This window comes from Cyprinodon tularosa, unplaced genomic scaffold (genome assembly GCF_016077235.1).
Source record: "Cyprinodon tularosa strain WSP-4 unplaced genomic scaffold, ASM1607723v1 ctg385, whole genome shotgun sequence".
NCBI lineage: Eukaryota > Metazoa > Chordata > Actinopteri > Cyprinodontiformes > Cyprinodontidae > Cyprinodon > Cyprinodon tularosa.
Genome location: NW_024039102.1, coordinates 276,393 through 420,571, shown reverse-complemented (window position 1 = coordinate 420,571; position 144,179 = coordinate 276,393). Strand labels below are relative to the sequence as shown.

The following is a 144,179-nucleotide window of genomic DNA, read 5'->3' as shown; positions in this document are numbered from 1 at the left end:
GCTAAAGAATAGATTGCATGCTATGCTATGCTACAGGAATAGGTGTTGAGCTGTTGCTGAAGCTTAGACAAGCTTTATTCACTAAGGGTTTAAACACTGATATAACAATAGTGTTCATATGTTCCTAAAATGCTCATTACGTTTCCATTAGCAAGTATGACCAAGAGTCATTTAGTGGAATCCTGATGTCTATTCGCTGCTAGCTATTTCAAAGAGGGTAAAGAATCATTTAACTAAAGGTTATTGGTTCCTGGTTAAGCAAATCATTTAATAAAACATTATTTGGCCAAATAATGTTTTATTAACCTCATGGATTTGCATTGTGAATTGGTCTGAAAACATTCCAATTTCTTTAAAATTAGTGAAGAGCTAATTTCATTATATCCCATATTCTTTCAGATAAACTTTGGTTTCAAACACAAAATCCATCTTAAACTGTAATATGTTTTTCAACCGTTTTCCCCTTCCTCTTTGTACATAGTAGTTTAGTTTAGTTTAGTTGAGTTTTACTAGTCTTAGTTGAGAGTGTTAAACTGAAATATGTTTGACTTGGAGCTGAATGATTTTTGTTAATAAAATCTTATATTTTGAACAGAAGTTGTGGTGAATTTATTCCATGTATGTGCAGAATTAACTGTTTGACCATGATTAGTGCTCGAATCACTCTTTCATTTATTGTTCTAACACACAGTTAGTAGGACTGTGTGTCATAACCAAATATAACAGCTGAAATAATATCTGATTAAATAAGATATTTTACCACCCCTACAGGGGAGGGCAATAAACATCTTAAAGTATCAGAAATTGACATTCCCAGCTGGCTGGGAATAGAATTTAACATAAAATCACAAAACCGTTGATTAGTGTGCTCATCAACTGGAGTTGCTGATCAACTTCACCTCTGCAAGATGCATTTAGAGTAGCATCAACATCCTCATGAAACTGCGGCCACTAAGCCTCCTTGTTTGCAGCCGGCCATAAAACCCGACGCTATTCTGATGGCTGGCTAGGTGTAGCATGTCTAGCATGGAGGTTCTGGAAACTGTGGGGTGGCTCCGGTTGACTGAGCTGTTTGTAATGCTGAGGTTGCAGCGAAGTGTTAGGGTTTCTGTTTGTGGGAGAGGTTTTGTGTTTTCTTTTAGTGTCTCCATCCATCCACTAGATGGTGCCCTTTTTTCCCTGCTTGACTAGAGGTCCTTTTCCATGTTACCACCCACACCTGCGGCTTGTTTGGTCACTACCAGAGGAGTATTTGAGCAGCGCACTGTCACTAGCTCAACGCCAGAGTGTTTGCCAGTATTGGGTACTCTAACCTCTCTGAGATTAGCTGAGTCTAACCTTTGAGTTTTCATCTCTCGTTGACAGTCCGCTTCGCTGCTCCTCTGGACCTCTACCCTCTGCCCTCCAGCAAGTGATCTCCTTATCTGATTCATCCCCACAAACAGGAACCAAGAAGCTACCACAAGTCATCTACTGTGAGTCCTTCCGGGCTATGTTTTTAGTATCAACCTGAAAATCCCACGGACCTTGAACTCATCACTCTGATCTCCCTCTAGAATTTCCGGTTACGGTTCACCTGACCGCTGGATATTTCCTAAGCCTAGAATCCTTGGTTTATGTCCCTCTTAGTGTCATTATCTCAATACACTGTTAAACTTTTCCCCTGCCTCTGAGTTGTATCTGCATGTGGGCAAAATATTTGAAACACATCATGACAGAACACTCTGGCCCAACAGAATCCCTTGCAGAAACAATTCAGAGAGCACTCCACCAACAACAATCTGCTATTCAGAAGTGTGACTGTACACTTATTGAATTGGTTAAACAGCAAACCGAGATGAACAGACGCATGACAGATTTAACCGATGCACTGCATGTATACTCTCTTCAGGCTCCCTGCCCAGCCAGCGAGGTTGCTCCGCTCCAGCTATTCAACCGCCAGTTCATTCTTCTTTTTCTGAGGGCCTTCTGCCCAATCCAGGTTTAATGGGAATCCAAATAAGTGTTGGGGTTTCCTTATGCAATGCACCATCCAGTTCAACCACTCTCCCAGTAAGTTCGTTTTGGACTCATCAAAGATATCCTATGAATATCTCATTTATCTGATCATGCTTTGGACAGGGCAGACGTAAGGTTTCATCTTCCCAGGCATATAATTGCACTTATGAGGAATTTTTTATGGAGTTTAAGCAGATCTTCAACCAGGATTCGGACAAGACTCTTAGCTCCCGTGATCCTCTGAAAATAAGACAAGGACAGAGAACAGTGTCTGATTTTTCAATTGATATCCGCATACAGGCAGCAGCATCCGGATGGAACAGCGCTGCACTCAAAAGCGTTTATTTAAATGCTTTAAATTAGTCCATCAAGGATGAACTCGCAACCTTAGACGAACCCAAGGACCTGGAGGATCTCATTAGGCTTTCCATCTGTTTGGAAATTCGGATACGAGCCAGAGCAAAGGAGAGAGGTAACAGAAACATGCAACCTAAATCACTCCCTGTTTCCAGCCATCCAGCTCCAGCAGAAGCTTCACCGAGCATATCCAGCCCAGAATCCATGCAGATAGGCATTACGAGATTGACCCCAGAACAAAAGCAGCACAGAATGTGTGCTAAACTCTATACTATGGTGAAGCTGGGCACTTTGCTTCCTCTTGCCCCCTTCTGTTAAAAGCTAGGGTCAACCAGTAATGGCGAGGGTGCTGGCAGACCAAAAAATAATCTCAGATTCATCTCGTCTACTTTGCCTTGCCAGCCTCTCTCCTATTTAATAACCAGTCTTTTTCCCTTTCAGCCTTACTGGACTCCGGCTGTGAACGTAATCACATGGATTCTACTTTCGTGCAGCAGATGGGAATTGGGACTATTCCCCTTCAAGCCCCACTCCGTGTTTTTGCTCTGGATGGCAGAACTCTGCCGCAGATAACCCACCAGACCCAGCCACTGCAGCTAACCGTCTCTTGTAATCATACAGAGTCTCTCTTTCTACGTTTTTCCTACAGCAAATTCCCCTATAATCCTTGGATTTAAGTGGCTGCAGTAACATTACCCGGTTATCAACTGGTCCAACAAACACATAGATTCATGGTCTGTTAACTGCCACACTTCTTGTCTCCGCTCAGCTATTCCACCAGGTGCTCAACCAGCAGGTGGTTATTAGGCTGACCCTCCAGATCTCTCCTCTGTTCCTGCGGAGTATCATGACTTGGCTCAGATATTTAGTAAATCCAAAGCCTTGTCTCTGCCTCCCCACAGACCCTATGATTGTGCGATAGACCTGCTACCTGGAGCACCTTTACCCAGCATTCGACATCCAGGAGTCCGTTGCTGCTGGCATAATTCAACTGTCATCTTCTCCCCTTGGCGCAGGTTTCTTTTTTGTTGGTAAGTGTTAGAATAATTGTATATAAATATATCTGTGTAGTGTTATCATGCATAAAGCTGTGTGCTATGTGCATGTGTTTATAGCTATTGCTTTCGGGGAGGTTGTGGTTGATCTAGGAGCAGCACTCAACCTGCTGAACTTTGTTGAACAGCTTCAACAGCTTAAACTTTGACTGAACCCTGAGATTTAGAGGACATGTTTACTGAGACTGCAAGTCTGAGTTCCTTATGTGTACCCCCCCCCCCCCCCCCCCCCTTAGTCTCAGATGGGACCACTACAAAGATTCCTAGGTTTCGCCAACTTCTATCTGAGATTCATCCGAAATTACAGTCAGACTGCTCTTCCTTTAATGGACTTAAACTCAACCAAGACCACGTTTAGCTGGACACCAGAGGCTGAAGCTGCCTTTACCCAGATAAAAACTCTCTTCTCTAACGCTCCTGTTCTCATCCAACCCGATCCCTCTAGGCAGTTTATTTTAGAGGATGACGCATCCGACTCTGGAGTAGGAGCTGTTCTCTCCCAGATCAGTGAGCATTATTAGAAGGTTCATCCCTGTGCCTTTTTCTCCTACAGGCTGTGTCCAGCAGAGAGATATTACGATGTTGGGGACCGAGAGCTACTGGCTATTAAACTAGCCCTTGAGGAATGGAGACATTGGCTACAGGGCGCTGAACATCCTGTAGTGGCCTGGACAGACCACAAAAACCTTTCCTATCTTCAGACTGCTAAGAGGTTTAACCCTCAACAGTCTCGTTGGTCCCTATTTTTCTCTCGGTTCAACTTGTCTTTTTCTTTTCGCCCAGGATCCAGAAATGTAAAGCCTGATGCCCTCTCTTGACAGTTTTCCCCTAAGGATTCCGAGAAGTCTACCGATCTCATTCTCCCTCCTAGCTGCACTGTTGTCTCTGTTACCTGGGAGATTGAGGATCATGTTAAGGAGGCTCAGCAGTCAGAGCCAGTACCAGGTACTTGTCCTCCCAGTAAACTTTATGTCCCCAAATCCATTCGAGGTTGAGTTATCAACATGATGCACTCTTCCAAGTTCTCAGGTCATCCAGGCTTCAGTAGGACTGTGGCCTTAATCAACCGGTGATTCTTGTGGCCCACCATCCAAAGGGAACACTCTGGCATCGAGGTAGAGACAGTCCACCGATTAAGTAGTCCTCAGTGATGAGCCAACCATCGAGAGGACCAACGAGAACACCTCCTGGTGGTGGAGGAAGAGAAAGACACAAAAAACACAACCCACACAAACTGGATTCCTAACACATATATGTTTAAACAGATGTCCCTTTATTGTATTCAAGTGGTTTTATTTAATTATGTGCATTACCTACCACAATATCCACATTGAAACACAACTTTTGGGCATTTTTCTCCTATTTCTTGGTAATTTTGAGTAGTTTAAATTACATTTTGGCCAATATAACATGGTTTTTAATTCTTTACACATTTTTTTATTTATTTACTAAGATTTCAATGTGTTTGAGGAGCTTTGGGGTGGTTATTATTAGCCCAGTACCTGTTTATACCTGTTTGTGTCATAAACATCACGCACATTACACAATTTTAATTATTTGTCTATTTCTCTTTGAGCCCTGACCCTAGAAATAGTATTAAAAGCAGATAAGCAGTGCTAAGATTAGAACGGCAAGGTATATGACGTGCGTCCCCATTAAAAGACATTGACTGGAGGCAGGCTGATCTCTAACTGAGTCTTTTCTCTCCAAGTTATCTCTGAGGGTGGGCAGGCAGATTACAGACAGATGCAGCCCTCCAGAGTTCTACTGAGAGCGGGCAGGTAGGTAACCAGCAGAGACAACTCTCCAGGATTTCAATTTGTCAGGCAGGATCGATCTGTGAGACAGAAAGGTAAACAGGATCAGGCTTATTTTACAAAAAGTCAGAAGACTCAGACAGGCAGGTTGGCTCAGGCTTTGCTAACCATTACTGGCAAACACTCTGGCACTGGAGTGTAGGTCTCCGCCTCCTTAAGTAGGTAGCCTCCTGATGAGCAGATAGAGGACAGGTGTTGTAGACAGCTCATGCTCCAGGAGATCTCGTGCGCCCTCTGGTGGAGAAAGTGGACAAACCTCCAGATCCCAACAGACATAGAGGCAGAAATCTGGTTTGTGGTGGATTTACTGTGGTTCTATAAAGAAATACAGGAAACAATCAGTGCAGAACACACCATACATAATACACATAAAATATGTATCTCTGAACATCAAAGACTGTATTCAGCAATGACTCATATATGACTCATATATTTTAAAAGAATATTCAGCACAGATCGAAAATGGTGCAACTTAGCTTAGTAGCTGAACATCAAGCAGCATAAAATGCCTAACATTAGGCATATAAAGATAAAATATGCATGTAACACCATACAGCACAATGAAATACCATTAAACTCACCTTCTGACATGTACAGTAAGGCAAGTCCAGTAGGTATATGGATATAAAGGACGAATGTTAGGAGAAAACGGGAAATAACAAGCTGTACACTGCTGCATCAGTAGAAAAAACTTTCATGCATCTCACACGCATCTGTGGTGCGGACAATGGGGTTTCGAACCCCTATGGAGCATTCATGTGTGTCAGACATATAAAAGCTCACCGAAAACACAATATAAATGAACAGTTTCCAATGGAAAACATCTAGACAACATGGGCTTTCTAACAGGTACAGTATGTATGCCACGAGGCACAGGATGTTATGATTATTTTTTTGTGTACACATGCTGCAGACTTAATACAGTTAATATTATTATAAATATGGATAATTTTAATGGAATTACTGTAAAGTTAGGCTTCTGTTCCAGACATTTTAGGAAAAAACAAGGTTGAGAAATATTTAATGTGCCATATCTTCAAAATTATTAGTTAATCTGGACAATTAACAAGGGAATAATAGGATGTGTATTGTGGTTTTATATTCAGACATTTACCGTCACATGCTTTATGCTTTTTTATACGTTTTTTTTTTTTTTTTTTTTTTTGTCAACAGCTCTAAAAACTGAACCATTCAGAGTAAGCGCCTTGAAGAATGTTTTCATATAGCCAAGATGTATGGCTGTAAATAAATAAAGAAATATTGGCTAGCAGAATCACCCATATACTATTTAGCCCCTAGTTAAAGAAATTAAAGAGTTAAAAAGGGTTAATGCTAATTGATCTTAATGGTCTAATTAATATTTAAAAAAAAAAAGATTCTGTCACAAATACAGTTTTTTTTCCATCAGTACCTATAGAGAAAACCCTTTATTCATTGGAAATAACAGTTTTTGAATTCATATGGAAAGGTAAAAGACATAGTGATAGAAAAAAACATGGTAATGTTATTGTGCTAAATGATAACCAGCTTTTATTTAAACTGGGAAAAAAAAGCGCTCCAGAAAGTCGATAAGTTGAAAATCTAAACCACGTAAATAAAGACACTTCTTAATATTTGGTTTAAGGAATAATGCAGATTGAACATATCAAACAATTAAATGAGTTTTCCTTAAGATTGTAACATGTATTACTTAACTGCAATAGCAGGCATTACTGCTTGTTGTTTGATTTCAGGTAAGAATAGATATTATAGTTTTAAGAAACTTAGAAAAATAACTGAATAATGAAGATTGTTTTTAGATATCCAAGAATATCCTTAAAATATATTGCATATAGAATTTGAGAATATATTTTAATATTAACTCAGGATAAGCTAATGGTTAAGCTTAACAATGTTATCAATCATTAGTCACGTCAAAAGATTGGTTTGTAATGGAGCCAGGGAGGTGAATAAAGACCAAAGCCATATACAAAATTTTAAATCGAAAATATATTGATATTCACAACTAACGAAAACAATACTAACAGTCAGAATAGCACAACATAAAACATAAAGAATGAGCAGTGACAACAAATTTTTATGTTTTAGGTTGTCCAAAAGGGTTAGAGTAAAGTATAGTTTGAGCTGTTAGGAATCTAGCTTGTGTGAGTTGTTTTGTGTTTGTCTCTCCCTCCACCATCAGGTGGCACCCTGTCCTCGTTGTCTCTCCTGCACACCTGCGGCTCGTTGGTTCATCACTGGGGAGTATTTGAGCAGTTGACTGCCACTGCCTCAACGCCAGAGTGTTTGCCAGTTTTGGGTACTCTAGCCAAGCCGGGATTAGCTGAGCCTAATCTGAGCTTTGTTTCTCTGAGATTAACTGTGTCATTGTCTTTGCCATTTGGCAGGAAGCCTTCCCGCTGACTGGAAGTTTTGGCATTCTCCACCTGGAAGGATCTTTTGTTCTCACACTGAATTAGGAAAAATTTCAACACAATCCCTTCAAGTACCGTCGCAATTCCAAGTGGCAGTCCGCTCTCATACTCTTCAGGGATCACTCCACCAACCTGTCCGCCCTCCAACGAGTTAACCTTCCTCTGGAAAACCCACACATTCTGGATTCAAATTTTGACTGAGACCCCCTCCTACGTGAGTCCCGTTTCCTCAATGTTTCAAGAACTCTATTCAATTTCCTACGGCCATTGAACTACCGTATTTTCCCGACCATAAGGCACACCATACTAAAAGGCGCAGTCTCAGTTATGTGTGCCATTTCTGTATTTAACACACACATAAGGCGCACCGGACTATAGGGTGAGTTTTTTATATACAGGTACATGTCCTCTACTACGTTTAAATACCTCTACTGCGTATTTAAAAATAGAGCGGGAGCAAAACTGAGTATGTTTGTGCTTTATTCATGTATTTATTACAAAGTATTAATCAAACCTGGGAGCTGGCCGTGAGACATTCCTATTGTCGTGCACCGCTGGTATGTGGGGGTCTGAGTGGCACAGACAGAACTAATATTAGAAGGCAGGATGATAATCTGGATTAACTGACTGCAATGATTAAGTTTACAGGTGGATTTTCTCACTTAAAAACATATTAAAACTACTTTATTCCCACTGATCACAGCAAATATAGCTGCAAGGTGTATTTATTACAATTAATCAAACCTGGGAGCCGGCCGTGAGAGACACATCGCTGATGACACAGAGTGCTGTGATCACTCCTCTGAAACAGTTTATTGACGCAACAATTAACTTAAAATCCTGAAACCTGCCGACAGAATATGTTCGCTTTTATTGTCCTATTATCCTTTTATAATCCTTTAGATTATTTAGATGAAAAACACCTACCAGCCGCCGCGGTGAACCCGGAGGCGACCCTGCCCAGAGGCTGCTGTTGAATTAAGTTATCAGGTAGAAAAATAGAGCGGGAGCAAAACTGAGTATGATTCTGCTTTATTCATGTATTTATTACAAAGTAGTAATCGAACCCATCAAAGTCATCATCCCCTGTTTCTGAATTAAACAGCTGCGCTAAATCAGACATGCCAATTTCCCCTTCTTCGCCGTCAGAGTCACTTTCCGTGCCGGGCGGCTCCTCGGAAATGATGCCGGCTTTTGCGAAAGCTCAAAAAACAGTGCCCCCGCTGCCTTCCACTTTTTGTGGAATTATTCTGCCGGCAGAATATGTTCGCTTTTATTATCCTGCTTTTATTATCATGGAGTCACAGATTAACAGCGATGGTGATGAGTGGAAAAAAACCACCTGGTCTCCTTACATTCACCTCCCTCAGCCACTCTTTCATCATCTACTCAATGAGGAGATGAGGAGTTCTGCATGGTGCATGGTGGTCTCAAAAGTCCGCAGTAACAACAAACATAGGGCGCACCGCACCAAAGGGCGCGCCGCACATTTTGAGGGAAAAAAAAAACGTTTATATGCGCCTTATAGTCGTGAAAATACGGTAACCGTTGTTAACTTCCTTCCACTTTTAGTTCCGGTTCATCTGCTCACTGAGTTCAAGATTCCACCTCCTGTTGTCTTCATCAATAAACCTGTTAAACTTTCCCTTGGTTCTCTGAGTGGTTTTCTGCATCAGGGTCAGGCTTTTTATTACTACAGAAGTATTTAAATGCATTAAAATCATGACTCAAACTGTGGGTTTTTCAATTTCCATTTTTATTCAAAGGCAGGGAAATAAATTTTATATTTTAGTTTAAAATGTATTCAGAATAGTTTGCTACATGCACATAGATCTAAAAATAGACACAAACACACCTATACCTACCACAGTCATCCACTGATTAATTTATAAAAGATATTTATTCACACAGCACTTCTAAACAGTTATTGATGCTTCTTCTTGAGTACAATCACCTTAATCCTTCAGAACTACAAGAGGAACATGAATAACCTGTTGAAACTACTGTGCAGCAGAGTTGGTTTGAATAATTTATATTTTGGTTTGATTACATTTTTTCACATGAAACTAAAACTTTAACATAAAACAATAGTTTCTGCTGATTTATAATGTTGATAGAGAAATCAGATCTTCTCATATGGTGAAAAGCAGATGGCCGCTGAAGGTTGTATGATGATTTGTATTATCATATATCCTTGTGTTTTGCCACTGACGCAAAAACACAACATCTCCTATTTCTAACAACAATGTGACACCACTGGCTGAAGAACCGAATCCATTAACTTGATGTTCATATGCAATAAAAATGTGTTCTCCGTTCTTGACCAGCACAGCACCTGAAGCATGTGAAGAATGTCCATTTGCACCTACTTTGAATGCAAAGTGGTAGGCTCCTCTCAGTGGTGCTATGAAAAACCCTGAAGAAAAGAAAAAATAAAATAATACTAACAACAATTTGGAAAATTTGTGACAAAACTACCAGTTTTCAATAATACCCGTGAAATCTAGAAAGTTACCTTTCCAAAATCAATAAACATGATATAAAGGCTATTTTTTTCTTACGTGACATTATCATTCCAGGACCTTCTGACCAAAGTTTGACATTTGCTTTGAACTATATAAATAAACAGTATATGAAACAATTATTAAACCAAGTTACCTGTGTTTGGGTTGTAGGCATTTCCGATATTTGTAACAACATGCCTGAAGATCAGAGGGACGTGCGAGTTAAATGGGCCGAGAGTTTCTGAGCCTGAGGCCAACAATGAAGCTGAGAAAGCCACTCGTTTCACTATAAGGAAGAAAGTATTGGGATTTGGTTGGTTTTGATTAAGAAGAAAAAGTCACATTAGCTGAATAATACTACAAAACGTATAGAATTTAAAAATGACCAACTTTTTAGTAAGAACAATACACTATTTGTTTTTTAAAATGTATAATAAGCTTAAAACAGACAAACTAGTACCACGTGGAGAGAGCCAAGTGTTGACCACTCTTTCCTGTATAGTTTGCATAAAGACAATATGCAAATCCACTGCTCTAACAGTGGACAATGTGTTCAATGTGAATGCACCTTAATGGTTGCAATGGTTTACAAAGGAAGTTAATTTCTGGATTCACAAACCTTCGGCTTCTTTCTTTAGAGTCTCCACCTGATTTTCAGTGATGTTTGCCCTGCTTTTAAAATTGATAAGATCTTCTATATGAGATGAAATCATACAAAGCAAAACATTTGTTATAAAATACATCAATAATACCTTAATATAAATAAATATATGTTTTTTAAGTTACGTTTTGTAACATTTTGCTAAACCTCATTTAGCAGACACCATGACTAGGCATAAGTAAGTAACATTAATTGATTATTGGTTTCTGTGTTAACCATTTCTTTCTTTACATTTATATATGTCTGATACAAAATCATTAGTTATCATGCAAGATTTTGCTTGTTTTATATTGTGTGATGTTATAAAAAATGCACTTAATACAAATGTATTGTTTATACTTTAATTGAAGTTGGTGTTCCTTTCTAATTGCATTTCCACATTCTTTAAATACCTTGGTGCTGTTGTTTCACCTTGTCCAACTCTTGTGTCTGAACTGTGTGGAAAAAATAGATGAAATTATTTTACAAAGTTATTTCTTTGACGGATTGAACCTTCTTTCTTCAGAGCCTCCACACTGTTTTCAGGAACAGCAACCAGTAGCCTAAAATATAGGATTTTAGCTGCTACAACGATAATACATATTTTTATAGAATTCATGTAACATTTAGCCAAAACTCATAAAGTAGAAAATATGAACAGCCCATAGGTTTTCCAAATCAAATTCATTATTTCTTTATTTCTATGTAAACAATTTATTTTTTTTTTTTTATTATGCATGTCTGATGCACAGAGGTGTCAAAAGTATAAATGTTTATTACTCAAGTGGAAGAACAAATCCTACTGTTTAAAAACACTTTTGTAGAAGATAGAGTATCAACTTAAGCTTTTTACTCAAGTAAAAATACCATGTTTAAAACTACTTGAAGTATAAAAAAGTAACACAGGAAAAAGTGTTTGTCACGGTCCTGGTTCTGTTATGTTTTCTTTTGAGTGCTCTTTTCCCCTGATGTCTCCATGGTTCTGGTTAAGTTTTACATTCTGTGTTGGATTTTGGATTACTGCGTCTGTTAACTGTGTTAATTCAATAAAAACAGCAAGAACTCATCTCTGCCTCTCAGCCTCTGCATTTGGGTCCTCAAACCTCAACCAAACCCTGACAGTGTTAAGGACAGACTGCACTAACCTATTAAAGGAACATTTATCTACATTTCTGGAACGTAATTTCTTATACTTTATTTTCTCTCTTTTATAACTAATAGTAACAGTGTCAAATTTTACTTTTCATACTCTTGAAATACTATTTATTTTGGTATGTGGTGAAAGAACAAGTTGGTGCAGTAGCGAGTGCAACCATAAACAAATTAATTGTCTGGATGAAACTAAATACTTTGATTTTTGTTTTTGTTTGTTTTTTTCAAATACCAACAGGCCATAATGAAAATTAGCACAAATGAAACCAAACGAATGAGTCTATTTTTAAAATGTAAGGAGTAGAAAGTAGAGATAAAATTTAAGAAGTAGAAGTAAAACTTGTCTAAAAACTAATTACTCCAGTAAAGTTTTAGAGGGCGTGAGAAAAACTGCTGCTCTCTGGAGAGCACAACACGGCAGCCACATGCCGGAGCTCCAGTGAACAGCCACTGGGTTGGACAGGGCGTCTAGGTTACCTTTTGTGTGTAGGCTGCTAGCTTTTTCTGCACATATTTTGATTCTACTAAACCTCAAAAATTATAAGAAAGATATTTGACTCTATACTAGGAGCACAATGTTAAGCTATCAGTCTAATAATAAAGTTGAGGAAAGAGAATCGGTTTTACATCCAGGTTCTTCTTTCAGCCTGCACCAACAAAAAACCTCCTTTCCAAGATCAACTCTTGTTTTTCCTCGCGCATGATCTCTTTCACGTTTTCTCTTTTTTTGCCTCCATAGAAGGTTTAAACTTTTTCCTTGCCTGACCATTGGTCGAACAGGTGGAAAAATACTGGAGGAAAAGCATTATTTCCATGACTATATAAGAGTCTGGTCGTAAGGCAATTTGTTCTTCTAGGTCACATAACCTGGCCAACCTGCGTCTTCCCCCAACTTACTTAGATATATCTAAGTTGACTAGATAAGAGGGGAGCCCCGCTCGTAGCATTGATAGTGTCAAGCACTGTATACTGGCCTGAGGAATCATTTAAAATAACTCGTATACGACAACTTTGTAGGTCACAAAGTCCATGTGCCTTTAAGTAAGGTAATAAAGTATTTGTACTGTGTTACTTGGTACCTCTACTGATCCAAAAACAATTCTTATCACACAAGATTTTACTTGAATTTATATATGGTGATTTAAAAAGAAATATTTGTATGTTTATACTTTAATTGAAGCTGGTGTTGCTTTCTTTATTCATTTTTCTCACTTTTTAAATACCTTGGTGCTGTTGTTTCAGCTTGTCCAACTCCTCTGTCTTAGCTGTGTGTGAAAACAAAAACAAATTACAAAGTTATTGCTTTGATGAATCATTGTAAGTCAATAAGAAAATGTAAATAAATGTCTAACATCACCTACTTTAGCTGGTGTTCCTTAGATAGAAAACTTTTTACCAATATGACCGTTTGAGTTTATTGGATTTTCTTTGTAAAAGGTAATGAGATGAGGTGTTGTGTATTAGTGCTATAAAATGTTATCACAAAAGTCTTAGTCCTGTGTGGCATCTATGGATTGCATTCAATCCCCAGACTCCCAGGCAAAAGTCATGCATGCAGACTCATCAACCAAAGGGACTTACCTTAGCCAAGTAACCAGGGTGCATCATGATTTAGAGGCATAATGACAGGACCCCCCTGGACCATGTATCCTCATCTACACCCTATGTGTGGTATTATTATATTTTGTTTGAAACTATTTAGTTAACTGTTAACAGGAAGATTTGCTTTAGACTTTGGGTCAGATGCATCTTGAGAGGGTGTAGCTTTAGGATGAATAAAAAAACCTACATTTAAGTTCACACTCAACTGCACCCTCTAAGAGAAATGTTGAGGTGGACTAGAGATAAGGTAATATCTATTATCTGTATTGACTGCTTTACTTAATTGGAATAAATTCTGTTAAAAATCAAAAATGTCTTTTCTTTTTTGTATTACACAGGGATCACTACCTCACAAATAAAGGACCAGGTTCAAACACTTTCATCCTTCCAATTGCTGCAGCTGTCTGACCATATGTGTTTTTGTATTGTGTCTCTTGCATGTGTTGTCCTTAAAGAAATTGAATTGTACTCGGTACAATGTCAAATAAAAGCACTCTGATTTGGATTCACTGAGAGGTTTCTTTTTTTTCTTTTTACAATCTGCAGTTCCTTACAGATTGTAATGCATATATTTGTACTACACTCTAGATATTGGAAATTAGTTACTTGTAAAAGTAGCAATTACATATTAAACATATTATAATATAAAAATATTCTTCACATGAAAGCAGGAATAATGTAGTTTGATAAAAACCTTGGTACAGTTGTTTCACCTTCTCCAACTCATCTTTCAGCTCTCTCGTGTTAGCTGTTGTAGTAATAAAAAGGAAATGGTAAATTGTGCTGTTCTTTCATTGAGACAAGCATTCAAAAAAACATTCTAAACAGCTGCTACTAAATATACCTTCATGATCTCTCTGTAGGTACTTTGTCTCCACCTTCAGTCCAGCCACCGAGGCGATCAACTCTCTCAGCACAGTATTGATGTCCTGTGGAATTGTTTGTTGGGGGTTAGGAACAATTTCAGCATCTTCTACCTGTGATCCATTTTTCCTTGAATGGGAAATTAGTTCTTTGTGGGTCAAAGCCTGGAGCTGAGATATAGACAGAGAGCAGATTAGCAGCAGTGCTCGGAAAAACATTGTCAGCTCCATTCTAAGTTTAAGTCTCTGCAGGTCTGCTTTGTGGACTGTTTGGGACCCATACCTTATATATCCCATTACCAAGGATTAATCATTCACCCATTTTATTTTATCTGCACGTGTTATTTAGAATCACATGCAGATAAGACTTGAAACCTTGGCCTTTTGACTTCAGAGAACAATAAGTACATTGGAAAGCAAACATATAAATGTTGTTTGTAGAGATTGAACTTTAATCTTAAATCTGAATCATAGGAAATATGATACCATCTTAACTGTAATCCACATGTTCCACATATTTCAATAAGCTAAAAAACAGTTTTAATTTCTCAAATTTCAAGGATAGAATATTCTAGAGGATAATCTAAGTTGAACCATATTAAGGACAATAAATCGTTGTTGTTTACATAGTTTAACTGGTATGAAAGTCATGTAGCTCAGATTATTAGCCTTTACAAAAATACTTATACAACTAAAACAAGTTTATGTAGATAGACTGCTGATCGTAATTTCTCAATTTTCAAAGATCATGTCAATCTGGAGTGATAGCTAAAGTAGAATATATGAATTTTCCTACAATGCTAATACTTACAGTGGGGGAAATAAGTATTTGACCCCTTGCTGATTTTGCAGGTTTGCCCACTTACAAAGAATGCAACGATCTATAATTTTAATCATATGTACATTCTAACAGTGAGAGACAGAATCCCAAAGAAAATTCCAGAAATTCACATCATAGTATTTATAAAAACTGATAACCATCTGATGAGGAAAAATAAGTAGATTGTACATATGATTAAAATTGTAGATCGTTACATTATTTGTAAGTGGGCAAACCTGCAAAATCAGCAAGGGGTCAAATACTTATTTTTCCAACTGTAACTGTTTTTTTAATGTTGATTAGAAGCACAGATTAGAGTAGTTTCCAGATTAAAAGTGTTTATAATGCTTTTATTGAGGAAAAAGCAATAAAATAGTCATTGCTCATCAGATTGTTGATGGAAAGTATTTGGGTCATCAGATAGACACAAGGAAAGAACCATGTTTGGTCCTTCTTTAGAAATTTATCAACCAATAGAATATTAAACTCAGAAATGTTATTACATTTAACTCTGTGGAATTTCAATTAAAGCTGGATTTCAATGAAAAATGCTTAACATTAATTGGGAAACAGTCCACAATTGAAAATATTCCAATGAGCTTACTTTACTGCAAGGAAGGTTTAACTATTTCCTCAATACCTGTTTGGTAAATATATAAACAGATAACTGGGAAACAAAGTTCATCATGGTCAGCATGTGGGGACTGTCTTTCAATTTTTCTCTAATATTTAACTTTTTATTATGAGCTCAGGGGTCTAGACTCTTTATATTGTACTTGTACCTTGTGCTTTAATATTGTTACAGTATCTTAAATGAATTCAGGAAGCTAACAAAAGACCTGAGATATTTTATCCACTTTGGACCAACATTACAACAGACATGCTGATATACCCTGATTTATTTTTTTATGTCCATTGTGAGACTTGAGGATATCTGAAATGTTTTAAATAAAAATATCTAACATTTAGTGTGTCTTCTTTGGACAGAAATAAAACAATTTCATTTACTTTATGTTCAACATACTTATCTTTCAAAGTAGAAGCATTCAGTGGCTGACTTCTTAAAATCTCTCAGTTTCCCTTATGTTAGTTTGGTTGACATCACCAAATCCGAGGAAGTTTTAGGTATGTGAGGCATCTGTGAAGGTTATATATTTTTTCAAAGTCTCTTGACATGTTGTTAACTTGTCATTACAACATAAATACCTCTTTTCCTCATGGTAATTATGCTGTCATGTCTCATGGTAATCCTGCAAGCCCGCCATTTTTTTCTCTCACTATATATTAATGATTAAAGTTGAGGGGTGTAGAAGAAATTAAAGTCCAACTGATATTGGATTCTGAAGGCTGGCACTATTATTGGGGGTTTTAAAAAAAATTATATTCTATATATATATATATATATATATATATATATATATATATATATATATATATATATATATATATATATATATATATATATATATATATATATATATATATATATATATATATATCAGCTAGAATACAAAAAAACTGAACATGGTCATACAAAGGATATGTGATATATAAAAACAGTAATACAAACATATGACTGTAAATTTACAGTTTTAACATTTCAGGGTTTTTTATATATATAATGATAAAATATAATAAATAAAATAAAATACGATAACCCATTTTACAAAACATTCAGCAGTCTGATGACAGTGGAGAAGAAACTTTTGCAGAATCTGCTGGACCTGCATTGAATGTTGCGAAGCCTCTTCCTAGAGAGCAGCAGGGAGAACAGTCATTGTAGGGAGAACAGTCCACGGTAGGTGTGTATGGGGTCATTGATGATGCAATGGACTTGGGACACGGCGCACAAATTATTATTAAATCAAATCAAAAAGTTAGGATATGTCATCCAAAGTTCATGTTTATTGCCAAAGTCTGTTTGGAAGCAGATGTTTATGAAGGCAAATATGCAAAGTGTAGCCTTTCATGAGAAGAAGAGGCGTAGAAAGGTAATAAGACAAACATGGAACAAAGTAAAACCGAAAACTCAAAAAAAAAAAACATAAAAGAACCAGAACTATGACAGATCTGGGAAGTATATCAAAGTTTTTCTTTTCTTTTTTTTCATAACGAGGTGAGAGATATATATCACACTTACCTGCTCAGTTTGCCCCTATTTATTTAGCTTTTTGTGAGGCTCAAAGAGGATCACTATAATACACTTTCCGTTTTTCATCCACTTTAATTAATTTAGGAGAAGTGGTGCTTTTTGTCCCTCGTTTTTTTGCAAGGCTCAAAGAGGATAACTACTATATTTTGTGTCCTCCTGAACTCCTATCATGGGTAAAGTAGGCTATTCTATTTTTTAATGTTTCATAGATTTTTTTTTGGGCTAGTCTGTCCTGCTTGCCGTGTATCTCTTTTCCTGTACGCTTAACAGATTTTATTTAGTATTTTCCCCCAAAGCAGATATATATTACCTTTTGACTTGCGTCTTTCTTTCTGTCATGCCCATGAAATTGCAGCTGAATTGCTGCATGGTCCGACTAAAAAAGACCTGAGGTTTATCTCAGTCGGACCTACACAATCCCCCTTGTGAGAAATCGGGTGTGATCATCCCCATTGATTTTAAATAAATTTGGTTTATGCTTTACGTGTCCGCGAGGTCTCTGCAGCCAAATTACGTAATTTTTGGCTTCCACTTTCTCCATGCTGCATCCGTGGGGACAGAATTTCAGCAATGCTCACCTAAGAAAATTTGTAAATATGCAGACAGATCAAAACATGATGAGCGAACAACAGCTCCTACCGCTAAGGGTTCACAAATATAAACAGAGACATCCTGCAATTTAGAGATCAGAAAGAGGCAGGAGAAAACATAAGACAGGGTAATATCAGGAAGTTAAAACTAGGAATGCTGGATGGTCTAATTACACAAATTGGTCTCAAGAATCTGGCAGTAACCCACTTGAACAGCCAGAAATATAGAGTTTTGTTTCCAGCTAAAGCAACTCCCAACAGTTGGTGCTGCGACAGGTGTAACTGCTCAGAGCTTGATGCTAGTGCAGGAGAGGGAGCAGGAAGTTACGTCATGAGACTGAAAACAGCAGCTTTACAGGTAGGAACAGACATGATATTTTACAGTGTCAGAAAAAGGAGGAATAAAATAAGCTTTATTCATTATGAACATTTTAACACTAAAGATGTTAGAATTAATGTACATAAAGTGGAAAATTAACAACTCAAGAAAAACAGACAGATATAAAACTCGTGAAAAATCAGGACACTAATAAAAAATGTACAAAGCAAAAAATGTAAATGAACATAAATAAGGTAAAAAAAATAAATAAAAAAAAAAAAAAAAAAAAAAGCATCATCCTCTAAGTTCAGTTTAGAATTGTTTTTAAAGTCATTCTTTTAATTGTAATTTTTCATGTACAACCCATCACCATGACTGGTATCTGCTCCTTTGTGCAAGAAGGAGCAGGAGGAGCACTGCCAGAGCCCTACAAAATGACCTCCAGAAGGCCACTGGTGTGAATGTCTTTGACAAACCAATCAGAAACAGACTTCACAAGGGTGGCCTGAGGGCCCGACGTCCTCTAGTGGGCCCTGTGCTCACTGCCCAGCACCGTGGAGCTCACTAGTCAGCCACTGAATGCTTTTCCTTAGAAAGATTAGAGAGATTAGTTTTTTTATGGGAGACAAAATGAGCGAAAGAAAAAAAACAGGAAGTCACATAGGATATTTGGGGAATTTATCTTTGTAAATCACCGTGTGAAATAGGCATTTGGTTAATTACAAAGGTTCAACTTCAAACAAGGTTTTTTTCTGTCCAAAAAGGACATATGAACTGTTGGATATTTTTGTTTAAAACATGTCAGATATCCTGCTGTCTCACAATGGACAGTAAAAGATAAATCAAGGAGCTTCAGCTTATCTGTAGTGATGTTGCTTCAAAGTGGGTCAAATCGCTCTGGTCTTTTAAAAACTTCCCAGATTCGTTTTAAGATATTGTAGAGAGTTTTAAAGACACCATTTTTAAAAATCTTGATTTACCGCAGATGTACAAGTACGGTATAAAGGATCTAGAGCCCTCAGCCCATAATCAACAGTTAATCATCAATTAAAGACACGTGCAGTGAACCTACGTGCTGACAAAGATGGACTTTGTTCTACAGTTATCTGTTTATATATTAAACAATGTTAAGGAAATTGTTAAATATTCTTGGCAGCAATGTTAAGCTAGTTTAAATATTTTCATTTATTAGAAATTGTTGACTGTTTACAGATTTTTATATGTTACCTCATAAAATAACACGTGAGAAAAATATATTACTTTGGAGGCAACTTAAGGGTGGCCATATTTTCTTTAAACACAAAGTTAGAGTAATATGCAGCATTTAAACTCGCACCCTGTTCCTCAAAACGGGTTGGTCTTGTGCTCAACCCTATTCTGGTTTGCCTTACAGAAACTTGGCTGCAGCAAGAGGATTATGTGAGCATAAATGAGGCAACTCCTTCAAGCTATTTAAATTTTCACATACCCAGAGGTTCTGGGCGAGGAGGAGGAGTAGCAACAATCTTCCAGTCTGACTTACTGATTACTCCCAAACAGTTAATACCTACAACTCTTTTGAACATTTAACCCTTAATTTCCCTCATCCAAATTTCAAGGCAAGAAAACCTCTTCTTTTTGTAACTTTGTATCGTCCACCAGGCCCTTAATCTGAATTTTTAGATGAGTTTTCAGAGTTTCTTTCTGATTTGGTATTAAATACTGACAGGGTCATCATAGTGGGAGATTTTAACATCCATGCTGACATTGAAGGCGATAGCTTAAGAGCAGCCTTTAATGCTATCTTAGACACTATTGGCTTTGTTCAAAATGTGAATAGTCCCACACATTCTCATCTTCATACTTGGGATCTTGTGCTGACATATGGCATAGAATGTGAAGAAATAACAGTATTTCCTCACAACCCTGTCCTCTCTGACCACTTTCTAATAACCTTCAGGATTACTTTAACAGAGTTCTCCTCCCCCAAAAGAAGGTTCAATTTTAGTAGATCTTTATCAGATAGTGCAGTTATAAATTTTAAAGAATCTGCTTCACTTTCTCTGTCCTATGTGTCGCTGAGCAGTGCTGCAGAGTGCAAAAGCATAGCTTATTCCCCTTCACAGGTTGAGGATTTTGTTGATGGGGTTGCTAGTTCTCTGCGTACTGCCTTAGACAAGGCAGCTCCCTTGAAAATGAAAACCGTTAAAAATAGAAAGCTTGCTCCTTGGTTTAATGCAGAGCTGCGTACTTGGAAAGCAAAATGCTAGGAAACTGGAGAGAAAATGTCGCTCCACAGGCCTGCGGGAGTCCTTCCTAGTCTGGAAAAATGGTTTACTGCTGTATAAGAGGACCCTTTGTAAAGCAAGAGCAGCATACTGCTCCTCATTAATAGAGGAGAATAAGAATAATCCTAGATTTCTTTTTAATACAGTTGCCAAACTCACCCAGAGCCATAGCTCTGTTGAACCGTCCATTCCACCTGCTCTTAGCAGCAATGATTTTATGGGATTCTTTATAAATAAGATTGATCTTATTAAAAATAAGATCATAAGCACTCCTCTATCCGCGATTGTACCTGAGGTAGTCATGGAATCTGAACCGGGTTTAGACTGCTTTGATCCAGTTGAACTTTCTGAATTAGCAAAATTATTGTCTTCATCTAAGCCTTCAACTTGTTAGATCCAGTTCCAACCAGGTTATTTAAGGAGGTATTCCCTTTTATCTCCTCCTCCATTTTAGATGTGATTAATCTATCTCTGTTACAGGGATATGTACCTAAAGCTGTTAAGGTTGCTGTAATTAAACCTCTGCTTAAGAAACCGTCTCTTGACCCAGATGACTTGGTAAATTATAGACCTATATCCAATCTTCCTTTCTTATCCAAAATTCTTGAGAAAGTAGTTGCCAAACAAGTTTGCGATCACTTACACCATAATGAACTTTTTGAAGAGTTTCAGTCTGGCTTTAGAGCTCATCATAGCACTGAAACAGCTCTGGTGAAAGTCACTAATGATATTCTCATGGCCAGGGGCGTGCACACATAGACACTAGGTGGTGCTAAAGCACTAGGAAGTTTGCCCTCTATCAAAGAAAATGCCCTTTTGAAACTCGTTTTTTTTTTTTATTATTATTAATATTATTAAGATTTTACTGAGGTCGGTTTTGAAATGATCTTTTGAAAACCTGAGCCATTAAACACGACTGAAACAATGCCCCGAAATGACCGACCTACTTGCGCACAAACGACCAGCCTCTCTCTCTTCCTTTGTCACGTGAACTCGCTCAGTCGCCCGCAGGGCATGCCAGATGCGCAGCATCATAGCAGTTTTCAGATAGCAGGAACGGTCGCTGACAGGCTGCTTCTCCCGTGCCCCATTAGCCAGGTAATATACAGATCAAGCAGAATCATTTTGTTGGGCATTAAAATGTCTCATTCAGCAGCACCAAACACGCATTTTGCCGACTGGTCACCTGATAAACTAGTTGTCTCCTTGTAAGATGCTATTTTACTTTTTATATTTTGTATCCATATTTTTTATCTTAAGTGTATACATTAGTCTATTTTATTGCATGACGTATACCCACAGTTTTTAGATATTTTTATAATTTTATTTACCTATTCCATATTATGTTTCATGTTGCACGATTGTACCATAAAAAATTCCTAGTTTGTGAACTCCTTCACTAACAATGGCAATAAACCTGATTCTGATTCTGAAAGTTTTACACTGAAGCCCAAGTCAATGACAGATAACGTGAGGACGACCACAGAGGCTACAAATAATTTTGGTAGAGTTTGCAATTGCAAATACGGAAGAGGATTAGGGCCACTGAAAAAAAAAAATAAGTTAACTGATTTTTAAATTTTATTTCAGTTTAGTATGGGGAAAAAGTCAGAATGCTGACTTTAATCTCATAATTCTAACTTTTTTCTCATAATTCTGACTTTTTGCTGAGAATTCTGACTTTTTGCTCAGTATTCTGACTTTAATCTCAGAATTCTGACAATAAAAAAGTCAGAATTCTGACTTTTTTCCCATGTTAAACTGAAATAAAATGTAAAAATCAGTTAACTTTTTTTTTCAGTGGCCCTAATCCTCTTCTGTACAAATCTATGTGTTAAGACAAACGTTTTCTGTTGTATAGGTTTTGTTAGGCAACATAAATTAACACATTTTGGTCTCTTTATTGTCTTAATTGTATATTGATTTAGTAATTGCAGCACAATACCAAGAAAGGAGGGTTAATCATATTGAAAAATCTTAAAAGCTGTTCACATTTTATTTTTAAGTGGTTTGTGCAGCAGGTTTTAAAATAGCTATTATTTTGTAGGCTACCATAAGTCATATCCACGTGACAAGACTTCCAGTCATGTTGCCCTAATAGCCCATTATTTAAACTAATGTGGCATATTTGTTAAAGCTATTATTATTATTATTATTATTATTATTATTATTATTATTATTATTATTATTATTATTATTATTATTATCATTATTATCATTATTATCATTATTATTGTCATGATGGTTATTATTAATATATTGTACCCAGTCACAGCAGGGAAGCTCTATACCATCAACATCTACCAGGACAGGAGATGAGGAAGAGTTCAGGGAAGACACAGAGGCAGAAAAAGACCAGGATGAGGGAGAACAGATGGGTGAGGGAAAACAGGGAGATGAGCCAGATGAAAGAAGTATGCTTTAGTCTGTTCTGTTGGTGATGTGACGTTTTTCCATTGAAAACTCACGTTTAGAGAATGTTACAAATAAAAGTCAAATTTCATTCAACATGCGTTTATTTTTTTTTTATAATTAAGTGTTACACGTGCGCTAAAAAGTGCCCTCCCCCCCCCCCCCCCCCCCCCTCCTAAGCACCTGCCCCCCAAAATGTCTGTGCACGCCTCTGCTCATGGCCTCAGATAATGGACTTGTATCTGTGCTCGTCCTGTTGGATCTTAGTGCTGCATTTGATACAGTTGACCATAATATTCTTTTAGAAAGACTTGAATATTTTGTTGGAATTAAAGGAACAGCACTAGACTGGTTTAAATCTTATCTATCTGATCGAATTGAGTTTGTTCATGTTAATGATAGATCTTCAACACGCTCAAAGGTTACCTGTGGAGTACCACAGGGATCAGTGCTAGGACCAATTCTCTTTACTTTATACATGCTCCCAATTGGTAGAGTTATTAGACAACATGGGATTAATTTTCACTGTTATGCTGATGATACCCAGCTATATCTGTCTATAAATCCAGATGAAACTAACCCATTACATAGATTACAGGCATGTCTTGAAGACATAAAAACCTGGATGACTCTTAACTTTCTGCTTCTGAATGCAGACAAAACAGAAGTTATAGTCTTTGGACCAGAGTCTCTGAAAAAGAAGCTGATTAGTCAGTCACTTCATTTGGATGGGATTAAACTGATTTCAGATAATAAGGTAAAAAATCTTGGTGTTATTTTTGATCAGGACTTGTCATTTAAATCCCATATCAAAGAGGTTTCTAGAATTTCCTTCTTTCATCTGAGGAACATTGCAAAAATTAGAAATCTCCTGTCCAGGGGTGATGCTGAGAAACTAGTCCATGCATTTGTTACTTCAAGGCTGGACTATTGTAATTCTTTACTATCAGGAAGTCCACAAACTGTAGTTAAAAGCCTTCAGCTGATCTAAAATGCTGCAGCCAGAGTTCTGATGAAAATTAAAAAGAGAGATCATATCTCTCCTATCCTGGCTTCTCTTCATTGGCTTCCTGTTAAATCCAGAATAGAATTTAAAATCCTCCTTCTCACATATAAAGCCTTAAATGGCCAAGCTCCATATTATATCAGAGATCTGATTGTTCCTTATGTTCCTAACAGAGCACTTTGCTCTCAATCTGCAGGTTTACTAGTGGTTCCTAGAATTTCTAAAAGTAGAATGGGAGGCAGATCTTTAAGTTATCAGGCTCCTCTCCTGTGGAACCAACTACCAGTTTTAGTCCGTGAGGCAGACACCCTGTCTACTTTTAAGGCTAGGCTTAAAACTTTCCTTTTTGATAAAGCTTATAGTTAGGGTGGCTCAGGTTATCCTGAGCTATCTCTATAGTTATGCTGCTATAGGCTTAGACTTCTGGAGGACATAGGGACCCCCATTTCATCATTCTGCTTCATTCTCTCTCTGTTCTCCCATTCTGCAGAATCTGTTCAAGTCTAGTTCAATCTCTAACCTTCTGCTCTCTCTGCTTTTCCTCAGAGTAGCTTTGCCTCGTCTGTTCCTGTTTGGCTGTGACGTCATCCTGGAGAGAAATATCAGCTGTGCTGCTTCCATCAACACCCTTGTTTATAGATGTTGGAGATCGGCCTGTTTTCCAGTGTGGTCCTGTTTCTCTGACCGTGACTGAGTGGATGTGCTCTCTTCGTCCTCTGGCATGGGAGCTGCCTTGGAGCTCGTCTGCCTGGCTGTGTGTTTCCTGGACGGGGCTGCCTTTTACAGCTGCTTTTTGTATCTCTGCTTCTGTCTCCTTGAACCCCAGTCGGCCTCGGCAGATGGCCGCTCACACTGAGCCTGGTTCTGCTGGAGGTTTCTTCCTGTTAAAAGGGAGTTTTTTCTCTCCACTGTCGCTACAAGCATGCTTAGTGTGGGGGATTGTATTTGAGTCAATGAGTCAATGCAATCAACTGGTTTTCCTTAGATAGAAAACTTTGTATCAATTTGACTGTATGATCTGGTTGAACTGTAAAGTGCCTTGAGATGACATGTGTTGTGAATTTGGCGCTATATAAATAAAATGAATTGAATTGAATTGGTGCTCCTGCTAAGTTGTCACCCCACATAATACGATCATTGTAGGTTTGTGTTGTTAAAATTATTGTTTATGCTGCTTTTGTTTATAATATATATATAAAATTATTTTCCACCTCTCCCGATGACATCAGCAGCAGAAGTGATGATATCATTAAAGGGATAGTTCAGGGTTTTTTTTTCTGATGCCATCATTGGATATTACTCACTTCTACACAAAATAATGAAATGGTCTAAAAATTCGTTTTTACCATGAGTCATTATGGCAAAGGGAAATATGTGGTTAAAAATACATTTATTTTGCTTTATATTTGTAAGGTTGTGTGGAGGTTTCTAGAGAACCAAAATGCAGAGATGGAAGCTGAATTGGTTTCTTGCAGATGCAGAATATCCAAAGGGTGGAAACTGAGGCAAAAATCCAAAAATAACAAAACACAGAAAACCAGGAGACATTGGGGAAAACACACATGAGGAACTAAGAAACAACGAAAATCCCAGCAAAGAGTAACTGTACAGGAGTTGTACCCTGATTCGAAACCCTGTTTGCTGTCTCTCAGGTTGCCTCATACCTTGCAGGGTATGGCTTGGATTACCCTACTTGATCTTTTGGTTCCCATGTGTTCTCAGGCTGCTGAAAGATGCTGCATGTGCTCTCCTATATGTCTGGTGCTGGCTTAGAAAAAAGCATGCTTTAAAACATGCATGTTAGGTTAATTTCCTTTCTCTAAATTCTCTTTAGGAGTAAGTGTGTGCGTGAATGGTTGTTTATCCTGTTTGTCACTGTGTTGCCCTGCGATAGACTGGCGACCTGTCCAGGGTGCCTCTTCCCGCCTCTCGCCCTTAGACAGCTGGAGATAGGCACCAGCACCCCTTGCAACCCCACTTAAAGTGTGTCAGGAAATGGATGGAACTTTAAAACTATTCCTTTGGCAGCATCTGATAACTGTTCAATCATCCTATAGCATATGCTATCTTTACCTGAGATATATGCTTACCTCCAATCAAAGCTCTATTAATTTTAATCAATGTAAAATCTTTATCTTAAACACCTCCTTCTTTCTCTTTCCTATTTAAAATTTCTCTATTATCTTCAATCATTTTCAATCTCCATCATAATTTGTCATTTAGTAAATTTTGAGAGATATGCACTTTCAAAAAGACTTAGCAAACATCTCTGCTTTTTCCTTGTTTCTTATAGCTCCACACTGATTATCTTAAATTCTAGGTAAAGAAAAATTCCTTCTAATCCCTTCTAATTCGTCCCATCTTTCCATCATTCCCCAGATCTCGTTTACTTTAAGTTCTGTTCCAATTGTACAACAAAAACCCCTCCAATAATTCTTTTTAGATTATTTAACTGTTTTCCTAACTTTAGACTGTGCTTTTTTGTATAATATTAAACTATGAAATGAATGAAAGGGGAGTGGCAGCTAGTGGTTAGGGCATAGAGCTTGGAATCCTGATGTTCAAGCCCCACTCTCACAGACCGCCACTGTAGGTTTTTGACCAAGAGTCTTAACCCCCCACACTGCTGCCTCATGATGGCAGCCTACTGCTCCTCAAGGGGATGGGTTAAACCCAGAGGTACGTTTCTCCAATATGAGATCAATAAAGTTACATTATTATTATTTAATAAAATGCTTTAATAAAAATCTAAATGCTTTATTCCTAACTTAAATAGCTTTTGTACATTCATTGTTTCAACAAGGAACCATTTTATCTTCCTTTAATCCAGTTTATTTCTCCATGGCCTTTTCTGCAGATTCATATTTACAATCACTGAATTTACTTCTTCAATATCGTTTCTTAAATTTGGCGTAATTTCCATAAATTTGTCACTTGATATCTTATTATACATTTCCCAATTAGCTTCACTCATTCTCGAATTAGGATACCAATTTCCTTCAACTACTACCTTAAAATTATACAACTTAAGCAGAATAGGATGATGATTGCTTCCAAGGAGGTTATCATTAATTACTTGATTGACTAATTCCTGCTATGTGATCTGACACTAGAGTAAGATCAATTGCAGATTCTGCTCCATGTCCTGTATCAAATCTAGTACATCTTCCATCATTTAGACAAGTTAACTTATAACCATCCATGAATTCCTTAATTATGTTCCCATTTTCATCAGTCCTTTTACTTTCCCATAAGGCATTATGAACATTAAAATCTCCACCTGAAATGTTTCTTTCATTTTCCTTCACATAATCAAGTCTTTCTCTACTCATTTTTTGCAAGAGTCAAAAAAAAATTTAGAATGTTAAATTTTGATTTACTAATCCATACCTCAACCCCAATTACTTCTATTTCTTCATTGATATTCAAAACTGAATTACTAATTCCCTGATGAACAAATATAGCAACACCTCCTCCCACGTTTGGATTTCTATCTTTACATAGTGCTATATATCCATTAGGAATAAAATCAATTGATGGTTTTAACCAGGTTTCTTGAATACAGACTGTATTTGGTTAAACATTCTGTCTGTCAATAAAAAAAAATACCTCTTGGCCATAAGCACTTAAGCTTCTTGCATTCCACTGTAATATGGATAAAATCATCAAGTTTCATCTTTATTGCACTGTTGACTTTCGTGTATCCCAGTTGTTAAAACTGCACTTTAAATCAAAAGACAAGTCGACCATCTCAAGGTATTTTTCTGCTGCTTGAAATATTTTAATTATCTCTGTTCTACTATCTGTCTGTGCTGAACAATTTATTACTTCCACAATAAAAGCAACAAGCATTTTTTTTTTCTCCACAATCATTGTATTTCCTAAGGTTCTCTGGCTCTGCCTTTACTCTGTTGTTTGAGATGGAGTTTGGTGCACAGGAATGCTTTTAGCATTAACATTGAACTTACTTACCTTTTTAACTGCATCTGCAGAGGTAACTTTTTCTTTTACGCATACAGTATATGTTGTACCTGCTCTGCTCTTTTTTAAGCTTCACATCCTTTAAATGCAACACTATGTTCTCCACCACAATTACAACACTTTAACTTAGTTCATTTAGAACATTTCCCATACTCCCCTCTCCCCTCCAGATTAGGGATCCCAGGCATTAGCTCAGCAAGCAGCAGCAATATGTCCAAATCGTTGGCATTTGTAGCATCTGGTTGGTGGAGGAATGCCTCATTGTTTCACGGACACACCCAATCATCACTTTTTGGGTAATCTATCCTCTTCTATGAATTAAATAACTGTCTTACTAGGACTTCTAAGTCCTTCTCCTGTAACATACAAGTGATTTACTCTAATCACCCGAGCTCCTTTTACATTTCCTTTAACCTCTTCCTTCGTCAGATCAGTTTATACTCCATATATTACTCCCATTACTTTTCCTCCTTCCTGCCATATTTGTGGCTTGATTGTTTTCCCAATAATGTTTTCCATCTCATTAGTCCCTGCGCCTGATCCCTATCTGTGCATAACACCAATAAATCACTTTCTCTTAACGTTTTGATTTCTTTCAGCGCTCCTACTATTTTATATATTGCCTAAATTATTTTTAAAGGATTCAAAGCACATGGGTTCTGGAATCTAAGAATCACTTTTGTTTCATTATTTTATTTTCCTCTCTTTTTTGGTTACCAGATTTAAATCCTTTCCTTTTCTTATTTCTTCGGTTCACTGTTTGCCAGTCTCCCGTTTTTGCACTTCTTTTACAATAATCACTTTTCATACTACAATTATCTAAGTCATCTAACACGTCCTCGTTTAAAATAATCTAGAATTAACTCCAAATTACACCTTTGTCACTTAAAACTCTTGTCAACTCTCATTGTTATTTATTTAATATACATTACAAAGGGCTTTTGTTCCAAGTGATCTCTTCTCATGAAAGAATCAGGGAGAGAAAGCTTAATGGTGTAAACATGGAGCCCATTACAATACAATACAAAAACAAAAACTAAAAACTGTGCATTTTAGCTGTCTTATGTATGTTATATTGGTCTATATTTTTCAAGATGCATGCAAGGAGTAAGAAAACAACAGCAGCCATTAATTTATTGTATGTAAAACAAGAATTTGAAATTGCAATCCCCCCTGCTCTTTGATTAATCCAAGAGTGACAATAATTTCTTTCCAAGGGCTTTTTCAGAAATTTCATTTATTTTGTTCTGAGATTTAGAGGTTAAATCAAATGATGTATCTATATGTGTATATGCAGCAGACTGCACATATTGCACTATTTGACTTCAAACTAGGTGGTAAATTCTCAAGAAGGCTTTACCAAAAAGCCATGTTTTCTGTTCAATTCCGTGAGATTCCCCTAATAGGGTGTAAGCTCAGCCCCTGGCTGACTTTTTAAAACAGAAAAATTAAAAGTAAATTGTAAGAAATTTAAGTTAATGAAAAAAAGAAAAAGTAGGGGAAAGATGTCATGGATGTTGTTTGTGTTTCCAGCCACTAGATGGAGCCTGACACATTTTTATGGTGTTCTGCTGAGGTATCAGCAGCAGAAGAACGACTATGCAGAGAAAAAAAGACCATTGCTAAGCTAAAGTCGGGCTCAGTTTTTTCTTACTGATAAACAGTGTTGGGCACATTACTTTGAAAAAGTAATTAGTTATAGTTACTAGTTACTTCTCCCAAAAAGTAACTGAGTTACTAACTGAGTTACTCCACAATAAAAGTAACTAGTTACTAGTAAAAGTAACTATTGCGTTACTTTTGTGTTTCTCGCCCCCGTAACCCTCACCACCCAGCCCCCACCTTCTCGCGGTGTGTTTCCAAAGCCAGCTGAATAGAGCGGACAACAAAGACAAGAACCTGCAGAGAGTTTTGCATTTATTGCAACTCAATGTAAATGACATCAGGGGGAACGCCATGTGAAGGTTTTTAACAGGGCATTCAGATCTGGTGAAATTAATAACTGGAACCGCAGTCGGCCTCAGCAGATGGCCGCTCACACTGAGCCTGGTTCTGCTGGAGGTTTCTTCCTGTTAAAAGGGAGTTTTTCCTCTCCACTGTCGCTACAAGCATGCTTAGTGTGAGGGATTTTATTTGAGTCAATGAGTCGATGCAATCAACTGGTTTTCCTTAGAAAGAAAACCTGTGTGTTTGGGTTGTTATAGATACTGCAACATCTATCTATCTATCTATCTATCTATCTATCTATCTATCTATCTATCTATCTATCTATCTATCTATCTATCTATCTATCTATCTATCTATCTATCTATCTATCTAGATGTATACTCTGTGTGTGACATAAAATATGGATCTCCATCCCTGCCACAAAGGCCATCAAATAATGTTTAAAATAAAAAATACAGTAGGTTGAGAAGGCAGAGTATCCATCCATCCATCCATCCATCCATCCATCCATCCATCCATCCATCCATCCATCCATCCATCCATCCATCCATCCATCCATCCATCCATCCATCCATCCATCCATCCATCCATCCATCCATCCATCCATCCATCCATCCATCCAGATTTCTTCCTTTCTCCATATAAGCCATCATTTCTGGCTGTTGTCAGGTTAATCATTTGATCGTTCAGCTCTCCATAGTTCTCCTGTGGTGCGAGCACAGGGCGACTGTTGCGCGCCTTTAGCGAGCATGCGCGTTTCCTGTCGCTTGCGCGGTGAATCGTGCCGCCTGCGCTGTGCGGAGATGCAGAGGAAACCGTATGTGATGGGGAAACGCAGCTCGACGTAACACCGGTATTTCCATCTGGAAAACGCTGTTTTGCTGCTGGAGTCCTCCTCACTCTCCATCTCTCTGTGTGTGCTGTACGTTAACACCAACCAGCAGAAACACCCACCTACACAACTGACAGACGGAATCTCACTATTCATCAGCCATTCTCATCCTCTCCTCTCTCATGACAAGGCGCGCACCTCTGGATGACCTAAAAAATAATCTTTAATATCTCTTAAACAAAAGTAGCACAAACAGTATTTTTTTCTGCACAAATCTGCACTAACGTTGCACTAACCATTCAGTCTATTTGCAGAGTTTTTTTTATGTGGGTGGGGTGTCAGCTTCACGCAGCTGCGCACGAGTCCTATCATGAAAAAAGGTTCATTGTGCGACCTGAGTAACGCGCAGTAACGGGGTGTCTGCAATGGTAACTGCGTTATAGTTACAGTCAAAGTAATTAGTTAGATTACTCGTTACTAAAACAAGGTTACGGCGTTAGTAACGCCGTTACTTTCAACGCCGTTAGTCCCATCACTGCTGATAAAGACCATAAAACATATTTTGTGTAAACATGAACTACTGAAGCTGAGTTCGTCTAACCTGACAACAGCCAGATGCATGTTTCACTCCGCCTAGCTCCGCTCACATACATCTGGGAACCCGCCATAGGAATTACCTTTACTGAAGGCTGGGCCTTATCAAAACTCCTTGCATATGATTGGATAAGCCACTTGTCTGTCATCTTTATTGACGTGCTATTTCAACCACTCACACCGAAGCTAACCCGTGACGCTGTGAGAGGAGGAGCCATTTGGTAGATCAAGCTCTTGCCAAATCCGGTCGGGAGAAGGGCGAAAACATCGTTTCCACCAACAAAAGCCTTCAAAGCCGTTCTCTGATGTTATTTTAATTAAACAATATCAGATAGATTGGACAACACAGAAGAAATAGCAGCATCAATGCTAACGCTTGCTTCCTCAATGCGAGCCGCCATTGTTGTTGGAATCTCACGGTCGCTTCTCCACTCCAGGACACACCCACCCTGCGTCCTGATTGGACAGACCATAAATTCGGTTGGGGAAATCACTTTCAATGAGCGGGTTCCCAGATGTATGTGAGTGGAGCTGGGCGGAGCGAGACATGCATCTGGCTGTTGTCAGGTTAGAGTTCGTCTGCCTTCTTCGGATAAAGAGGCTCCTTTTTTCCCTCCCGGGCCCTGAACCAGCAGCTTCCAGGAGCAGTGGCGTTGCTAGGGTCTTATGGGGCTCCAAGCAAGACATTTCTGGGGCCTCCACCCCACCTCTGCACGCAAAAGAAAAAAAAAAAGTTTTTGGAGAAATAAATGCACAATTTCTAGAGCATTTAAGATGTTTACTGAAAAAAATAGACTAGAATAGATTAGTGGTTCTCAAAGTGAGGTCCAGGCCTATCAATAATCATTGTAAATAATCTGACACCAACAAAATATATAAAATATTAACTTTAGTTTATTACAAAAGTGCACTGTAAATTGTTAAACTTCAAATATAAAAAGTAAAATCTAGTAAATAATTAAACAATGGTGGAAGCCATATAAAAAATGTAATAGCCTTAACACATGCAGTGGAGATAAATAATACTAAATTAAATAAATAATTAAAAATTAGGCTTGGCTAGTGCAAAATTCTCAGATGCATCAAAATGCAGTCAATAAGTCAACAACTTGTAAGGCCACATCAAGAGAAAAATAAAATTGGCACAATACAGATGAAAAAAATTAAATACTGAAAATAAATAATGTCCAAAAATAAAACATAACAAATTAGGCATGGCTAGTGCAAAATCCGCAGGGCATTGATGTTTCTTGTTAAGCAGCATTCATCATGATTAATTGTTAGCTATGTCCCTTTGGAGTCTGTGACAATACAGTAAGTCAGTAGGTAAAATGCTCTTACCACTGTCTTTCTTTCTTTTTTCCTCTTTTTCTTTTTTTCTGCCCCACTGGGATAACTCCTCTCCATGACTCTCTAATGCTTTAAAGTTTAACTTTGTGCAGAGTCGCGCCAGCAGCGTCAGATGCAGGCTGAAGGCATGGGGTGGGGGCCCAACAAGGGGGTTTTTGACTACGGTGTCATTTCATTGTAAAGTAAATCCCCAGTCTTGTCGTTGCTGTGAAGTACAATTTGTCAGCCCTTGGGGGCCCCCTAGAGGCCGGGGCTCCAAGCAACTGCCTGGCTTGCCTGTCCACAAGCCCCGCCCCTGCTAATACAGAATATAACATAATGAAAAAGCCAAAAATAGCATGACAGCAGAATACACAAGCAACAATACTCGAAAGCATTTAAGAAACCTATACTGTATACCCTTCTAGGATTATTACCTGCCTACTGCCTGATGCTGTCTTACTCATACTGTATCCCTTGGCTGGCTGCATCCCATAGTGCAGTGGTTTTCAATCCTGGTCTTCAGGGACCACTGCTCAACTAGTTTTAGATGTCTCTGTAGCACACTTGATTCAAATTATTGTTTGACCTCATGAGCAGCCACTAAGTGCTGCAGTCACTCATTCATGTCAGAATTGTGGCAGCAGTGACACCTAAAACCTCCCTAGCAGTGGTTCCAGGGGGCTGGGATTAAGAACCACTGTCCAATTTGGTTCCAGAAATTGTATGGCAATTTTTTCGGTTATCGATCTAGAAGCAGAGGTTGGCAGTCTTACTGCATATTGAAACTGTTGTGCAGTATCTAAATCTCACACCTGCTTACCTGATATGATTATTCTTGTCAAACTTCAATCTCTGCTGCACCTTTTCTGCTTGTGCTCTCCCAAACCATGCTCACCTAACATTTCCTGTGCGTTTGACTTTCTTGACTCTCAGCACCACCTCTGCAGTCATGACTTTATTACCTGAAAGTAAATGCATTAAACCAGAGGTCACGGATTAGTCGACAATGGTCTGGATCTGGACCCCCCTGCTGGCTAATCCAGACCCAACCTGATTTAAAACATTTCTAAATTACTGCATGTTGTCTGACGACATAAATATTTGAGGGGCTGTCATCCAATGATGGAAGAATTGGTTGTTTTAAGGATATTACCCATCCATTGAAAGTTGTATTTTTGCTGTTACATATATGTTCTACAATGAACAAATGCAAATCAAGCACAAGTAAACCTCTAGTTGCTGTTTCATGTGAATGTTCAGTCCAGCGCACCATCAGGAATAGTGAATTAAAAAAGCATTCCACCATTCAATATGGTGTTTAATTAATGGCTTGATAGTTCACCCTCTAAATTCCAATCTCATCATATAAGTGTAGTTTTACAATACTTTTGCTAAGATCTAAACTTGGTGGATCCTTGGAGAGAAGCAAAGCAGCACAGTCAGTCCTTCTCCTGGTTTGAACCTGATGGCTCAGCTAAGTCCCGTATCGACTAGTGACTTATTTCAGACAGTCTGATGCAAAATAGTGTTAATGCTGGTTTTTCACCTGCACCTTTATCTGATCACTGCCTGATACAACTCAGTATCAAGACTCGATCGGAAAAAAATCCCATAACAAAGGTTATTACTTTGTTATAGGATTAAACTCAAAGTTAAACTCAACCTTGCTTAACAATGAAAAGTTTAATAACAAAAGCCTGGAGCATCACAATTTAATTTGTAGTAATAAGAATCTGAATTCTTACAAGAAAAAAAATGGGAATTCTTTAAATTGAAAGTCTGCCAAATCTCAAACACATTAAATTAATAGCTATCCAAAAGAAGGGAAAGGAATTATAAATCATTCAAGAACTTTGTTAAATCTGCTCTAAACAATTTTTTTAATGATGATGATGATTTTTATACTAAAAAAAAAAGCCAAGGGAGCATATTTGAGGTCAGAAGCTAAGTGGATCGATGATGGTGAGAAAAGTACTGCATATTCCTGTAGATTAGAAAAAATTAGAGAAGAAAGAAATGCAATAAATTGCTTGCAAATGAATAATGAACAATGCACTGACTCAAAACTAATATACAAAGAAATTTTATATTTTTATAGCTATTTATATTCTTCTGGATATGAAACTCTGGCAGAAACATTTTATCATTCTGTTCAACATTTGTGTCCTACAATTGATAACAATTTTAAGCAGATGTATGTGAGGCAGAAATCACCACTGAGGAATTGGATAAAACTTTGAGTGATTTATCCAAGGACAAAGCTCCAGGCTGCGATGGCCTAGCAAATAACTTTTGTATACATTTTTGGGATCAGAACCCTTGTTTTTGGAATTCTTACAGAACTTTTAGGAAACAGCTGTTTAACCCACACTATGAAACAGGGTGTCATCATGTTCATTCCTATACCAGGAATGTAAGAATGTAAGTTTTTGTAAGTATGGAAGGCATCTGGGACGGCTTGTTCAGGTCTGTCGGGTGCATGTACATCTGATGGCGATACCATGATTGTTGTATATGATGGTTATGTAGCAGGAGGACATCTCCTCATGCTCCTGGAGGCAGGAGTGTTGGCTGCAGGGGCAGTGTCAGCCAATTGCCTCTGGAGGGCACCCTATAAAAGGGGAGTGGTGGCATTATCGGTTACCCTCTTCCTCTGGTTCCTCTGCTTTGCTTCCGGGTCGCCTCGGCTGCTAGTGCGCTTAATGGATAATTGTGGTGCTGATGTGCATGTTTGGTGGTTTGTTTGGCAGGACGTTCCCGGTTACAGCGCTCGTGATCAGCGCTGTCAATCAAACCTGGCCGTAATCGGCAGCTTTGCCTCCGTCCTCTTCCTCAGTGGGATTTCGCTGGTGGCCGGATTCATAGATATCCATAATAAATCGGTATGTATGCTGTATGACAATCTGACACATTCACTTCCTGCTCCTCCACAAAGTAGTAACATTTTGTTGACAGGTCTGTGTGGGGCCTAGCCTGACGTAGTCCGACTCAATTCTAGTCAGAATATGAGTCTGATACTGCTCCATAGAGCTGTGATTATGGGGCGTGTTTCGAACGAACCAGGAAAAAAAATGCCTCTGCACTCAATTGGATAGACCTACAACCAATAAGAGCAACGGAGTGCGTGACGTATGTTAAGCGAGGCATAGTTGTTGTCCACAAAAATCAAAGCGTGCAGTTTCGCGTTTCTCTGTTCCTCTTTTAAAATTAATTTGCTGTCGATATCTTCTAGAACAGACCTAATAGCAGAATCTACTCACCCAAACTCTCCAGCGGCAGCCATTATTGTTGTCACCCTAGCGCGCTTTGGTCACGTGGTTGATTACGTTACTCTTGATCATCTGTCCATCATCGTATAAAGTCCGCCCTGACAATTTGATTGGATCGCCTGACAGTGGGCTTTAATACTCGCGCTACTATGGAGCAGAGCCAGACCGAACTTCCCCGAACTCAAACCTTGTGGGCGGGGCTAAGTTCTGACTGGCACCCAGGCTATGTGGGGCCTGGTGATCTGGGGAATTCCAGCGGCGTTAACTTGGGAGAAACAACACAGCTTTGACACGTTCCAGCTGCAGCTTTTATAGCTCACGGCAGTCGGACGCCTGAGCTGCGGCTCCATCTCGGTTCCAACTTTTGTTTAACCACGGCGGTGCGGTCTGAGACGCCTTAATCAGCCGGTATCGTGGCTGGTTAAACTTGGAGCCCGCCTGCAGCAGAAATTGCCCTCTTCCAGCAGCATAGGCTGGGCTGGATTATTCAAAGGGCTGTTTATGTGACGACTGTTCAACCTCTGTTACTGGACTGGCTCTTGATTGTTATTATTCCCGGTATTATTTTTCTTATCCTGAGTTTATTCAGTTATCTCGGTTGCCTGAGTCCATGGGGAATTGCATTTTTGGGTTCCAATTGTTCCCGTGACTCTTAATGTTTGTTTTTTTGGGTTATTCTTTTTTTTCTCCCCTTATAGTGTGTGTGTGTGTGTGTGAAAAGCTATTTATGCCCCTCTTTGTCTTTTCAGTTGCTGAGAGCTGACGTGGTGGTTCCTGGTGTCCTGGTGGTGGGGACTTCCCGTTTTGGTGTGCAGTGCCGCCCCCTTTTAGTCCTCCATTGTTTTACAGAGTGCATGTGTGTAGTGGCTGCCACGAGTGATTTGGGGTGCCTTCCTTTTTGTTTTGGTTTATCTACTGGGATCACTCCTCACTTCGCCTCGACCCACTCCATCAGGTAAGCCTCAGCACCTGAATCAGGCTCCCCCCTCGCCTTCCCGTGTGTGTGGGTAGTATATTTTAACAAGACCTGTTATTTTAATCATGTTTAAATAAAGAATTGTTGTTTTTTTCTAAATTATAACCACGTCTCTGACTCTCTCTATGGTAGAACGGATCTACGTATCTTACCTTTAAAATTAATTCTTTGGGTGAAATTCCCAAGGTGGCGTTATTGGTCCATCAGAAATTGCTAGTATCAGGTTCTCCTTCCTGTATACACCGCCTGCTTGCCACAGTTATGTTAAAAAATTAAAAAAAAGTAGTGGACATGATGCTGCTGAGTGACGGTGTGTGAACAGCAGCCAAACTGTTGAGGCATTTTAATAGTTGTCACATTAAACACAGGGAATGTATTATTTCTAGGGCTGCAACTAACGATTATTTTAAAAATCGATGAATCGGCCGATTATTTTATCGATTAATCGATGAATCGGACAAAAAATATTTTTATTTTATTTAATATATATATATATATTATATTTTATAATAATATTTTTTTCCAAAATAAACATTTTAGACAGAACAAACAAGCACACAAGTACATGTTGCTCATTAACTGTACTGGTGCAATATGAAAAATAAATGTTTGTGTTAAAACTACGCAAACTTACATGAAAAATGTAGCTGTACATCCACAAAATATAGGGTACTTTGTTTCATAAAGCGCAAAAAAAGGCATTTTTGTTTTCTAAAGCCCCTAAGGGGTTCAAACAATAGGCCCCCCCATTTCAACAAATGAGTTTGTTTTTTTTTTTACTAGAAGAGTTCTGCCTTTTAAGACAGGAAAGTATAGCAGTTAAAGTTGCTACTTGAGAAAATACTGAACCATAGAGATAAAAATAGCCCTGTGATTCAAATTATAAATTGTATTTGGAATAAAAATGAGAGAACTAGGGGTGCTAAAAAACACATCCTCCAAAGACAGATATTTACATGGGAATGTGGCATATAATTAATTGACATATTACTGATCTTGCTGGATTTTATACTTTACTTCCATAAATTGCAGGATCTTCTTTACTTTATCTTTGCCAGAAGATTTAAACTTCAAAAGCCTTGCCCTCATAATTTGCAAGATAATTTATTTATAAAGGCTATTTTAATTATTGTGATCAATTTGCACCGTCAATCCCGGCACATGCGCGCTTCATTTGCAGTCTGGACGCTGAAACAGGCTGCAGCGGGATGCTTCTCCAAGTACATCCTGCGGCTCTGATTGCAGCGCTGAGAGAGATTCCTGCGGGAGAACGGGGTTGGGAGAGGGGAGGCGCCCCACGGCAGCAGCTGCCGCTGGAGGACAAGAGTAGGAACGATACATTCTTTCACGTAAGAGTCTCCAAAAGCCGCCAATGACACCGTAAAAAGTCGCCAGATTTGTCGCTAGTCACTTTTTTAAAAAAAATAGTCGCTGGAGGGGTCTGAAAAGTCGCTAAATATAGCGACTAAGTCGCTGAGTTGGAAACACTGCGCAACTGCGGCGCTGACTCGCTCTGCCGTATCTTTTTTTTTCTTCCCCTTCAGTCAAGTGGCAGTGATAATGGCGGCAGCGGATGACGCATTAATCGCGCGGCACAACTAATCGATGATGAAATTCGTTGCCAACGCTTTTAAAAGTCGATTTTTATCGATTTTATCGATTCGTTGTTGCAGCCCTAATTATTTCACATCAATTATTTCAATACAACCTGTAGAAAATTCAAATTTTAGTCTGAAACCAAAAGTTTCAAGTTCAACTTTACTTGTAGAGCACACTTTACAACAATTATCAGAATGCCCTCGGTGCTGAACAACTGACAGGCGTGATACAAGATGCCAAAACATAAAAAAGAAAATAAACAATGGCAGGGAGAATAATGATACAAAAGACGTCCATGGTAAACAATAAAGTTTTGAATGCAGTACATTTTTTCTTCTTTGGTAGGCTTCTTCTTGTTTTCTTTTTGTAAAAAGGTACATTGATTTCTCTTAACAACATCCGATAAATTGCTAAACTATCTAAAAGGGAAACACATATTAAAGAGTTGAAATGGGAAAGTTCAATTATAAATACTTATAGAATTGATAGGGGCGAGGGGAGGTCTCATTTATGGTTTTTTATGTTATTTTTTTTTACTATTTCTTTGGAATTTAATTCAAGTATTTCAGTTTTTTTTTTTATTTGTAAATGTATTGCCTCATCAGCTGTATTCTTGTTATTTTGCAGCTGTGTGTCCTTTTATAATGGTTTCTTCCAATGACGATTCCAAAGGAATGTCTGCCATTGTGTTGTTGTTGGTGTGGTTTATTGATGTGCTGCACCAGAAAGAATTAAAGTGTTGGCTGAAAACTCCTCTAAGCCTGTTCCTTTCCACCGTTTTGGGTCCTACCTCCAAGACTCCTTGACCTCATGATGGTCATGCAAGGCTCAGCATATCTAATAGTCAGCAGGAGCTCATTCCATAGGCGGGGGGGGAACCACAGAAAAGGCTCACCTACCCCTTGGTGATCACAAGGGTGAAATACTCTTCAAGAGACCTCAACAACAACATTTTCCAGCCCTGGGTGGGTCATAACGGACCAGGAGCTCTGAGATGTACAGAGGGAGAGACACTAAAGTGGTTTATATTTCAGGATTTTAAACTGGATCCTAAAACCCACCGGGAGTCAGTGAAACTCAGCCAGGATCTGGCTAAAGTTCTCACTCCTAACCTGCATATGAGCAGCTTCATTTTGAGCTATTTAAAGCTGATGTAGGGAGTGCTTCCATAGGCCTTGGTAAAAAGAGTTACAGTAGTCCAGGAGTGACATGATAAAACAACCAAGGTCAATATTTCAAATTCATTATTATCATTTAATTAAGTCAAATGCACAACGAATATTAATACAATTTCAGACTAATAATTACACCTTGGATTAAATGGTTTTTCTAAAAACACAGCGGAACACATCAGGATTTCATTTCAGGGTTTAGAAAACTCCAACAAGATCTCTAAAACAAAGAATCTTTGCCTTCTAAACAAACATCACACTTTTGTGTTCAGGCCACAGTCTATTTTGGTTTAATTCTAAAAACAAAAATAAAATAAAAATAAAAAATTCTAAGACTGCCTGGAATACCTCAGATTGGAAAGGACCCTTTAACCATGGCAGAAGTTCTTCCCCGGTTGCCATTTTAAGTGCTATCCAAATAGTGCTGGAAGTTAAGGAGAACTCCTGAGTACCAAGCTGCTATTAGGAGCTATTTTGTTTTTGGAAAAAAAACTGCTACACTGCAAGAGTTTACAGAAGGCACAGTAAAGGTATGGAAAACCAACAGACCCAGTAGGCATAATGTGCATGCTGCTGATTGTGCGAAATTTTTTTATTTACTGAAAGAGGCATGTAAATCTAAATATATATAAATAAAAAAATAAGGTGTTAAACGGGTAATTTTAGTTTACAACAATGCTTCACATGCTGGCTGCGTATTTGTCCTTGAAAAACAGTAAAATGGGTCGATCGAGAGTTTGTTGGAGAAATTGATTCATATTTCAGAAGGAAAAAAGTTATAAAGTTCTTAAAATAATAGGCTGTTTGGCTAAAATAATCATCGCTTTAAACAACAGGAAAAAACTTAAAAGGATCAATGAAGATCTAAGGCTACGTTCACACTGCAGCATGAAGTAGGGTGACCAAACGTCCGTATTTCCGGGGACATATCCGTATTTCACGTCCTGTCCTGGGCGTCCCGGGTTTTTTTTTAGAAAGTGAGGAAATGTCCTGATTTCACTGCGCACAACGCTCCGTGTGATGTAATCCCCGAGCCGCGTCAGTGCGGGCAGCCCTGTTCTTAATCAGAGGCTCTGGCTCTGTTCGAAAACCTAGGACGCATCCTCCAAGGACGCGGTCTACCTAGACTGGATCCTTCGACGTCCTTGAAGATAAGGAGGCCGGAAGAGTTTTGGCTGTAAATTCGAACAGGTCCACCCTTCAGCGGGTTTTACCGCCGTATGCTCTGTTGCTTAGCAACCGTGAAAGTTGACACACAAAGCAGGAAAAGAATGAAAACCGAGGTTTTCAAAACTGTTTATTTATTTATTTTTTAAAAAGTTAAAGTGAACCAAGACTACACTCACAAGAATCCAGAGTGGAATAAAGTTTCCAACCACCGGGAGCAGGAACAAATCAAATGAAATGTAATGATAGAAACCTTAGTCAGTTAAATAACCTGCTGCTGTCATTCTGCACATCTCTGATGTTGCTGCTATTTTCAAATATCCATCACTGTAAAAATGTCCATAGCTGCATATTGGTTATTAATTCTCCAGTTTTATATTGTTAAAACACTTTACAGAATTTTATTTTTTATATTTTACCTCTTCCCTATTATGTTATTCTTATACATTTTTCTAAGGTCCACATTTGTGTGACCATTTTCAATAATCTTTCTGCTGCTGTAAATTTGCCCATTGTGGGACAATAAAGGGATTTTCTATTCTATTCTATAAAAGGGTTAGAAATATATAAGTAAATCTAAACAATGTATCTACAAAATGTATCTGCAAAATCTCTAATATTCAACAACAAAAAATACTTAGTTAAGCATATTGTGCAAAACAACAATAAAAAAATTAAACTCCTATCAGATTTATAGTCCCCACTCTGCAGATTTATTAGAATCTGTCCTTAAATTCCAGCCAAACCCATTTACACAGTAACAGATAAAAACCTTTAGATAAATCAAACACTACCGCCACATATCTGACTCTATAACCATTAAAACAACTAGTAACAAGTAGCATCCCCCCCCCCACACCCCGCGCTCCAAGGTGTCCTGGTTTTCCCAAATGAAAATATGGTCACCCTAGCCTGAAGTGAAACCAAATCTGATTTTTTTTGCCCACATGCGACCTGGATCTGATCTTTTCATGGCAGTCTGAACAACACAGATCCGATTTTTTCCAATGTGACCCAGGCCACTTGGCTATGTGGTCCTGAATCTGATACGAATCTGATCTCTTCAAATGCAACCTGTGTCTGAACGGCCAGGTCAGATTCATCCGACCTGATCGCCATTAATACCCCACAAAGTTAACTATTCTGTGTCTTGCTACGCAGAGCAGGCAAGAAAAACAACAACCATGGCAGATAATGATGCAGAGAGCAGTATTTATGTTTAACCATGTGAAAATATTGAGTTTTTATGGTTGAAAAAGACCGCTAGATGCGGCACTACCATCCATGTTTACTTCCGTAAACATAGAGCACACAGGCCTGTGACGTCATTGTGTCCTCTACTTGTGTTGTATGACTGCAGTTCACACAGGAGATCACATACAAGTTGCATATATTTTGGAAATATGAACGGCAACACAAAAAAAATCGGAACTGAGCATCAAGGCCTGCAGTGTGAACGTAGCCTAAGATTTTCCCCTTGAATACTGTAACAATCAGATGATGTCTATGCAAAACCCAATCTACCATCAACAAGCCCCCACAAAGTCTCATTATTAAAAAACTATTGTGCTAAACAAGTTGCAATTTCTAAAAAAGAAATGGTACAATAATTTGTGGACTGATGACTGACATTTCAGGTCTAATTAAATATTAGTAAATGATTCTCTAGGAAGTTGAATCTTCAAGCATTTCTTAGTTTATACTGTACATTTTTGAGTATGTAAAAAGACATGCCAAAATTGCTATATATATATTTTTTTTTTTTTTACTTTCTATAAAATGTAATAATTGAATTACTTTTTCCACTTTTCTTGCTTTGAATTAGAATGTGTTGTTCCCAGTGTGATGGTGTTAAAATAGAACTTATTTGAAGAATTTTGAGGTTTACTCTCCACTTCAAACAGTGTTATTATGAACACTGGTAGCAATCGGTATTCATCACACAGCATGGAATTAATTTAATGCTGATGATACTCTTCTATATCTGACCATGAATAAACTAACTAACTAATTACTGAGACTATGGGCATGTCTTGAAGACATAACACCTGGATGACTGTAAAATTATAGTCTTTGGAAGAGATAAAAAAAAAGAAATTGATTAGTCAGTCACTTCATCCAGATGGGATTAAATTGATCTCAGATAATGTGCCAGCCCTCATGTCGTCATATTTTTGCAACTAAATTTTTTCCCAATTTGAATATGAGATGCATTTTTTCTTTTAAATGCTTTCTCATGTGTCAAGTCAAATTATGGTTTTCATTAAAACATTTTCTATTTATATAGAAAAAGGGCCCCTCTTATTCATGAATTTTTATGTGAATATTTAAAGAACCTTTTCTCTTGAAACCCTTTCCACAGGTCATACATGAGTAAGGCTTCTCCCCTGTATGAACTCTCATATGAATATTTACAGCACTTTTTGTAATAAACCCTTTCCCACAGGTCATACATGAGAATGGCTTCTCCCCAGTATGAGCTCTCATATGAATATTCAAAGAACCTTTTGTAGTGAATCCTTTTCCACATGTGATACATGAGAATGGCTTCTCTCCTGTATGAGCTCTCATATGAATATTTAAAGAACTTTTTCTCTTGAACCCTTTTCCACAGGTCATACATGAGTAAGGCTTCTCTCCTGAATGAACTCTCATATGAATATTTAAAGTACTTGTTCTCTTGAACCCTTTTCCACAGGTTACACACAAGAAAGGTTTCTCTCCTGTATGAGCTCTCATATGGGTATTTAAAATACTTTTTGTAATAAACCCTTTTCCACATGTTGTGCACGAAAAAGGCTTCTTTCCTGTATGAGTGCTCATATGAATATTCAAATCCCCCTTTCTCCTGAACCCTTTTCCACAGGTTATACATGAGAAAGGCTTTTCTCCTGTATGTGCTCCCATATGAAAATTTAAAGAGCTTTTTGTAATGAATTTTTTCCCACAAATCTTACATAGAAAAGGCTTCTCTCCTGTATGAGCACTCTTGTGAATATTCAACTCCCCTTTTCTAATGAACCCCTTTCCACAGATCATACACAAGAAAGGCTTCTCCCCTGTATGAACTCTCATATGAATATTCAAAGAACTTTTTCTCTTGTACAACTTTCCACAGGTCATGCATGCAAAAAGTTTCTCTCCAGAATGAATTCTCATATGAATGTTCAAATCATTTTTTCTTCTAAACCCTTTTCCACAGGTTATACATGAAAAACGCTTCTCTCCTGTATGAAGTCTCATATGGATATTTAAATAACTTTTTTTCTTGAAACCTTTATTACAGGTCAAACATGTGTAAGGCCTTTCTCCCGTATGAGCTCTTATATGAATCTTTAGATAACTTTTTCTACTGAAACCTTTTCCACAGGTTACGCATGAATAAGGCTTCTCTCCTGTATGAATTCTCATGTGGACATTCAGGCTACATTTTTGAGTGAAACGTCTCCCACAGCTTACACATGAGAAAGGCTTCTCAGCTTTATGAGTTCCCATGTGGACATTTAAAACACTTTTGTACCTGAAATATTTACCACATGTTATACATACAAAAGGCCTTTTATTTCTGTCACTTTGACTCCTGGTTTCCTGAACACTGTTTTGTTTCTCTTCTCTGATGGATTCTGAGGTTTCGTCATTACTTCTTTGTTGATGATGCTCCTTTTTAGGAAAGTTCTGAAGGATGATCTGGTTTTCATTTAGTTCTGTATGCAGGTGGTCTTTTTTATAGGAAGCTGTTAGAAACAATGTATCAATCTCCTGCTTCTGTATATCCTGGTTTTCATCACGACTGATGCAATCAGCATCTTCTGTGGCCATCTGCTGTTGTCCTGACCCTTGCACTTGTTCAGGCACTAGTTTAACCAGTTTCCATCTGAGAGCTCTAGAACTGGTTACCATTAAGGTGTCTGTCTCCTGCTTCAGAACATTGGCCTCAGTCTTTACCATTTGGTGGGAATCTGGTTGACAATCATCCTTTATTTGTAGTTCCTCTTGTTCCTCTTTGTTTTCAGGGGATTTAACATTGCTGTGGTGCAGAACACAGACCCCATTATGATTGATAAAAGAGGAAGCAAGTATGCCTTGTGTAATTCCAGCCCCAACATCAACCTTCATTGTGTTCACCTCAGGTTCCTCTGGTTCTTCTTTTATTTCAAGAGATCCAGAATCTGTTACTCTTAAAGTTTCAATCTCTTGCTTCGGCAAGTCCTCTTTTTCATCATGACTGATGCCCTCTGCCTCAATCTTTACCATCTGCTTAGATTCTGCTTCACCATCATCTACTGATATTATTTTTAGTTGTAGTTCTTCCGGTTCTTCTTTTATTTCAAGAAATCCACAAACCGTTCCAATTACAGTATCTGGCTCTTGCTTCAGTGCCATCTGCTCTTCTTTCTCTACAATCGGCCGAAGTTCTGATCCATACTCTTCTTCATTCATTCGAGTACGTTTAGATTAATCTTCTCTCCCTCTGGGCTTTAAAGATTCTCTTCCCTTCTGGTCCAGATCAGTCTTCTTATTTTCATTAATGATAGGATGGTGACCAAGAACATCTTGCTTAGAAATCATTTTCAGGCAAATCTGAAACAAAGAAAAACAAAAACAAAACATATTGAAATTGTATCTTTAAAAATAAAATGGGTTCTCTGTTCATCTTTCATTGAGAAATTATTAAACCTACAGCCTAACAGCAGACGTAATTATAGAAAAAATATATTTGGGGACTCTAGATCAATTCTGACTGAATAAACCTGTTTTTCATTTTGACAGATGTACTCTTTAATCTTTATCAAATGGTGAGATTCTGATTTATGATCATTATCCTTTGTTGAAATTAGTTGTAGTTCCCCTGCTTTCTCTTTGGTTTCAAGAAGTTTAAGTTTCACTTCTGAGCAGAATATATGGTTCATGACAAAACAGCAAGCAAGTACATCTTACATAACACCAGATGTGACTTGGGAAATTGACTGACAATGTGTCAGTCTGGCAGAGAAATGGTACATCTGGATTTTAAAGGTGGGACTAACAGGGACAGCGTCATCAAATTAGAATCAATAAGGATGGATGCGATAAATGAAACTACAAGCAACACTCTCCATTTTTAGAGCATCGAAAAGGGCCTCATTAAAACATTGCTCCATTGCGGTCGCCATCTTGTTGCTAGCAGAAAAAGTTGCTGAGAGTGACTCATCGTTCAGTCCTGCCTCGCACTCCGATTGCTCCGCCCAGACTTAGCCACAGTCAATGCAAGTTTAGCAAACTGAATTACACTGAGCGTAATTCAGTCTGGCTGGTCAGGCTAAGCTACCACAGAAGAATTATCTTTACTCTAACTTAAATGTAAACTTTAAAGTCCTGAAGATGAAAACTAAGACTAAATCTAAGAAGACTGTCAAAAAAATAAAAAATAAAAACACTTGGTAGAATATCTTATTTTTATCGTGGTATTGCAATATCGTGATAATACCGTATCGTGACCCAATTATCACAATGACAATCATATTGCAACACCCTTGCCAATTTCACCCTCCCCCAAACTCTGCACATCATTCTTATTCTTATTAAGAGCAACCATGATACAATTAACCTTCAATGATTGAAAGGATAAGATCTTATTATTGCAAGACAGAAACTCTTCCACTTCGTCACACAAGAGATTCTCATAATTTTGCCAGGAATTATTAATGGTTGTTCCAAAGTGACTGATAACATCTGTTTAGACAGACCTCTGTGTTATATTGGGGCTGACTTCCAGCAGATGGCGCCACTGCTCCATAAGCAGAACTTGACAGTGATGGCTGTCAGGGAAACATTATGGTGGACATCCATAAACAGCCTGTCCTATAACAGACACACATGGCCCAGATGGAATTAGTGTTTAATTTTTTAATATTTAATTACAAAAGTGTAAAACGCACTTTAAGTAGTTATGATGTAAGATTGAAGAGCTCCATATGGCGCTTTCTTTTACACTAAAATATTTGGGTCTAGGTTTGTTTATTTGAAGAGCAAATGTAAAGAATAAATAGAGGAATGTCTGTTTGAAAGGTAGAGGGCCTGTTTTTATTGTCAGAAAAGTTCTAATCCCCAGGGGTAATTTAGATATTTCTATGGTTTGTTTTAATTTAAAAAAGGCTAACTCAATTATAACCCTGTCTTTGAATAATAGTTTTATGAGCTCTCTTTTCATGGGGCATTATAAATGTTTTCTAACTTTTCATGAGTTTTTTATGTTTTGTTTTGTTGTTGTTTTTTTATATTTTTCTTACATTTAGCAACCCAACATGAAATGAATGTATTATATTGATGTGCTTGGGTTTGAGTGTGAGAAAAGACTGTCGTATTTTGTTCATTTAGACATTGATAGTATGTTTTGAAACAAAATGTTTTGTTTCTTTATAGCCATTCGTTGACAGAACACATTCACTAAACAACTATGAACTATGAAACAAAGTCTGAGTACTTACTTTACTTACTTACTTTTTAAACATATATTAACACTATAGAAAGAAACAGAGGACTTCCGGGGGACGAGAAGCAAGATGGCAGCATAAGTTCGAGCTCCCTTGTCGAAGAAACAAAAAACCTCCCTAACTCAAGGAAATTGCTCAAAATACAATTGTACCCAGACACGAAATGAGTGGAGGACGTAAGCAGAGAAGCGTAAAGAAGAAAATGGCAGAAGAATACGATCCTGACGCTGAGCAAATGGAAGAAGAAAGCGGCGACTCCAACCGGCTACAGGCCGTGTTGGAGGGGCTACATAATATCACGGCAGAAATCCGAGACTTTAAAAAGGAGATGAAGGAGAACCTCACAAAATTCAGAGACGAGTTTAAAGAGGAGGTAAAGCGAGAATTTATGGGCTTTAAAGAAGAAATTAAGAAAAAAGTGGCACAGAATGATGCGGAAATACAGAAACAACAAAAAGACATGACTGAGGCGCAGGGCCGCATAGCAGAGCTGGAAGAGTGCAACACAGAAGCGAAGGACGCCATTCTGAGCCTTTTAAAACAGCAAAGAAAACTACAAGAGAAATTAACGGAATTGGAAGGACACAGCAGACGCTGCAACATGAGAATTTACAACGTTGTTGAACAAGAAGGCGAACTAGTGCAAGAAATGGTGGAGAAGCTATTACACCGTGAGCTAGCACTTCCGGTCGGAACCGAGTTGCAGATCCAGCGGGCCCATAGGAGCTTCGGAAAGAAACCTCCACCCGAAGCTAATCCCAGATCCATAGTGGTTAGCTTCCTTAATTACAAAACCAAAGAAGAAATCCTGACAAAAGCATGGAAAAAGAGAATCCAAGTCGAGGGGAAGCGGATATTTTTCGACCATGATTACCCCACCGAGGTAATAGAAAAACGCAAATCCTACTCCCAGATTAAAAAGGCTCTGAAAGACCGAAAGATCCGCTTCCAGACGCCAATGACTAAACTACGGATTCACTGGTCAGACGGAACCAAGATCTACAACAGCGCCGAGGAAGCTGCAGTGGACCTGAGGAGACGAGGGCTGGAGACCGAGAACAAGAGCGACACCGGACCTGCGCCCGAGGAAAGGATCCGGACGGCGGCACCCTGGCAGCGCATCGGGAAGAAGCATGGGACGGACGACGGAACCACCGCTACGGGCCATGATCAAAATGCGAGTAGCCGAGCGAGGGAACGGCTGCAGGAATTTCAAAGAGGTGGACACTGAATCCGTGGAGGTAACAGGGGTTTTAACTGCCCATTAAAGAAAGGGGATGGGAGAGACTATAGCCTTCTCTAAAGTTTGACTAAACAACGACAGGGAGACCCACCAAATAAGGGACTGTTGGACTCGCCTAGCAGGTCGGGGGAACCCGATATAGGTTCGCCCAAAACCACTAGGGGGGGGGGCCCTCTTCATAAAAGGACACCCCCCTCCCCTTCCAGCAGGGGGACAGGGCCTCTTGGGAATAAGGCCCATATTCAGTCGGGAGTTCAGATTTTTTGTTAGTTTAGTTCTTGTTCATAGTTCAAGTGGAGAGGCTGGGATCCAAACCAGGATTTACAAACAATGTCTAAGGTTATAACTGTGGTATCACTGAATGTCAATGGTTTAAATAATATTAAAAAGAGAGATAAGGTCCTAAACAAATTTAGAAAAGAAAAGGTACAAGTCATTCTCTTACAAGAGACACACCTAACAAAAAAAGAGCATGGAAAGTACAAAAAATTAGGCTATGGAAACTCATTTTCCTCCTCTTTTGGAGAAAGGCATAAACGAGGAGTTATGACATTAATCTCCAATAGTGTAAAGTTTGAATTGTTGCAGGAAATTGGGGATAAAGAAGGAAGATATTTAATGATAAAGGGCAAATTGGAAAATCAGTTAATCACACTACTCAATGTATATGCCCCTCCTGAAAGTGATAAAGCACTTTATAAGAAAATATTTGATCTCATTATCTTGGAAGCAGATGGAATATTGATATGTGGCGGGGACTTTAATGCTGTGTTAAATTATAAGATGGATACTACAAGCAAGAAAAATTGTAAAAAACAAATCAGTAGGTATATGAATACTATGATCTCAGAAACGGCAATTGTAGATGTGTGGAGAGAATTTCACCCCTTAGACCGAGATTATACTCATTACTCAATACCACATGGTACTTATTCCAGAATTGACTATATACTAATGAATAAGAGAGAACTGCACATAGTGAAAGAATGTAGGATTGGAGTTTCAGATGTCTCCGATCATAACGCAATCTATCTTGTGATCCATCTGGACAGCCAAAAGAATAATACTCTATGGAGACTAAATGAAGGAATATTAAATAACAAGGCCTTAGTTGGTGAAGTAAAAGAGGAGATAATCCGATATAAAGAGGAAAATGATAATGATGAAGTAGACCCAGTAATTCTCTGGGATGCCCTTAAGGCAGTAATACGGGGGAAGATGATTTCTTACACAGCATTTATGAAAAAAGCAAGATTAGAAAAATACAATAAACAAATAAGGAAGCTAAGAGATTTAGAACAACAACATAACCAAACAAATGACCCAGACATATTTAACCTGATTAAAGAAACCAGGAAAGAAATGGATGAGAATCTATGGGAGGAGGTAGAAAAGAAGGCTAGATTTACTAAACAAAAGTACTATGAGGGGGGACCGAAAGCCACCAAAAATTTGGCTAGGCGCATTAAGAAACAACAAACATTAGGTAACATACATAAAATAAGAGATCCACTTTCTAATAAAATCCTATATGAACAGGAAGAAATACAAAGAACATTTGAGCAATATTACAAAAATCTATATGCACAACCAACATCGGCTGGGGAAGAGGAGTTGAATAATTTTCTGGAAAAACTGGATCTACCAGCGATAGGCACAAAACAAAATGCGACACTGACCTCTCAAATTACAGAAGAAGAGATCACAAAGGCAATTGGCAGAACTAAAACAGGAAAGTCACCAGGGTCAGATGGTTTAGGGGCTTCTTTTTATAAAACCTTCAAAGAAGAATTAACACCACTACTATATGATTCGTTTAACTATAGTCTCAGGACCGGCAAGATGCCCCCTTCTTGGAATGAAGCCATTATTTCCGTAATCCCAAAGCAAGGCAAAGACCAAGAATACTGCCAAAACTACAGACCGATATCGGTACTAAATGTAGACTATAAACTGTTTTCCTCCATCATAGCTAAAAGAATGGAAAATTTAATGCAGGATTTAACCGATGAGGATCAAACTGGTTTTATAAAGGAAAGACAAACACAAGACAATATAAGGAGAACTCTTCATATCATAGACCATCTGCAGGGAAGTGGGGAGGAGGCAGTTTTAATTAGCATAGACGCGGAAAAAGCCTTCGACAGTGTCAATTGGAACTTTTTGTATAAGGTCTTAGAAAAATTTGGATTTAATGAGACATTTGTAAACTGTATTAAATCAATTTATCAAGAGCCAACTGCACGGATTAAGATTAATGGCAACCTGTCAGGCAGATTTACACTGGAGAGAGGAACAAGACAGGGATGCTGCCTCTCACCGAGTCTTTTTGCACTCTTTATAGAACCATTAGCTCAGATGATTAGGCAGGAAGTGGAAATAAAAGGAGTGGAAATAGGAGGGGAGGAACATAAAATAGGGTTGTTTGCAGATGACATTTTGATTTATTTAAAAAACCCAAATGAAATGTTTTTAAAAACAATAAGGTTGCTCGACGATTATGGGAAACTCTCGGGATACAAAATTAATGTGGAAAAAACACAGATCTTAACAATAAATTACTCCCCGCAGCAGAAAATAAGAGATACCTACAAACTTAAGTGGAACGAAAAATCTATAAAATATTTGGGGGTAAACATAACCAAAACAATTGATAAACTCTATGATGCAAATTATCTAGAAATAAACCACAATATTAAGAAGGACCTAGGGAGATGGATGGACATTGGCTTGGATCTCAGCTCTAGAGTGGAGATAATTAAAATAAATATTTTACCACGACTGTTGTACCTGTTTCAGTCCCTGCCACTGACTGTCCCGCTGAAACAATTTGTAGAATGGGACAGATGGATTTCAAGGTTTATATGGAACGGAAAGAAACCTAGGGTTAGATATAAAACACTTCAGCTCCCAATAGATAGGGGAGGTCTGGGCTTGCCGGCCCTAAAGGAATATTTTTGGGCCGCACAAATTAGACCTCTGGTATGTTGGTGCAATGATGACTATGTTTCAAAATGGAAAAATTTGGAATTGGGTAGAAAAGCCATAGAAGTTAAAAATTTAATAGCAGATAAAACACTCTTAGGCAAACTAAGCAATAAGATAGATTCAATAACTAAAACTACAATCGAAATATGGAACACAGTAATTGATAAATACAAGCTAGAGAAAGAAACTAGGAGTTTGAGCTGGTTTGCTTGGGATCCGAGGTTTAAACCAGGTATTTACGACACAGGTTTCAAAAAGTGGGCAAATAAAGGCGCCACAGCAATGTGTAAATTGACCGAAAAGGGCAAACTGCTGAACTTCAATAACTTAAAGAGAAAATATGAACTAGAGGACCAAGACCAGTATAGATACCTGCAAATAAAAGATTATTATGAGAAAGAGATAAAAACCAACGTAAGTAAAATAATAGAGATATTTCATAAAACCTATGAGGGGAATAAATTACGAATTGTTTCGGCACTGTACCAGGGACTGATGGCAGGCAGGAAGACATCTACTATCTACATTAAAGAAAAATGGGAGGACGAATTAAAGGAACATATAAGCGAAGACGAATGGTTTAAAATTTGCAAAATGCAGTGCACGGCCACCTGCTCTCGTGGTTGGAGGGAATTTAACTGGAAAAACATGATTAGATTTTTTATAACGCCAAAGGTCAGATCCAGGATGCTATCCAGTTCACAGCCATGCTGGAGACTCTGTGGCCAGACTGATGTAGGCCATACACACATTTTCTGGACGTGTCAAAAGCTAACTACATACTGGCGTAATGTTTGCCTTATTCTGAAAAAAATACTGGGCTATGGAATACCCAGATCTTGTAAAATACTTTATCTAGGATGCCTGACACACGAGGTAATTCACAAAGACGATGAATACTTGGTAAAAATTTTACTTTCAGCATCTAGGAAAACCATCACAAAACTATGGTATAGACAGGACCCCCCTGCGGCGGAGCAGTGGCTGAGCATCGTGGAAGAGATTTTTCTAATGGAGAAAATCACACATAGACTGAGATTGCAGGAGGACAAATTCGTTGTTAAATGGGAAAAATGGAGCGACTACAGGCGCAAGGAGAATACCACTCTTGTACCCAGATAAATATGGTCACAGCTGTTTAACATTGTTTATGAAGTTGAATGTATGATTGCCTCTCCACTGTATGTGTTCAGAAATGTTCAATAAAAAATAAGTTTAAAAAAAAAAAAGAAAGAAACAGAGTTCATAGTGGAACACAAGTATACTTTCTTCTGTCCTAAAATGGCGTCATATCATGGATACTGAGAGGCGTTAATGTTATTAAGTCTGTTACATCAGCAAGATGGTTTGATCGTTATCATGCCTCAATAAGTGGGAATGTAAAAGAATTGAATAGATATAATGAAATTTGATTAATTGGATTTATACATAAAAAATAAGTGATAGGTGATTCACAGAAATATATGCCATTTACCGTATTTTCATGACTATAAGGCGCATATAAATGTCTTTTTTTTCCCTCAAAATGTGCGGTGCGCCCTATGTGTGTTGTTACTGCGGACGTTTGAGACCACCATGAGAACGTTAAAGGGGGAAGTGTGGGCGTGGATTGGCTGCCACGCAAATGGACAGAAACTGCCGCCTATGGTGATTTTTAAGAGAAAGACTTTGCCTAAAGAGACTTTTTCAGCTGAAGTCATTATTAAGGCAAATGAAAAGGGCTGGATGGATGAGGAGATGATGAAAGCGTGGCTGAGGGAGGTGTATGTAAGGAGACCAGGTGTTTTTTTTCCACGCATCACCATCGCTGTTAATCTGTGACTCCATGCGTGCCCATCTGCCGATGTGAAAAACAAGGTGAAACAAATGAACGCTGTGCTTGCTGTTATTCCGGGGGGTCTGACAAAGGAACTTCAACCGCTCGACATCGGTGTGAACCGGCCGTTCAAAGTAAGCCGCGAGCGGCATGGGAGCGATTGATGACCGACGGAGACCACAGTTTCAGGATAAGTGGAAGGCAGCGCCGGGCAAGTTACGCCACGGTTTGCGGATGGATTGTAGATGCTTGGACTAACGTGTCTGCTGGCACTGTTGTTCGAGCTTTCGCAAAAGCCGGCATTATTTCCGAGGAGCCGCGCTGCACGGAAAGTGACTGACAGCGAAGAAGGGGAAATTGGCATTTCTGATTTAGCGCAGCTGTTTAATTCAGAAACAGAGGATGATGACTTTGATGGGTTTGATTAATACTTTGTAATAAATACATGAATAAAGCACAATCATACTCAGTTTTGCTCCCGCTCTGTTGTTAAATATGCAGTAGAGGTATCTAAACGTAGTAGAGGACATGTACCGATATATAAAACCTGCGCCCTATACTCTGGTGCGCCTTATGTGTGTGTTAAATACAGAAATGACACACATAACTAAGACTGCGCCTTTTAGTACGGTGCGCCTTATGGTCGTGAAAATACGGTATCTTGTATGGGTAACCTCGTTACTGGTTCACTAGACAAATAAACACCTAATTTATTTAAAATAAAGGCTAGGGGAGAGATTATACTTTATCATTACTAAAAACATAAACCTGAGGATTGTGCTTTCTTACAGTGCTTAGATAATAAAATCTATCAATATGACACCAAAATAAATGTAAAAATATTTATAAAATACAAATTGTTTAATGCTGTGTCCATTCTATTCACTTAAATGTTTAAAATAAACCTAAATAGATACGCTGATAAACATGACCACTGATGTAAGGCTGCAATAATTGTTCATCCTAGTAGAGCTAACTACTGCAGCACCACATGGGCACTGACCTGTTGCCTTCTTCCATCAGAAAAACAGCTCTATTAAATTTAGTTGGGAAACATTAAAAAAAGGACTTTTAGGAGCAGTTTTACAGCATTGTAGCTTTTTATTTTTACATGAGTAATAATGTGAAAAAGTTTCACTACTCTTACTTAAGTAAAATGTCTGGCGGCTCCATCCACTGTGACTGACTTCATCTAATGAAAACAAGCTTGTTCTAAACAAATATGCACAATTAAGATAAACAATTTCTTCTTCTTTGTACTCAAGGCTTTTTAGTTGATTATTATTTTCATTCTGCTGAGTCTGTCACATCACTATGACGGAGTATTAGGGCCAGGCTAGAGATTTTTATTTCGAGAATAAAGTCGTAACATTGCGAGAATAAAGTCATAAAATTAGGAGAATAAAGTCATAAAATTACGAGAGTCAAGTTGTAAAATAAGAGCATTTAGCCACAGGGAGAATACTAAAAAAATTTGGAGAATAAAGTCGTATTTTATGACAACTCTTACAAGAAGCACTGTCTTCCCTAAAATGAGGAATGTCGAGCATCATGTTATACTTTGGCTCTGGTTTCACAACTAAGGAAATCTTTTAGGACATCAGCATTAAATTGTGGAGTAGGTCAAAGTGGACTCAAGTTGCTGATTGGTGGTGCTGGTCGGAGCTTGAAGGTTTCTTTCTGAAACGAGTTGTGGTATGATGACTTCATTCTCGTAATTTTACTCCTTTATTCTTGTAATATTACAACTTTATTCTGAAAATTAAAAAAATCTCTAGCCTGGCCCTAATACTCCGTGGAAGATTACAATAAACAGTAGACTATAGTTTAACCTATTCTGACATGGTTTCAACATGATGGTGAGCCGTTTAAACACGACACCAATAGCAAAGCAGACAGTGGTACTTTTATTAATATGTTGATTACTGTGTATAATAAGGCTCGGGCACAGCGCGTTGCATTCTGGGTACGCCGCCATATTGGCAGCTAGTTGCTACGGTAAACAAAGACCTAAAACAGCACAGAGAAAGCACAAAGACGAGTAAACAGTGATGTTAAAAGCGAAGAAAGGATGCGGAATATACCGAGACACACTGCAGAGGGAAGCCAGGGACCGTTATCTGCAAAAGATGGGCTTCATAAACGGACTTGATCCCTACGAAGTAGCAAGCAAGGAGTGGTGCGTTGGGGAAGAATTTCTACTGCCGTTTGCGAGGGAGGACATATTTTCCTATCTAGTGTGTGGCGTCAGTGCCTACACACATGAAGAATTTCGCTGCTACAAGTCGCTAGAGGCTTACAAACAGCTGACAGATGGAAAGGTTCACGACATGGAAGTAATCAAACCGAATGAGAACACAGTCATCAGAGCCAAGGTAAGTATGTTCTGTAACTTACCAGAATGAAAATGCCGGGAACACACTCTCATGGACACTGGGATTGAGTTGAAAGTTATATTTGGCCGTCTTACAGCAGCGACCCATGCTAGCCGGCGACTCTTTGTTATGGAGGACATTTGTTTTCCATTGAGACGCCTCCAGGTTGGAAAACGGTAAAAAGACAATCCATTTGGGATTTTTTTCCCCGTCCAGTCACAGCTTGCGCTACTACACCCTACGACACAGCAACGGGCGACCATAACGACAGCAGAGGTAAAATGAAATGGCAAAAAACTAAGCAAACTACTAGCAGAAGAAAGCAAGTCCTTACAGGCGCGAAGTCGAAGTGTAAACAATGGGCTGACCAGCTTTCAATATGGCTGCCGCGCAACGTGTGACGTCATGTGCCCGAGCCTTATTCATTAGATGGTTGGTAAAAAAAAAAATACACTCATATGTTTCAAACCACAACAAAAATCTTATGTTTCAAACCACAACAAAAATCTTATTATCTTAAGTATTTTGAGTATTTTTTTTTTTTTATATAATACAACTTGGAATAAGGCTCGGGCACATGACGTCACACGTTGCGAGGCAGACATATTGATAGCTGGTCAGCCCACTGTTTACACTTTGACTTCGCGCCTGTAAGGACTAGCTTTCTTCTGCTAGTAGTTTGCTTAGTTTTTTGCCGTTTCATTTTTACCTCTGCTGTCGTTATGGTCGCCCGTTGCTGTGTCGTAGGGTGTAGTAGCGCAAGCTGTGACTGGACGGGGAAAAAAATCCCAAATGGATTGTCTTTTTACCGTTTTCCAACCTGGAGGCGTCTCAATGGAAAACAAATGTCCTCCATAACAAAGAGTCGCCGGCTAGCATGGGTCGCTGCTGTAAGACGGCCAAATATAACTTTCAACTCAATCCCTGTGTCCATGAGAGTGTGTTCCCGGCATTTTCATTCTGGTAAGTTACAGAACATACTTTTTTATTCATCTATCTCCGCCCCTGCGTGGTAGTACCATGCTAGGACAGTCATATATCATCAGAATTTAACTACATTATCCCTGGACACGTACAGTCAGCACAAGATTTATTTAGATACATTTTTGATGTTTTACGTTAGTGCCAGCACCTAGTCTTATCACCACAACAAACACCACACCATGTTGAGAGGTAGCTTACCTTGGCTCTGATGACTGTGTTCTCATTCGGCTTGATAACTTCCATGTCATGAACTTTTCCATCTGTCAGCTGTTTGTAAGCCTCTAGCGACTTGTAGCAGCGAAACTCTTCATGTGTGTAGGCACTGACGCCACACACTAGATACGAAAATACGTCCTCCCTCGCAAACGGCGGTAGAAATTCTTCCCCAACGCAGCACTCCTTGCTTTCTACTTCGTAGGGATCAAGTCCGTTTATGAAGCCCATCTTTTGCAGATAACGGTCCCTGGCTTCCCTCTGCAGTGTGTCTCGGTATATTCCGCATCCTTTCTTCGCTTTTAACATCGCTGTTTACTCGTCTTTCTGCTCTGTCTCTATGCTGTTTTAGGTCTTTGTTTACCGTAGCAACTAGCTACCAACTAGCTACCAATATGGCGGCGTACCCAGAATGCAACGCGCTGTGCCCGAGCCTTATTATGGTTAATCCAGAGTGTAGATTAAAACCACAACCATTACATACAATGTGTTAGCAACGATTGATACCAAAAAAGATGTACTTAAGCGATTCCAGAAAAGAAAAAAGGAAACTAGAGCTGCTGGAAGAATGGAAAAAAACTTCCCAAAATAAACTTGTCCTTTCAAAGTGTTGTACTTCATATGGGGCCCACCCAGATAGTGTTGCTTACGGGCCTACTGTTATGTCGTTACGCCACTGGCCAGGATAGAAATAAAGCATTTATGAGGAGAGCAGGTGAGACTGGACCAGAATATCTCCATCAGCCAGGCTGAGATCACCTGATACCGAAGCACACCTTATAGAGCCGCAGCTGGATTCAAGCAGTCAGTAAAAGATGCTGGTCATACCCTCCCCCCTTCGCCATTTCCTAATTTCCGAGTTTTGGAGCAGGGCTCAGAACCCACCAGATCAGAGTCAGCTGCTTCAGTTCATCTACATGAATGTCATCAGAGGGCAGTCTGCGGACATGATGCCGCTGAGGGACCGAGTGTGCAGCAGTTACTCACCGAGCGGATCCCTGTCTGTCCCTCTGTCTCTGTGTCCACAGCGGCTCCTAGACGTTAATGAGGGGAAATGAGCCTCTTTATCCGGAGGCAGCAGCCGAACTCTGCGTCAGCAATTCTTCGCCTAAAACCCTCTACTGTCTGTTTCTGTCCTGGTGTTCCAACCCGGAGCTAACTGGTCTCTGCTAGCGCTGCAGCTCATAGCCTGGGTTTCCCACTTCCGCTTTCCTTCGTTCTAATGTTGAGACTTTATGGTGCGCATTACCGCCACCAGCTGGTGACTAAATTATTCCATTACTTTTTTCTTATTCACATCTGTGTATAACATGTTCCACCTAGTCCTACTCTCCAAAGTTTTAACTCTCCACAGTATTAACCCATCCCTGTAGTATAATTTTGTATTTTAAACAGCATAGAATTGAGGGCTGTATGTTAAAATCACAATCTGATTAATCTGTCCTCCTTTCTGCATTTTTTGATCCTACAAATCCATGTTCCTTACTGTTTACATCCCACCTTTTGTTCATTCCTCCTTCAACATTTGTTGAATTATACTTCTAGCCTCTGATTAACTCAACTATAAAGTTAACATGATTTAATGTTCCCTTATTTTCTATCTTATCTGCCTTTTTTTGTTCTAAATAATATATGAAATACTGCTAATAAAATGCTTGGGCTGTCTTTAACTCAACTCAGCCGGAATTTGGACACATTTTTTGTGTTCATATTAATCTGTTATATATATATATATATATATATATATATATATATATATATATATATATATATATATATATATATATATATATATATATATATATATATATATATATATATATATATATATATATATTTATATAGGGTTGCTCAGTGGGTACAACTGCTGCCTTGCAGCAAGAAGGTTCCAGGGGTGATTCTCTGGGTTTGCATGTTCTCCCTGAGCATGTTTGGGTTCTTTCTGGGTACTCCAGCTTCCTCCCACAGTCCAAAAACATGACTTTTAGGTTAATAGGCTTCTCTAAATTCTCCTTAGGTGTGTGTGTGTGTATCCATTTGTGTTGCCCTGTGACAGAGTGGCTACCTGTCTAGGTTGTATCCCGCCTCTCGCCTGTAGACAGCTGGAGATAGGCGACCCCGCTTGAGATAAGTGTGACGGAAAATGGATGGATGGATGTTATATATAGAACAAAACATTTTACATTTGAGTAAGAACACATTATATTATACCTTGCAGTGTATCAGTAGGGAAAACTATCACTAACTGAAGGAGAAGCATACATGTCTATTATTAAGAAGTGGTACTTATATAGCGCTTCTGAACAAAGCGCTTTGCCATACAGCAATTCATCCATTCACGCACACTCACACACTGACACTGGCAAGCTACACTGTAGACACAGTTGCCCTGGGGCTCACCGATCAGGCAAATCTAACAAAAGGAAAGTTTTGAGCCTTGCCTTAAAAGCAGACAGGGTGTCTGCTTCACAAACTAAAACTAGTATTTGGTTCCACAGGAAAGGAGCCTGATAACCAAGATCTGCCTCCTGTTCAACATTTAGAAATTCTAAAAACCACTAGTGAAAATGCAGATTGAGAGCGAAGTGCTGTTAGGAACATAAGGAATAATTAAATCACTGAGCTTGGTTATTTAGGGCTTTATGTGTGAGAAGGACAATTTTAAATTGTATTCTGGATTAAACAGGAAGCGAATAAAAGACTGATAGAATAGGAGAAATTTAAACTAAATTTGTATAGTATTAACTAGACTAGACTTACTTGTGGTGTCAAACACAAACTGTAAGGTAATTTACCTTTACTGTAATTCTGTAGTCCAACCTGAGGTATTTACCCCTGTAACAGGGATAGATTAATCACATCTAAAATGGCAGAGAAAATAAGAAGGAACATTACCTTAATTAACTTGGTTTGAACTGGATCTCAAATACAAATTGAGCGGGGAAAATCGGTTAAAAACATAAAAGGGTTGTGGTGACCAGTGGGCAGAGATCCACGACTACGCTTTTTGCGTAGTTACCCAATCGCCTGGCTGCTCGGGCACTTTTGGAGGACTACTATGTGGGGGGCCTAACTTAACTCCTGGATGTTCAACAGCCTGAAGCCTGGATTCTAACTCTGACATCCTCACCTCCAAAGCTACAAAAATACTACACTTATTACAAATACCATTATCACTAAAGGAGGCAGAGGAATAACTGAACATCTGACACAGAGAGCAGGAGAACAGTCAAGGGAGGGAGAAAGAGAAGCCATAGCGATGCTAAGCTAGCACCAGCCTGGGCTAGCTACTCCTTACTACCAGAAATAAAATTGTGTGAAACTGACAAGTGCTCAGTAGGGAATTGCAGCAGAAGGTGCTATGTTTTAAAGTGGTTCTGGAGAGTTAGTTACTGAGATACAGAGATATCACATAAAAAAGAACTTAATTTAGATGGAGATAGTGTGAACAACACGCTGCTAAGCAGTCAAAACAGGAAGTGAACATGATACGTCTCACCTACAACAGCAGTAGCACGCTCTAGTGGCAGGAGATGACCCAAGGAACGGAGATGAAAATCTAATAAACGGTAATCAGAAGATACTCTGGACTTTGGTTCATATTTAGACTCTTATGCAGACACTGTCTCAATTAAAGAAAATTTTATTTTAAAAATTCTTCCAGGAAGTAGGATCCTCCGATTTACATAAAGATTCAATAAAAAACACATGGATACATTATTTAAAGGATCTGCTGCTCCCTGAATGCATCCTTCATATCAGATTATTCTGTTTCTGAACTGGTAAAGTATACATTTTCATTTAGGTCTTTTTTATATATACATAGATATACAACATTGCAGTGCAGCTGCAGGCACCTTTACTAAAAACATATTTCTTTATTAATTAGTCTTTTCAATGTTCTTCAGAGATATTTATACTATTGAAATTTATATTTCAGTAATTATAACAAATCAAAGCTGGATTTTCTGAACCAACAATGCTTCATCACAACATTGGGCTTGCATTTAAAAACAGCTTCAGCCATATTTTACTCCCTGGAAGGGGTCAACAGCAATGGAGATATCTGGGATCCAACACTGCAGACTTTCTCTGTGCCGGCGTAGCTGGTTCTCCCACTGAAGCAGGGAATGTTTTTGGAGCAGAACCAATTCTGTTGTGAAAGTTAGAGTCAGGGAAAAAACAGGAACCTTTCTTTGTTCCACTTCATCTGTTCTTGATGCTCCTTCCGACTCCAGAAAACTTTAAGAGTCCTCCCTGTAGCTTGGAACTGGGAAGAGCTAATTGTTTCTGAGTCTGAAACACGGCTTGGGATTCAGGTACAGGCTGTATTGAGCTGCTTCTAATCGAGATTATGGCTGCAGTTTCTTATGCTGAGTTTTCATGTGTTTATTTAAGCTGCTTTTTTGCCTGAAGTATTTCCCACATGTGGAGCAGGGGAAGGGTTTCTCCCCTGTGTGGATCCTCATGTGGTCAGTCATGTGGATTTGCTGAGTGAACACTCTCCCACAGATGAGGCAGGCAAAAGGCTTCATGCCGCTGTGGGTTTTCTTGTGATTAGCTAAATAACTGGTGTTGCTGAAAGCTTTCCCGCACTGATCACAGACAAATCGTTTCTCGCTGGTGTGAATCCTCTTGTGTTTGGTTAAGTAATTGCTCTTTGCAAAACATTTTCCACAAATGGGACACGGATACAGAAGGTCTGATCTGTCACTTCGATTTCTAGTCTCCTCTGCTGTTTTCTTTGGATTCAAAACGTTGTTAAGTCTTCCCTCTTTGTTTTCAGTATGGCTCTGGGAGAGGAGCCAGTGGCTGCTTGGTTCTGGTTTGCTCTGTTCTCTTTCGTCATAATCAACAGTCACCATAATGGCATCAGTCTCCTGCTTCAGGACAAGCTCCTTATCCTCATTGGTGCCGACTGCCTCCAGCTCTCTCGTCCCCTGTGTAGTTTCTGGTGTCTCCTGGTCTGGACTGAAGCTCCTCTCATGGTCAGTAGGAAGGTCCTCCCCATAGAAGTGATGTCCAAGGCCTGAAAGGAGATAAGAAAATGGTTTTACTGTGATAATGAGCTACTTTAACCCTTCTTCCTGGTCAAACACATAATTGTATATTTGCTAAACAAACTGTAGGTTGACAAGGCAGTTAAAGGGTTAACATTCTACAGCAGTGGTGTCTTAGCAGCAGGATTTCTTTTCAACCAAGCAACAGCACACCAGACTCCAGTCATCTCATCAAGTAATCATGTTCGGATTGGACTCACTTGATGAGATGACTGGAGTCCGGTGTGCTTTTGCTTGGATGGAAAGAAAGCCCGCAGCCACGTGGCCCTTTCTGGAACCACTTTGACACCCGTGCCCTACAGCATCACCTTTAATCTGTGTGCCAACAGAGTCCAGTACTGAGTAGACCTGCCGGGAATTGCCAACACAATTAATCCCAGGTGTTGAACAACAGATTGGTTTCATTCTGACATAGAAATGAAGGTAATTGTAGCTGGGTGAACAGTTCTAAAAACATAAACCAGCACTGTACCTGTAGCATACCATAATGGATAACATTTGATATACATTTCAAAATGAGAGGAATGTATAAATTATTTATTTGTTTAGGCGATCTGTCCATCTATCTGAAAGCATTTATAAAAAGCTTATTTTATTTATTAAGCCTCCATTCTGGCTACCAAACCTATTTCCCCAACTCTTCCTCCCATCTATTTTAGTCTCAGCTAAAAAAAAAACGTTTTGCTCTTTTCATTAGTAACCATCAGCTGGCTCATTTAGAAAAACACTGACATTCATGGTGCATTGCATGGAAAGTTACTGCTGAATGTTGCCGTTTAGAGGACTGAAAACGAGGTGGAGACAAGTGTGATTTATTTTGTCTGTTGTTGGGTGTGATCTGAGATGTCTTAAATATTTATAGCGTATACATTTTCAGCTTTTGGGCAAACACATGGCTTTGGTATAAACCGCTCCCCAACTGTAATGATGCCCAGGTATCAAATAGGCCCTCATCTGTTTGTGATTTATATAGAGGAGATGAAGCTGAAACTACAACTAATTATTTTTCCTAATCAATAAATTGGTCAATTATATTTTTGATTAATCAATTAATAATTGGATAGCAAAAGGATCCTTAAAGATTTTGACACTTGAGGAGATCTGGATAGAGCATATTAACAGTCAAAAATTATTATTTTTTTTATCTTAAATGCAAAATATATTTTTTTTTCTTTACAATTTTGATATAATTACTTCTTAAAGGCCTGAAAACACCTTTTGCGTAGGAATTTTTAATCTCCTATCCGATTTTTTTCCATGCCACACTGACTGCGGATACAGAGGCTCCCGCTAGGCCGTGTGAGCAGATCTGTTCAGATAGTTTTTTTTTGTTTTTTTTTTACTTCTGTCTGTGCCACACAAATTAAAACAGTTTCCCCACATTTGATTTGGACAGATTAGGAAACGTTATTAAAAATAAATAAATAGAAAACACTGGCGCAGCTGTAAAGAAAACCCCACTTAAGCCGGGCATACACTGTGCAATTATTTCAATCGTTGCACGCAGGTACAGCTCACACTGTACGACGAAACCACCGGGTTTCGTTTATATGCCGACTGAGGCAGTGAGATGACTCTTAGAGAGAGGTATTTACCCCTGTAACAGGGATAGATTAATCACATCTAAAATGGCAGAGAAAATAAGAAGGAACATTACCTTAATTAACTTGGTTTGAACTGGATCTCAAATACAAATTGAGCGGGGAAAATCGGTTAAAAACATAAAAGGGTTGTGGTGACCAGTGGGCAGAGATCCACGACTACGCTTTTTGCGTAGTTACCCAATCGCCTGGCTGCTCGGGCACTTTTGGAGGACTACTACGTGGGGGGCCTAACTTAACTCCTGGATGTTCAACAGCCTGAAGCCTGGATTCTAACTCTGACATCCTCACCTCCAAAGCTACAAAAAAATACTACACTGATTACAAATACCATTATCACTAAAGGAGGCAGAGGAATAACTGAACATCTGACACAGAGAGCAGGAGAACAGTCAAGGGAGGGAGAAAGAGAAGCCATAGCGATGCTAAGCTAGCACCAGCCTGGGCTAGCTACTCCTTACTACCAGAAATAAAATTGTGTGAAACTGACAAGTGCTCAGTAGGGAATTGCAGCAGAAGGTGCTATGTTTTAAAGTGGTTCTGGAGAGTTAGTTACTGAGATACAGATATCACATAAAAAATAACTTAATTTAGATGGAGATAGTGTGAACAACACGCTGCTAAGCAGTCAAAACAGGAAGTGAACATGATACGTCTCACCTACAACAGCATTAGCACGCTCTAGTGGCAGGAGATGACCCAAGGAACGGAGATAAAAATCTAATAAACGGTAATCAGAAGATACTCTGGACTTTGGTTCATATTTAGACTCTTATGCAGATACTGTCTCAATTAAAGAAAATTTTATTTTAAAAATTCTTCCAGGAAGTAGGATCCTCCGATTTACATAAAGATTCAATAAAAAACACATGGATACATTATTGAAAGGATCTGCTGCTCCCTGAATGCATCCTTCATATCAGATTATTCTGTTTCTGAACTGGTAAAGTATACATTTTCATTTAGGTCTTTTTTATATATACATAGATATACAACATTGCAGTGCAGCTGCTGGCACCTTTACTAAAAACATATTTCTTTATTAATTAGTCTTTTCAATGTTCTTCAGAGATATTTATACTATTGAAATTTATATTTCAGTAATTATAACAAATCAAAGCTGGATTTTCTGAACCAACAATGCTTCATCACAACATTGGGCTTGCATTTAAAAACAGCTTCAGCCATATTTTACTCCCTGGAATGGGTCAACAGCAATGGAGATATCTGGGATCCAACACTGCAGACTTTCTCTGTGCCGGCGTAGCTGGTTCTCCCACTGAAGCAGGGAATGTTTTTGGAGCAGAACCAATTCTGTTGTGAAAGTTAGAGTCAGGGAAAAAACAGGAACCTTTCTTTGTTCCACTTTATCTGTTCTTGATGCTCCTTCCGACTCCAGAAAACTTTAAGAGTCCTCCCTGTAGCTTGGAACTGGGAAGAGCTAATTGTTTCTGAGTCTGAAACACGGCTTGGGATTCAGGTACAGGCTGTATTGAGCTGCTTCTAATCGAGATTATGGCTGCAGTTTCTTATGCTGAGTTTTCATGTGTTTATTTAAGCTGCTTTTTTGCCTGAAGTATTTCCCACATGTGGAGCAGGGGAAGGGTTTCTCCCCTGTGTGGATCCTCATGTGGTCAGTCATGTGGATTTGCTGAGTGAACACTCTCCCACAGATGAGGCAGGCAAAAGGCTTCATGCCGCTGTGGGTTTTCTTGTGATTAGCTAAATAACTGGTGTTGCTGAAAGCTTTCCCGCACTGATCACAGACAAATCGTTTCTCGCTGGTGTGAATCCTCTTGTGTTTGGTTAAGTAATTGCTCTTTGCAAAACATTTTCCACAAATGGGACACGGATACAGAAGGTCTGATCTGTCACTTCGATTTCTAGTCTCCTCTGCTGTTTTCTTTGGATTCAAAACGTTGTTAAGTCTTCCCTCTTTGTTTTCAGTATGGCTCTGGGAGAGGAGCCAGTGGCTGCTTGGTTCTGGTTTGCTCTGTTCTCTTTCGTCATAATCAACAGTCACCATAATGGCATCAGTCTCCTGCTTCAGGACAAGCTCCTTATCCTCATTGGTGCCGACTGCCTCCAGCTCTCTCGTCCCCTGTGTAGTTTCTGGTGTCTCCTGGTCTGGACTGAAGCTCCTCTCATGGTCAGTAGGAAGGTCCTCCCCATAGAAGTGATGTCCAAGGCCTGAAAGGAGATAAGAAAATGGTTTTACTGTGATAATGAGCTACTTTAACCCTTCTTCCTGGTCAAACACATAATTGTATATTTGCTAAACAAACTGTAGGTTGACAAGGCAGTTAAAGGGTTAACATTCTACAGCAGTGGTGTCTTAGCAGCAGGATTTCTTTTCAACCAAGCAACAGCACACCAGACTCCAGTCATCTCATCAAGTAATCATGTTCGGATTGGACTCACTTGATGAGATGACTGGAGTCCGGTGTGCTTTTGCTTGGATGGAAAGAAAGCCCGCAGCCACGTGGCCCTTTCTGGAACCACTTTGACACCCGTGCCCTACAGCATCACCTTTAATCTGTGTGCCAACAGAGTCCAGTACTGAGTAGACCTGCCGGGAATTGCCAACACAATTAATCCCAGGTGTTGAACAACAGATTGGTTTCATTCTGACATAGAAATGAAGGTAATTGTAGCTGGGTGAACAGTTCTAAAAACATAAACCAGCACTGTACCTGTAGCATACCATAATGGATAACATTTGATATACATTTCAAAATGAGAGGAATGTATAAATTATTTATTTGTTTAGGCGATCTGTCCATCTATCTGAAAGCATTTATAAAAAGCTTATTTTATTTATTAAGCCTCCATTCTGGCTACCAAACCTATTTCCCCAACTCTTCCTCCCATCTATTTTAGTCTCAGCTAAAAAAAAAACGTTTTGCTCTTTTCATTAGTAACCATCAGCTGGCTCATTTAGAAAAACACTGACATTCATGGTGCATTGCATGGAAAGTTACTGCTGAATGTTGCCGTTTAGAGGACTGAAAACGAGGTGGAGACAAGTGTGATTTATTTTGTCTGTTGTTGGGTGTGATCTGAGATGTCTTAAATATTTATAGCGTATACATTTTCAGCTTTTGGGCAAACACATGGCTTTGGTATAAACCGCTCCCCAACTGTAATGATGCCCAGGTATCAAATAGGCCCTCATCTGTTTGTGATTTATATAGAGGAGATGAAGCTGAAACTAGGGCTACAACTAATTATTTTTCCTAATCGATAAATTGGTCAATTCTCAAGTGATGAGGTTTGTTTACATAGATAATTTTACAGATAGTATTTCATTAGTCTGTGTAGGGTATAGATTTCATGTAAACTTAAGATAATAAATATACCCGTTATTTTTTCTACATCGTTGTGACGTTTTGGCGATCTCGCAATCACTAGTTTGTTGGCTCTGCGCTGCCGTAGCGCAAAGATGTCTGCCTCCATGGCTGCGAGACCCGCTCCTATGTAATTATAAATAACGAATTCTAAGGCAACGCAAATATTAAGGTTAAGAGGCTGAGCTCGTACATGATGATAAATAACATAGTTATGTATAATATATTACATTTCTGACTGTATATCCCTGTAATTATTACACACTGTAGCTTTAAATGCAAAATATATATATTTTTTTCTTTACAATTTTGATATAATTACTTCTCTAAAAGCCTGAAAACACCTTTTGCGTAGGAATTTTTAATCTCCTATCCGATTTTTTTCCATGCCACACTGACTGCGGATACAGAGGCTCCCGCTAGGCTGTGTGAGCAGATCTGTTCAGATTTTATTTTTTTTTTACTTCTGTCTGTGCCACACAAATTAAAACAGTTTCCCCACATTTGATTTGGACAGATTAGGAAATGTTATAAAAAATAAATAAATGAAAAAAACACTGGCGCAGCTGTAAAGAAAACCCCACTGTGCAATTATTTCAATCGTTGCACGCAGGTACAGCTCACACTGTACGACGAAACCACCGGGTTTCGTTTATATGCCGACTGAGGCAGTGAGATGACTCTTAGAGAGAGATCTGTGAAGTTTATATATGTTTCTGTTTTTCTTTTTATAAAGAGGGGAGAACGATGAGGTTACCTGCACTTTGTGTCTTTTTTGTCCAAGAGGATGGTTAATTTACTGTATCCTGAAGTTTGTCAAAATGTATTTTCCTCAAGTAGAGTGATAACCTGTGTTTTCACCTGTCTCATTGTTTTTTCTGGGGCTTAAAGAGGATCATAACTTTAGCCATTTTTGTGTCCATCTGAGCTCCTATCATGGGAGACGTATTATTTTTTAATGTTTCATTGATTGTTTTTGCAAGAGTCTGTCCCGCCTGCTATATATTCACTGTGTGACTGTTTTCCTGTGCAATTGACAGATTTTATTGCATTTTCCCCAAAAGCGGATGTGTTTTACTTTTTAACCGTACCTCTCTTCCTGCAAGACCAATGAAATTTGGATTCGGTGTGTTCAGGGTTTAAGTGGGTTGCTCTGTCAGCTAAAGGCATGTTTTACAGTCTCTATACTCCAGTAAGGAATTAATCAATGACTAAATTAGTTGACAATTATTTCAATAATTCATTAATCCAAATTAATCAGATTGTTTCAGCCCTGGCTAATACCCGTTTAATACAAGTTGTATGCAGATGAGCCAGGTAGAATCTGGTGGTGTAAGGGCTTATAAAATAGTGGGGGAAACAATGCTGGTTCCTGAGCAAAAACAGAGGACAGAATTTGGTATTTCCTGTCGACCAATGAGATGGAAGCCAGCAAGACAAACAGAAGAGAATCTTTCTGCCCCCGGGGAGGAAGTATGAAATGAAATAGTTTATCAGGAAATACAGCCAGCAGTACGGCAAAAGTGTTTGGATCCAGAATAGATTTATACATCATAGATAAACTTGTTGGACTTGGAAGGAAAACAAGGGGAAGAGCAAAGAAGAAATTGTAATCGTTCCACTCCGTTGGAAGATGCATTTAGTTTTTGTGTGTGTGTCGGTGTGTTTGTGTGTGTTCTGTTTTGCCAATATAGCTTCAGGAATAGATGTCCCAGGTCTAGCTGATAGCCCAACAGCTTTGCTTTCATAACCATACAGTTATGACTGTTGTGACTGTATGTAAGGCAGACTTGTATATTGATTACATGATTTAGGGAGTTAAATCGTATACAAAGGACATGGAAGGGAAGATGAGAAAGAGAATTCTGATTTTCTTCAACTTTATTCTCAACTACCGTATTTTCACGACCATAAGGCGCACCGGACTAAAAGGCGCACTCTCAGTTATGTGTCCCATTTCTGTATTTAACACACACATAAGGCGCACCGGACTATAGGGCGCGTTTTTTATATACAGGTACATGTCCTCTCAGGTGGATTTTCCCACTTAAAAACATATTAAAACTACTTTATTCCCACTGATCACAGCAAATAAAGCTGCAAGGTGTATTTATTACAAAGTATTATTCAAACCTGGGAGCTGGCCATGAGAGACACATCGCTGATGACACAGGGCTGTGATTACTCCTCTGATACAATTTATTGACGCATAAATTAACTTAAAACATAGGCAGGATAATAATCTGGATGAACTGACTGCAATGATTAAATTTTCAAGTGGACTTTCTCACTTAAAAAGATTTAGATTATTTAGATGAAAAAACACCTGCCGAGGTGAGTCCGGATGCGCCGCGGCCCAGAGCCTGCTGTTGAATTAAGTTTTTTAGGTAGAAAAATAGAGCGGGAGCAAAACTGAGTATGATTGTGCTTTATTCATGTATTTATTACAGAGTATTAATCAAACCCCTCAAAGTCCTCATCCTCTGTTTCTGAATTAAACAGCTGCGCTAAATCCGACATGCCAGTTTCCCCTTCTTCTTCGTTTATTCACGCATAAATTAACTTAAAACATAGGCAGGATAATAATCTGGATGAGCTGACTGCAATGATTAAATTTTCAGGTGGACTTTCTCACTTAAAAAGATTTAGATTATTTAGATCAGTGGTCTCCAACCCTGGTCCTCAAGATCTACTGTCCTACAGATTTTAGATGCATCCCTGCTTCAACACAGCTGAATCAAATGAATGGCTTGAAAAGGTAATCAATCATTTGATTCAGCTGTGTTGAAGCAGGGAAAATCTGTAGGACAGTAGATCTTGAGGACCAGGGTTGGAGACCACTGATTTAGATGAAAAAACACCTGCCGAGGTGAGTCTGGATGCGCCGCGGCCCAGAGGCAGCTGTTGAATTAAGTTTTCAGGTAGAAAAATAGAGCGGGAGCAAAACTGAGTATGATTGTGCTTTATTCATGTATTTATTACAGAGTATTAATCAAACCCCTCAAAGTCCTCATCCTCTGTTTCTGAATTAAACAGCTGCGCTAAATCCGACATGCCAGTTTCCCCTTCTTCTTCGTTTATTGACGCATAAATTAACTTAAAACATAGGCATGATAATAATCTGGATGAGCTGACTGCAATGATTAAATTTTCAGGTGGACTTTCTCACTTAAAAAGATTTAGATTATTTAGATGAAAAAACACCTGCCGAGGTGAGTCCGGATGCGCCGCGGCCCAGAGCCTGCTGTTGAATTAAGTTTTCAGGTAGAAAAATAGAGCGGGAGCAAAACTGAGTATGATTGTGCTTTATTTAAGTATTTATTACAAAGTATTAATCAAACCCATCAAAGTCCTCATCCTCTGTTTCTGAATTAAACAGCTGCGCTAAATCAGACATGCCAGTTTCCCCTTCTGCGCTGTCAGAGTCACTTTCCGTGCAGCGCGGCTCCTCAGAAATAATGCCTGCTTTTGCAAAAGCTTGAAGAACAGAGCCAGCAGACACGTTATTCCTCGCTGCTTCTGCTGCACCTGCTGGGTCCGGTTCACACCGATGTTGAGCGGTTGAACAGCGAGCACAGGGTTAATTTGTTTCCCCATGTTTTTCACATCAGCTGTGAGATGGGCACGCATGGAGTTACAGATTAATGGTGATGAGTGGAAAAAAAAACACCTGGTCTCCTTACATTCAGCCACTCTTTCATCATCTCCTCAATGAGGTGGTCTCAAAAGTCGCAGTTACAACACACATAGGGCGCACCGCACCATAGGGCGCACCGCACATTTTGAGGGGAAAAAAAGACGTTTAAGTGCGCCTTATAGTCGTGAAAATACGGTATATATTGACTTTACCCATAAAACATGGTCGACGTGTTCCCATGGTTTTAAGTTACTCAAAAAAATAATAAAATGAAATGGCATTCAGATTTACAGCATTTATAGCAACAAAGCTGAACATTACAAAAGGGTGTTAAATTCAACTAAGAAAAAGACAGTTTTGTCTGTTTTTTTTTTTGGAATTAAGATTATTTTTTACAGAAATAAATATTTTTTTTATAATAATTATCTTGTTGATTGAGAAAATTGCTTTTTATTTATTTTTTGTAGAAATGATCTTGTTAATTTAATAGAAAACTGATTTTTCACAAGTATTTCTGTCTCATGGTGTTTTTACCCTACATCAGGCAAAGTCGGTCCTGGAGTTGCTCCAGCACAGCTGATTTTCATTGATAGCTGATTAACAGGCTTTTGCTGAACAGCAATCATCAGAATCAGCTGTGCTAAAGCAGAGAAACCTCTAAAACCTGCAGGACAGCGGTCCTCGAGGACCAACTGCCCTACATGATGAGAGAGAAAAGCAGTAACTTTTAGCAAGCTTGTAGGCTGTAGTCTAGTAGTAAAAAAAGAAGGCAGATGGTGGAATTCTTTTTGGAAGCATGCATAGCCTAATTGATATAGTCTATTAAATTAAAGCACTATGCATGGTCTGGTTATTACATGTCAGGTACGCCGGTCATTTACCTTGACCAAGACACCTTACAGTAGAACTGCAGTCAGTTCATAGTTAGCTACTAATTTCCCACTGGGATCAGCTTCATAGCCATGAAAGGACACTTCTTTGATTTGCTTTATTTTGCTCAGGCTACTTGTAAGCCTACAGCCTGCGAAATATTGAAAGGGCAATAATATTACCATTACTGTTAATATATGGTAGAAATTTTACACATTCCGTAATAAAATGTAACAGGGGATGGTATGGGGGGGGGTGTTTTTTTGAGAGGGGGGATGTCACCCCCACCATCTGAAGTACTGCTTGTAGGTGTGCATTAAATCCGTTTAGATGTCTTTATATAAACAACACATTCAAGTAGGATCAGATACAAACTGTAACTTAACAGGGATTATAACAAAATCATTAAAACGTGAAATAAAAACATCTTTATAAATAGGTTTTAGCTTAATATATGTGTTATGGAGCTGATGGATATTTTTCAATTATGTATTGATGTTCTTAAAGTTTAGTAATATATTCTACAACAGCTGATCAAAAACTCCGGAAGCTGTCTATTTTAATGTCCAAGAGGCGCTTTATTATTGGCTCGTTGTCATAACCAGACGAGAAACCAGCTGATCTCTGACTTTCAGACAGAAACGGATCATCTCATGAATCACTTTGATCCTGAACTAAATCCGAGGTGTGCCTCCACAGACCGACTGGACCTACCTGCTTGGTTCTGTTCGATTCGGGGTCTCCAGCTGATGTCCAGCAGTCTCTGACGGTCGATCTCCTCCTCGTACTGGATGATGGTTTTTTCCACCTCTGAGAAGATTTCTTCAGCAGCAGCAGTTAGTCTCTGTCTGATAAACTCTCTCAGAGGCTGAACTGAACACATTGTTGCTGCGCAGACTCAGACTGGATCCCACCACAGCGATTGACACAACTAAGCTAACTATGCTAACGGCTAAACCGGAATTAACCGTCACAGCTGCCTCTTGTATTAACTAGTGGTTGGTACCGCCCCCTGTTGGCTAAAGATATAACTGAGGATCGTAATAGTACTACGGTAAAAATAATTTCTGCTTTCTGTTAACAATGCGGGACCTGAGTATATTTTATTATACTTGTAGAAAATATGATTTTAAAAAGTGTTATCTTATTTTCATAGAAAACTCAAACGCCATAAATTCTGCTGTGTTAGATTGTTGTTATTTTGGAAGATTTCCGCCGGTGCTGCCGAAGTTCTCGTGAACATCCGCCGAAGTTCTCGCGAGTTCTCGAATAGGCTCCCCCTAGCGCTTTGGCGGAAAACTGCTGTGCGTCCCCAGAAATTCCATACCAACATTGCAGAAGCATACCAGCAAAAACTGGTTCACGATCAGACCCAAGCGACATTTGATGTGTGCGGATGCAGAAGAATAATCTGCCTTTTATTCTCTATTGTTTGTCATTTAAACCTTTATCTTCTAGCTCACTATGGATCTGCAGATCTTCCATTTACATGAGGTGTAAATGCTACAGTATATCATATGTGAAATATATTACTTGTCCCCATCTAATAAACAGAAACTCCTATCAGCTTTTTCCTCATATCTGGTTTTAGTTTAATTCTTATCAGAAGTTTGAACATGAAAATAAATATTCATGTCAGGATCCATAGATACAATGTCTGATTTAGCGTTAATCAGAGGACAAAGCACTATTATATATTATGTAAGTAATGTAGAGTGAATTGAAGCCCCAAAGATACTTTGTGTGGTTCATTGTTTGGTTTCTCATTTTAAAAAATGAGATGTTTGAGATGAGATGTCTCTAAAACCTGAATGCAAAAGTAAAGTATTGAAATAAGTAAATATCCATTGCTTTTAATTTTTCTTAATCTTAACGTTTTAATTTATCTATCTAAATCAGTGGAAATTGGATTAAAAACATCCCTTAGCAAAAAGTATTTTATTCAAGTATTCTTAAAGTGCACTAATTTCATACTTAAAATCAGGCAGTGCACTTAGAGTTTACTTCTTCTAAACTATATTTCATATACTTAACATTAGTAGAGTCAAGTGTACTTGACTTACACTGAGAAGTATAAAAAGTGTTTATTAAAGTATACTTTAAGTATACTTTAGTAAATTTAAAAATTTAGTATACTTTATGGATACTGCTTTTTGCTAAGGGGTTGATTGAGACTTTTGCAATTTAAAATTTGGTATTTAAAAAAAGTAATAATTCAGTTGAGGTTTGTATCCCTATGTTAAAATGGATGACGAGGGTTGGAAAAAAAGAAAAATAAACAAAAATTAGGTTTATGGTTATGATAACTAAAAAGGTTGGGAGTTAAAATATTTTATATACTGTAAATAGTGTACACATTAAAAAAAGAATTGGTATACTTGTCTATTTCACCTGCTACAGTTAGCAGTGCTAATCTGCTTTATGCGAAGAAAAATTAAGTATTCAATGCAGTGACTCCCTTTTTAAAAACAAGGTAAAAGTTTCTTCTTTGATATATAAAAAACTGTAGATATTTTAAAGATCCAAAAGCAAAAGTCCGAAATAAAAGCTCAGGTCAGGTTGCAGTAAATGAGAACTTGGATTGCCCAGTAAACTTTTTATTTTACCCTTTTCTCTCCCTGTTCTCAAACAGGAAGCATGAATTTCTGAATCGGTTGCTTGATCTTCAGTTCCCGGCTGAGAACAACGTGGAAAAATTCTGCCCAGCTCACTTCAACTGCGAGGAGCTGCTATTGGCTTGGTGTTTCGCCATATTTTCTGCTCCATGGATCACAATATATCATGATGTCTGATCCACTCACCATGGCTGAGAGCGAGTCACATAATTTGAAAAACTGAATAACAGCGTCAGTGCAGCCAGATCAGCTCCAGATCTGGGCAGTACCACCAGCTGAATACTTGCTTTCAGAATCACTTCATGTCCAGGACTCAGTGTTTGGGGTTGCTAAGAGATGGATCAGTGGCTCTGGTGAGTTTCTAACTGGAAGAAGTTGCATCTATGTTGCATTAATTAACCCCATGTCACAACCACAACCCGTTCCTGTGCTGTGCAACCAAACTTAGTGGTAGAACAGATGAAGTGTGATTCAAGTTAAAAACCGTGGTTAAATAAAAATCGTTGACAACCATGAACAATAAAATAATATTACAGAACAACTTGGATTTTATATTTGAGAAACACAGTGTTGGAGCCAAATGCTTGATTTATGATTGAATATTTATTTCTAGTTTACTATTTTTGTCTGATTTGGTGTGACATATATGAGCTTGAAATATTTTGGTTTGAAGTATGAGTTGACTTAATTATGAAATAATGAATTTGTTTAGTTGTATTGTTTCTGCTGTGCATAATCTACGCTGTTTCTCGCCTCCGCCCCTTCATTATAGACAAGTGACTCCATCACCTGAGATATATTAGAGTTGGCTATTGGGTCCGGGTGAGCTCTTGGATTCAGACACTCAGCCATACAGTTTTTAACTGCTATTGATTATTGTTTTTTTTGAGTGGCATAAAAAGGAACGAAATGAGCCGATATGATCTGCCTGTCACGTCATATCGCCGTAAGAAATCCTAAGTTTGTTTTCTGGAAAATAAAGCGTCTTGATTAAGAGGAAAGAACGTTTGTTGGATTGCATGGTCACTTTAAAAAACATCTGACAGCGCTGAAGTGAGTCTCACTTGGAGGCTTCTGAACCAAGAGCCACGCACATCTTTATTGGAAGGATTGCGCTGAAACAAAGTTTATTTTGAAGAATTTGGAATGAGATCAAATAAGTTTTTAACTAATTTATAGCAACTGGAAGGTGTTCAAACTTATTTTGAAATGTAAAACCAAAAGGTAAATAAAGTTTTCTTTGGTAAAACTTTATTAAATAATTTTCCTGAATCAATAACCATCTAGTTAATGATTCTTATCCTGGTTTGTAGCAACAAGATCCTGGGTCGATTCCCAGTCCAGGCTCTTTCTGCATGGAGTTTGCATGCTCTCCATGCTTGTGTTCTCTCTGGTTACTCCAGCTTCCTCCTACAGTCCAAAAACATGACTGTTAGATTAATTGTGCATGATTTTGTCTCTGTGTTGCCCTGAGATGAACTGGTGCCTTGTTCAGGGTGGACTCTGCCTTTCACCCCTAAACCTGCTGAAGATCAGTACTAGCCCCACAGCGACTGCAGCAAAGCGAGAGATGATGGATGGTTTCTAGACCTTCTGTGATTGTTCCTGAGGGATAATTAGGGTAGAGACCCTGTTGTACCAAAATGTGATGACAGCCAGAAAGCTGCTTGAACATGAGTAGAGTGTCATTACAACAGATGTTCATTGCTTTTAGTAACTTTTAATTTATTTCAATTGTATGAAATATTTAATTAATTAAGATAAATCTAGGTTTTAAAATAGTGGTATTTTTTTTTTTTTTGTCATAAACTGAAATGCCCCAGAAATTGTAAGGTATAGGTGAGGATGTTCTTTTTCCAGTTGGATCATCATCGTACATCCTCGTCCCCATTTTCACTTAGCGGTGGTGAGTCTGACATAGTGGAAAAATTGCAAATCTTCTTTTTGAAAGTAAACTTCTATGAGAGCTGTAAAAAGCAACTGTTAAACAGAGCATGCTTGAAGAGGAATGGGCTTGTACACGCTCTCGCAGGCGTTTAACAGGCATTCCCTCTCGAGAGCAGGTACAGGGTTGTACAAGTGGAGATTCGCTAAAACCTACCACTATAACTTTAAAATGGACAAAAAATATATATACATATATTTTTTTAAATTACATTGAGTTTTGTGGTCAATTTATCCCTTTCATAATCCTCCAATGCATTTCTAAGATGGAATTAAAGGGGTAGTTCTGGTTTTTGGACATGAAGTTGTGTGAAACGTTCACAGTTTGCAGGTAAGATGTAACAGAATCCCTACCGTCACCAAACCTCTTGCTCTGAGAAAAGGCCAGTAATGTACCACAGAAAAAGTAGTTCTAGTACGGTACGGGGCGCAAATAATCACGTTTTAAAGTTAGAAAACCACGCATGTTTATGCGTTTCTTTGACTGTATTTAACTGTACGTGCTCTTTCATCCTCTGATGTGGGAGCTGAATCGGAGCTCGTTTGCCTGGCTTTGTTTCAGGATAGGGTTGCAGCAGATGGCCGCTCACACCGAGTCTGGTTCTGCTGGAGGTGTCTTTAGATAGAAAACTTTGAACCCACCTGACTGAATAACCTGGATAATTAGTCTCTGTAAAATGCATTGAGATGACGTGTTGTGAAATGGCACTATATAGATAAACTGAATTGAATATTCTTAGACTATTTCAACAATTTAAAAAACTATATAAGAACTAACTCAGACTTTGATATCAATTAGGGCAATTTTTTGCTGCTATCACTGCACCACCTAGGTGGGGGAGACAGTTCCTGGTAACACAAATAAACTAAATAATTTATCAACGGCCAGCGGAAGGATCCACTACAGACAACAGAGAGACAGTGAGACGCTGCTCTGCATGGCTGTGGGAAGTGAGAGGGAGATTTAAAAAAATATATATATATTAAAAGTACTTTGCAATATTTTTCCATTTCTTGTCCATTTTCCATTCAGTAGATTTTCAAAAACTGGTGCAGAACAAATGACAGGAGGAGGATTAATATTTAGACACGGTTTTATTTGACCTAAGCACCAAGCATCAGGCCACAACTAAATCATCTCCATGTTTTCTTATGTTTAGGCAGAAAACCTAGATATCATTCCCAATTCCCTGAAGATTACAGGGTGAGCTTCAGTCGCCAAACATACTCCTGTGTTAATTAGTTTTAGTTTTTCTTTTCATATCGTACAATTCTTCAACTCAAGTTGATATCTTATTTTTTTCAAAGGTTGACAACGGTGTGCTGGACAACTTGACTATCAAGGAGATAAAAAAAAAAACAAACAAAAATAAACATGGGTCATTTGAGAAGCATCACAGAAGAAACACCCAAGGTACCCTGTAGGTGTAATGAAGTTCCACTGTCCACTATGCCACAGACAGCCCCTCTATGTCACACAGTGGACTTTTGCATGTGGATGATAGTAAAAATATTGGGCATGAGTTTTTATTTTTATTTTTTTGCTGCATTACTTTGAGGCGCTTGGTTAATTCCGTTTAAACCAAGCGGAAACACATCAAATTCAAAGTTCCTTTGTTGCAAACTTCCAAAAGTTTGCCTAAAATTTGCATTTCAGTTGGTTTTAAACACGGGTACTGACTTCTATGCTGCAAAATGAACGAGTCTCCCTTCTGAAATCTGTTAGCAGACAGCTATGAAAATCAAAAGCTAGAGAATTCGTGGACTTCCTTGTAGAGAACAAAACAAATCAGAGAACAACAGATATATTTGATCAGGTTTTTGCCACATTTGTTGCCTAACAACAACTTTTATCTTTGCCAGTTTTAAGGGGAGCTCAGACTGTAAAGCCAGGCACTGGGTACATCACTCATTAGTGACAGATCTGACTCTCTCTTTACATAGGACAGTTTTTTTAGGTGTCAGGTGGCCACAGTACACCTCAATACATCTCAAATTAACTAATACTTGGGTTAAAATTTACGCAATTCCTTTAATATCGGACGGACATTGACATGGGTTAGCTTACGCCTTCCCTGTGTGCTTCTTCATGTGAGCAGTCAATTCGCCATTCGTGCAGAAGCCCTTTCCGCAAGTCAGACATGAGAAAGGTCTCTCCCCTGTGTGGGTCCTCATGTGATATGTCAGGAGGCAATGCCGAGACAAGCGCTTACCACAGAGCTCACACTCGAAAAGCTTCCCAGTGTGAGCTCTCATGTGAACATTTAGATCGCCCTTCCGTTTGAAACCTCTTTCACAGATTTTGCAGGAGAAAGGTTTCTCGCCCTCATGGGTGGTGGTGTGTTTTTTCAGAGCGCTCCGGCGAAAAAAGGATTTTCCACAGGTGCCACATGAGAAAGGCCGCTCGCCTGTGTGCACGCTCATGTGGATTCTCAAACTGCTCCTCAGGCTGAATTTCTTTCCACAGGTTTTACAAACGAATGGCTTCTCTCCCGTGTGCGTTCTCATGTGGTTCACCAGACTCCAACGCACACTGAAGCCTTTCCCACATGTAGGACACACAAATGGCTTCTCCCCGGTATGAGTCTGAAGGTGCTTTAACAGGCGGCACTTTGGAGAAAAAAATTTCCCACAGATCTTACAGAACAGATCCTCCTCAGCATCAGGTCTTTTCGGACCTTCATCCTTTGGACCACCTCTGTTCTCTTCGCCTGGATTTGTTTCTTGTGTCCCACTCCATCCTGCATCTTCTTCGGTGCTACCCTGCTGATCTCGGTTCTCTGGTTCTGAACGACTCACCATGAAGATCTTGGTTTCCTGCTTCAGTACAAACTGCTCTCCTTCTTGACTGATGAACATATCATTCTGTTCTGCTCTTAGTTCTTCCTCTTTTCTCTGAAGAGTTTCCGATTCTCCCTGTTCCATTTTTAATTGCAGAGAAATAAACTCATCCTGCTCTTCTTTCACCCATGCAGGTTCTGGTTTCTCCAGATCCAGTCTGCCGTCTCTTTCCAGGTTGTTGAGCAGTTGGTCATTGAGCCGCTTCTCCTCCATCCCAACATGGTTCTGCTGGAATTCTGGACAGGCAGAGAGACACAGTGAGATGAGGATTTATGTGAACAATTCAAAACAAAACGTCTCTTTTTTCCTATACCGTATTTTCACGACTATAAGGCGCATATAAGCATCTTTTTTTTTCCCTCAAAATGTGCGGTGCGCCCTATGTGTGTTGTTTCTACGGACGTTGTTGAGACCACCATGAGAACGTTAAAGGGGGAAGTGTGGGTGTGGATTGTGTATAAAAGAACAGGTATGCCCTTTATGCAAAACTCCTCATTGAGGAGATGATGAAAGAGTGGCTGAGGCAGGTGAATGTAAGGAGACAAGGTGGTTTTTTCCACGCATCACCACCGCTGTTAATCTGTGACTCCATGCGTGCCCATCTCACAGCTGATGTGAAAAACATGGTGAAACAAATGAACGCTGTGCTTGCTGTTATTCCGGGAGGTCTGACAAAGGAACTTCAACCGCTCGACATCGGTGTGAACCGGCCGTTCAAAGTAATGCTACGTTCACACCGGACGCAGCTGGCGCGGCAGAAGCAGCGAGTTTACATGCAAAGTCAATGGTTGACGCGCGTCAAGGCGCAGCAAAAGGTCCCACAGCGCGTTTTGAGCAGCAGGCGCAGCGCGTTTTGAGCAGCTGAAGCAGCGCGTTGGGAGCGTTTAAGCATCTGACGCGGGTGACTCGCCGCAAACGCGCTGCTGCTCGAGATGGAAAAATTTAAAATTTGCTGCTTGATGCACCGCATCAACCATCTGGGAGCTGACAGCGGGACAGACACATCGCTGATGACACAGAGCGCTGTGATCGCTCCTCTGAAACAGTTTATTAACGCCTAAATTAACTTAAAATGCTGAAACCTGCCGACAGAATATGTTCGCTTTTATTATCCTGGTGCCTGCAGTTTGGATTATTTAGATGAAAAACACCTACCAGCCGTCGAGGTAAACTGCGAGGAGGCGACCCGTTTTCAGGTGGATTTTCACACTTAAAAACATATTAAAACTACTTTATTCCCACTGATCACAGCAAATATAGCTGCAAGGCAAAGATAGGATAGAGAAGCTCCGCCCCAACGCGTGTCAGACACACTTTTGCACCGCGCAGCCAGAGCAGCAAAGCTGCTTCAGCCGCGCGTCAGAACTAACTGGTACAATCTAAACTGCAGGCAGCAGGATAATAAAGCGAACATATTCTGCCGGCAGATTTCTGTATTTTAAGTTCATTTATGCGTCAATAAACTGTTTCAGAGGAGTGATCATAGCGCTCTGTGTCATCAGCGATGTGTCTGTCTCACGGCCAGCTCCCAGGTTTGATTAATACTTTGTAATAAATACATGAATAAAACACAAACATACTCATTTTTGCTTCCACTCTATTTTTAAATACGCAGTAGAGGTATTTAAACGTAGTAGAGGACATGTACCTGTATATAAAACCCGCGCCCTATAGTCCGGTGCGCCTTATGTGTGTGTTAAATACAGAAATGGCACACATAACTGAGACTGCGCCTTTAAGTACGGTGCGCCTTATGGTCATGAAAATACGGTAGTTTATTTCCAGATGGACTGAAAATATTTAATCCTTAAATTACCGATGAGATTCTCATAATTTGTGGAGATAGAAATAGGGAGGGGGTAAAAAATTACGCATATCTTTCAAAAAATAAAATCAAAGACTGATTTTTAAAAAATCAAATACATTCATTAAGATACTGTATATATAGGTCACCTTAAATCTTTCTATTTATTTTCACCATCCACTGTATATATCTGGATGCACTGTACATACTTCATGCACCTTTTCCTCCTTTGTGCATCTCCTCTTTGCTTATAAGAGTCGATGTCACAAGTGAATTTTTCCATTGTGAAATGAATAAAGTTGTATTTTATTCTTTCTAAAGATATCTACAACAACTAAGCAATAACACTGAACTGTTTTTTTCCATTGTGCATGTCACTTTTCTCATGTACTGCTGTGTTTGCTATGCTCATTCCAGACTGAGCTAAATGTTTTCTGTGGGGTTATAAAGGGGTTCTTTTTTTATTTCACTTGTTTTTTACTAAATAAACTTAGCATGGAGATGCTCCAAACACAATTTTGTTATTCTTCTGTGACAATGACGATACATATTTGAATCTTGATTCTGATTTCCTGAAATAAATTGGATGTTTAAATCCTTATGAATTTGAGAGAAAAAAAAACAGGAACAAGTTTCTAAAAGTTTTAAAAACCAGATTTTATTCAGGATCTCTTTGACAGAGCTTGTTGTAAATTAATTAAAATCAAAACATTTTATTAAAAGTGAATTTAAGTGCAGCTAAGATCAGTGAGCTGATGGATGAATACCTAATTAGTATGGGATTGCAGAGAAAGCAAACAGCCTCGTTTTTTGATGAAAAGTGCTAAATTTTCAATATTTTGCTTTTGAAGATTTTAATTCATTGATAATAAAATGTCCCCCTAATTAAAAATGACAAGTCCTCATCCACCTGTGCTGGTGGTCCACCTTTGAAACATTCTTGACTCAAAGTTGGTTTCAGAGAAGGTTTCACTGCTGTAAATCGGTGTAAAAGCAGCTGGAATCTAATTTAGTAAATGTTTTCAAGTCAAGTCAAGTCAAGTCAGCTTTTATTGTCATTTTCTACATATGTACAAGACATACAAGGGAAATGAAATTACGTTTACTCTCTGCAATATACAAATATACAAGAAATATACAAGACTAACATTTAAAAACTGACATAAAGTGCGGGACATGACAGGTAAGAGTGGTAAGATAAATATAAGTATGAAATATAAACATTACAATAAAAAGCAATAAAAACAGCAGCAATAGTTTGTTCCAGGCTGAGGTAGTGCAGGTAAGGTGCAGTCTCTGGTACAGTGTGTGTGTGTGGGTGTGTGTGAGAGAGAGAGAGAGCGAGAGAGGGGGGAGGCAGTCTTAGCTTCCTGTCTGCCTGGTGGCTGGAGCAGACCGTGTGGGGAGGGGGTGGAGGGAGTTCAGCATTCTGATGGCCTGGTGGATGAAGGTGTTCGCCAGCCGGGTGGTTCTGGACCGTAGGCTTCTGTACCTCTTTCCGGAGGGCAGGAGACGGATGTAGCACCACCAGATGTAGCAGTGAAACTGTTACTGCCATAGATAACAATAATTTAAATAAAAGTTATCTTAATATTGTATGGTTGATTGAAATTATGACGCTAAAATTTAGCAGTTTGGTTTAAGAACACGTGGATGTATGCCGTGATGCAAATGGACACATATTTAGTGCCAATTAAGAACAATTGAGACAGAAAATTATAATGATGATGATGATTTAAAGCTGACAGGTTTGTCCGCTAATGGATCAGAGTCGTGTGTTTATTGTGTTTTGTAAATTTAATATTTTGTTTAGGTTGAAGCAAGTGAAAGTTCTGTTCATCCTGTTCAACAGTTTCTAAGTTCTACAGTTTGAACAATTGAAATGCAAAAATATGGAGAGAAATTTTTATCTAATATGCAAAGCAAGCATGTTTCAAATCAGGGAATTTTAAGAAAATTAATTTCAAAAGGGTTTGATAGTTGTGTTCAAAAGTTCAACCAAAAGTTCACCAATATTTGTACAGTTTGTTTTTTTCCATTCATATTTTGTCTTTCAAATTTGAATTTGATCACATTTGTTTTATGTGTTCATCTAAATGCTGATGTGTTTAGTTATTAGTTTATTTTTTCGTCTGTTAAATTGACTTCAGTAACTTTTTAAAAAGAGAAAGTAGTTTGTTAGCAGTTTTACCATTATTGTACATAAGCTTGTTTTATTAAGTGAAGTTACTCGTAGTAGATGAAGAAGCCAGACATTTGACTATAGTAAGATCAGTGAAACTTAATATTTTTACTCATGTAAAAGTAAAAAGTACAACGCTGTAAATCTGCTAATAAAAGTACTTTAAAAAAAGTTTCTGAAGTTAATGTAGCTGAGTAAATGTATTTATTTATTATCTACCCTGTTTCTGATGCAGTAATCCTAAATAATTTTCCTAATAGATGGACAGACAGAGCATTGCTCAGATGGTTTTATACTGATTTTTTATTTTTTTTTTATTTTGGTGTTTTATTGATAGAATTTAATCTCTAAGACTATAAGAGTCAGAGAGCTACGGAAGAGGATTAGGGCCAGTGAAAAAAAAAGTTAACTGATTTTTTAATTTTATTTCAGTATAGTATGGGGAAAAAATTAGAATTCTGAGATTAAAGTCAGAATTCTGAGATTAAAGTCAGAATTCTCACTTTTTCCCCATACTATACTGAAATAAAATTAAAAAAACAGTTAACTTTTTTTTTTCCAGTGGCCCTAATCATCTTCCGTAGAGAGCCATTGTTGACCTTGAAACAAAAATATATGTTATTGAGTAAGTGTAACCCCCAACCCGTCCCTGAATCCCCCCATCAGAATCGAACCTGCTCTCTGTGAGCTGATCCGGGGTCTCCAGCTGATGTTCAGCAGTCTCTGACGGTGGATCTCCTCTTCGTACTGGATGATGGTTTTTTCCACCTCTGAGAAGATTTCTTCAGCAGCAGCAGTTAGTCTCTGTCTGATAAACTCTCTCAGAGGCTGAACTGAACTCATTGTTGCTGTGGAGCCTCAGGAATTCACCCAACAGAGAACAGCCAAGCTAACTATGCTAACAGATGCACCGGAAGTCACTGAAGCTGAAGTACTTCCTTTAGCCGCTGTTGCCCGTTCGCGCTGTTGAGCCGCCATCTTGGAGAGGTCGTCCGCTCCACTCAGTGTAATTCATTTAAACAGGTTCAGGGAAATTTCAGCGCGTTTAGTAAACAACTCGCTGAATACGACACTTTTTGTGCTACAAACTTTATAAATTAAACTATCATAGCTTCATGTGTGAGAAAACACGATTCTGCAGATTATTATATTTGATGGAGTTAAACATTAAAAATTCTATATGATGTACATGTTTAAAAAAAACACTCATCCTACAATACATTTAGATTTTTATTAGTTAATATCTATATATATTAGGGGTGTGCAAAATAATCGTCATGATGATTCATCGTGATTCTAATTTTCGTGATCTACTGCATCGATTCTTGATGCCAAGAATCGATTATTAATTTAAAAAAATGAATAAATAAAATTGCATGAATGGTTGGCGAACATCAGCCAAAAACAAGTGTAATACAACTTCCAGTCCAGTAGATGTCACTGCAAATGTGTTGACGCACGCTGCCTTGTGTCACAAGCATTTCCGGCCGCGGGATACTGTGCCGAGTCATTCAAAAACAAAACATGGAGGATAAACTATTGCAATGCATCGCAATAATTCAAGTATCGTGATGCATCGTGATAGAATCGCATCGTGGCCTGTGAATCGTAATTCGAATTGAATCGTGACTTCTTTGGCAATACCCACCCCTAATATATATATAGATATATTTCTGAGATACTTCTGAAAAGCTATCTGTATTTGCAGGGCCGTACGCAGGGCCCTAAAAAATACTGAAGTCAAGAGTCAACACTTTTTTTTTTATTCTATTATTTAAATCTGGCCATTTCCAGAGTCTTAAGGACTTTTAAAAAAAAGGCTCGACTGTGAATTTCGCCTCTTCCGTCTCACCTGCAAGACATTTCAGACATTATAAACTTGATTTTAACGTCATCTTTCTTTTGAAGCTTCCGTCTAAAACTGGTTAGAAATGTGTCACAAATTACATTCCATCACGATTGAAATTAGTTGCTTCATGTTTACTTGCGTATTTAAATAGACACCCAGACCCTAATACACTATTATTTTAATGATGTAAGATTTATATTATAATCTTACACAATACTTCAACTTAAACATCCAACTTTTGAAACAGTTTAGATGCATTATCTTCAGTACCTTCCTTTTTTAGTACCCACTCCCCCTCTATCTCTCCTCTTTCTGCTAGTCTAGCTGATGGCCCAAGGAGGGGCAGCAACTCTGCCTTTTCTACCTTGGTTTCCCTTTAGTGAAGAATATCAACAGAGCCAAAAACTAAACTGATAAAAATGAAAACAATTAGCATTTCATCATCATGTTTCAATTAGTTTTATTTGACATCACAATATGTTAACATGAACTGAAAGTAAATAATATTCCCTGGTTGCAGAGAAGCAAAGAATACATTAGCAAAACTAGTTATAAGTATGAATATTAGACAAGCTAGAAAATTTGGGGGTTGGAGAGGAGCTGGATTATCTGACAGAAAGGTCAGAGAGGAGAATGTTGGCCAGGATAAAATCCAGGCTGGAAAATTCTGCATATCCTCTTCATGATGTGCTGGTCACTCACAGAAGCACCTTCGGCCTGAGACTCATATCGCCATGCTGCACCACAGAACCCATTCCTGCCTGTGGCCATCAAACTGTATAAGTCATCTCTCTGACAGCCATTTCATTTCATTATTTATTTAGTTCAGTACTTCAGTATGCTGGTGAAGATCATCCAGGTCATTCAAAAAAAAAAGAAAATGAAAAACAATCCACTGTACCTCAATTATCATGCATTAAACATCCAACTTTTGAAACAAAGTCTATTGGATTGTTTTTCATTTTCTTTTTTTTGAAATACTTCATTATGCGAAATAACACGGTTATATGCAATAGTAGTAATTTAGGTACTGATCAGTAATGTACATAGCAAATAACGTTGTTTGTACATAGTGAGATCTTATCTTATTTCGTTCTTATTTTTTTTTTTTTTAGGTTTTTATGGATTTATTGGCTCGTATTTTTGTACAGTGGGGTAACAGGAAAGGTGTTTACGGGACAATCAGTACTTAATCTGTAGCAAATGTCAAACAGATTACCTGATTTTTTTTCATGTTTCTTCAAGATAATTGGAGTCTATTTTCAAAAGGTCGATAAAATAGATTTTTTTGTGGATAACAGTGCGCTTTGTTGCCCTTTGGACATTTACAATTGGTATAACCGCCCTTTGGTTCAACACACCTGCTTGTGTATTGCTGCGTTCACACAAAAAAGTCAAAAACACGTAAATGCAGAAATCTGGACGCTGGGTAAAACACTGGATCAAACTGCGGTTAAGTTGCTTTGACGCTTCTATGTTCTGCTTGTTTATCTGCTCTGGTCTGTAGCTTAAAGCTAAAGAGCAGCTTGGCTTTATTTACTTCATGAGTTGAAAAAAAAAATAGTTTTGACACGTTTTTAAGCAAGAAATTCCACCTCCAAACATCATTCTTGCAGTCAGCTCATCAGGATTATGATCCCTTTAAAATATGCACTTCTTGTTCGTAGCTCCGGACTTCCAGCATACCGCTTGACCGCAGCGCTAGAAATCCCTGCTGCGGCCATCCTGCAGGGGATTTCCAGCTGCTGTTCATAGCGGCTGGAAGTGAATGTAAAGAGTTTTTAAGGTTTGTGGTCAAAACTAAAAGTACCAAAATTTACAATTGAATATTTTTCATTGACAGGTTTTAACGTTTTTAGTTAATTTGGGTATTCGTAAAATGTTTCGCCACAGTTCATAAAAAATGTTTTGGTGCAGCAATAATGATCCGAGCTATCTCTCTGTTCCTTATGGCCTACATAACAATCAATTCTCCTGGCTTTTTTTAAAACCTTTGGAGCTTCACCCCTTAATCCAATCAATAACATTTTATGTGTTAAGCACTTAAAAACAACCACAGCTCATCAAAGTGCTGTACAGGAAAAATAAAATATAAAACAGTACAGATAAAAACAAAACAGCTACAAGATGGCTAAAAATAATATTCACACAATCAAATCAAGAAAAATGGATGAAAGAAATATAAGGATAAAATAAAATAAAGCTCACTGTCTTGCTGGTTGTCAAAAGCCAAAGTGAAAATCTTTGTTTTGACAAGAGATTTAAAATTAGTCAGATTAGAGGCCTGTCTGAAGTGCTCAGGCAGGTCATTTTTTTAGGCTTGAGCTTTGGAGCTGCAATAGCGAAAGCGCAGTTCCCTCTGAGCTGGAGAATTCATGGAGTTCCTTGTAGAGAAAAGGCTCTAGATTAAATCCTACACCACAGAACAAAAAATATGTCTGATCAGATTAGTGTCATATCTGTTTTGTTGGCTAATAACAACTTTTAGCTTAACTAGCTTTAAGGAGAGCTAAGACTGCTGTAAAAGACTGTCTGGTACAGGACTCATTCAGTGACAGATCTGACCCTCTCAATACAAAGGACAGTTTTTTAGAACAGGATACCACAGTGAGCATCAACCAAGAGCCGATTATTGATCAGAAAATCATCCAATAAATCTTAAATTAACAAATTCCTGTGTTAAAATGTAGGCAGTATGGATGGGTATTTTCACCAAAGTTCTGAATCGATTCAATTTTGATTCATACAGTTCTAAATCGATTAATTTCGATTCAATCTGTTTTTACAATAATGAAAGTGGTTCATTTATTGGTGGTATTTTGTGGTATTTTTTTCCTGTCACATTAAACACAAAGTGCAAACTTGTAAATCAGACAGTTTAAACTTGAGATGTGAACAAAACTGTCTCAAAACTGCAAACTTGTTTGTGAAAAGTGAAGCCTCACTCGAGCAAGCAGACATGATACAGCAGGGACACAGCAGACATGCGTCTGCTGCATTATCTTCACGGCACGAACCAAATTTGCAGCATTGTCTTTAAAGCTGAAGTCTGTAAGTTTTAAAAATCACTTTTTTGTCATATTGGCTAAAACTGTCCCTATGCCCAGACAGCAGTACATGTGATATGTAACCTGTGAAAAAAACTGCTTCAATTGGTCCCGCATAGGCAGCGTTGCTTTAATATCAGATGGACATTGAAACTGTAAGTAGAGATGCAGGTGGGGTTAGCTTACGCCTCCCCCTGTGTGCCTCTTTATGTGAGAAGTCAAATCACCATTCGTGCAGAAGCCCTTTCCGCAAGTAAGACATGAGAAAGGTCTCTCCCCTGTGTGGGTCCTCATGTGATAGATCAGGAGGCAACGCCGAGACAAGCGCTTACCACAGAGCTCACACTCGAAAGGCTTCCCGGTGTGAGCTCTCATGTGCACGTTTAAATCGCCTTTCCGTAGGAAGCCTCTTCCACAGATTTTGCAGGAGAAAGGTTTCTCGCCCTCATGGGTGGTGGTGTGTTCGTTCAGAGCGCTCCGGCGAAAAAAGGATTTTCCACAGTTGCCGCATGATAAAGGCCGCTCGCTTGTGTGCACGCTCATGTGGATTCTCAAACTGCTCCTCAGGCTGAATTTCTTTCCACAGGTTTTACAAACGAATGGCTTCGTGTGTGTTCTCATGTGGTTCACCAGACTCCGACGCACACTGAAGCCTTTCCCACATGTAGGACACACAAATGGCTTCTCCCCGGTATGAGTCTGAAGGTGCTTCAACAGGCGGCACTTTGTAGAAAAAAATTTCCCACAGATCTTACAGAACAGATCCTCCTCAGCATCAGGTCTTTTCGGACCTTCACCCTCTGGACCACCTCTGTTCTCTTCGCCTGGATTTGTTCCTTGTGTCCCACTCCATCCTGCGTCTTCTTCAGTGCTTCCCTGCTGATGTTGGTTCTCTGATTCTGAAGAGTTTAGGTAGAGAACTTGCTTGCTCTGTAGTTCTGGGTGACTCACTATTAAGATCTCAGTTTCCTTCTGTACAAACTGCTCTTGTTCTTGACTGATAAACATGTCATTTTGTTCTGCCTTTAGTTCTTCCTCTTTGTTTTGACAAGGTCCTGCGTCTTCTTCAGTGCTTCCCTGCTGATGTTGGTTCTCTGATTCTGAAGAGTTTAGGTAGAGAACTTGCTTGCTCTGTAGTTCTGGGTGACTCACTATTAAGATCTCAGTTTCCTTCTGTACAAACTGCTCTTGTTCTTGACTGATAAACATGTCATTTTGTTCTGCCTTTAGTTCTTCCTCTTTGTTTTGACAAGGTTCTGGTTCTCCCCATTCCTGTTTAATTTGCAAAGATTGAAACTCGTCCTGCTCTTCTTTCACCCATACAGGTTCTGGTTTCTCCTGATCCACTCTGCAGTGCCTTTCCTGGTTGTTCAGCAGTTGGTCATTGAGCAGCTTCTCCTCCATCCCAACATGGTTCTGCTGGAGTTCTGGACAGGCAGAGAGACACAGTGAGATAAGGATTTATGTGAACAATTCAATGCAAGCTTCTTTTGTCCTATAGTTTATTTCCAGATGGAAATAAATATTTCATCCTTATACTACCATTCAGCTCCTGATCATTTGTGGAGGTAGAAATAAAAAAATAAAACCATAGACTGATTTCTTAATCAAATACATTAAAGATAATGTCTACATGCAATAAACAATAACACAGAACTGTTTTTTCTACTGTTAAACATGTCGCTTTTCTCATGTACTGCTGTTTGGATGCTGATGCCAGACTGTGCTAAATGTTTTCTGTGGGGTTATTTAGGGTTTCCTTACTTATTTCACTGGATTTGCACTTCATGAACTCCACATGGAGATGCTCCAAACACCATTTTGTTGTTCTACTATTGCAATGACAATAAACATTATAATATTTATTCTGGTTTTCTGAAATACATTGGATGTTTAAATCATTCTGGGTTTGAAGAAAAACAAGAACAAGTTTATAATAAAAAGTAAAAAAAAAAACAAGTTTCAAATCAGGGAATTTTAGGAAGATTTGTTTCAAATATGGAATTAAAAACATTTTTTTGACATTTAAGTGCAAAAGTTCAACTAAACATGCAAATTGGAACAGACAAATGGAGTCGTTTGGCGTTTTTGGTAGCCTGCAATGCCCCATAACCGTCTAAGTGTCTGAAAGGGGGCGTTCAGACGGGTATGGGGCATTGCATCTTTGATACCATGTACACTCATGCTACGTTCACACTGGACGCAGCAAGAGAAGCAAAATCGCGTCTGCTGCTTCATTTTTGCTGCTTGTACCAGTTAGTTCTGACGTGCGGCTGAAGCAGCTTTGCTGCTCTGGCTGCGCGGTGCAAAAGCGTGTCTGACGCGCGTTGGGCAGAGCTACTCTATCCTTTCTCTGCCTTACAGCTATATTTGCTGTGATCAGTGGGAATAACGTAGTTTTAATATGTTTTAAAGTGAGAAAATCCACCTGAAAACTTAATCAGTGCAGTCAGTTCATTCAGATTATCATCCTGCCTTCTAATATTATTTCTGTCGAAGCCGCTCAGACCCCCACATACCGGCGGTGAGCTGTATGGAAGGCCCCATTCAACAGCAGCCTCTGGCCGGGTCGCCTCCTCGCGGTTCACCGCGGCAGCTGGTAGGTGGTTTTCATCTAAATAATCCAAACTGCAGGCACCGGGATAACAAAAGTGAACATATTCTGTCGGCAGGTTTCAGCATTTTAAGTTAATTTAGGCGTTAATAAACTGTTTCAGAGGAGCGATCACAGCGCTCTGTGTCATCAGTGATGTGTCTGTCTCACGGCCAGCTCCCAGATCAGCTTCTCTGATTGGTTGATGCGGCGCGTCAGGCAGCAAAAGTAAAATTTTTCCATCTCGAGCAGCAGCGCGTTTGCGGCGCGTCAGATGCTTAAACGCTCCCGACGCGCTGCTTCAGCTGCTCAAAACGCGCTGCGGGACCTTTTGCTGCGCCTTGACGCGCGTCAACCATTGACTTTGCATGTAAACTTGCTGCTTCTGCCACGCCTGCTGCATCCGGTGTGAACGTCGCATTAGAACCTGATCTGTCTGAGGGCTGTCTTCCACTAAGTCCTGACTCTGTGACTTTTTACTCCTGTTCAGTGAGCGGCAAGTGACTATTTTTCATGTTTTTGTGCAACCATTACCAGTTAAATGCTAAATTGTCAAGGTTTTATAGTGATTTGTGATTGTGCAGACAATATGATCTGTACTGTCTTCTTTCCCAGATGTTATTTCCAATTGTCTTATTGTTGCCAAAGTAAAATTTACACCAACTAAAACTGATTTTGCACATGTATTGTACTGTATTTTTAAAGGTAACACACTGGCAGCTGCGGATGCCAGGTATTCACCGTGAAATTTAACTGGTTGAAATAAAATATTTAGAAATTTATTGTGTTTTTTTTATCAACTTCCCCTTTAAAAAGGTTTACAACATTTCAGTAGTAATAATAATAATAATGTTTATCCCACATTGTAAAATAAACAAGAAATTACAGTAAAAAGAACTGTAATGTATCAATTATACAGCAGATAAATGTAACAATCAATGGAAAGGGTTATTTTTTATATGGGGCATTACAGATCAAGGTTTTACGGTATTTATTTTTCCTACAATGATTTACAATGGAAAAACATGTTTTTTAACTGTAGAATTTACCGTATTATCTTGTACAGATTTCACCTTTTTCACTGTAATTTCCTGGCAATCAGAGCCACCGGTATTTTACTGTAATTTGTTTTGTGAGTTATTTATTTTTTACCCTTTACAGTCATAGATGGAACATCTTCTGTTGGCTTTATGGTAATGACACCAACAGTTAAAAAGCTAAGCTGTAGGGGTGGCTGGTTCAATGCCTACTCCTTTTTTTAATTTTATTTAAAAGAAAGATTTATTTATTTTTTTAAAGTTACCAGATGAAAAAAAAATGACTTTAATAACTATATCAGTTTTGCATCACCCCATGTGGACTGATAATACAAATTAGAGTCTGCAAAATGCCCAATGCCATAAAGATTCAGAACTCCATCTAAAAATGAAAAATTCTGAAAGGAAATAAATGAGAAAAACTTTATGAAAATTCAAGGTTAACATTTGCAGCTAATTTGACTAAATAGAAATAAAGAAACTGTGTGAGAACTAGTTTACATCTAAAACTCTCCCATAAATATTTACTTTGCATACAGTAAAAGCTTTAACAGATGCCTCCAGTTCTGATCAGACTATAGTGGGCTGTCAGACTCATACTGACCTCCTTCCTGCATCCATTCTCCAGCACAGCTAAGTCAGATCGGTACCAGAACTACTGAGAAAAGGACCTGGGCAGCCCTTAACCTGTCTACTCTAAGCAGAAACCATCACTTCTGCAGCAGGATCTGAATCCACAAACCAGTCCCTGAATGTCACCCCAGTAGAACCCATCAGAACCGAACCTGCTCTCTGTGAGCTGATCCGGGGTTTCCAGCTGATGTCCAGCAGCATAATTGTCTTGATGCCAAAAGGAGCCCAACAGATTTTACTTTCACAAGTGTAGCGGTATGGCAATTGCCATACTGCTCCACTTGTTTCATGCATATAAATTGCTTTATTATAATTATGCAGGGAGTTTTACAGTTCAAGTAGAGCAGAAAAACAGAAGAAGAAGAAGGAAAAAGAAAAAGAAAAAAAAAGGACAAAAGATGAAAGAAAGAGGAGATAGGAAGGAGACAATGACAAAACATTTTCAGTCTGCTTCATCACCTGCAATGAGATGAAAAAAAAAAGAACAGCACAACCAAAAGACATGGTACGAGATATACAATAAAGCAAACACCTTGAAACTATCGCTAAAGTAATATTATTAAATCTGACATGTACTCTGTGTTACCTGAAGATATGAATGTGGGGTTTCTGTTTGGAAGTGAATCTCTAAGTACCTGAAGCCTAGCACCTGTAGTTGTTTGTGAGGGTGAACTTGTGCATGTAAAGTTTTAACCATAGAAAAAATGCTCAATAGTGGTTGTGGAGAGCCGGAGAGGCACACCCCCCAGAGCACTGAGTCCAGCGCCGGGAGACCCAAAGCCCCAGGCGCCCAAAGGGACCCCAGAAGCGAAGGCACCAAGGCGGGGCCATCCCCGGAAATCAGACCCCCACCAAGGGAGGAGGAGAGACAGCCACGAAGAAGCCCCCCAGCCACCGCCATGCCGGCGCCCCGGGGAGCCGCGGGGACGAGTCCGCGGGCCCCGCCGGCAGCCGGCCACCCCAAAGTAGGGCCGGGCACCGAACACGCCCACGGCCGGGGCCCACGCGCATCCGCCGCGAACCGGCCGCGAGCGCCGCGGGACCCCCCCAAAACGCCCCGCCCCCGGCCAAAAGCGCAGCCCAATCCCACCAAGACCGATGCCAACAGCGCGCAACGAAACACACCGCGCACAGAATCAGCCCGAGAGCAGAAAAGCCGCCCGGCGCAAAACCGCAAGAAGAGCAGACCGTGGCCGGCGCAACCACCCCCCCACCCCCCCCCCCCCCCCCAGCAGCCCTTCCCACCCCAAGATCTTCTTCCCACTATCACCACCCCCCACCCCCCCTCCGGAGATGTAATCCCTCCCCTACAATAACAATCAAGCTACTCACCACACAAGCGACAGAAGACATCCAGGCCGAGATCATACCTACTCCCCCTCCCTCCCCTTCCCCCACTTACAGAGTGCAAACCCGTGAGGGGGTAAGCACTTGCCATAGGTGTTAATGTCCATGCCCCCCCCCCAGCCCAGCAGGCCCCGAGGCACCCCGGCACACCAGAGGCCATGGCAGCAGGGCCAGACAGCCGGGTGTACACCGGCCCAGAACCCAAGCAGCACTCCCCACAGAACCCGAACCCCCACCGGGGTCCCCGCCCAAGGGCAATGCGCCCCAGGGATCCCAGGACCCGCCCCCCCCCCCCCCCCCCCCCCCAAACACCGAGCAACCCTCCACTCCCAAACCGCGCACGATGCACCGCACCACGCGCCACCGGCACCCGCCCCAACAGAGCTAAGCCACACCCAACCCGGGGGCACTCCAAAGGGACCCCCGACGCCCGCAACCAGCCCACAACAGACACACACGAACCCCGGCCACAGGCGCGACCACCCACGCACCCCCCCGGATGACGCAACCACGGCAAGCGCCACGGCCAACCAACGAAACCCGGCACCGGAAGACGAGGCACGCCCCGACGCCCCGCAGAGCAGAAGCACCCCGGCCAGCACCACAAAAGAACCGATGCCCGGCGACCAGCCCCACCCAGCAGCAGCACAGCCACCAGGCCAGTAGCCCACGTCCGCCACCACGGAACCCCCCAAGAGCACCGCACGCGGCCGCCGCAGGACCCCCCCCGCGGCGCCCCAGACCCCGCCCCGACGGGGGCATCAGTCCCCCGGGCCAGACCCGCCAGGCACCCCGCTCCGCGCACCCCCCCGAGCCCCCAGGACCCAAGGACCCCCGAACTAGCCCCCGCGCCCCACAAGACGCACCCCATAGCCCCCCACTACACTAAGTGATGGAGCCGATCAAGGGAGCCCAGAGAGATCGGTCTGATGGGGATGCAGATGCTGTCTCAAGATTAATATGATCCAACAACCGATCTCTGTACTGATTGATGTTGAGTTTATCCTTACTTTTCCAATTCATGAGGATAGTTTTCTTTGCGATACATAATGCAGTGAATGCCAAGCAAACCGATTTTTTTCCCATAGAGCTTCCCTCAAAGTCACCCAGCAAGCAAACTGAAGGGGAAAGTGAGATTTTACAACCCAGGCACAGTGATAGATCCTTACATACCTGTACCCAGAATCTCTGAACCGGCGTGCATAACCATAACGCGTGAAAATAATTATCAAGTTGATTGCCTGTGCACTGCGGACAGATGTTAGATTGCGCAAAACCCATCTTGAATAATCTTTGACCTGTATAGTGCACTCTGTGGAGGATTTTGTATTGTATTAATTGTAAATTGGGGTTTCTAGTCATGTTAAAAGTTCTTAGACATATCTGAGCCCAGATGTTTTGTTCAAAGCTGACTGATAAATCCTCCTCCCATTTAGTAATAGGAAGAGATATTGGATCATCCAGTTTAGTCAGTGTCCTGTATAACTTAGACAGTAGTTTGGGGGGGGTTATCTAGGGCTGGGCGATAATTCAATAACGATATATATCGATCGATAGACGTGTGGCGCAATAGAAAAAAAGAGGGTCTATAAAAGTTCGATAAAAAAGAAACGCAGTTTTCCTTCCTTCTTATTGTAGTCTAGCATGTAGGTTTATGGTAGTCACTGCTTCCTCCCAACCAATCACAATCGCGGACCCAGGCACGCCGTCACCAAGCGCCGCCCTCTCAAACCACAACACAGAGCACATGAAGATGCAGCGAGGAGAGGCGGAGGAAATTGTTTCAAAGAAGGTTTTTGTAGTTCGGCAGTCTGGCAGTATTTCGGTCATGGCAAGTCGGACCAAAAACAAACCACAGTCATCTAGAAAATGTGTCGGGAACCAGTGAAATCCAGTCTGATAACGAAACCAACTTTTTTTTTTTTTATCATCTCAGCCGCTCACACCCGCAGGAGTACGAGCTATGTAGGCCCCGACGCGGCTCTCCTCAGAGGAATCTTCGGGAATTTCAGGAAAATATATATATATATTCAGTTCTGGGCAGTTTCCCACGTAGTTCTAACAATTGAGATAAAAATGCTGAGGGGCCAGAAACTTCAAAGTAATAACTCAGGTTAAAGCAGGAAACGGGGGCGGTGGGGGGGGGGGGGGGGGGGGGGGGGGGGGGGGGGCATTTATTTATTTGTTATATTTATTTTGCTCACTTTAGTTTATTCTTTGTCAGTATTTAATAACATAACCCAGGTCTCTTAAGTTATTTGTCTTTAAAACAATTCTGTTATGGTTAAAACATTTGGTTAAATAAAGATTTAATTCGAAGTCTGTGTTTGTGTTTTTTATTAAAATTTAATCATTTAGCAATATTATAAAAAGTCCAGGCAGAGCTGCACATAAAATATGGTTTCAAATCTTTTCAATAATTATCGATATCGATCAATATGCATTTTTTTTTATCGATAAGCTTTTTTTCTATATCGCCCAGCCCTAGGGTTAACTCTAGAAACTCTGATATTTTAGTTGGAATTATTAAACCTCCATCAATATGCTTAAATTTATTTCTAATTATAGCTTTGATTTGCTCATATTCTAAGAATTTATTTTTGTTAATGCCATATTGCAAGTTTAATCTAGCAAATGTGATAAACTCCGTACCTTCAAACAAATGATCCAGATATGTAATACCTTTATTCTTCCAGTACGGAAAGTTTATCACATTATTGTTTTGTAGAATGTCAGGGTTATTCCAGATGGGTGTACGACTGCACGGGATAAGTGATGACTTCGTTATTTTTAGAAATTCCCACCATGCTGTCAGGGAAGAGCTGATGTTAAAATTTTTGAAACATGGGTGCCGTTTGATCTTAGAGCTAATAAACGGCAAATCTGAGATTATTATTACTGCATATATCCTGTTCTGTGCCTATCCAGGGCTCATCTAAGGGATTATGTTTTATCCATTTAGAGATGTATTGTAATCTATTTGCTAAATAGTAGTGTTGGAAGTTAGGTAAATCTAGTCCCCCTCTGTCTTTAGTTTTCTGTAGTGTTTTTAAGCTGATACGAAATTTAGAGATGAAAGAATCTAGAGATTTAAACCATTCAGTTGATGGTTTATTTGGGATCACTGAAAATAGGTAGTTAATTCTGGGTAAGACCATCATTTTAATTGAGGCTACCCGACCCATAAGGGAGATCGGAAGCGATTTCCATCTTTCTAGGTCCCCTTCTATTTTCTTTAAAAGAGGGATGTGGTTGAGTTTTGGTAACTCAGCTAGTTTAGATGACACAGTAATTCCCAAATATTTGATATTTCCTGATTGCAATTGTAGACCTGAGGGATTCTGTAGAGAGCAATTAATTGGTAGTATTACAGATTCAGACCAATTTATAGAGTATTCTGAGACTTTTGAGAAAGATTCTAGTAAACTAATCACTTGAGAGAGGCAAGTGTTTGAGTGCTGGAGATAAAGTAATACATCATCTGCGTAAAGACTAATTTTATGCTCCATTTTCATGCCTTTTATACCTTTAATCATATTTGTTTGTCTGATTGTAGCAGCCAGAGGCTCAATAAAAATAGCAAAAAGTGAGGGGGAGAGTGGGCATCCCTGCCTGGTGCCCCTCTGGAAACAAAAGCTGGAAGATGTTTGATTGTTTGTCCTGACACAGGCTGTTGGGAAGCTATATAATATTTTTAACCAATTTATAAAGGAATTGCCAAAGCCAAATTTATGTAGAGTAGCAAATAAAAATTTCCAGTTTACTCTATCGAATGCTTTTTCTGCATCTAAGGACAATATATAGGATTTAAGATTTTTGCTGTAGGAATAATCTATTAAATTCAGCAGTCTGCGTGTGTTAGCAGCTGACTGCCTCCCTTTAATGAAACCAGTTTGATCTGGGTGGATTATGAGAGGAGTGACTTTATCTAATCGTTTTGCTAAAGCTTTACAGATTATTTTAATATCCACATTAATTAAGGATATGGGACGATAGCTGGTCGGAAACATAGGATCTTTGCCTGGCTTAAGCAGGAGACTAATGGTGGCAGAATTCATATTAACTGGAAATTTGCCATTATCTAGAGTTTCCTGCAGCATTCTGTGGAACGTTGGGGCCAGAATGTCCCAGAACTCTTTATAGAACTCAGTAAGGAACCCGTCTGGACCTGGTGCTTTATTATTTGGCATGTTTTTTAATGCTTCCTGAACTTCAGCTGTAGACAGCGGTGAGTCCAGGGTCACTCTTTGACTCTCTGATAATTTAGGAAGAGTTATTTTATCCAGAAATCGCTTGATATCATTATCTGATGGATTTAACTGTGATGTGTATAAAGATTTATAGAAATCTCGGAAGGCATTGTTAATATCCTCCGGATCCTGTAATGTATTACCAATTGAATCTGTAACTGCAAATATAGTCGTTTTTTCTTTGTTTATTTTTAGCTGGTTAGCTAAGAAGCTTCCTGACTTATTGCTATGTTCAAAGTTGTCAATTCGAAGTCTTTGAATTAAAAATTTATTTTGTTTTTCAATAAATTCGTTTAGTTCTAGTTTTATTTTACGGATTTCCCCTAACTTTTCCTCATCTATCGAGCTTTCTAGTAACTTTATTTTTCCCTCTAATTCCTGGATCTTTTTTTGTTCTAACTTTTTTTTATGAGATGAGAATAAAATAATTTTACCTCTCATCACTGCTTTCCCTGCTTCCCATAGTATAGATGCTGATGTTCCTGGTAAATCATTGCACACCAAGTATGATGCCCACTCTTCCTTGAAAAATTTGAGAAACTCTTCATCTTTAAGCAGTGATGTATTTAATCTCCAGCTCTTGTTTTGTGGGGCTATTTTTTTATTTATTAGGGTTAAAGTAACAGGAGCATGATCACTGACAGCAATAGGATGGATTACAGCATCTGAGACATCAGACAGCAGCGAGCTGCTGATTAGGAAATAGTCCAAACGAGATTAGGAATGATGCACATTAGAAAAGAAAGTGTATTCCTTACTGTTAGGATGAAGAGATCGCCATGCATCGCAAAGACCAAAATCACTCATGTATTGTTTGACTAGGGCTGGGCGATAATTCAATAACGATATATATCGATCGATAGACGTGTGGCGCAATAGAAAAAAAGAGGGTCGATAAAAGTTCGATAAAAAAGAAACGCAGTTTTCCTTCCTTCTCATTGTAGCCTAGCATGTAGGTTTATGCTAGTCACTGCTTCCTCCCAACCAATCACAATCGCGGACTCAGGCACGACGTCACCAAGCGCCGCCCTCTCAAACCTCAACACAGAGTACATGAAGATGTAGCAGCAAGGAGAGGCGGAGGAAATTGTTTCAAAGAAAGGTTTTTGTAGTTCGGCAGTCTGGCAGTATTTCGGTCATGGCAAGTCGGACAAAAAACAAACCACAGTCATCTGGAAAATGTGTCGGGAACCAGTGAAAACCAGTCTGATAACGAAACCAACTTTTTTTTTTTATCATCTCAGCCGCTCACAGCCGCAGGAGTACGAGCTGTGTAGGCCCCGACGCGGCTCTCCTCCGAGGAATCTTCGGAAAATATATATATATTTTCAGTTCTGGGCAGTTTCCCACGTAGTTCTAACAATTGAGATAAAAATGCTGAGGGGCCAGCAACTTCAAAGTGATAACTCAGGTTAAAGCAGGAAACGGGGGCGGCGGTGGGGGGGCATTTATTTATTTGTTATATTTATTTTGGTCACTTTTCTGGTCACTTAAGTTTATTCTTTGTCAGTATTTAATAACATAACTCAGGTCTCTTAAGTTATTTTTCTTTAAAACAATTCTGTTATGGTTAGAAAAGTTGGTTAAATAAAGATTTAATTCGAAGTCGAAGTGTTTTTTATTAAAATTCAATCATTTAGCAATATTATAAAAAGTCCAGGCAGAGCTGCACATAAAATATGGTTTCAAATCTTTTCAATAATTATCGATATCGATCAATATGCATTTTTTTTTATCGATAAGCTTTTTTTCTATATCGCCCAGCCCTATGTTTGACTACATTTAATGATTGCCAACTGCGCTGGGTCCCTGTTGTACTCAACCTGTCCATTTCTCCATTTAGACCAAAGTTGAGGTCACCCCCAATAATTAGAGAACAATCCCCGTGCTTTGAAAGTGCATGAAAAACTTTGTGGAAGAATGAGGGGTCGTCAACATTTGGACCATATATGCTGACAATACACAACTTTTGGTTATAAATAGATATTTTAATTATGATGAATCTGCCTTCAGGATCTATAATTTTGTCTAATAAAGTAAAACTGAGGTTTTTGTGGATTAAAATTGCTACCCCTCTCTGTCTAGAGTTATAGCAGGCTGCAAACACATCAGGGAACTCAGGGGAGTTAAGATCACTTATAGATGCCGCTGATTTATGGGTTTCTTGCAATAAGACAACATTTGCGTTTAATCTTTTAAGCTGGTTAAAAATCTTAAGCTGTTTCTCTCTGGTGCCAGCTCCATTAGCTACATTACATGTCACAAACCTTACATTCACCATAGGTGTGAGTGAGAAGATGAAAAGTACATGCCTCTGAATAAATAGTTATACCTAGACCCAGGTAGCACCAAACCGTGTGCTTGTGATTGTGTGGACCACAGGGAAGAAGCAGACGAATAAGGAAAAGGAAGACAGAAAATCAAGAGAGTGCAATGAGTGAGAAAAGGTGAAAGAAAAAGAACCCCAGCCCATGCATTCTGTACCCAGCTGTAACTAGCAGTCATACCGTGCAAACGGTCGATCTCCTCCTGGTACTGGATGATGGTTTTTTCCACCTCTGAGAAGATTTCTTCAGCAGCAGCAGTTAGTCTCTGTCTGATAAACTCTCTCAGAGGCTGAACTGAACTCATTGTTGCTGTTCAGACAGGCTTCCACCTAACAAAGCGCAGCCTAGCTAACGATGCTAATGGATGCACCGGAAGTAACTGAAGCGTAGTAACGTACTTCCTGTTTGAAAAGAAGAGCAGCGGAAGTACTGCTTGGAGCCGCCATCTTGGAGAGGTCGTCCGCTCCGCTCATTGTAATTCATTTTGATAGGTTCAGGGAAGTTTCAGCGCATTTAGCCAATAACTCGCTGAATACGACATGTTTTGTGCTGCAAACTTTATAAATCAAACTATCATAGCTTCATGTGTGAGAAAACATGATTCTGTTATTCTTTATGGAGTGCAACATTAGGAATTTTCGGTATGATGTAGATGTATTTGGTAAAACACTCATCCTGTATTCTATATTTTTTATTAGTGAATATCTTTCTTTACCATCCATATCTTCATTTTCATACATGAATATGATACAAACATACTACAGAGAAGCATGAATTGCTTTGTAATGTAAATACTTTAATCACAAAATACAACTAATAATATCTTCATTTTATGTCTGAAAGGTGAAAAATCCCTATAATTAGTAGTGTTGCACCGATTCCATTTTTTGACCCCGATAGCGATACCTGGCTGTGCAGTATTGGCCGATACTGATACTATACCGATACCATCTGTTTGAAGTTGATGTGTGTGTGTATATGAAGAACTGCATACTACTTGGATGTAAAATAATTGCCATCATGGCTCTTTTAAGCTGCTGCCTACCTTTGTGAAGCAGGAAAAAGACTAATACAATGTGGATCATGTAGAACGTTTTATTGCCTACCTGGAATGGGTGACAACAGTTGAAAAAACTTTTAGCTCTCAAAATGGTATCTGTCAAGTGATTCAATCTTTGCTGTGCTATTCCCACACTTGAAGGGTTGTATTAAGCTGAACATTAAACTGGGTTCCACTAAATGATCAAACTGTTGTTTCATCTTTTCCTTTTTTATTTTTCTTCTTGTGTCGTTTACAGATAATCTAAACTCAGGGAAGCGGGCTTCAGCCTAAGCTGCGGTTTTTAACTTGGTCCTAGTGCTCCACGTGTGTCTGTGTACTTTAGCGTAACCAAAACGGACGTTTGAAGAAGTGCAGGGGACGTGTTCCCCCTGTGCCCCCAGAGTAACATACTCTGAACTGCAAATGTGTTCGGGCGCAGGCTAGCCTTTAGGATTGACCCGAAGGCTAGAAAGAAAAAAAAAACATCATAAAGGAACTTTAAAACCAAAAAGCAGTTGAAACAAAATATGTAATTGACAAATTGAACTGTTTTCCCTTTATTCATTTACTTTTATTCCTGTACAGGATATAAAAGAAGGATTTTATGCCATCACAGGTGAGTCAAGACCTTTGGAAGAGTAAAAAAAAACATTTCCAAGAAGCTGAAAATGACCTGGAGGTAAGAAGTTTTGCTATGATTAAGCAGATGGATATGTGTTTTTTTTCTTGCACCATCCGAACATTGTTCATGTAGCCGTGTTAATCACAAACTGAACAGTCAAGGCAAGTTTTAAAGTTATAGGGCATTTCAGAACAAAGTCCTGTGTATAAAAATAAAGTATGTCAGTTGCATAGCTGTAACAAATAATTCAATAGAATAAAATGAATAATTAAAATAATATAATGAAAAAAGATACAATTATAGTTAAAAATGAATGGAATTGAAAGTTGGACTGAAAACTATGGATATAACAGTAAAAATCCACTTTAAGCTGAGATTTTTTTCAACCTTCAATCAAAGAAAGTCAGATTTTCAGCTCTTTCGGTTTTCTGGATGTTCATTCCAGTTTGCTTTGGCATCACAACTAAAAGCTGCAAAGTCCTCTCTGTTAGAGGCTCAGCATTTTTCATAGAGGACCATTCTTCCATTAGGCCCATAATATCTCTTCATAAAAGAGATTGGTTTATTACTACCAATAACATCTCCAGTTATATACTGTATTACTACTCTTAAAGGTTCTTTACCCAGAAATATTTATTTCCATGTTTCCTCAGGGTGAGGTGCTGTGGGTTTAGGAACATGTCCGGTCACGTTTTACCTAGGCTGAAACCCGAACCACTAACACTTCACTATCAAGAATCATTCACAATAAAGTCACACTCGCAGCTGTGGAAGGCGCCTTGATTGAAGGTGTGTGTGTGTGTTGGGGGGGGGGGGGGGGTCAGAGAATGGGACCCCCAGCAATGACAGGAAAGCTGTCATTGCTATGGCAACACATTGGCACTCCGTGGCTGAATCTCTGCGGTGCAGGGTCACAAAATCAAACATTTGCCGCTTTCGTAACACAAATGTATAAGGTCAGATAAAACAATTTCAAAGAGGACCTTCCCTTTTGGAATTTATTCAATTTTTTCATATACCTAACATGGGTTTTTCTGTAAGTATGATGAAGATGCAGCAAACCAGCAGAACTTAATGTGTCCTCTGCTATTAGGTTGCTGTTACACCCGCTGCCAAATTCCAGCAAGGGCTGTCCACTCACCTTACCCACTATGTGGTTTTGTCGTGAGTTTGTGCCTAGGGTTAGTGCTTAGGGGCCGGTTTGAAATGGTGGCCTAGAAATGCTCTAAGCTTGTTTCCATAAATGGATCAGGCAGCACTGTTAAAACAACCCATAGCTCTTTTCTCTCAGAAACATTACAGGAAATGTTTTCTGGTTGAAGATCCCAGTGGAGATTGGCTCTTACCTGTCACATAACCTGAGATTGTATTGCTCCTCCTGCATTGTTATTTAGATTATAAACACTCTAATTTCCTCTTTAACTAGTGGTCCTTAACCTTGTTCCTCAAGTATCACTGCCCTGCAAGTTGTAGGGGTCTCCTTGCTGCCACACCTGACTTAAAGGAATCAGCAATTTACAGCACTTGATGTCCTGATTGGCATTTGAATGAGGTGTCCGGAAACAGAGAGACATCTAAATCATGTGGGGCAGTGATAGTTAAGCACCTGCGCTGGCATTAAATATATAACAGAGGGCATGTTTACATTATTTAATGGCTAGAATGGTTATTTAATATCTTGTAAATCACCAGCCTCCCAGATTCTTCAGTTTGGACTTGCCGTTACCCCTGGTAACCCCATGGTATTTCCTGTCAAGATCTTGCTCTCGGCATTTCAAAGAGTGCTGCTAAATTGATCTCTATGAACAACTTTTGAATCGCCTTGGGGAGACCATATATTTCTGGAAAAGCCATAAAAACTCTGAAAAAAGAGTGTCCACTCTGGTTCATCCAGAGCTGCGTCTGGATGACAGTCGGATTCAGTGGTACTTCCTTGTAAATCTACCCCATGCAGAAAGCACTTCTGCTCAGACCGGGATCTGTGCTGGAGGTAAGGGAGGACTATGAGTAGTGCCTCTAGGACTATTTTTTTAAAGCCACCTTAAGACCTCTTGAAAGCATTCTTTATTTCTACCATATTTTAACATTATTTATCTCTATATTCCATTTTGAGTTGAAAAAAATGCAACAGCTTTAACATCTTTTGCTGTTTACCTTTCTGATTAAAGCCCGTATGCTGTACTGTGTCCAGCACTGACGTCCTACTGGTAGGTTTCCCCCTGCTGGAGAACTAAGGTAAGTGTTCATCTGCATTAATTTTTCAATCATATTAGTTTATTACTCTTTAAAACCAGTCCACAAAGTGTTTATCTAAGTGAAAAAATAAAATCCTTGCACAGAAATATGTGAAACAGGAGAAAACAAGGCTTTAAAGACAGCTTCTCAAATCGTACAAATGGGACGAGGCTGAAATTATGCTCCAAGAGGCCAAGGCAGTTTATTCTGCTAGAATCTAGCTTGTACAAGTTGACCCAAAGTCATCACAGGAACAACAAGAGAAATAACAAAAACCTTTAACTATTTCACTAAATGGTCTTAATGTGACAAACTCTCAAAAGCATAAATGTGAGTTTTTTTGAGGAGAAAACCTTACCTTGGACAAAAAAACATTTAAGCAATCTGGCAGAAGACTCAGCTGAGTCATTTTTGTGAAGCTTTGATAAGTTATGAGGTGGTGCCATATAAATAAACTGACATGAAATGAATACGTTTTCAAACCCCAAAGTCATGTCTTAACCCAGTGGTTCCCAAAGTGTGGGGCGCGCCCCCTAGGGGGGGCGCAATGCCATTGCAGGGGGGGCGCGGGAAGCGGGATGGATGAATGAAGAAAAAAAAAAAAAAAAAAAAAAAAAAACAGCGCTTGCCTGACTGAGCATAATGGACAGTTGTGACACTGCAACCCAGATTTGAGAAGATCTACAGCAAAAAGCAGGCTCACTACAGCCACTGAAAAGATGGGAGGATTAAAGTACAAAGAAAAATCTCTCAGGGAGCTGTTAAATGTTTTCACTCCATTTTGCACAGAGGCTTTTTTAATGTATAGATTATAGCAAAGTTAAATATTGTTACAAATAAAAAAAAAGAAATATGTTTAAAATAACACAGACAACAAAGAATCCTCTTCTAATCTACAGTATAGAACTATGAAAAAAATACAGTTACACAAAAGTGTTCCACTGTAAAGATGGTGTAGTTTATTTTGTTGCAAACTTCAGTGGAGTTTGAAAACAAAATATGTGTATAGGTTTATTATATCTGGTTGAACGATGGGTGTGCCCACTTGATTCTTTATTTTTTTTTTTTTGGGGGGGGGGGGGGGGGGGGGGGGGGGGGTTATGGGGGGGGGGGTTATGGGGGGGGGGCGCGGAAATTTTATTGTAATCCAAAGGGGGGCCCAGAAGAAAATCTTTGGGAACCACTGTCTTAACCATTGATCCAACGATTAGCCTAATTTGAGGGATTCTCTGCTCAATATTCAACATTTAGTGCATATAAATTGCCCACAAGGTAAGATGGCAGAAAAGGGGAGACAAATATGTGTGTTAACTAGAGCAAGCAGGTAATTATATTGTGTGTTATGTATGACTTCTAGCTGTCGTACTGAGAAATACTTATTACAACACAAATATAGTTATATGTGTTTGTAGTGAGCTGCAACTGGGGGAAGAGGAAAAAAGGACTTTTTTTTTAATATACAAGGTTTAAAACTTTTTTGGGTTGAATCAAGAAAGGATATGAAAGGATTCCAATTTCTTGAAAGGCAGAGATATTCTTAATTTGAGCATTACGTTTTTCTATTTCTATGTAATCTGAGGTCAAATGTTTCCAATGATTGATTTCCAGTTATGGAGGACTACTATCTTAGCAAAGGCTGGAGAAATGAGTAGACGAGTAGTAGATGGCTGAATAGTGCAGTGTTACCAGTTGTGCTACACCTGGGGTCCATTTCAAGAAGCAGGTTTAACAAACCTAAGGTCAATTTATGGTCAGTTTAGAAATTCAGATCTGAAACTCTAAATTGATCTAGCCTAAAGTCGGGAACTCCAAGTTTTTGGTTTCACAATGGCTGCTATGAATTAGTTAAATCAACTTTAAAAAGGTCCACTCAAAGTTGAGCACATATGTAACGGTATGATAAGCCATGATCAGTGGAGCAATTCGATGAGTCACCATGACAACAGGCAACAGAAAGTGCCTATTTCACCCAACTGGAACTGGAGAAGAAATGGGAAAAAAAATGGAGAATGTGTTTAAAAGACAGAGAAAGAGTGCTACAGAGCAAAGGAGAGGAAGATGATGAAGGAGAAGATTGCTGCCAGACTTAATGCATCGGTTTATGAGAAGTGGACTATGGCAGGTCATTTTAACATTTATTAAAAGCACTCTGATTCTATTGTTCTATTTTAGATCACTAAAATAGGATTCTTCTTGATCAAAATCACACTCCTAGACTGAGCTATAATAATACATTTTCTAAATTACATTTTTGCAACAGAAACTGAATTCAAGGAAGTCAAAAAAATTGTACTAGTAAGAATTACATTTTATATTCCTAGAAGCGTTTTCACATTTTAAGTGGCTGTTTTGACATTCAACAGCTTGACCAAGTATACATTTATGGTATCTGAAATACAGTTCTTCATATTCAAATGCTGACCAGTAACAATAGGAATATAGAAATCTGAAATTAATTTCTAGACATCCGGAATGTCTCATTGGAGTCTTCATTGGACGCGAGAGTTCGCTGTATCTGCTGGAGCAGTGACAGTTTGGCCATTTCAAGACTTTGAGCAGATTCTGGCTTTTTTTTCGTGGCTACTTGTTTCCGGACAAGCTGACACGTGGAAGGCGAACTGCTTTCCTCTTCCTCCACTTCAGCTTCAGTTTCCAACACTGATGAATCCTCCTCGCCCTCAAATGTGTCCTCTAACTCAACGGCGGGCTGTGAAAAACAGCCAAGAAATCAGTCAGAAGTGAAGTGATTACAATGGAATAACTTGATTCAGCTACTTCAGACAATTTCACACTTAATTATCACTTGGTGAAGGTGGTTAAGAGATACTTTATATCATGTCAATAACTTCAAGGTGTTTCACTTTGTACATTTTAAATGTGCAATAGTTCGGACTTTAACATTTATCCATTATTTCCCCACCCATATCCCCTTTACACTGTGGTTATATAGACTTACTCTCAGTGTAGATTCTCGATGGCGGTGGATGACATGACCCTTTAAAAAATCCAAGTGTCTCAGTATCCACTTCTGCTTGGGAGTCAGTGGTTTATGGCCACTTCTGCTGGGCTTTGGTTTCAGCAGCTTGCCATATTGCGTCCGTAGTGAAGCTACACGGGTTTTAACCTCATTTGCTGCAAAAGAAACATACGGAGCCCCTCTGATGACATGGTCAAAAAAAATTTTTAAGTGTGGCCACAAAGTAGTATTTCGTGCACACGAAATACTACTTCGTGGCCACGCAATAAGTTTAACGTGCGCATGAAATACTACTTCGTGGCCACGCAATAAGTTTAATGTGCGCACGAAATTCTTATTAATATTAATATCATTCCTGGACAACTAGGTAAGCAAATCGAGCGCGCCTTCTCTAAGGTCTAAGGCGCGCTCGATTTGCTTACCCAGTTGTCCAGGAATGATATTAATATTAATAAGAATTTCGTGCGCACGTTAAACTTATTGCATGGCCACGAAGTAGTATTTCGTGCGCACGAAAATTAAAATTTTTTTTTGACCATGTCATCAGAGGGGCTCCGTAGAAACAAGTGTACCGAATTTAAAAACAGTAATTAATTCAGTAGAGGTTTGTGTCCTTATGTTAAAACGCCTGACATAGGGTTGGAAAAAAAGAAAAATAAACAAAAATGAGGTTTATGGTTATGATAACTAAAAAGGTTGGGAGTTAAAATATTTTATATACGGTAAATAGTGTACACATTAAAAAAGAATTGGTATACTTGTCTATTTCACCTGCTACAGTTAGCAGTGCTAATCTGCTTTATGCAGGGAGGCTGCAGAAATTCAATCAGAACCCGGTGATCTGCAATCAGAAATGATTCTGTGTCGAGGTTGAAGTGGTTGTCGGGGTTTTAACAACGACTCTAAATCAGAGAGGACACTGATTTCATAACAGTAAATTTGTTCAGTTTAGCATTGAGATGGACAAGATACATACTGTAAATGTCAGGAAAAGGAGACAGATGGACCCAGCATTTAAAGCGAGACAGTCAGTAGGAAAGTTCAAAAAGGTTTATTAGATAAATAAAACAAAACAAAAGCGGAGCTGTGGCTCGCGGACACTGCAGGCGGGGGGGCGGTCTCAGACATTCTGGTTTAACAGTCCAGACCATGAGTGTCCCCAGTGCTGCAGTCCCAGAGGTTATGCTGGCAGCCGATCCTGGTGAGGGATCCAGGACAGACAGGAACAGACAGAACAGGCAGGAACAGAGACAGGTGGCAGGATTCAGACTTCCAGGCATTCACAGGCTTCCAGGAGGGTTCAGAGTCTGACTGGGACCAGAAGCATGACCAGGTGGTCACGCACAGGAGCAGACAGGATCAGGTGCAGACAGGCAGGCACAGTGGAAGAGGGTAGCCGAGACAGGACATAGGAACTGGAACTTGAAGCAGGACTTTAAAGTGGTCTTCTCCCTGGAGCCAGGCTTACTTTGATAAAAACTGAACCTCCCCCCATAATGAGCCAAAACCCAGAGGACTCCGTAGGGGAAGAACAGTGGACGACCAGGAGACGAGACAAACACTAAAACCCTCTTTCCACTGGCAGCTAGGATCCAGGACATTAACCATAAAATAGAACTGAACAGAAAGACTGACAGAAAGACAAGCAATGATCTGGCACTGAATGCTCAGGTTGAACTGAATATAAACCAGAGGAAACAGGTGAGAGGAATAAATTATAATTGAGGCAGGGAGGGAAAAACGACAGGTGAAAGGAATGACTAATTAAGGGAGAGCAAACAGGCCAGATCATGACAGTAAAATGTTAATGATTTCCTCTAAATGAGACAAACATTAATCCATGTTGTTGCTAATGGAAAACAAAATTTATCAAAAGTTCAGACCATATTTTTTTAATTTCTGCACGAAATTATAATAAAAGACTAAGAAAATATTCAGCATGTCTATGATTTACCCATCAGGATACGAAAAAACAGACCATTCTTTTTTATTTCCCCTTTTCTAATTTGATTTAAAAACAAGAGAAAAAAACAAGCATTTTTATTCTTGATTTATTTGGAAACATAGATTCCATAGAAGAAACCCAACACAGATTTGTTAAAAATCTGGAATTTAAATTACGAAACTATTTTTTTTCTTTTTGCAGTGTCTTTCAGAAATAAGCAACAGACTAATGATCAAACATATTTTATTTATATGAGTTTGCTCAAATTAAATGAAATTACAGAACATTGGCCTATTGTCCTCATTATGAAGCTTTGTCGTATGAAACAAGCTTCAGAAGAACAAAATGGAGTTCATGAGAAGAAAAATGAAGTATTCAATGCAGTGACTCCCTTTTTAAAAACAAGGTAAAAGTTTCTTCTTTGATATATAAAAAGCCCATCTCGGGACAAGTGCTGCGAATTAGCTGTTGCTATTGCACCATGATGCAAACATGGGACTGCTGTTTCATTCAGTTTGTCTATGTAAATGTGTGTCTGTCCCTATCAAATAAACTTTAATGTAAAAAACTGTTGATATTTTAAAGATCCAAAAGCAAAAGTCCGAAATAAAAGCTCAGGTCAGGTTGCAGTAAATGAGAACTTGGATTGCTCAGTAAACTTTGTATTTTACCCTCTTCTCTCCCTGTTCTCACACACAAAACATGAATTTCTGAATTGGTTGATTGATCTTCAGTTCCCGGCTGAGAACAACGTGGAAAAATTCTGCCCAGCTCACTTCAACTGCGAAGAGCTTCTATTGGCTTGGTGTTTCGCCATATTTTCTGCTCCATGGATCACAATATATCATGATGTCTGATCCACTCACCATGGCTGAGAGCGAGTCACATGATATGGAAAACTGAGTAACAGCGTCAGTGCAGCCAGATCAGCTCCAGATCTGGGCAGTACCACCAGCTGCATACTTGTTTCCAGAATCACTTCATCCATCCAGGACTCAGTGTTTGGGGTTGGATGGATCAGTGGCTCTGGTGAGTTTCTAACTGGAAAAAGTTGCATCTATGTTGCACTAATTAATCCCATGTCACAACCACAACCCGTTCCTGTGCTGTGCAACCAAACTTAGTGGTAGAACAGATGAAGTGTGATTCAAGTTAAAAACCGTGGTTAAATAAAAATCGTTGACAACCATGAACAATAAAATAATATTACAGTACAGCTTGGATTTTATATTTGAGAAACACAGTGTTGGAGCCAAATGCTTGATTTATGATTGAATATTTATTTCTAGTTTACTATTTTTGTCTGATTTGGTGTGACATATATGAGCTTGAAATATTTTGGTTTGAAGTATGAGTTGACTTAATTATGAAATAATGAATTTGTTTAGTTGTATTTTTTCTGCTGTGCATAATTGACGCTGTTTCTCGCCTCCGTCCCTTCATTATAGACAGGTGACTGCATCACCTAAATTGGCTATTGGGTCCGGGTGAGCTCTTGGATTCAGACACTCAGCCATACAGTTTTTAACTGCTATTGATTATTGTTTTTTTGAGTGGCATAAAAAGGAACAAAATGAGCCGATATGATCTGCCTGTCACGTCATATCGCCGTAAGAAATCCTAAGTTTGTTTTTTTGGAAAATAAAGCGTCTTGATTAAGAGGAAAGAACGTTTGTTGGATTGCATGGTCACTTTAAAAAACATCTGACAGCGCTGAAGTGAGTCTCACTTGGAGGCTTCTGAACCAAGAGCCACGCCCATCTTTATTGGAAGGATTGCGCTGAAACAAAGTTTATCTTGAAGAATTTGGAATGAGATCAAATTAGTTTTTAACTAATTTAGAGCAAGTGGAAGGTGTTCAAACTCATTTTGAAATGTAAAACCAAAAGGTAAATAAAGCTTTCTTTGGTAAAACTTTATTAAATAATTTTCCTGAATCAATAACCATCTAGTTAATTATTCTTATCCTGGTTTGTAGCAACAAGATCCTGGGTCGATTCCCAGTCCAGGCTCTTTCTGCATGGAGTTTGCATGCTCTCCATGCTTGTGTTCTCTCTGGTTACTCCAGCTTCCTCCTACAGTCCAAAAACTTGACTGTTAGATTAATTGTGCATGGTTTTGTCTCTGTGTTGCCCTGAGATGAACTGGTGCCTTTTTCAGGGTGGATCTGGGTAGATCATCATCCTGCATGCTTGTCCCCATTTTCACTAACAGGTGTTGAGTCTGACAATTAAGCTTCTATGAGAGATGTAAACAGCAACTGTTAAACAGAGCATGCATGAGGAGGAATGGGCTTGTACACGCTCTCGCAGGCGTTTAACAGGCATTCCCTCTCGAGAGCAGGTACAGGGTTGTACAAGTGGAGATTCGCTAAAACCTTCCACTATCACTTTAAAATGGAAAAAAAAAAATATATATACACTACCATTCAAAAGTTTGGGGTCACACTGAAATGTCCTTATTTTTGAAGGAAAAGCACTGTACTATTCAATGAAGATAACTTTAAACTAGTCTTAACTTTAAAGAAATACACTCTTTACATTGCTAATGTGGTAAATGACTATTCTAGCTGCAAATGTCTGGTTTTTGGTGCAATATCTACATAGGTGTATAGAGGCCCATTTCCAGCAACTATCACTCCAGTGTTCAAATGGAACAATGTGTTTGCTCATTAGCTCAAAAGGCTAATTGATGATTAGGAAACCCTTGTGCAATCATGTCCACACATTTGAAAACAGTTCAGCTCGTTACAGAAGCTACAAAACTGACCTTCCTTTGAGCAGATTGAGTTTCACATTTGTGGGGTCAATTAAACACTCAAAATGGCCAGAAAAAGAGCTCTTTAATCTGAAACTCGATAGTCTATTCTTGTTCTTAGAAATGAAGGCTATTCCATGCGAGAAATTGCCAAGAAATTGAAGATTTCCTACAACGGTCTTCAATCTTCAATTAGCCTTCCGAGCCAATGGGCAAACACATTGTACCGTTAGAACACTGGAGTGATAGTTGCTGGAAATGGGCCTCTATACACCTATGTAGATATTGCACCAAAAACCAGACATTTGCAGCTAGAATAGTCATTTACCACATAAGCAATGTATAGAGTGTATTTCTTTAAATTTAAGACTAGTTTAAAGTTATCTTCATTGAAAAGTACAGTGCTTTTCCTTAAAAAATAAGGACATTTCAATGTGACCCCAAACTTCTGAACGGTAGTGTACATATATTTTTTTAATTACATTGAGTTTTGTGGTCAATTTATCCCTTTCATAATCCTCCAATGCATTTCTAAGATGGAATTAAAGGGGTAGTTCAGGTTTTTGGACATGAAGTTGTGTGAAACGTTCAGTTTTCAGGTAAGATGTAACAGTATCCCTACCGTCACCAAACCTCTTGCTCTTAGAAACAGCCAGTAATGCACCACAGAAAAAATAGTTCCAGTACGGTATGTGGTTGCAAATAATCACGTTTTAAAGTTAGAAATTTATGCATGTTTCTTTATGCGTTTCTTTGACTGTATTTAACTGTACGTGCTCTTTCATCCTCTGATGTGGGAGCTGAATCGGAGCTCGTTTGCCTGGCTTTGTTTCAGGATAGGGTTGCAGCAGATGGCCGCTCACACCGAGTCTCGTTCTGCTGGAGGTGTCTTTAGATAGAAAACTTTGAACCCACCTGACTGAATAACCTGGATAATTAGTCTCTGTAAAATGCATTGAGATGACGTGTTGTGAAATGGCGCTATATAGATAAACTGAATTGAATATTCTTAGACTATTTCAACAATTTAAAAAATATATATCAGAACTAACTCAGACTTTGATATCAATTAGGACAATTTTTTGCTTCTATCACTGCACCACCTAGGTGGGGGAGACAGTTCCTGGTAACACAAATAAAATAAATAGTTTATCAACGGCCAGCGGAAGGATCCACTACAGACAACAGAGAGATGGTGAGAAGCTGCTCTGCATGGCTGTGGGAAGTGAGAGGGAGATTTAAAAATATATATATATATATATATTAAAAGTACTTTGCATTATTTTTCCATTTCTTGTCCATTTTCCATTCAGTAGACTTTCAAAAACTGGTGCAGAACAAATGACAGGAGGAGGATTAATTTTTAGACACGGTTTTATTTGACCTAAGCACCAAGCATCAGGCCACAACTAAATCATCTCCATGTTTTCTTATGTTTAGGCAGAAAACCTAGATATCAATCCCAATTCCCTGAAGATTACAGGTTGAGCTTCAGTCGCCAAACATACTCCTGTGTTAATTAGTTATAGTTTTTCTTTTCATATCGTACAATTCTTCAACTTAAGTTGATATCTTATTTTTTTCAAAGGTTGACAACGGTTGGACAACTTGACTATCAAGGAGATAAAAAATAAATAAACAAACAAAAATAAACATGGATCATTTGAGAAGCATCACAGAAGAAACACCCAAGGTACCCTGTAGGTGTAATGAAGTTCCACTGTCCACTATGCCACAGACAGCCCCTCTATGTCACACAGTGGACTTTTGCATGTGGATGATAGTAAAAATATTGGGCATGAGTTTTTTTTTGCTGCACTACTTTGAGGCGCTTGGTTAATTCCGTTTAAACCAAGCGGAAACACATCAAATTCAAAGTTCCTTTGTTGCAAACTTCCAAAAGTTTGCCTAAAATTTGCATTTCAGTTGGTTTTAAACACGGGTACTGACTTCTATGCTGCAAAATGAACGAGTCTCCCTTCTGAAATCTGTTAGCAGACAGCTATGAAAATCAAAGCTAGAGAATTCATGGACTTCCTTGTAGAGAACAAAACAAATCAGAGAACAACAGATATATTTGATCAGGTTTTTGCCACATTTGTTGCCTAACAACAACTTTTATCTTTGCCAGCTTTAAGGGGAGCTCAGACTGTAAAGCCAGGCACTTGGTACATCACTCACTAGTGACAGATCTGACTCTCTCTTTACATAGGACAGTTTTTTTAGGTGTCAGGTGGCCACAGTACACCTCAATACATCTCAAATTAACTAATACTTGGGTTAAAACCTACGCAGTTCCTTTAATATCGGACGGACATTGACATGGGTTAGCTTACGCCTCCCCCTGTGTGCCTCTTTATGTGAGTAGTCAAATCACCATTCGTGCAGAAGCCCTTTCCGCAAGTAAGACATGAGAAAGGTCTCTCCCCTGTGTGGGTCCTCATGTGATAGGTCAGGAGGCTACGCCGAGACAAGCGCTTACCACAGAGTTCACACTCGAAAAGCTTCCCAGTGTGAGCTCTCATGTGAACATTTAGATCGCTCTTCCGTTTGAAACCTCTTTCACAGATTTTGCAGGAGAAAGTTTTCTCGCCCTCATGGGTGGTGGTGTGTTTTTTCAGAGCGCTCCGGCGAAAAAAGGATTTTCCACAGGTGCCACATGAGAAAGGCCGCTCGCCTGTGTGCACGCTCATGTGGTCTCTGAAACTGCTCCTCAGGCTGAATTTGTTTCCACAGGTTTTACAAACGAATGGCTTCTCTCCCGTGTGCGTTCTCATGTGGTTCACCAGACTCCGACGCACACTGAAGCCTTTCCCACATGTAGGACACACAAATGGCTTCTCCCTGGTATGAGTCTGAAGGTGCTTCAACAGGCGGCACTTTGGAGAAAAAAATTTCCCACAGATCTTACAGAACAGATCCTCCTCAGCATCAGGTCTTTTCGGACCTTCATCCTCTGGACCACCTCTGTTCTCTTCGCCTGGATTTGTTCCTTGTGTCCCACTCCATCCTGCGTCTTCTTCAGTGCTTCCCTGCTGATGTTGGTTCTCTGATTCTGAGGAGTTTAGGTAGAGAACTTGCTTGCTCTGTAGTTCTGGGTGACTCACTATTAAGATCTCAGTTTCCTTCTGTACAAACTGCTCTTGTTCTTGACTGATAAACATGTCATTTTGTTCTGCCTTTAGTTCTTCCTCTTTGTTTTGACAAGGTTCTGGTTCTCCCCATTCCTGTTTAATTTGCAAAGATTGAAACTCATCCTGCTCTTCTTTCACCCATACAGGTTCTGGATTCTCCTGATCCACTCTGCAGTGCCTTTCCTGGTTGTTCATCAGTTGGTCATTGAGCAGCTTCTCCTCCATCCCAACATGGTTCTGCTGGAGTTCTGGACAGGCAGAGAGACACAGTGAGATAAGGATTTATGTGAACAATTCAATGCAAGCTTCTTTTGTCCTATAGTTTATTTCCAGATGGAAATAAATATTTCATCCTTATACTACCATTCAGCTCCTGATCATTTGTGGAGGTAGAAATAAAAAAATAAAACCATAGACTGATTTCTTAATCAAATACATTAAAGATAATGTCTACATGCAATAAACAATAACACAGAACTGTTTTTTCTACTGTTAAACATGTCGCTTTTCTCATGTACTGCTGTTTGGATGCTGATGCCAGACTGTGCTAAATGTTTTCTGTGGGGTTATTTAGGGATTCTTTACTTATTTCACTGGATTTGCACTTTATTAACTCCACATGGAGATGCTCCAAACACTATTTTGTTGTTCTACTATTGCAATGACAATAAACATTATAATCTTTATTCTGGTTTTCTGAAATACATTGGATGTTTAAAACATTCTGGGTTTGAAGAAAAACAAGAACAAGTTTATAATAAATTTAAGAAAATTTGTTTCAAATATGGAATTAAAAACATTTTTTTGACATTTAAGTGCAAAAGTTCAACTAAACATGCAAATTGGAACAGACAAATGGAGTCGTTTGGCGTTTTTGGTAGCCTGCAATGCCCCATAACCGTCTAAGTGTCTGAAAGGGGGTCATTCAGACGGGTATGGGGCATTGCATCTTTGATACTATGTACACTCATGCTACGTTCACACTGGACGCAGCACTTATGTTTCTAAGTGAGAAAATCCACCTGAAAACTTAATCAGTGCAGTCAGTTCATTCAGATTATCATCCTGCCTTCTAATATTTCTGTCGGAGCCGCTCAGACCCCCACATACCGGCGGTGAGCTGTATGGAAGGCCCCATTCAACAGTAGGGTGACCAAACGTCCGTATTTCCCGGGACATATCCGTATTTCACGTCCTGTCCCGGGCGTCCCGGGTTTTTTTTAGAAAGTGAGGAAATGTCCTGATTTCACTGCGCACGACGCTCCGTGTGACGTAATCCCTGAGCCGCGTCAGTGCAGGCAGCCCTGTTCTTAATCAGAGGCTCTGTTCGAAAACCTGGGCTGCATCCTCCAAGGACGCGGTCTACCTAGACTGGATCCTTCGAAGTCCTTGAAAATAAGGAGGCCGGAAGAGTTTGGGCTGTAAATTCAAACAGGTCTACCTTTCGGCGCGTTTTACCGGCTTATGCTCTGTTGCTTAGCAACCGTGAACGTTGACACACAAAGCAGAATGAATACCGAGGTTTTCAAAACTGTTTGTTTATTTATTTATTTTTATAAAGTTAAAGTGAACAAAGACTACACTCACAAGAATCCAGAGTGGAATAAAGGTTTCCAACCACTGGGAGCAGGAACAAATCAAATCTAATGTAATGATAGAAACCTTAGTCAGTTAAATAACCTGCTGCTGTCATTCTGCACATCTCTGATGTTGCTGCTATTTTCAAATTATTGTAAAAATGTCCATAGCTGCATATTGGTTATTTATTCTCCAGTTTTATATTGTTAAAACACTTTACAGAATTTTATTGTTTATATTTTAACTCTTCCCTATTATGTTATTCTTATACATTTTTCTAAAGTCCTCATTTGTGTGACCATTTTCAATAATCTTTCTGCTGCTGTAAATTTGCCCATTGTGGGACAATGAAGGGATTTTCTATTCTATTCCATAAAAGGGTTAGAAAGATATAAGTAAATCTAAACAATGTATCTACAAAATATATCTGCAAAATCTCTAATATTCAACAACAAAAAATACTTAGTTAAGCATATTGTGCAAAACAACAATAAAAAAATTAAACTCCTATCAGATTTATAGTCCCCACCCTGCAGATCTATTAGAATCTGTCCTTTAATTACAGCCAAACTCATTTAATCAGTAACAGATTAAAACCTTTAGATAAATCAAACATTACCGCCACATATCTGACTCAATAACCATTAAAACAACTATTTTCATTCATTTCACACGGAACTATTCACAGACTGGATTATATTAAACTGAACTTCCAATTTTCACCACTGTTTGGCGCCAAGTAACGTTTCCTGATGAGACATTTGTTCTTTCAATCAAGCCCCCAACTCCCCCCCCCCCCCCCCCCCCCCCCCCCCCTCCAAGGTGTCCTGGTTTTCCCAAATGAAAATATGGTCACCCCATTCAACAGCAGCCTCTGGCCGGGTCGCCTCCTCGCGGTTCACCGCGGCAGCTGGTAGGTGGTTTTCATCTAAATAATCCAAACTGCAGGCACCGGGATAACAAAAGCGAACATATTCTGTCGGCAGGTTTCAGCATTTTAAGTTAATTTAGGCGTTAATAAAGTGTTTCAGAGGAGCGATCACAGCGCTCTGTGTCATCAGCAATGTGTCTGTCTCACGGCCAGCTCCCAGATCAGCTTCTCTGATTGGTTGATGCGGCGCGTCGAGCAGCAAAAGTTAAATTTTTCCATCTCGAGCAGCAGCGCGTTTGCGGTGCGTCAAGCGCATCAGATGCTTAAACACTCCCGACGCGCTGCTTCAGCTGCTCAAAACGCGCTGCGGGACCTTTTGCTGCGCCTTGACGCGTGTCAACCATTGACTTTGCATGTAAACTCGCTGCTTCTGCCGCGCCTGCTGCATCCGGTGTGAACGTCGCATTAGAACCTGAATCTGTCTGAGGGCTGTCTTCCACTAAGTCCTGACTCTGACTTTTTACTCCTGTTCAGTGAGCGGCAAGTGACTATTTTTCATGTTTTTGTGCAACCATCACCAGTTAAATGCTAAATTGTCAAGGTTTTATAGTGATTTGTGCAGACAATATGATCTGTACTGTCTTCTTTCCCAGATGTTATTTCCAATTGTTTTGTTGTTGCCAAAGTAAAATTTACACCAACTAAAACTGATTTTGCACATGTATTGTACTGTATTTTTAAAGGTAACACACTGGCAGCTGCGGATGCCAGGTATTCACTGTGAAATTTAACTGGTTGAAATAAAATATTGAAATTTATTGTGTTTTTTTTTTTATTAACTTCCCCTTTAAAAAGGTTTACAACATTTCAGTAGTAATAATAATAATGTTTATCCCACATTGTAAAATAAACAAGAAATTACAGTTAAAAGAACTGTAATGTATCTATTATACAGCAGATAAATGTAAAAATCAATGGAAAGGGTTCTTTTTTATATGGGGCATTACAGATCAAGGTTTTACGGTATTTATTTTTCCTACAATGATTTACAATGGAAAAACATGTTTTTTAACTGTAGAATTTCTTCTGTCTTGTACAGATTTCACCTTTTTTACAGTAATTTCCTGGCAATCAGAGCCGCCGGTATTTTACTGTAATTTGTTTTGTGAGTTATTTATTTTTTACCCTTTACAGTCATAGATGGAGCATCTTCTGTTGGCTTTATGGTAATGACACCTAAAGTTAAAAAGCTAAGCTGTAGGGGTGGCTGGTTCAATGCCTACTCCTTTTTTTAAGTTTTATCTAAAAGAAAGATTTTTTGTCTTTTTTTTTAAAGTTACCGGATGAAAAAAAATGACTTTAATAACTATATCAGTTTTGCATCACCTCATGTGGACTGAGAGTCTGCAAAATGCCCAATGCCATAAAGATTCAGAACTCCATCTAAAAATGAAAAATTCTAAAAGGAAATAAATGAGAAAAACTTTATGAAAATTCAAGGTTAACATTTGCAGCTAATTTGACTCAATAGAAATAGACTAAAGTGGGCTGTCAGACTCATACTGACCTCCTTCCTGCATCCATTCTCCAGCACAGCTAAGTCAGATCGGTACCAGAACTACTGAGGAAAGGACCTGGGCAGCCCTTAACCTTTCTACTCTAAGCGGAAACCATGATTTCTGCAGCAGGATCTGAATCCATCAACCAGTCCCTGAATGCCCCCCCAGTAGAACCCATCAGAACCGAACCTGCTCTCTGTGAGCTGATCCGGGGTCTCCAGCTGATGTCCAGCAGTCTCTGACGGTCGATCTCCTCCTGGTACTGGATGATGGATTTTTCCACCTCTGAGAAGATTTCTTCAGCAGCAGCAGTTAGTCTCTGTCTGATAAACTCTCTCAGAGGCTGAACTGAACTCATTGTTGCTGTTCAGACAGGCTTCCAACTATCAAAGCGCAGCCTAGCTAACGATGCTAATGGATGCACCGGAAGTAACTGAAGCACGTACTTCCTGTTTGAAAAGAAGAGCAGCGGAAGTACTGCTTGGAGCCGCCATCTTGGAGAGGTCGTCCGCTCCGCTCATTGTAATTCATTTTGATAGGTTCAGGGAAGTTTCAGCGCATTTAGCCAATAACTCGCTGAATACGACATGTTTTGTGCTGGAAACTTTATAAATCAAACTATCATAGCTTCATGTGTGAGAAAACATGATTCTGTTATTCTTTATGGAGTTCAACATTAGGAATATTCGGTATGATGTAGATGTATTTGGGAAAACACTCATCCCATATTTTTTATTAGTACATATCTATCTATACATATCCATACCTTCATAATCATCCATCAAATGATACAAACATACTACAGAGAAGCATGAACTGCTTTGTAATGTAAATACTTTAATCACAAAATACAACCAATAATATCTTCATTTTACTTCTGAAAGGTGAAAAATCCCTATAATTAGTAGTGTTGCGCTGATGCCATTTTTTGACCCCGATAGCGATACCTGGCTGTGCAGTATTGGCCGATACTGATACTATACCGATACCATCTGTTTGAATTTGATGTGTGTGTGTATATGAAGAACTGCATACTACTTGGATGTAAAATAATTGCCATCATGGCTTTGTCAAGCTGCTGCCTACCTTTGTGAAGCAGGAAAAACACTAATACAAAGTTAATCCAGTAGAACTTTTTATTGCCTACCTGGAATGGGTGACAATAGTTGAATAAACTTTTGGCTCTCAAAATAGTATCGGTGCCCTATTTGTTGGTACGCGCCGTTACCGATACCACCATTTTAGTGCTGATCGCGGTCCTACTCGATACTGGTATCGGTATCGGTGCAACACTATTAATTAACCTTGATGTGAACACTCTGTCAGTTGGACAAAAACATCCCACACGGTTCTGAAGCATCTTCACAGGCCTGTAACACAAAGCAGGATTAAAGGGTTATAACTTCAGGTTCGACCCTGACCATGGATGAAATTTTGATTTCAGAAGTGGGGGGTGCAGGGATTTAATATAACTAATGTAGATATAACTATAACTTCAGCGTGTTTGACCATCCAATCACAGACCTGATTCAGTGGAGGTTTGTAAAGTAAGCTTCTCAGGAGTGACAGCGGTGACAGCCAATCACACAGGAAAAGACGGTGGAACCATCAGGGTGATCTAAACTCAGGGAAGCGGGCTTCAGCTTAAGCTGCGGTTTTTAACTTGGTCCTAGTGCTCCACGTGTGTCTGTGTACTTTAGCGTAACCAAAAGGGACGTTTGAAGAAGTGCAGGGGACATGTCCCCCCTGTGCCCCCAGAGTAACATACTCTGAACGGCAAACGGGTCCGGGTGCAGGCAAGCCTTTAGGATTGACCCGAAGGCTAGAAAAAAAAAAAAAAAAAAAGCAATAAAGGAACTTTAAAACCCAAAAGCAGTTGAAACAGTTAAGACCATCAATTTCTGGAAAAGCCACAAGGACTCTGAAAAAAAGAGAGTCCACTTTAGTTCATCCAGAGCTGCGTCTGGATGACGGTTGGATTCAGTGGTACTTCCTTGTAAATCTACCCCATGCAGAAAGCACCGCTCTTTAGAGGGCAGTGACAGACCGGGATCTGTGCTGGAGGTAAGGGAGGACTATGAGTAATGCCCCTAGAACTATTTTTTTTAAAGCCACCGTAAAACCTCTTGAAAGCATTCTTTATTTCTACCTTATTTCAACATTATTTATCTCTATATTCCATTTTAATTTGAAAAAAAAAATGCAACAGCTTTAACATCTTTTGCTGTTTACCTTTCTGTTTAAAGCCCGTATGCTGCAACGTGTTCAGCACTGACGTCCTACTGGTAGGTTTCCCCCTGCTGGAGAACTAAGGTAAGTGTTCATCTGCATTAATTTTTTGCTCGTATTAGTTTATTACTCTAAAACCAGTCCACAAAGTGTTTAACTAAGTGAAAAAATATGATCCTTGCTCAGAAATATGTGAAACAGGAGAAAACAAGGCTTTAAAGACAGCTTCTCAAATCGTACAAATGAGACGAGGCTGAAATTATGCTCCAAGAGGCCAAGGCAGTTTATTCTGCTAGAATCTAGCTTGTATAAGTTGACCCAAAGTCATCACAGGAACAACAAGAGAAATAACAAAAACCTTTAACTATTTCACTAAATGGTCTTAGCGTGACAAACTCTCAAAAGCATAAATGTAAAAACATATATTTAAGAATGTACATCCGACTTAGATTCAAGTACAATTTTAGACCCCGATTTCTACTCCAGTCTCATGTTTTAAGTAAAGAAACATTTTGATCAGAAACTGAGGTAAATAGAAATGTTCTTAGTCAACATTTTAGTTTGTTAATATTGTGCAAAAACCCTGCATTGCCCTTGTTCCTCACTAGAGGATGCTGCTGCCACACCAGCAGAGCGGTGAATTATTATCAATCCAATGCTTCACAAACCCCCAGGCAGCATCAGCAGAAGGCCAGTCACACTGAGCCCAGTTCTGGCTCTGCTGAAGGTTTCCTTCTGTTACAAGAGTGCTTTTCCTCTCCACTGTTACAGTATGCATGCTTGGTGTGGGGAACAGCTGCAGAGCCAATAGCAAACCAGTGTCTACTGTCGCTACACGCTCATCCATGAGGAGAAAACCTTACCTTGGACAGAAAACATTTAACCAATCTGGCAGAAGACTCAGCTGAGTCATTTTTGCGAAGCTTTGATAAGTTATGAAGTGGTGCTATATAAACTGACATGAAATGAATACGTTTTCAAACCTCAAATTCATGTCGTAACTATTGACCCGACGATTAGCCTAATTTGAGGGATTCTCTGGTCAATATTCAACATTTAGTGCATATCAATTGCCCACAAGGTAAGATGGCAGAAAAGGGGAGACAAATATGTGTGTTAACTAGAGCAAGCAGGTAATTATATTGTGTGTTATGTGTGACTTCTAGCTGTCACACTTAGAAATACTAATTACAACACAAATATAGTTATATGTGTTTGTAGTGAGCTGCAACTGGGGGAAAAGGAAAAAAAAGGACTTTTTTTTTAATATACAAGGTTTAAAACTTGTTTGGGTTGAATCAAGAAAGGATATAAAAGGATTCCAATTTCTTGAAAGGCAGAGATATTCTTAATTTGAGCATTATGTTTTTCTATTTCTATGTAATCTGAGGTCAAATGTTTCCAATGATTGACGTGACATGCATTATTTGATTTCCAGTTATGGAGGACTACTATCTTAGCAAAGGCTGGAGAAATGAGTAGACGAGTAGTAGATGGCTGGATAGTGCAGTGTTACCAGTTGTGCTACACCTGGGGTCCATTTCAAGAAGCAGGTTTAACAAACCTAAGGTCAATTTATGGTCAGTTTAGAAATTCAGATCTGAAACTCTAAATTGATCTAGCCTAAAGTCGGGAACTCCAAGTTTTTGGTTTCACAATGACTGCTATGAATTAGTTAAATCAACTTTAAAAAGGTCCACTCAAAGTTGAGCACATATGTAACGGTATGATAAGCCATGATCAGTGGAGCAATTCGATGAGTCACCATGACAACAGGCAACAGGAAGTGCCTATTTCACCCAACTGGAACTGGAGAAGAAATGGGAAAAAAATGGAGAATGTGTTTAAAAGACAGAGAAAGAGTGCTACAGCTGCAAAGGAGAGGAAGATGATGAAGGAGAAGATTGCTGCCAGACTTAATGCATCGGTTTATGAGAAGTGGACTATGGCAGGTCATTTTAACATTAATTAAAAGCCCTCCCCTTTCTATTGTTCTATTTTAGATAACTAAAATAGGATTCTTCTTGATCAAAATCACACTCCTAGACTGAGCTATAATAATACATTTTCTAAATTACATTTTTGCAACAGAAACTGAATTCCAGGAAGTCAAAAAAATTGTACTAGTAAGAATTACATTTTATATTCCTAGAAGAGTTTTCACATTTTAAGTGGCTGTTTTGACATTCATCAGCTTGACCAAGTATACATTTATGATATCTGAAATACAGTTCTTCATATTCAAATGCTGACCAGTAAAAATAGGAATATAGAGATCTGAAATTAATTTCTAGACATCCAGAATGTTTATTATAGATGTAAAGAATGTCATTTTGTTTGAAATGTTCATTTTGACAGGGAACACATGTTTTTTTTTCCAGATACACTATATTGCCAAAAGTATTTGCTCACCTGCCTTGACTCACATATGAGCTTAAGTGACATCCCGTTCCTAATCCATAGGGTTCAATATGACGTCGGTCCACCCTTTGCAGCTAGAACAGCTTCAACTCTTCTGGGAAGGCTGTCCACAAGGTTTAGGAGTGTGTTTATGGGAATTTTTGACCATTCTTCCAGAAGCGCATTTGTGAGGTCGCACACTGATGTTGGACGAGAAGGCCTGGCTCTCAGTCTCCGCTCTAATTCATCCCAAAGGTGTTCTATCGGGTTGAGGTCAGGACTCTGTGCAGGCCAGTCAAGTTCATCCACACCAGACTCTGTCATCCATGTCTTTATGGACCTTGCTTTGTGCACTGGTGCACAGTCATGTTGGAAGAGGAAGGGGCCAGCTCCAAACTGTTCCCACAAAGTTGGGAGCATGGAATTGTCCAAAATGTCTTGGTATGCTGAAGCATTCAGAGTTCCTTTCACTGGAACTAAGGGGCCAAGCCCAGCTCCTGAAAAACAACCCCACACCATAATCCCCCCTCCACCAAACTTTACACTTGGCACAATGCAGTCAGACAAGTACCGTTCTCCTGGCAACCGCCAAACCCAGACCCGTCCATCAGATTGCCAGATGGAGAAGCGCGATTCGTCACTCCAGAGAACGCGTCTCCACTGCTCTAGAGTCCAGTGGCGGCGTGCTTTACACCACCGCATCCGACGCTTTGCATTGCACTTGGTGATGTATGGCTTGGATGCAGCTGCTCGACCATGGAAACCCATTCCATGAAGCTCTCTGCGCACTGTTCTTGAGCTAATCTGAAGGCCACATGAAGTTTGGAGGTCTGTAGTGATTGACTCTGCAGAAAGTTGGCGACCTCTTCGCACTATGCGCGTCAGCATCCGCTGACCCCGCTCCGTCAGTTTACGTGGCCTACCACTTCGTGGCTGAGTTGCTGTCGTTCCCAAACACTTCCATTTTCTTATAATACAGCTGACAGTTGACTGTGGAATATTTAGGAGCGAGGAAATTTCACGACTGGATTTGTTGCACAGGTGGCATCCTATCACAGTTCCACGCTGGAATTCACTGAGCTCCTGAGAGCGACCCATTCTTTCACAAATGTTTGTAAAAACAGTCTGCATGCCTAGGTGCTTGAATTTATACACCTGTGGCCATGGAAGTGATTGGAACACCTGATTCCAATAATTTGGATGGGTGAGCAAATACTTTTGGCAATATAGTGTATCAGAAATACATAGTCAGTAAAACTACTACATATCAAAACAGCTTGCCGTAATCCATCAGCCCCAGGTACAGGCTCTCTGTGACCTTACCGTATCTGGCAATTGTGTGTAAAAAAAAAAAAAAAAAAAAAAAAAAAGAAAGAAAAAATTACATTTCTGCAACACTCCTCACTACATGTAGGAAAGCTGGGCATGATGCTAGGTTATTTATCCACATCACATAAATCACGTCACTGAACAACATACAACTACAGCTACAATTACCCTGCAGTGGACATCTGTCCATCGTAGGACCACTATATTCTATTCAACAGCACATAATTAAGTAGATGTTATTCTGTCTAGCTCCATCCATGCCCATTCTCCTATACATAAAGCATCTAAATCAAGGGTTACTAACATGGTGCCCACAATATTTGTTAAATATTTTCTACAAATTAATCTGAGATCTTGAAATGTTGCATTTCTCCTGTCTTCGCCAAATGGGTTATGAAAAAGTTTTTACGACATGGAAAACATGTTTTCCAAAAATATGTATGTCATGCATCATATTTTATGTTTCACAGAAACCATCAACTGAATCAGAGTGGAAGGCGATTGCCAAAGACTTTGAGGGGAAATGGCAGTTTCCACACTGCTTAGGAGCATAGATGGGAAGCATGTAATTATTTAACCCCCTGGCAACAGCGGAAGCATGTTTTAGAACTACAAGTCTACATCTTGCCAGGCACTGATAATCCGATACCCTACATGCTAATTGGTGATGAAGCATATCCCCTCCGACCAGATCTTAGCCCCTTGAACCCTACGGACCCACCGGCGGGTCCAGCTGCTACATGACCTCGTAATTTTACCAAACCCCCAGTATTGATGTAAAAAACACATTTGGCACAGTTTGGTGACATTTATGGATAAATGTGCCAAACTGGCCCCTCCGCCTAAGAAATTTCTCACTAATACCATTCTAAAATAAATATGATTCATCTGATTGAGTCCAAATTTGGTATATTTTTACACAACATTTAGATTTGAAAGTCTGTACTACTTTTTTGTGCTATAAATAATATTTTGGTAGTGTTTTGCAATGTTTATTTCAAAGAAAATTTTGGCGAGGTTCAAAAAATGCAAAATATTTTGTATTTTGTCCCTAATATTTCAGGCAGGGTCAAAGCTACAATGGTGCTGACACCAGAAAACCATTCTATGACATCTTACCTTTACAGACGTACCAAAAGTTTCTTCTTAAATCTAATAGCTGTGAGGCTATAAGTGATTTACTTTTGTGTGTTTTTGTCAGACAGAAATTTATTTATACCCCCTTAGGGTGTAAGAGGTTAGAGAAACCATATCCCTTTCGGAACCTAAACGTCGATCAGCGCATCTTCAACTATCGTCTTTCCAGAGTGCGCCGTGTTGTGGAGGATACTTATGGAATTCTTGGGAATTGGTTCAGGATTTTGAGAACATCTATTTGCCTGGATCTAGACAAGGAAGTCAGCATTGTCTTCACAACTTCCTCCGACAGCAGAAGTCTGAGGCCTACATACCACCTGGCTATGTAGATTCAGAGGATGCAAACTACCAGCTGGTACAAGGAGCATGGAGAAGTGAGGGGGCACCTCAGTCCATTTCAGCAGGCCAAGCACGTAACCCATCGATGGAGGCAAAGAGACAAAGGGAGGTTCTTTGCCAGTACTTCGTCTCACCAGCAGGAAGCGTGCAATGGCAAGAAAATCTGGTGTAGCTCATAGACCAAAGTCAAACCTTTTAAGTTTTTGAGTCATATCATCTACCTATTCATAGCTGAGGGTGTTATTTTGGAAAGCTGAACATTTCTGTACTGATGTTTACAACCTTCTGATGTCATTAAAGCCATACAAATGAGAATGATGTGTGTCCCGCTCTTTCGTTATTAAGTTTTCTAATCATCGGCTGTGTTAGAACATTTTTTTTTTTTATTGGATAAGATGAACAAAGTCTCCACCCATAATAATCCAGAGCAGAACAATGTTCACAACCACTTGGAGCATAAAGAAATACAAACAAATGTAATGATAGAAACCTTAGTTAAATGAACAGGCTGTCATTTTGCACATCTTTTATTTTGCTATTTTTTAAATACCCATTACTATAAAACTTTCTCTGCTTATGACAGCAGAATTATCCCTTTGAGGGACAATAACAGGATTTTCAATTACATAAAAGGGGTAGACAAATATCAGTAAATCTAAACAATGTATAAACATCTGAAAACTGTTACATTCAACAAAAAAGATTAAGCAAACTGTGCAAAATAGGAATAAAAAATAAGATCCGATTTATAGTCCGCACACTGCAGATGTAGTTGAATCTGTACTTAAAAACCAAACCCATTTAAGCAGCCCATAGATTTAAACAAACAAGCCTAATTAAACATGTTATTTTATCTTAAACCATAATAAAAACCATAAATGTGCCTTAGTGGGAAATAAAAGATTTAATCCTTTACTAAAAATTTTTATAATGAAAATAGGTGCAAACACTGCAAAAAACAACAAGATGGCGGAACACAAATAAAAAAAATATCTACATTTTTATGAAAAACCGCTGCTGTATTGCCATATACAGCTTAAAAAAACAAATCCAAAAAAGCACGCACAACAAAAAAATGGGAAATATGGAAAAGAGAGGTAGTTTGGTCACACAGATTTAAAATGCAGAAGTTTGTTTACACAGCTAGTCATGATGCATCATGCTAGTGAACGACATAGGCTGGCTAGATGGGAGCGGGTAGTTTTGGCAGGGATACAGCGATGGACTGGAGAGCTGAGTTGCATACTGGCTTGGACCAGTACGGTCTGCCTCCAGTGCATCATATATCATGTTCATGATGTTTCGCTTCAGCCGTAATTGCACTGCTCCATCTCTAATGTTTCTCAACTCAGAGGCTACTTGCTGTCCAAACAGCTCATTGGAGTCTTCATTGGACGCGAGAGTTCGCTGTATCTGCTGGAGCAGTGACAGTTTGGCCATTTCAAGACTTTGAGCAGATTCTGGCTTTTTTTTCGTGGCTACTTGTTTCCGGACAAGCTGACACGTCGAAGGCGAACTGCTTTCCTCTTCCTCCACTTCAGCTTCAGTTTCCAACACTGATGAATCCTCCTCGCCCTCAAATGTGTCGTCTAACTCAACGGCGGGCTGTGAAAAACAGCCAAGAAATCAGTCAGAAGTGAAGTGATTACAATGGAATAACTACTTCAGACAATTTCACATAGGGCTGGGCGACGATTCAATAACGATATATATCGATCGATAGACGTGCGGCGCAATAGAAAAAAAGTCTATTGGGCGATATAGAAAAAAAGCTTATCGATAAAAAAAAATGCATATTGATCGATATCGATAATTATTGAAAAGATTTGAAATCATATTTTATGTGCAGCTCGGCCTGGACTTTTTATGATATTGCTAAATGATTTAATTTTAATAAAGAACACAAACACAGACTTCCAATTAAATCTTTATTTAACCAACTTTTTTAACCATAACAGAATTGTTTTAAAGAAAAATAACTTAGGAGACCTGAGTTATGTTATTAAATACTGACAAATAATAAACTAAAGTGACCAGAAAAGTGACCAAAATAAATATAACATGGAACAATTTCCTCCGCCTCTCCTTGCTGCGACTTCTTCATGTGCTCTATGTTGTGGTTTGAGAGGGCGGCGCTTGGTGAAGGCGTGCCTGGGTCCGCAATTGTGATTGGTTGGGAGGAAGTAGTGACTAGCATAAACCTACATGCTAGGCTACAATGAGAAGGAAGGAAAACTGCGTTTTTTTTAATCGAACTTTTATCGACTCTCTTTTTTTCTTATGCGCCACACGTCTATCGATCGATATATATCGTTATTGAATTATCGCCCAGCCCTAGGTTATATAGACTTACTCTCAGTGTAGATTCTGTATGTCGGTGGATGACATGACCCTTTAAAAAATCCAAGTGTCTCAGTATCCACTTCTGCTTGGGAGTCAGTGGTTTATGGCCACTTCCGCTGGGCTTTGGTTTCAGCAGCTTGCCATATTGCGTCCGTAGTGAAGCTACGCGGGTTTTAACCTCATTCGCTGCAGAAGAAACATACGGAGCCCCTCTGATGACACGGTCAAAAAAATTTTTTAATTGTGCGCACATAAGGATAACGCACTACTTCGTGGCCAAGCAATAAGTTTAACGTGCTTCTTATTAAATTCTTATTAATAATATTAATATCATTCATGGACAACTGGGTAAGCAAATTGAGCACGCCTTCTCTAAGGTCTAAGGCACGCTAGATTTGCTTACCCAGTTGTCCAGGAATGATATTATTATTATTAAGTATTTTGTGCGCACATTAAACTTATTGCGTGGCCACGAAGTAGTATTTCGTGCGCACGTTATACTTATTGGGTGGCCACGAAGTAGTATTTCGTGCGCACGTTATACTTATTGCGTGGACACGAAGTAGTATTTCGTGCGCACGTTATACTTATTGCGTGGCCACGAAGTAGTATTTCGTGCGCACGTTATACTTATTGCGTGGCCACGAAGCAGTATTTCGTGCGCACGTTATACTTATTGCGTGGCCACGAAGTAGTATTTCGTGCACACGTTACACTTATTGCGTGGCCACGAAGCAGTATTTCGTGCGCACGTTATACTTATTGCGTGGCCACGAAGTAGTATTTCGTGCGCACGTTATACTTATTGCGTGGCCACGAAGCAGTATTTCGTGCGCACGTTATACTTATTGCGTGGCCACGAAGTAGTATTTCGTGCACACGTTACACTTATTGCGTGGCCACGAAGCAGTATTTCGTGCGCACGTTATACTTATTGCGTGGCCACGAAGCAGTATTTCGTGCGCACGTTATACTTATTGCGTGGCCACGAAGTAGTATTTCGTGCGCACGTTATACTTATTGCGTGGCCAAGAAGCAGTATTTCGTGCGCACGTTATACTTATTGCGTGGCCACGAAGCAGTATTTCGTGCGCACGTTATACTTATTGCGTGGCCACGAAGCAGTATTTCGTGCGCACGTTATACTTATTGCGTGGCCACGAAGCAGTATTTCGTGCGCACGTATACTTATTGCGTGGCCGCGAAGCAGTATTTCGTCCGCACTACCAACCACAACAAAGCCTTCTGAACCAAGCTGCTAGTCAAAACAAAAACTTACCTGGTAGCTGTAATTGGACTGCGATCGCCTCCCAACTTTTCTCCCTTTTTCTTCTGTCATGGTAGCTTTTGGAGGCAACATCAAAGAGGCTGGGGTGAGCTTTCCACAGTTCCACGAGCCGCTCCTCTGTCGACTGACTCCATCTCACACGCACAGCCGCCATGATTCTGTGTTTGTTTGACCGTGAGCCTTGAGAGGAAGCAGAAGAAGAATCCTTGTTTGCGCATGCACACTGCGTGATTTGCCCACAACGGTCGGGAGAAAATCAAACATGTTTTATATTCTCCTGACCTCACAATTCCTGATCAGGAGGTGGTCGTGAGAGGCTGATCACCGCTCGTAACCCCTATTACACTACATGACTCACGATCAGGCTGAAAGTCGGGCCGATCGAAAAATTCTCACACGACTGGAAAATCGCCCCAAAAATCGCACAGTGTACTAGGGGTGTAAATCACACCCATCATGGTGATCCGATTCACTATCGATTTCCGGACCCAACGATTCGATTATTTTCGATACTCAAGAATGCACCATGATAAGATTCGATTAATTGGTTAATTTATTTTTCTTTACCTTACTGGCTAGACAATGTTTCAAATTTGAAATAAATCAATGAAAGCTGTAAAATCGTTATGGATTTTATTTGAGAAACAACAGCAAATAACAGAAGTAGAAAAGTTGTACTCCACCTAGGCTTATTAAAACCTCATTCACTAAAAAATAATAATACCCCTGCATTATAGATTTTGAAAGGCCTTGTATCAGAAAATGCTGCACAAAATCAGCGCACTGAGTGCAATGCAATACCTCGGCTCCATAGTGTCGACGTCCCCGCCCCCTCCAAAGACACTCCACTGCTCCTCTCCCAAATTGTAACTGACTGCAGACGGTGCCGCAGACAGGAGGCCGGCTTGTTTTGATTTTATGACCGCAATTGCGGAAAACGAGTTGTGAAGATGGACCAGCTAGAAGAGCGAGGTGCGCGAGAACGCTGGGACCCTTCTTTCCACCTGGATCTCTGCTCTTTTTGGCCCTCATGTCCCTCCGTTGTCGGACAAACTCGCCCCCACTTCCTCTCCGCCACGGCCATATCTAGACCCACAGTGTGTAGTGCCGACCACACAAACATTTTTCAAATTTTAAAGGTTTCGTGGGCCTCTTCTAAGAACTCTTATCTTCTTTCCATAGATTTTCTCTTTGATTCAAGTCAGGTTATTATACCATATATTTTAGCCACCTTATATAATCTGTTACCCCCATTACATGGGGAAAAAATAAACACATCCTTTCAATTTTGAAACTGTGTTTTTTCTATATTATGTTTAAAACATTTATTCTTTCATATATTGAAATCCAAAATAGTTAAAATAAATATGAGTGTTGGTTTGATGATCTTTATGAAATGTATTTTCAATTCTCAATTGTTTGAACTATTTTTGGAATATTTGTTAATTTGTTAGATAAACATTTAAATAGAAAATATATTTTATAAAGATCATCAAAGAGGGAACGGATTATATCAGGTGGCTAAAATATATGATTGCCCTCTCATTACTCTGGCAAATAATGATCAAACGTCCCAAAATCCAAAGGTTTTGATGTTGAAGAAGAGAGGAATGAACATTGCAGGAGAATTAATTTCTTCTCATGTTATGGAGGGGTAACAGAATATTTCAGGCAGCTAAAATATCCATTCTTTCCTCTTCTCCCAAATCTTTGGGAAATAAAGAGCAACTGTTTCCAGATTTTTTTTTTTTAACTGTTATTTATGATAGCATGTAGTAAACTAGAAATGTCCTTAATCCAGTAATCATTTTACATTAGAACGGGATTAACCCGAATGTCTACACTCTCATCTTTTCAGGAACTCTTAGTTTTTGTGTCCTGCTATCAGCCAGTTTCCATCCTCTTATATCAGCAATAAAAAAAATGATAAAAACTCACTACGTGTTGGAAAACTGGTGACTGACTTTTATTTCTGTCAGACTTATAGGACAGAAATTGGAAAAACACAGATTGTCTTAGCACTTAAAACAACAGCACAAAATAGCTTAAGAAGGACCTTGTTTATTTATTTATTTACTATTATTTAACATGGAGAAACATGGGGGAAATGTTTGTCTTTTTTGTTGTTGTTTGCTTGCCTCAGGAAAAAATTAACTGAGAAAACTAAAGGAGTTTACCAGGAACATTTTTTCTTTTGCCTGCATAAAATAAGTCCATGGTGCATCTGTGGCCTTTGTGGATCTCCACTTTTTTTGTGTCATCAAAGCTGCACCACAACACTGAGAGGAATCTTTACCTTGGCTCGATCCGGAGTCTTCATCACCGCCTCCATCCTGCTTCATCTTCTCAGCTTTAGCAGGGTTCTGAGAGCAAAGCCGGTTCCTGCTTGGTTCCAGTCCTTTGTGGATCTTTTTAAACGACTCCAGTTGCTCATCCTCATAACTGATCCCCAAATCCTCCTCTTCATCCTTAATCTGTGAGGGCTCTGCCTCCTCCTCCTCTTCCTCCTTCACATGCACACCTTCTGGGTCTGCCTCCTTCTTCAAATTAAAAGGTTCTGGTTCACAGACTTCCTCCTTTACTTGAACAAGTTCTGGATCTTCCACTTCTTGCTTTACCTTCAGATGCTCTGCTTCCTCTTCTTCCTTTATCCCCACAGGATATTCTTCCACCAGACCTTCCATCATATGCATCACTTCTTCAGGTCCAAACTCGACTCTGGATTTTGAATTCTTGAGGGAAAACAGAGCAAAGCAAATATTTATTCACTGTTATTTACTGTATAAGAGCCTCGAACTCAACACTATTTCTGTTAATTTAATTGAAAAAGCTTCCTGAAAGGGAAGCAAAATGCCTTCAAACTTGGAAACAAAGTCCAGTGGATTTTTTTAACCTTTTTGGGAAAGCTTGGTTGTTTATTCTAACAGAACCAAGCCGAACACTGGATCTAAAAAATGAGGAATGAACGTTTGCTAAAGGCTACAGTTGGCTGTAGCCTCTAGTTAGCAGCATCCACTGTCAAACAATAAACAGGAGACTCCTGTCTACTTCATGTCGGTTCATTTAAGCAAGAAAGTCGAAATAATAAAGCCAAGCAGCGACAAACCCAAACTCCCCTGATATGTTTTGCATCACTGCTGGTCGCATACCTGCGCCCTGGAGGCCAGTTCGGGTTTTCCGGTCAGCGAAGCTAAAAATAACCCTCCTCCTCGTATTGGACGATTGTTAGTTCAAAGTCCAAAGATATTCTCGTCATAACCAACAGTCGGTTTCTCAGGGACCCACATATTTAGCTCACACAGCAAAGCAAAACAGAGGATGAAGCCCAGCACCGATCCACTTCCGGTAGTAGAAGGAAACCATTGGCTGTATTTAGCGCCACCTAGTGGTCTGGAGGTTTAGACTCTCAGAGAAACAACTGTATGACGTTTGATTTGATATTCAAAGATTAGGTCAGACAAGCAGGCAGGTTATATAGCTAGGGTGACCAAACGTCCGTATTTCCCGGGACATATCCGTATTTCACGTCCTGTCCCGGGCGTCCCGGGTTTTTTTTAGAAAGTGAGGAAATGTCCTGATTTCACTGCGCACGACGCTCCGTGTGACGTAATCCCTGAGCCGCGTCAGAGCGGGCAGCCCTGTTCTTAATCAGAGGCTCTGTTCGAAATCCTGGGCTGCATCCTCCAAGGACGCGGTCTGCCTAGACTGGATCCTTCGAAGTCCTTGAAAATAAGGAGGCCAGAAGAGTTTTGTCTGTAAATTCGAACAGGTCCACCCTTCGGCGGGTTTTACCGGCGTATGCTCTGTTGCTTAGCAACCGTGAACGTTGACACACAAAGCAGGAAAAGAATGAATACCGAGGTTTTCAAAACTGTTTGTTTATTTATTTATTTTTAAAAAAAATTAAAGCGAACAAAGACTACACTCACAAGAATCCAGAGTGGAATAAAGGTTCCAACCAGCGGGAGCAGGAACAAATCAAATCAAATGTAATGAAATAAACCTTAGTCAGTTAAATAACCTGCTGCTGTCATTCTGCACATCTCTGATGTTGCTGCTATTTTCAAATATCCATTACTGTAAAAATGTCCATAGCTGCATATTGGTTATTAGTTCTCCAGTTTTATATTGTTAAAACACTTTACAGTATTTTATTGTTTATATTTTAAGTCTTCCCTATTATGTCATTCTTATACATTTTTCTAAGGTCCTCATTTGTGTGACTATTTTCAATAATCGTTCTGCTGCTGTAAATTTGCACATTGTGGGACAATAAAGGGATTTTCTATACTATAAAAGGGTTAGAAATACATAAGTAAATCTAAACAATGTATTTATAAAAATATATCTGCTAAATCTCTAATATTCAACAACAAAAATACTTAGTTAAGCATATTGTGCAAAACAACAATAAAAAAATTAAACTCCTATCAGATTTAGCCCCCACGCTGCAGATATATTAGAATCTGTCCTTAAATTACAGCTAAACCCATTTACACAGTAACAGATAAAAACCTCTAGATAAATCAAACACTACCGCCACATATCTGAACTACAGGCCCCCCCCCCCCCCCCCCCCCCCCCCCCCCCCCCGCCGCTCCAAGGTGTCCTGGTTTTCCCAAATGAAAATATGGTCACCCTAATATAGCAGCAAAGCAAATGGGCAGATTAAGCAAATAGTTACTCACAAGGCAGAAAACATGTATGTTATAAAATAGTGCTTTCAATAACTGGATACTGTAAACTGCTTACTGTAAACAGGAAAGCTCAAAATGGAGGAATTTGTTTTTCTGGAGTTTTAAAAAAAGCTTGATCTTAATTCAGTGAATTTAAACCAGATTTTACTCAACTGACAGCAGAGATGCTTATTGATTTAGAAAAAGTATTTACTAAAACTACTCCTAAAATAGCAGAATGTGACTTATTATGATCAAGGTATACCCTCATTTATACCACTATAACACTCCACCTGAAGAGTTTTTTTAAAATCCCTGACCTCTTATACTGAAAACAGAAAAAATGTATCAATTCTATTAATGGCAAAGTACAGTGTTATAACTTTTTACACAATACCTTTTTAGACCAATTAAACCTGTAGTCAGCCTCCTCTGTTTTTTTTTTGTTTTTTTTGTAAAGGCAAGGCAAGGCAAATTTATTTGTATAGCACAATTCAGTACAAAGACAATGCAAAGTGCCTTACATGATTAAAATATAAGAAAATAAAACAGAATCAAAGCAAGTAGGAAAATAAATAAAAATAAATATGCAGAAAAAAAGAATATTAAAAACAGTTGGACTGAAGAAAATAAAAAAATTTGAACTAATGATATTTCAGTTGAACTGTTTAACTAGAACAGTCGAAGGCAATCCTAAACAAATGTGTTTTTAGTCTTGATTTAAAGGAACTCAGGCTTTCCGAACTTTTACAGTTTTCTGGAAGTTTGTTCCAGATAATTGGAGCATAGGAACTAAATGCTGCTTCTCCATGTTTTCTAGGGAGTCTACTAGAATGGCATTTTCTTTCAGGGGGGAAGAATCTGTTAATTTGTAATCAGAGCTTTAATGCAGATATCATGAAATTTTCATTTTGGATCCACTTTAAATCTCTCCAATACTAAGTTCTGTATTTTACCTGTAACGCACCAAAACTAACCTCCCCCATCACATAACAAAACACAGGAAGTAGCTCTATGTTGGATCCAAATATTATACATTTATGTTTATTAACTTAAAAAAGAAAAAAATACAAACTGAATATAAACTAAAAATCTCGTCAAACATCTCTCAGTCGGATAAAAATGCATTTTTTATGTGCAAACAAGATCTTCAAAAGCCCAAGACCAAAAAAAGTCTTGGGCTTTTGTTTAGTTTTTTTAGGGCTGTTTAAGTCTACAGCTGCAGGTTGTTCTTCAAATTCCTCATCAAGAGCTTTAGATCGTCTGGTTCTGACTTGTTAGAACATACACACCAGTGATGAACTGGAACACCTGCTCAAGGAATCTGGGTTTAAACCCTCCAGACTGAGTAGATGCCAGACCTACAGCCATGGAAATTCAATATCCGCATGTTACACATAATTCAAATAATTAAAAAAAAAAACCTAAGTCATTATAACTATGCGGAAGACACATAGCCCTACATTACTATGTGAAAAGGGGACTTTGAACTCTAAAAATTTGGGTGAAAGAGGATAATTAATATAGCTAGAAGCCTCCAATCAGGCTTGAAAATGTGGGTGTAGGTCTTTGACGCTGGTCTCTCAGGCTCACTGCCCCACAAGTTTCAGAACCATATTATTGTTTCCATCTTATTTTCTCTTATTTCATGTAAAGCAATCTGAATTATCTTACTAACAAAATTTGCTAAATAAACAAATAAACTTACCTTGCCTATAATGCTTACGCAGAATCTTGTAGAATTTGAAATTTTAATTTCCTGGGGTACACAAGTATTAAAACCATTTAATGAATAAAAAAAATACTTTGAAAGAAACCTGATCTTTGAAGTCTGGACAACAAAAATAATTCCAAACAATACTTTAAATAGAATTTACAGATTTTCAAGTTGAGGCAGAAATAACTTTAAATTAATCTCATTCATTTGAGCACACTATGAGGGTGAAATATATGATGCAGATGACATTTATCTATGATATGGAATCTTGTCATGATTTTGTTCTTTTCAAGCCCATCATCTCTGTCGTTTTGTGCATCTTTATGCATTTTTGCTATTCAATAAAATAACATTCAGACTGTTGTGTTCTGTAATTATGCTCTATTAGCTCTAGATGAAAGTGTAATTGAAGCTCACATCAGGTCACACAAATAACTCAGCAAACATTGGGATAAAGTCACAGCAACTTAAAAATATACAAATTTATTAGACATTATTCAACTTCAAGTTAAACATATTTCAATTACAAACTATTAGCTAAGCTAGAGAAACCTCAGAAAATGTCAGGGCTGTGAAGGTTCAGTGTGGCACTCATGACCAATTTTCACGCACCACGCCACACATTATATTTTGCACGCATATTTCCTCTTTCTATATACATTCCATACTCTTAATGGCTTGCCATAGATCGAGAAGCATAACTTTTTCACTGACTGTGATAACGAATTCCAGACCAATCCATCAGTCCTTTGTGCCGGAATCTAGCCAACCGCAGAAGGCACCATGAAATACAAACCAATCAGAGGTAAGCGGCAGGTCTTCCTTCATGTCTCTAGCTGTCTTTATCGCCATTATTTGCTGACATTTAAAACCTCCTAGAAGTTCTCCCGATTGCTGGAAGGTAACTTATCCGATTTTGTTCAATGCTGATTTGCTGTTTCTCCTTAAGTATTCTAGTTAATATGTACTGCTTTAAATTCTCTGTAAGTTTATTATATCCTGTATTTATTGCAAAGTTGCTGACATTTTATGTACCTCTTCTCTTACCCCTTTCACATTTAAAAACGAGACTAACGACCTCAATGTGTGTTAGTGTGCCAGTAACAGACTGGAACTATATATATATATATATATAGACCCGCTAAAGCCCCTATCAGTGTGTGAATGGGTGAATGACTGAATGTAGTGTAAAGCGCTTTGGTCAAGTCTCCTGACTTAAAAAAGCGCTATATAAGTACAGGCCATTTGCCATTTATAGCATTGGCACATCACACATTACAGGAAATGTCCAGGAGAGTCAGGACAGGAATGAGGGAGGATCGGATGGTGGTTCTGGAGATCTGTCACTGCACATCTGTCAGTGCTATCTGTAAGCAGGTGTGCTCCATGCTGACATGTCTCAAACTTTATTTTGTTGGCTAACAACATGCTATGAATTATGTTGGATATAAAAGCACAAGAAACTCACAATACTAATCATAAACTTATTACATAGCCTCAACCTAAGAGATATCTTTCTGCTGCTGTCCAGTCCAGTTATAACAGACCTACAACTGCCATAGTTTTTCATTTTCTTTTTTACTTTTTCCTGTAAAACTCAAAGAGAAAGAAGTGGATGGAATGGTCCAAGCTATCTCTTTGGTTGCAAACATGCTATACTTAAAAAAAAATTGTACCTTGACAACAGTTTGAACAATAAGTAGGTCTCTGCTATGTGGCCTCCAGGCAGTCCACAGGTCAAAGAGACCTGAGTTGGTAAATATGAGTTTTACATGGAGCACCCAAGAAGTCAAAAGAGTCCTTAATAGTAGGTGTGTCCTGAAAGTAGTGATGTTATGAGATGAGCCGAGGCTTCGAGGCGTGTGTCGAGTAGTGGGGAAGCATTTCCGTGAAGTGCATATCAAGACTTGTTCATGTAAGGGAGTAGCCAAAATAGGTGATGACTGAAGCCTCACTACAGTCTTGCAAAGTTTGACATGCTTTTAAACAGCTTCACTATTCAGTGAAGATGTGGGTGTTTTTAGGACAGCTGCAGTCAGTTGAATATTTGGATAGAGTTTGCAAAGAGTTTAGAGACACTAAGAATAGATCTGTTGGAAAAACAACCAGTCTAGTTGGTTAGAACAATTTTAGTTATATATTAACCAATATATTAGTCAGACACTGACCAAGCCATTGGATTTGGTTGTAATATTAGTATTGAGTAGAATTCAAATCCAGAAAATATTTAGCAGGGTAGTGGTGTTGGCTTAACCCCAGGCTCACACCGACTCCGGTCTTACCGTTGCGGTGCGGTGGGTGCGGCGCCGCAGTGATTCCAAGTCATTAAAAGGACGTAAACCTCTCTCACCGGCTGCTGAGCTGTCCGGCTGCGGTTACCGAGACACTCCGGCGCTGCAGAAAATTCCGCAAGAAAGCTATCCTTGCGGCGTGCCGGAGCCCTCCGCAACAAGCTCTCGCAAAAATCCTTTATTTGGGCCGTGTTATCGCGTGAAGTTACGTGAACTCAAGTGAACTTCTGTAAATCTCCGGACCTGTTGCCGGAGCCGCACCGCACCGTAGTCAAAAGGGCGGTGTGAGAGGGGGTGTGCGGGAGTTGCGGTCTCCGTCGGCTCGGTAACTGCACCGGAGCCAGTGTGAGCAAGGGGTTAGGAGTTTGTCGTTCAATCTACTATAAAGATTCTTGGTTTGAGCTTTGTGCTTGACTTTTGAAAGTTGCTGAAAAGGACTAGGTTCTCAAGTAATGCGATCAATGAGAAAGTAAAACTGTTAACTTGTCTCACCTGTATGAATTTTCATGTGGGTAATTAAATAAAGATTCTTGGTAAAACCCTTCCCACACGCCTGACATGAAAAAGGTTTCTCACCAGTGTGACTTCTCATGTGGGAAATTAAATACAGGTTTTTAGTAAAACCCTTACCACAAGTCTGACATGAAAAAGGTTTCTCACCTGTGTGAATTTTCACGTGACGAGTTAATTGGCTTTTCACTGCAAAGCTTTTTCCACAGGTCACACATGAAAAAGGTTTCTCGCCTGTGTGAATTCTCATATGACGAGTTAATTGACTTTTTACTGCAAAGCTTTTTTCGCAGGTCACACATGAAAAAGGTTTTTCACCTGTGTGAATCCTCATATGAAGCTTCAAATTTCCTTTTAAACTGCAGCTTTTCCCACATATCTGACAGGAGTAAGGCTTTTCCCCTGTGTGCGTTCGTATGTGTTCTAGCAGGGTACCTTTCTTAACAAAACTCTTTCTACACATCTGACACACAAACGGTTTCTCTCCTGTGTGTTTTCTTAAGTGAACTTTAAGACTTGTTCTGTAAGAAAAACTCTGTCCACAGATCTGACATGAGAAAGGCTTCTCGCCTGTGTGACTTCTCATATGGCTAATTAAAGCACAGCTTATGCTAAAACTTTTACCACAGGTGTTAAATGCATAAGGTTTCTCGCCGCTGTGAATTCTAAAATGTTTTATCAGATGACTTTGTTGAATGAACCTTTTTCCACAAGTAGAACACTTAAAAGGTTTCTCACCTGTTTGTGTTCTCATGTGCACAATCAAATACCTCTGAGTGAATGTTTTCCCACATATTTTACAACATAACAGATTATTATCTTTGTCAATTCTTTTGACCTCAGTTAGATTTGTTATTCCACTCTTGCTTTTCTCTAACGCTTTATTTGTGCTTGATACCGAGTCACTGACAGTCTTGTCCTTCTGAATATGGTGCTTAGTGATAGCAAGTTCCTGGTCCATGTTTGGGTCTGGTTCTCTTTGGTCTTCATCATGAGAAACAGGACTCATCATAAAATTATCAGTCTCCTGCTTGAGGTCTGTGTTCGGTTCAGTTTCAGAAAATGGGCTCATCTTAAATCCATATGTCTCCCCTTTTAGCACCAGCTGCTCTTTGTCCTGACTGATGCAAAGTTCAGTGCATTTTTCTGTGATCTGCACAGGTTCTATTTCTTCCTGCTTCAAGCACCAGGTCCCCTTCTGGTTACAGAGCTGTGGATCAGCCTGGACCTCCTCCTCCTTACAGATATATTGCTTTGGGAGGTCTAAAAGAAAAACAGAAAAAAAAAATATTATTTTTCCAACTAACTAAACCCCACTTTAGACAAACATTATATAACCAAAAGCATGACGTTGTGCCCAGACATTGAAACTCAGACCTTTTGGCTCAGTTCCAAGGTAAAGGTCCAATCAATTCATTTTTCATTTGTCAGGCAGGTGTAGCTTACAGCTGACAATAAATCCAGTGTTGATCCAGAACACTCCCAAACAATCTATAGATATAACTTATAGAGTGTCTTCCAGCCCTGGCATCACACCAGTGTTTGGCAAATGTGTGGCAAAATAATGCTTTTAGAACTACATGGGTATTTATTGGTTTTAAAATGTAGTTTTCTTCTAACCTCAAGGCAACATTGAGGCTGGTGCCATTCGAAAGACGTATTGAGAGCTGCTGCAGACTGCTTTCCAAAGAATGCCAAAAAGTAAAATGTTTTATTCCTTTTTCTTTCCTACTTTAACTGTGCCTGGGTAGATATTGCAATAGAAATAGAGTAAAACGCTAATGTTTGTTCTAGAAGGGGTTTGCTTGAACTTTATGCTGCATGTTTTATTTGTTGGCTAAAAAATGAATCCCTGAGCCTGCTTTTATGTGCTTTGAACTTGATGACTGAGGTAGTTTTCAATAGACCATGCTGATGATTAGTTGAATTTGATCATTTATTCTTTTTTTCCCTCTCGTCTCTCCTTGCTTTCATTTTCCTCTCTTCACATTGTCTGTACCATTTGCTTCTATTTGACCACATATTTAACTTTCCACTAGACCCTGTTAGGATTTTGTCTGTTACTGTCAGAAAAAAAAGACAAAGCTGATTTTTGGAAATGAGTGCTTTCATTTCTGGGCCCACTTCCACTTGAGGGTGTGGCTGTGGGCGTTTTAGCAGAATCCTCGGCTTACATACATGGCTGCAATTAATCTTTGGAACTCTGGATTTATGTTTTGCCAATAATTTTAACCTGTTTTGGAATTGTGGGCCCTTTTTATTAAAATCAGAGATTAGGTTAATCTCAACAATGAAGGTTGTAAACCACTCAAAGCTAACCTCCAGTACTGCTTTTTAACTGTTACAAAAATCCCTCACCAGAGGTAATGCCAGAGTGGAAGAGTTTCCAACCCTTCGCAAGGTTACTGGTTCCAGAGCCAGAGCCACGTATCAAGGTGAACACGACTTTTTCTAGCCAGAACTTCTCACACCAGCTCAGGACCCTTCCCCACCAGAGAGGTGACATTCCATGTCTCGAGTGCCCTCTTCTGCAGCATAGGAACAGACCACCAAGGTCCTCATGCAAAAATATAACATCTGCTTGTATCTTTCATAAACTAGCTTCTCATGGCAGTGTAATCCATCTAATCGTTTTCTATAAGAAGGTCAGAAATAGAAACTATATCTACAGAAGTTTCTGGTTATGATGTTGGATGTTATACGTTTTGTGAGCTAGCAACCTTAATTATAGATATCAAATCACTCTGTAGGGGGTTATGCATTTGCTTTTATCCGCAGCATTGGGAGTGGTGCCCTAGTGGTTAGGGCATTGAGCTTTGGACCCTGAGGTTATGAGTTTGAAATCCTCTCCCACAGAGTGCCACTCTGGGTCTCTGAGCAAGACCCTTAACCCCAGATTGCTCCCCGGGCGCCCCCCTATGTCAGCACAAGGGAATGGGTTAGATGCAGAGGTAAATTTCTTCAATGTGAGATCAATACAGTTCCATTATTATTATTATTAAAAATTTGATTTTTCAAGAATCTTTTCAAAAAAATTTGTTTTTCTATTGTTTAATAAATCGTAAAATGCCGATAACAGAATTTGACACTATTGGACACATATTTGGCACAATGTGCCAAATGGATCCATTGCATACAAACAGACCTACGCTATCATCAACATATTTATTGATGTCAAGGTTTGTACACGTGTTCAAAAACGGGAATGAAAAATGTAGTAAATTACAGATGCATGGCAATGGAATGATGTTGAGATGTTGTTGAGTTTTTTTTTTTTTTTTTCCAGAGGACTAAGTTAGAATCAGTTGTAATTAAATAAAAAAATCAGGTCAGCTGAGGCACATTAAGGCTTTCTGTTAAAGGAGCTTCAGATATTCTCACCTTCAGCAGAGTTCTGGAAGAGGAGCCGCTCCTTGTTTGGTTCTAGTTGATTGTGGCCCATTTCCTCATTAACAGGATTCGGCTGAGCTTCGTCCTGATTGAAGCCCAGTTCGCTGCTTTCTTCCTTCAGTTGAAGAGGTTCTGGTTCCTCCTGTTCTTCCTTGATTCCCAAAGCCTCTGTTTCATCCAGCTCCACCTTTGACCTCTTAGATTCTGGTTCCACTGGGTTACAGGGCTGCTGGTCAGTCAGGATGGTCCCAGTAGAGACATAAAGCTGTGGGACATCTGGACAGGAAGACATAGTAGAACCAATGGATGAGAATGGAAACTTTGAAGATGATCCAGAATGTTCTGAACCCTATTTTTATCCTATAGATGTATATAATTGGTAGTACTGCCGCCTTGAAGCAAGAAGATAATGGGTTCGATTACCGGCCCGGCTTGTTCTGCATGGAGTTTGCATGTTCTCCCTGAGCATGCATGGGTTCTCTCCGGGTACTCCAGTTTCCTCCCATAGTCCAAAAACATGGCTGTTAGGTTAATTGGCTTCTCTAAATTCTCCTTAGGTGTGAATGGTTGTTTGTGTTGCCCTGCGATGGACTGGTGACCTGTCCTGGGTGTACCCCGCCTCTCGCCTGTAGAAAGAGATGGTGATAGAAAATGGATGGATGTATATAATAGTGTTGATCATTATTTTATATTTTGTTTTCCTGTTATATATTTCTGTCATTCAATGTAAGCATTTAAAATTGTTTTAAAAATATATAGATATTAAATGTAATTATATATATATATATATATATATATATATATATATATATATATATATATATATACATTTATTATAGATTGTGTGTTCATCACATCTGATTGTTTTTACTGTTTATGATTCAAAATATTTAATTGATGTATACTTAAACACGGAGCTCTCATAACAGTATTTATAAAGTTTGCATCATAAAATTGTGAAAAGGTTTAGTTTTTAGTGAGTAATGGTTATATAAATACTCCAATGAGTGCTAAATAAAACTACATAGTGGAGCGGTTGATCTCCCCAAGATGGCGGTCCGGTGTTTGGCCAGCAGGGGGAGTACCTGTGCTCTTCAGAACTCACTTTACTCCCAACTCAGGCCTCATTAACTTTCAAGTCTCAGCCATTAGTAGAACCCATCAGAACCGAACCTGCTCTCTGTGAGCTGATCCGGGGTCTCCAGCTGATGTCCAGCAGTCTCTGACGGTCGATCTCCTCCTGGTACTGGATGATGGTTTTTTCCACCTCTGAGAAGATTTCTTCAGCAGCAGCAGTTAGTCTCTGCCTGATAAACTCTCTCAGAGGCTGAACTGAACTCATTGTTGCTGCGCAGATTTCTGGACTAGATCCTCACACCAACGGGCTGCTAAAATGATGCTAACCCTGTTAGCACCTTTGTTTTCTTTCTCCAGAATAATCAGAATCAGTTTCCGGTGTGACGCCGAACATTAGGGGGCGCTATTTCATTCTCTCTCCCCTGACTGGTGAAAAACAACCTGTTCTGGATATTTATTTATTTTTCTGTTAAACCTTTTTTTTTTTCAAACAAACAAATACACAACAAAAAAGAAAAAGAAGTATGCAATAAAACGTGACAATAATAATAAATAACATAAAAACAAACAGGGTTGTTTATTAAGTAAAACCATAAGTGCATTAAAGATATGAGTCTGTTATTGATTTAATGTCGAGTTCAGTATCTTCAAGAAAATGGGAAAAAACATGGCGATTAATTGGTAAATTTCTATTTAAGAATATATATATATATAAACATATTATTCTTTTATTTATATATATATATATAGAGAGAGAAATCACATTTTCTTTTATTTTAACATGTAGTGCTTAGCAGGATCAATTTTCCTTTACCTTGTT

General features: G+C 39.2%; 7 protein-coding genes across 19 annotated transcripts; all 7 read right to left on the bottom strand.

Moving 5' to 3' along the window:
- Positions 1-9,391: 9,391 nt before the first annotated feature.
- On the bottom strand, positions 9,392-14,668 carry LOC119791267. Its single transcript, XM_038297284.1, has 7 exons — positions 14,384-14,668; positions 14,234-14,287; positions 13,161-13,202; positions 11,199-11,240; positions 10,765-10,839; positions 10,300-10,431; positions 9,392-10,057 (listed from the first exon to the last, which is right to left on the bottom strand). Exons 1-7 carry the CDS (start codon positions 14,631-14,633, stop codon positions 9,774-9,776), a joined length of 879 nt encoding a protein of 292 aa, XP_038153212.1. The 5' UTR covers positions 14,634-14,668; the 3' UTR covers positions 9,392-9,773.
- A 27,922-nt stretch (positions 14,669-42,590) lies between these two features.
- Positions 42,591-58,136, bottom strand: LOC119791251 (oocyte zinc finger protein XlCOF6-like). Of its 2 annotated transcripts, XM_038297255.1 has the most exons (3): positions 57,917-58,136; positions 46,564-46,678; positions 42,591-45,418 (listed from the first exon to the last, which is right to left on the bottom strand). In XM_038297255.1, exon 3 carries the CDS (start codon positions 45,275-45,277, stop codon positions 43,139-43,141), a length of 2,139 nt encoding a protein of 712 aa, XP_038153183.1. In that variant the 5' UTR covers positions 45,278-45,418; positions 46,564-46,678; positions 57,917-58,136; the 3' UTR covers positions 42,591-43,138. The 2 variants fall into 2 exon arrangements, with proteins under 2 accessions (XP_038153183.1, XP_038153182.1); XM_038297254.1 differs by lacking the exon at positions 46,564-46,678.
- Positions 58,137-60,556: 2,420 nt separating this feature from the next.
- On the bottom strand, positions 60,557-61,993 carry LOC119791274 (putative zinc finger protein 876). The gene has a single exon (XM_038297296.1). It carries the CDS (start codon positions 61,792-61,794, stop codon positions 61,282-61,284), a length of 513 nt encoding a protein of 170 aa, XP_038153224.1. The 5' UTR covers positions 61,795-61,993; the 3' UTR covers positions 60,557-61,281.
- A 2,385-nt stretch (positions 61,994-64,378) lies between these two features.
- Positions 64,379-72,451, bottom strand: LOC119791269 (zinc finger protein 135-like). The gene is made up of 2 exons (XM_038297287.1): positions 72,159-72,451; positions 64,379-65,780 (listed from the first exon to the last, which is right to left on the bottom strand). Exons 1-2 carry the CDS (start codon positions 72,325-72,327, stop codon positions 65,104-65,106), a joined length of 846 nt encoding a protein of 281 aa, XP_038153215.1. The 5' UTR covers positions 72,328-72,451; the 3' UTR covers positions 64,379-65,103.
- Positions 72,452-77,079: 4,628 nt separating this feature from the next.
- Positions 77,080-119,086, bottom strand: LOC119791259 (zinc finger protein 239-like). Of its 11 annotated transcripts, none has more exons than XM_038297264.1 (3): positions 100,094-100,287; positions 87,922-89,153; positions 77,080-78,071 (listed from the first exon to the last, which is right to left on the bottom strand). In XM_038297264.1, the coding sequence occupies exons 1-3, from the start codon at positions 100,215-100,217 to the stop codon at positions 78,063-78,065; spliced, it is 1,365 nt and encodes a 454-aa protein (XP_038153192.1). In that variant the 5' UTR covers positions 100,218-100,287; the 3' UTR covers positions 77,080-78,062. The 11 variants fall into 11 exon arrangements, 10 of the variants coding, with proteins under 10 accessions (XP_038153192.1, XP_038153197.1, XP_038153195.1 ...); XM_038297269.1 differs by having other exon boundaries at positions 77,080-78,774; positions 88,812-89,153; XM_038297268.1 differs by lacking the exon at positions 77,080-78,071 and having other exon boundaries at positions 85,711-88,580; positions 88,782-89,153.
- Positions 119,087-126,578: 7,492 nt separating this feature from the next.
- On the bottom strand, positions 126,579-133,052 carry LOC119791263. 2 transcript variants are annotated; one of them, XM_038297279.1, is made up of 6 exons: positions 132,848-133,052; positions 132,317-132,430; positions 131,995-132,238; positions 129,690-129,878; positions 128,421-128,596; positions 126,579-127,672 (listed from the first exon to the last, which is right to left on the bottom strand). In XM_038297279.1, the coding sequence occupies exons 2-6, from the start codon at positions 132,389-132,391 to the stop codon at positions 127,211-127,213; spliced, it is 1,146 nt and encodes a 381-aa protein (XP_038153207.1). In that variant the 5' UTR covers positions 132,392-132,430; positions 132,848-133,052; the 3' UTR covers positions 126,579-127,210. The 2 variants fall into 2 exon arrangements, with proteins under 2 accessions (XP_038153207.1, XP_038153205.1); XM_038297277.1 differs by having other exon boundaries at positions 131,995-132,430.
- Positions 133,053-138,745: 5,693 nt separating this feature from the next.
- On the bottom strand, positions 138,746-143,751 carry LOC119791254 (oocyte zinc finger protein XlCOF22-like). Its single transcript, XM_038297258.1, has 3 exons — positions 143,456-143,751; positions 142,274-142,558; positions 138,746-140,155 (listed from the first exon to the last, which is right to left on the bottom strand). Exons 1-3 carry the CDS (start codon positions 143,622-143,624, stop codon positions 138,861-138,863), a joined length of 1,749 nt encoding a protein of 582 aa, XP_038153186.1. The 5' UTR covers positions 143,625-143,751; the 3' UTR covers positions 138,746-138,860.
- Between the last annotated feature and the right edge of the window lie 428 nt (positions 143,752-144,179).

Bases quoted from the DNA above. Each gene is read 5' to 3' on its own strand.
- LOC119791251 (XM_038297255.1), bottom strand. From the start codon at position 45,277: ATGAATGAAGAAGAGTATGGATCAGAACTTCGGCCGATTGTAGAGAAA.
- LOC119791254 (XM_038297258.1), bottom strand. From the start codon at position 143,624: ATGAGTTCAGTTCAGCCTCTGAGAGAGTTTATCAGGCAGAGACTAACT. The intron at 142,559-143,455 runs GTTCGGTTCTGA...CTTCCTGTCCAG, and splicing joins GATCAGCTCACAGAGAGCAG to ATGTCCCACAGCTTTATGTC. The intron at 140,156-142,273 runs GTGAGAATATCT...TTTTTCTTTTAG, and splicing joins CTTCCAGAACTCTGCTGAAG to ACCTCCCAAAGCAATATATC.
- LOC119791263 (XM_038297277.1), bottom strand. From the start codon at position 132,391: ATGCATATGATGGAAGGTCTGGTGGAAGAATATCCTGTGGGGATAAAG. The intron at 129,879-131,994 runs GTAAAGATTCCT...CTTCCTCTCAAG, and splicing joins AGACTCCGGATCGAGCCAAG to GCTCACGGTCAAACAAACAC. The intron at 128,597-129,689 runs GTAAGTTTTTGT...TTTCTTCTGCAG, and splicing joins AGTCCAATTACAGCTACCAG to CGAATGAGGTTAAAACCCGC.
- LOC119791269 (XM_038297287.1), bottom strand. From the start codon at position 72,327: ATGTGTTCAGTTCAGCCTCTGAGAGAGTTTATCAGACAGAGACTAACT. The intron at 65,781-72,158 runs GTAGGTCCAGTC...ATCTCCTTTCAG, and splicing joins AATCGAACAGAACCAAGCAG to GCCTTGGACATCACTTCTAT.
- LOC119791274 (XM_038297296.1), bottom strand. From the start codon at position 61,794: ATGGTGACTGTTGATTATGACGAAAGAGAACAGAGCAAACCAGAACCA.
- LOC119791259 (XM_038297263.1), bottom strand. From the start codon at position 100,217: ATGAGTTCAGTTCAGCCTCTGAGAGAGTTTATCAGACAGAGACTAACT. The intron at 89,154-100,093 runs GTATGACTGCTA...CTGCCTGTCCAG, and splicing joins GGAGATCGACCGTTTGCACG to AACTCCAGCAGAACCATGTT.
- LOC119791267 (XM_038297284.1), bottom strand. From the start codon at position 14,633: ATGGAGCTGACAATGTTTTTCCGAGCACTGCTGCTAATCTGCTCTCTG. The intron at 14,288-14,383 runs GTATATTTAGTA...TTACTACAACAG, and splicing joins CCTACAGAGAGATCATGAAG to CTAACACGAGAGAGCTGAAA. The intron at 10,432-10,764 runs GTTTGTGAATCC...TCTTCCTTATAG, and splicing joins TCTAAAGAAAGAAGCCGAAG to TGAAACGAGTGGCTTTCTCA.